General features: G+C 47.1%; 3 protein-coding genes and 1 long non-coding RNA gene across 5 annotated transcripts; 3 read left to right on the top strand and 1 right to left on the bottom strand.

Annotated features, from left to right (window-relative positions):
* Positions 1-5,082: 5,082 nt before the first annotated feature.
* Positions 5,083-22,900, top strand: LOC146019417 (uncharacterized). The gene is made up of 4 exons (XR_014450534.1): positions 5,083-5,171; positions 15,407-15,470; positions 18,799-18,833; positions 22,879-22,900. It is a non-coding gene; the product is annotated as an uncharacterized LOC146019417 (long non-coding RNA).
* Positions 22,901-25,877: 2,977 nt separating this feature from the next.
* Positions 25,878-69,314, top strand: MSLN (mesothelin). Its single transcript, XM_083154964.1, has 28 exons — positions 25,878-26,015; positions 26,415-26,576; positions 32,576-32,772; positions 33,536-33,639; positions 34,990-35,105; positions 37,151-37,312; positions 37,624-37,829; positions 38,054-38,148; positions 41,028-41,152; positions 41,403-41,524; positions 41,829-41,952; positions 43,133-43,345; positions 43,442-43,603; positions 44,927-45,073; positions 47,666-47,715; positions 50,561-50,675; positions 51,883-51,968; positions 54,570-54,696; positions 55,868-56,058; positions 56,922-57,012; positions 58,896-59,007; positions 59,128-59,312; positions 60,813-60,959; positions 61,820-61,953; positions 63,115-63,247; positions 63,330-63,424; positions 64,901-65,114; positions 68,418-69,314. The coding sequence occupies exons 1-25, from the start codon at positions 25,878-25,880 to the stop codon at positions 63,200-63,202; spliced, it is 3,399 nt and encodes a 1,132-aa protein (XP_083011090.1). The 3' UTR covers positions 63,203-63,247; positions 63,330-63,424; positions 64,901-65,114; positions 68,418-69,314.
* Positions 69,315-73,235: 3,921 nt separating this feature from the next.
* On the bottom strand, positions 73,236-95,456 carry RPUSD1 (RNA pseudouridine synthase domain containing 1). 2 transcript variants are annotated; one of them, XM_083152793.1, is made up of 6 exons: positions 95,360-95,456; positions 80,946-81,144; positions 80,522-80,645; positions 78,761-78,863; positions 77,543-77,644; positions 73,236-76,129 (listed from the first exon to the last, which is right to left on the bottom strand). In XM_083152793.1, the coding sequence occupies exons 2-6, from the start codon at positions 81,125-81,127 to the stop codon at positions 75,747-75,749; spliced, it is 894 nt and encodes a 297-aa protein (XP_083008919.1). In that variant the 5' UTR covers positions 81,128-81,144; positions 95,360-95,456; the 3' UTR covers positions 73,236-75,746. The 2 variants fall into 2 exon arrangements, with proteins under 2 accessions (XP_083008919.1, XP_083008918.1); XM_083152792.1 differs by lacking the exon at positions 95,360-95,456 and adding an exon at positions 83,130-83,257.
* Positions 95,457-95,580: 124 nt separating this feature from the next.
* Positions 95,581-143,591, top strand: CHTF18 (chromosome transmission fidelity factor 18). Its single transcript, XM_083152791.1, has 22 exons — positions 95,581-95,763; positions 100,982-101,212; positions 101,978-102,119; positions 104,168-104,363; positions 104,559-104,657; positions 104,994-105,046; positions 109,386-109,533; positions 109,626-109,838; positions 110,683-110,780; positions 112,556-112,679; positions 113,057-113,199; positions 114,801-114,894; positions 116,049-116,147; positions 116,824-116,954; positions 117,150-117,318; positions 117,899-118,123; positions 122,344-122,493; positions 127,833-127,963; positions 134,144-134,288; positions 140,052-140,180; positions 141,351-141,408; positions 143,193-143,591. The coding sequence occupies exons 1-22, from the start codon at positions 95,679-95,681 to the stop codon at positions 143,324-143,326; spliced, it is 2,997 nt and encodes a 998-aa protein (XP_083008917.1). The 5' UTR covers positions 95,581-95,678; the 3' UTR covers positions 143,327-143,591.
* The last annotated feature ends 588 nt before the right edge of the window (positions 143,592-144,179 follow it).

Below are 144,179 nucleotides of genomic sequence, written 5' to 3'. Positions count from 1 at the left end.
AGCATGGGGTCACGACTCCATGTTGCTGACCATCAGGCTGATGACTTTCTAATCTCAGTCAGTGATTCAAGGAGTCTGAAACATCTGTTGAGTTGTCTGTTACTTCAGACTCCTCCCATCACTCTGTGCCTCCACAGTGCTGCCATGTATGTGCTGTGTGCTGACTACACGTGTGGTGTGATGTGATAGGTTATGGTATATTAGACTCCTCCCATCACTCTGTGCCTCCACAATGCCACCATGTATGTGCTGTATGCTGACTACACATGTGATGTGATAGGTTATGGTATATCAGACTCCTCCCATCATTTTGTGCCTCCCCAATGCTGCCATGTATGTGATGTCTGCTGACTACACACGTGATGTGATGACCTTCTGCAGTAACTTGCTGCGCTGGGCTCCTGTAATTATTTTTATTGTTTGTTGGGGTCCCAGAACAAAATAGTTTAAGGACCACTGGTATAAATTAATAAATAAGGGAGCTTTAAAGGAATACTTTGCAATATCCTAATATTGCAAACTCACTGAAACATAGATATTCATTAAGAACTTTGGGAGTTATTACTCCCAGTGGCGTAGCTTGGTTTGTTGGGGTGCCCCCCCTCCCCGCCGGCCTATCGCCGCAGGCTTACCTGTCTGCACGCCCCGGCTCCCCTCCTGGCTTCAATTAATAATTATATGCAGACGGACCACAAGAAAATGGCCGCCCCCATACCGCAGACAGTTTCAGAAAACAGTCTGCTTTGCCATTTTATTGTGGTCCGTCTGCATAGAATTTTTGTGGGAGTGCCGCTGACCATCTCTCTCTCTCTCTCTCTCTCTCTCTCTCTCTCTCTCTCTCTCTCTCTATCTATATATATACATATTGTAATAGAAACAGCATCTCTCCACATGAAAGTAATGATGAGGATCCAGGCCAGGATTTGGAGCAGTAGCAGAAGCCAGGTGTGTAATCAGCAGCACCTGAGATTTCCTGTTATAAGGGTTTCCAGGGCAGAGTGATCTTGCTCTTGATGGTGAATTAGCTGCCCAAGCAATAGGCTGGGGTGTGGGCTATGCGTGTGTGTTATGCCGGAATTACCTGTATGCTACTGTCTGTAACTACACTTGCCTTTGGAATTAATCTGCTATGCTGTGACCTGCGGCTTCAGTATGAAATCCCGACGGTCAAAATCCCGACAGGATCAAAATCCCGAATGGGTCATAATACCGACAAGGACAAAATCATGACAAGGTCAAAATCCCGATATTTAAAATTCCGACAAGGACAAAATCCCGACATTTAAAATCCTGACAAGGTCAAAATACCAACATATAGAATGTACAGGTGAAACAGTCAATATAGTGGTGGGAACCCAATCGAAATCAGATAGACAGTGTCCCAAAGATGGCGTACCATACTCACTGCTCGTGCAGGTGAGGTCCACTCATAAAGGTATCTTTGTGGAGAGGGTCTCTCCTGCAATCCACTCACCAAATGTGAGCATGGATTTACCAGAGAAATAAAAAGGACCGGTCTCAGTAACAAAGATTTAATGTGGTCACAAAACAGATAACAGATAACAATAGCTCCAGAATAAAAACAGCTTGTAAAGCAGCATATAAAAAAAAAAAACTCACTTGGCTTCCGAGGAAGTCAAGTGAGGTTTTTTTTTTTTTTTTTTTTTAGTTTTTTTTATATGCTTCTTTACAAGCTGTTTTTATTCTGGAGCTATTTTTATCTGTTATCTGTTTTGTGACCACATTAAATCTTTGTTACTGAGACCGGTCCTTTTTATTTCTCTGGTAAATCCATGCTCACATTTGGTGAGTTGATTGCAGGAGAGACCCTCTCCACAAAAATACCTTTATGAGTGGACCTCACCTGCACAAGCAGTGAGTATGGAACGCCATCTTTGGGACACTGTCTATCTGATTTCGATTGGGTTCCCACCACTATAAAGAAACCCCTATGTGTTTTAAGCCTCTCACCACCCTAGTGAGTACGGTATGCACATTTGGAGCACTCATCCATTCTATGGTATATATTTGATACCCATCATCACTGGTGTCCCTTTAAAAGAAACCGCTATACACGTTTAGCACATCTTCACACTGTGAGTTTGGTACGAATTTCTGGTTCTGGGATTCATCATTCCCCATGTTTAGACCAGAACTCTATGTGTCACTTATACACTGTTTTTGTTTTGTTTTTTCCATCCTGAGAAACACTTACATCATTGAACACACAAGTCAAGCGCCGTCAATTCCTGTTTTTGGTTTGAGGAGTTGTTACAGTGAGGATTTCCAAGTGGTCCTCCTCGGGGATTGAGGCTGCATGGACTTATAGCGCCTTGGGACTTTTCTGTATTCGTTTTATGAAACAGTCAATATGACTTTGTGTCGACAGGTCGTGAGGTCGCCATGGGTTTTTTCACTGTGTTTTTACCCAAATGTCGACATGGTGGACATGGACACAGTTGGAAGTGAACCGCAGCCCCTCGCATCGCTCGCTTTGCTCGCGATGCATCGGGCACGGTGCCTCGCTGCGCTCGCACACTATTTTATTCTCCAACCACGCCCTAGTGGATGGTAGGGCATGAAATACCGCCTGTCGGCACATGTCGGGTCAAAAAACAGTGAAAAAAACCATGTCGACCATGGTTAGTGGTTGGGTGAAGCCATTTATTGTCAAACAACTGTGTTTACTCTTTTTAAATCATAATGACAACAGAAACTACCAAAATGACCCTGATCAAAAGTTTACATACCCTGGAGACTTTGGCCTGATAACATGCACAAAAGTTGACACAAACCGGTTTGAATGGCTACTAAAGGTAACCATCCTCACCTGTGACCTGTTTGCTTGTAATCAGTGTGTGTGTGTATAAAAGGTCAGTGAGTTTCTGGTCTCCTGAAAGACCCTTGCATCTTTCATCCAGTGCTGCACTGAAGTGCCTGGATTCTGAGTCATGGGGAAAGCAAAATTATTTTCAAAGGATCTGCGGAAAAGGTAATTGAACAGTATAAAACAGGAAAGGGATATAAAAAGATATCCAAGAATTTGAGAATGACAACCAGCAGTGTTCAAACTCTAAATAAGAAGTGGAAAATGAGAGATTCTGTGGAAACCAAATCACGGTCAGGTAGCCCAACAAACATTTCGGCCACAACTGCCAGAAAAATTATTTGGGATGCAAAGAAAATTCCACAAATAACTTCAGCTAAAATACAGGACTCTCTGAAAAAAGGGGTGTGGTTGATAAGGAGGCATTTGAAGAAAAATGGGCAGCATGTAGGGATGCCAATCCCGGGGCTTTTTTTCAATCCCGGGATCCAGGATTGAAAAATGCTCAATCCCGGGATTGGCATCCTTAGTTAGCTGGCGTGTGCCCGATACCCACCCCCACACCGGCCGACCCGCAGATTTACTTACATTGGCAGGCGGGCGGGCGGCCGGGAGTGGAGTGGGTTCTGAGGTGCACGGTGCCGTCGGGCTCGTGCATCTCCTCATCAGCACTGCAGCGTGAGGAAGGCGCAGGTGAAGACGCGGTCGGCCGGCGTCGGTGAAGGAGCGGGCTGGCCGGCGCAGGAGAAGAGGTGGGGGGCGGGAGGCCAGGAGGAGTGACACTGACAGCAGTGTGGTCGGCGTGCGTGGCCTGCGCAGCGTGACCATCACGCTGCGCAGGCTGCACGCAGGGGTCTGGAACAGCCGGGCAGCGTCTGAGCGAGTGCTCAGACGCTGCCCGTTATTAGACTGCGCATGCGCAGTCTAATACCGAAATCCCGGGATTGGATACTCCAATCCCGGGGTTGAAATCCCGGACTTTTTAGGGCCAAATCCCGGGATCCCGCCGATCCCGGGATTGGCCACCCTAGCTGCATGGTCGAGTCGCCAGAAGAAAGCCATTACTACGCAAATGCCACAAAGCATCCCGCTTACAATACTCCAAACAGCACAGAGACAAGTTCTGGAACAAAGTAACTTGGAGTGATGAGACCAAAATTTTACTTTTTGGCCACAACCATAAACGTTACATTTGGAGAGGAGTCAACAAGGCCTATGATGAAAGGTACACCATTCCTACTGTGAAACCCGGAGGTGGATCGCTGATGTTTTGGGTTTGTGTGAGCTACAAAGGTACTGGAAACTTGGTCAAAACTGATTGCAAGATGAATGCAGCATGTTATCAGAACATACCGGAGGAAAAGTTGCACTCATCAGCCCCAAAGCTGCGCATGGGACGTACTTGGATTTTCCAACATGACAATGATCCAAAACACAAAGCCAAGTCGACCTGTCATAGACTACAGCAGAATAAAGTGAAGGTTCTGGAGTGGAAATCTCAGTCTCCTGACCTCAATATCAATGAGCCACTCTGGGGAGATCTCACACGTGCAGTTCATGCAAGAAAGCCCAAACATTCACAGGAACTGGTGTTTTTTTGCCAAGAAGAATGGGCAGCTTTACCATCTGAGAAAATAAAGAGCCTCATCCACAACTACCACAAAAGAATTCAAGCTGTCATTGATGTTAAAGGGGGCAATACATGATATTAAGAACCGGGGTATGTAAACTTTTGATCAGGGTTATTTGGGTAGTTTCTGTTGTCATTATGATTTAAAAAGAGTAAACACAGTTGTGTGACAATAAATGGCTTCACCCAACCACCAACCAGGAGTGAAAGAAAAAGTTTGTGAGTTATCATTCATATTCTGTGACAAATGGCCAAAAAATCCCAAATTCTGCCATCAGGGTATGTAAACTTAGGAGCACAACTGTGTATATATATATATATATATATATATATATATATATATAATCCAATTTGATTTTGTTCAGTTATATCCATCATGCAGTACAGTATGAGCAATATGCAGTGTAATATATGTCACCATGGGCAGTAAGTAACCAGGGGCTGCGTCGTTTCATGTCACTCCTATGTCTCCTGGTACATCAAACCCGTGTCATAACCATAACACACTGATGAGTAAACAGACTGGCCATCCTGGGACCCCGCTATGGGACATTCCAATCTGTGTGTCTCACCTGAGAATAAGAAGGGTAAGGCTCACGCATGAGGTATCACATCACAGGGGTGAGAGCTGGAGGCACACCCTTGTGTACTACCTAAAAACACAACTCCTGCAACATCCATTCTCTGCTCCGGGCTCCTCTCTGCATAGCACTGGTATGTATTGTATATCATTTATAACATAACTGTCGTTGTGGTGTAACTGTACTGCATTGCCATAACAACAACCACATAGAACAATTATTACCTGCATTTAAATCTAAATAGAATAATGTGTAACTTATTTTATTGCCTGCGTAACTCTACAACTGTCAGCTGTACGTCGTTCCAGGGACAGGTTTTTAAACTAGACGATATTTTAAATGATATTGCAGATAACGTCAATTCGTAACAAAAAAATTGTTATGTCGTCCAGTGTGTACAAACTATATCGTTAACGGTGCTCTCTACCACGCGATGTTATATAGGTCATCTGCCGTCTGTAATTGCCTCTCAATTTGTACAATGTAGATGCATATCCTGTGTACGCAATGAATGATATAGTCAGGTAGAAACCCCACAATTTTGAAAAACTGGATGACTCCTGTATAGAATATCGCCTGTGAAATCATTCAGTGTGTGCGCTCTGTATCGTTTGTTTGTGACTCAATGGATATCGTCAGCCGATATTGGTCAAGGTGCATGTCTTCTATTGTGTACCCAGTATAAAATAGGTATCCTGGAAAATGTCCTATTGACGCGGTGCACAGTGCACTGCATATTACCTCTACGTTGAATTTAGAATCTCATTTAATGACTAGTTACCTGGGTTTTGTGGGGGAAAACTTTATTGAAACTGAAGATCTTAACAAGAGGAAAAATATACATTGGAACAATTTACAGTGGATGTATCATAATAGAAGTTTTACTGCACCATAAAGGTTTTATTATTGCGGCAATACTGTTTTATTATACTTGTGTTATTTTGTTTCGGCAAATGTTATGCCTGCGTCTGTCATCTCCAAGTCAGTATTAGCCCCAGACTCTGTATAAGGCATAATGTAGTAATAATACAGGGCAGAGTGTGCTTGATAGGGTTTAATTACTAAGAAGTTCTATTGCAGATGGATGTTGCTATGGGCAACAAATCAGATTATATCTATTATTTTCTAGAAGATGCTAAATAAATAAGAAGTACATTCTGATTGGTTGCCCATAGTTTGTTTGTTGTGTGTTGTCTTTATTATTGCTTTCTTGTATATAACGATGTGCGATCTGCTAATTCTGATACATACAATATCAGTCACTGTAGCACCAAGTGCTGGGGATCCGGATAATATGTCAGATGGTTGACATAGACAAAAGGTCGACACAAGCAAATGGTTGACTTGGCGATGGTTGACATGAAAATATCGGCATGGGTTTTTCACAATTTTCTTTAAAAAAAATTGACTCTTTATCATCCACGTAGACTCCTATTGGGAATGGTAAAGTGGGCCGAGCATAGTGGTATTTGCATGAGGCACCTGGCGCGAATCATGGTGAGCAAAACAATACATGCGAGGGTACAGTGGCAGAGTAGGGGCTGCAACACAGTTTAAAATTCAAATAGGGGAGCCACACCCACTGAAATTCCAAACTGACTCACCGGCAGTGGGTGTGGCTCCCCTATTTGAATTTGGAACTGAGCTGTAGCCCCTCTCCTGGAGCCGCCACGGGTGTCAACCTTTTTCCAGCATTAACCTTGCGCATGTTGTCCATTTGGTGTTTACTTATTGACAGTCAACTTAGACCAGGGGTGTCCAAACTGTTTGCGACGAGGGCCAGATTTGGTGAAGTGTAAATGTGTGGGGGCCGACCATTCAGCCTGACATTCTTTGAATCATTAATCACATCAGAATGGTCCCCCATTCACTCTATGTCCCCCAGCCTGCCCCCATTCACTGTATGTTCCCCAGCCTGCCCCTCCTTCACTGTATGTCCCCCATTCACTGTATGTTCCCCACTCTGCACCCATTCACTCTGCCCCCCCCCCAGCCTGCCCCCTTCTCTTAATGTCCATCAGTGCCTCCATTCATTGTATGTCCCCAAGCCTGACCCTCCTTCACTGTATGACTCCCATTCACTGTATGTCCCCCAGCCTGCCCCTGCTCCCCCTTCTCTGAATGGCCTTCACTGCCTCCATTCACTGTATGTCCCCCAGCCTGACCCTCCTTCACCGTATGTCCCCCACTCTGCCCGCTCCCTTCTCTGTATGTTTCCCAGCCCCTTGTGTGAGCCAGAGAAAGGAGAGGCAAAGCAGGCTCTGCAAACACAGGAGATGCTTGGGCAGGGCCGGTGCTAGGGATATTTGGCGCCCTCCTGCAAACTTTAAATTTGTGCCCCCTCATACTTTACAAAAGGACAGTGCACACCGAAAAAAAGATGTGTAGTCTCACAAGGAAGGGGCATGACCACACAATAGTATTCCCATTCCAAATAACACCAAACAGTAGCCCAATCTTATTCATCTTATACAGCACCAGAGCTGTAAGTAGCTATTTTGGTGCCCTGTTCCAGAAAGGGAATTTGTGACCAACCACCACCACCGAGAAAACAGGGAGAGTGCGCGCCAAAGGCGCGCACAAAAAATGTAGGGGCATAGCTTCACAAAGAAGGGGATGGCCACATAACAGTACGAATAACACCATTATTACATATTATGCCACATGTCATAATGCCCATTGCTCTTCACAGTAGGGCCCCTTACGCAAAATGAACACAGTAGTAGCGCTGCTTATGCATATAATGCCCACAGTATTAGAACCCTTATACATACAGTACATAATGTCCACAGAAGTAGGGCTGCTTACACATAATGCCCCCTATTGGCCACAGTAGTAGCGTTGCTTATACATAATGCCCAATGTATCCCACAGTAGTAGCATTGCTTATACAGATGTAGCCGGCCTTAGTGTTGCTGGTGAATCCCCAGCAGCATGCTGCTGGCGATCCGCCAGCAACACGGCGCTCCATCTGACTGAGACGCGCACTACTGTCCGCCTCCCACTCGAGGGGGCTGGGGGGGACCCGAGGGCACTGCGGGGGGGTGCGGTCGCCCGGTTTAGGCACCGGGCGACCGAGGGCAGCACCGTCGGAAGGGGACCTCGTGCGCGCGCGTCCCCTTCCGGCATACAGGTGGCGCGGGGCAGGGGATGGCGGCTGTCGTCGCCATTGCCATCCCCTGCAAAGATGAATCCCGCTACATCTGTACATGTTGCCCTCATTAGTAGTGCTACAACCACACCAGCTGCCGACAGTAGTAGTGCTGCTTATATGTAATGCCCACACCAATTGCCGACAGTAGTAGTGCTGCTTATATGTAATGCCCACACCAATTGCAGACAGTAGTAGTGCTGCGTAAGACCCACAACAGTTGCTGACAGCAGTAAGGCTGCTTATACCTAACACCCCCACACCAGTTACCAACAGTAGTAGCGCTGCTTATACCTAACACCCACACCAGCTGCCGACAGTAGTAGTGGTAGGATATTGAGCTGCTGCAGAGCCCTGTTGGTAGGGACCGAGGACAGATAAATCAGTTGATGCAATGCACTGTGGATCTGGGAGGGAGCTGATGCTTCCACTTGTCACTGTGTCCTGGAAGGCACCAGGGGTGCCACTGCTGTGATCTCCAGACATGCTGTGCTTGCTGAATATATATATATATAGTGTGTGTGTGTGTGTGGGGGGGGGGGGGGGGGGTCACCAAAATGATATTGCCTCCAGGTGGCTGGAACTAGTTCCCCATATAGAGAATGCCCACCTCCCCTAGTGGCTAATTACCTTCTTCCCGGCACTCAGCAGCACCTCCATCGCCTCTGCATCCAGTCTTGCACCTGCCTCCTCCTCCTGCCTGACCACAGCAGAAATGGCTCACTGTAGTATACTGTGAGTGCTCTGCTCCGCTGCCTGTGCGCCGCGATGAGCCTGCTGCCGGCGCCGATGCCGGTCATATATTTTTACAGGCGCAGGCTGCGTGCAGCACTGTGTCAGGGTAAGTTGTCGGGTGCCGGGCCGGACTCGGGCGCCTCTCAGGCCCTGTGCTTGGGCTCCTGTTGCTGCCCTCCTCCGCTCTGCATGTTACGGGAGCAAGCTTCCCCCAAGTGGGGGACATTCTCTCTGCACATGTTACATCTGCCCCCCTGCAGTGCACATGGTTTTGTCCATCTAAGAAGGAATTTGTCAAAAAGAGTGTACCAGAATATCCCCCATAGTTAGCATGTAACAAGCAATAGTCTGCCCCTACAGAGTGCATTTTAATTAATACACCTCCTCTCTACTCTTAAAAGTTGATACATAGTTTGTAGTAGTATTATTTATTTCTGAAATTAAGTCACTGATTTCTTACTGTTTCTGGAACTAGATCACAGTATTCAATATAATAATAATAATAATAATAATAATAATAATAATAATAATAATAATAGTAATTTGATTTATATATCGCTCTTTCTCCAATAGGACTCAAGGTGCTTAACAGATAGAATGAATGTAATACAGTACAGGAACAATGAAGTACAGAAAAGCTTTTGATAAACTATACTTAAAGGAATTACAGAAATGCTTGAGTAAACAGGAAAGTCTCGAGTCCGTGTTTAAAGGACTCTAGGGGTGACTCAACACAGCTTGCTATGCAGCGGTCGTTCACTGCTTAGCGAATGGCTTAATGCTGCCCAGCCAAAAGCCCGCCCCACCTGCCGCCGAATCCCCTTGGTTCCATGCACCGGGATGTACGCGAACACATCCCCTTGCATGCGGATGAAGGGAGAGGAATCATTTGATGGTCTCTCCACTTCAGAAATAAAAGTCAGTCTGAACTGAAGAAGGGGCGGGCGATGACACCCTGTGATGTCATCCGCCCGCCCCCAGCAGACGTCGGCCCACCCTCACTCCCAGGGGGACACCCAACATTTCATTTGGATGCCCATAGTACGCTGTGTTTTCCCCCTATACGCCCCTGCCTGCCCCCTCCCTCCTCTACCCGTATGAATGCTTTAGCGTCTGTGATAGTCGCCAAAGGCGTTCATACAGCGGCCCTGCACATGTGAATATACGCACATGCGCAGAGAAGCGCAGTTGGATCCCTGGAGTGAATATGCCGGGGATGGATTGATCAGTTGCTAGTGAATCAGGCCCCTAGAGTGGGGGCCTCTCAAACTGTGCGAGGATGTGAGTTCCATATAGTCGGAGCGCATGGCTAAAAGCTCAACCCCCGGATGAATTACGGGGGATCCTAAATACTGCTAATAGTCCTTCATCTACAGATCGTAGTAATCGGGTGGGACAGTATGGGATCAGCAGCTGCTGCAGGTACCTCGGGCCTTGGTCATGTAGGGCTTTGAATCTGAGTAAGTTGATCTTGAAGATAATTCACCATTTTATTGGCAGCCAGTGAAGGGAGTAGAGAATGGGAGTTATGTGGCTAGAACAGGGCTGGTGGGGTAACAGCCTGGCAGCTGTGTTTGTACCAGCTGTAATCGGTGCAGTTCTTTTGCTAGTAGACCAAGGTAGACGGCATGTATGAATACATGAATGACTTTTGGCAGACCTTCAGAGGGGATTACGTGTTTGATTCTGGCTGTTCCTCAGATCAAAGAATGAGGATTTGATTGTGGCTGATATCTGATGTTTAAGTGTCAGGTCACCATCCAGCACCATGCCAAGATTCCACACATGATCAGTGTATTGTAATTCTGTACCCCCAAGTGTCAATCCAGTTGGGTGGCTGTGCTGCCATCTTGTCGTTTGATGTTGAGGTCCTCTCATAAGGACCTCTGTTTTATCAGGATTCAGACTCAGACAACGGGCACTCATCCATTCCTGGAGCTCAGCTAGATAGCCATTTAGGGTTGTAATAAGAGAAGGGGGGGGGGGGGGCATCGGTACTGCACACCCCTGAGTACCCCCACCAAACAGCACTGCACTTAACTAATAAAACTGTAACCTGTTCAGAAACGGTATAGAAGAAGGCTGTATATGAGTCATGTAGAATCTTCATACCTACAGTAATCATAGGAATGCTGCTGATTCTGAATTTTAATTCTGTTCTTGTAACTGTGAGTTGAATTACCGCTGTGGTACTACGAGTCCCAGCATGGGAGCTCTTCGGCTGTAGTGGAACTAAAAATCACACCCTGAGGCTAGAAAGTGGATTGAGTTGCAGGTAGGAAATAACTCTGACCACACAAATCAGTATTGTCGTAAAGGATATAACAAGACAAACAGGCACTTAGGAATGGAAGGTGACAATGTCATGCCTTGATTCTACACAAACATGACACATATCAGAGTATCTCAGAGTGAGACGTATGTTATCTTAGGACAAAGAGAGAGGACATTCTGTGACCGCTCTGGATTTCTAAAGGACCCGAGAATGACGTACACTACTCTGCAGTTGTGTGTTTTAATGGAATGCCGTCAGATCCAGCCAGCGCCGTGTTGGAAAGCAAAGTACATAACAATGGGGGTTATTCTAGTCCATTCTTTCTGACAAAATCCTTCTTAGATGGACAAAACCATGTGCACTGCGGGTGGGGCAGATGTAACTTGTGCAGAGAGAATTAGATTTGGGTGGGGTTTTTCTTCAAAGTGTTATCTATATTGAAGTGTAAAATCATGCAGTCAGTATTTTCCCTGCACAGAAACAAAATAACTCACCCAAATCTAATTCTCTCTGCACATGTTACATCTGCCCCCCTGCAGTGCACATGGTTTTGTCCATCTAAGAAGGATTTTGTCAGAAAGAATGAACTAGAATAAACCCCAATGTCTGTAATCATCAAAAGCACCCTATCCCATAGACAAAGGGGGCTGATACTGAGATGAATGTACCCTGATTGCGGAGCATAGTTTGCATGCTTATGCACTCCGCATACAACCAGAACTGAGCATACGTAAGCAGGGGTGATGCAGTCACATGCCTTTAGCTCGTATCCAGGGGAGGATCCAGGATAAAATGACAGGGGGGGCACCATGATAAAAGAGGGTTTAGGTGGGGGAGCGGCGATGTTAGTGGTGCCAGTGTACATGCTAAGAGAGCGGCAGAGAGAGGGTGGGAATGGGATTAAAAATAGGCCCTGGCATTTAAAGTACGCAGGCCCACCATGGCGACAAAAGTGAAGGATGCAGTTGTGCGCGCTCCGGAAAAGGGGTGTGGCCACTCAACAAGGGGCATGTCCTTGAGTGTAGTGTACAACACTATATACAACTTCTACACATTATGCAACAAAATACTAGACCCCACTATACTTGCCCCTACACATGATGCCAAATGGAATGAGCCAAAATTCACATAATGCCACATGGTTTTTGTCAAAATTCACATAATGCCACACGGATTGAGTCAAAATTCACATAATGCCACACAGATTGATCCAAATTCAAAAAATGCCACACGGATTGAGCCAAAATTCACATAATGCCAAACAGATTAAGCCAAAATTCGCAATACGCTTCATAAACAGGGACATTGTCCATCAAAGGCGCGCATTAAACATTTACGCCATAATGTCCATTACACGTTAAGTTACACGCCATTATGTCAATTATGTATTATGTATGTATTATGCCAAACACCATAATGTCTATTAAAAATTATGCTACATAAGTGCTGCTTATCTACATGCTCATTGCCAAGGGTTCCATGCTCATTGCCAGAGGTTCCATGCTCGTTGCCATGTGGGATTACATGCTCATTGCCAAGGGAGAATACATGCTCGCGGTAAATGGGGGACAGCCGCCATCAGGCAGAAGTGATAGCCACTGATAGTGGCAGAGCCTGGCTGTATTCAGAGCACTGCAGGTCCCGGCGATTTGAAATAATACCCCTTTCACCCCAGAAAATGCATTCCCAGGTTGGCCCCTCCCCCTCTTTAACCAGTTATCTCATTTAACCGGCTATATCTTCGGAACCAACTGACCCATTTACATGAGACAAGTATCATATTGATTTGAGTGGGCTTTGAATGATTTTGGTCCAGTGAAACTGAAACGTTTGGTTCCAGAGTAATCTGCCATCAAAGTACATGAACAGCCATGAAATGACATTTCAAAAATAAAAAAATTGGTTTACATGCCATATCTCTTGAACCGATTGACCGATATGGACCAGCCTGGTATCATATTGAGGGCCCAGCGATTTGGAATTGAATGGGATCAACCCCAAGCTTCTGTGATGCCAGGGAGGGAACTGGCAGCCATCGGAACTATGTGGGGGTCGGATGGGGAAAAAACTTTACAGCTTTGCCAGGCGATATCTTTGGTTCCTGGGGGGCTAGAGACACGAGGCTGGGCTCGTTGGAAAGCCCTGGTCCTCAGCTACAAAATGAAATGACAGGGGGGCACGTGCCCAGGTGCCCCCCCCCTGAATCTGCCACTGCTCGTATCTACATCATAGTTGCCTACTATGCCAGATCGGCTGGGAGACTCACGGAAATTGGGTGATGCTCCCGCCACCCCCAACCCCACTGAGGACCACCCCACAGCTGTCCTTGAAAGTGGGAAATCAAGAGACCAATGAATTGTGCTGAATCGCGTCATCGTAACTCCACCCCCCACTGCTATTCAGTGACGGTAACCTAGGCATATAGAGGCAGATGTATTAAGCCTGGTGATGATGCACCAGCTAATCAGCTGTGTTTAAAATATGACAGTTGGGAGCTGATTGGCTGGTGCATTATCACCTTCCACTTTATCTCTTCACCAAGCTTAATACATCTGCCTCTGAATTCCAGGGTGAGGCTTCAATGACTCAATTTAGAGCCCCACGCTGCCAACTCATGCTGATGCCACACCTCCTATTATACTGGCCTGGCTTCCCCCCTGCCACATGGTACAGCAAGAAAGTCCATAAGCATGATCTACATGTCTACAGAGGGGCAACTGAGCTGTAATGAGGGAGTTCTAATGTACACAATATTCGGTGTGGGCGTACCAGCACAGCAGCAAGATTCATACAATTTTATAAATATGTGTGTTGATATAATGCATTTATTTCCTGACAGGCCCAATATGAGCTAACAGCAAACTATATAGTCTGTATTTGCTATAATAAAGACTAGAGAACCAGAATTAGAGAACCAGAATGTAGTGTCTTTTGGCAACAGAAAAACATCTGGTCAATCGGGCAATATTCCATTCAAATATTTTTGTCAATGTCGTGTTTTTGCATAAAAAAAAAAATACAGAGTAACTTGGCCAGGATACACAATTCTGGAAGGATACACAGGTCAGGACCTTGAGCTTTGACTTGCCCGTTTTGAACAGCGCAGGTAGTTGGGGTTCCCTTCATTGCTTAGATCATGAAGTGACCCACTCATCGTTTAATTTCTAACCTTCTTCACATTGTGTGGAATCTTGCCCCTGATGAAGTCATGCTGACGAAACGCGTTGGGTTTTGATTTCTACTTATGTTGATTGTACGATCATATCAAATGGAATGAAATATGCTATGTTTTATTAGCATGATATATGGGATCTAATCAGTAGCCAAGGCTGCCATCAGAATTTCTGGAGCAGGGCTCCTTCTCGAACCCCTGGCATGCTTGGTGAGACCTCAGGTGTCTGCATCACTGACCATACTACTCTACCTCTACATTACTTCAAGGGAAACGTCAACTTTGTTTATGACAAATTATACTTGACAGATTCCAGTCCTCAGCCCCCTTTATGTCTGGGCCCAGGACTGGAATCGCGGCAGTCCCGTCCCTCTTTCCCACCTTGTCCCCCCTGGTGGTGGCACTGCCAGGCATGATAACTTTATGGCTTTAGAAAGGAGACTCTGTTGCCCTTATTACATGGACTCAATTTTTTATTAAAAAAAAAACAATTCAGGAGAAAATTTAATTTATTGACTCCACACAATGAGCACCACAATTGGTGCAAATATTATAGAAAAAAAACATTTGATTTCTGTTAATTCGGGTACATGAATAATTAGAGAATAAGCTTTGAGAGACACTTTCTTTGCACCAAAAAAAAAAAAATATATATATATATATATATATATATATATATATATATATATATATAATGTGTGTGTTTATGGATTTTGTATGACCTACTAAATTGTATTGTTGCTGCCTTTGCATCTTGTTTGGTTATCTGGCCCATATCAAGCCCAATGCTCTTGAGGCAGTTTTCCATTGTTCATTTTATTGGCGTTTTCTATTTTGGGGAACCTTTTGATGGTGCGCTCCCACGGGAACATACTGGTCACTTCTGCTAAATAGGAATTTGTATTTATTTTTAGCACATTTTTATAATAACCTTTGTCTAATGAGTGGAGGTGTTTATAAACCAAAAAGCAGAAGCACAGCATGTGATCCCATACTCCACAGTCCGTGTATCTCACTCAGTGTTCTGTCCCACAGGCGGCTGATATTGGAATTGGCATGAAGGCTTCTCAGGTACGGACGGCGGTGCTTCTCATCACAGGTACGTCCCGAAGTTCCCGTCAGTCTGTATATTAATATAAATTTTTAAAAAGGTCCTACAAAGGTTCCTCAGCGTCTAACAGAACTAGAAAACAACAACTTAAGGCCCCCATACACTAGTCTGACTTGTCCTAAGGACAAGTCGGACCAGTTTGCCCTTGAGAGCCCCCCAGCATCTCCCTGGGAGGCACGCTTGCGATTTGGCACTTGTGCCATTTTTACATGCAATAAATCATGGGTGTGTTGGTGAAAACAGCCGTGAATTTGTCAATCCGAGGCCATTTCCGACAAAACAGATCTAAGTTTGAGTCTGTTTTTCCGTAATCTGCCAGAAACGGCAGCATTGAATAAGCGGCGGATGCTATTTCTGTGGGCAAAAATAGCGGCTGAGATTGAATACTCCCTAAAAGTTTTGTAAAGAGATGGAGAGTGTGATAGGGAGGGAATTCCAGAGATAAGAAGCACAACAGCCAAAATCTAGGAAGCAGGAATGGGAGGAAGTAACCAGTTGGCAGGAGAGGCGGTGTACATTTGTGGAGCGAAGAGGACAGGTGGGAGTGTAAAGAGAGATAAGATCAGGGGCAAAATGTAAGTGCGTGTAAGGAGCTTAAATTGGATTTAGAATGAGTAAGGAAGCCATTAAAGGGTTTTTAGGGGAGAAGAGGTAGATGAAGTACATCACCTGCTGCTTCTTTTTTTCTGCTGGCCGGGTGGAGGGGGAACGGGAGCTGGGAGCCTGGGTGGTGCTGTGCGCGCATGCGCATTTTGGCCATTTTGGATTTGGGAAAAGTGCTGCGGCCGCTACCCGCGGCCCAGCCAGCCCGGGGGCGAGCGCTGCCGGCCCCTTTTTGATGAGTTTCTGGCCGGCCCACTGGGAAATTGCCCGGTTTCCCGTGGGCCAATCCGCCCCTGGGCTGGGACATCCAAAAAGGGATAGCAGAGAGACAGTTGGAAATGCAAGTGAATAGAGAGGAAGAATGAAGAGAGAAAAAGGAAAAGTCTTAGAACAGATCATAGGGGACACCTACTGTAAGTGGAAGTGGGGGGGGAGGTATCATGAGAGGAAACAGAAAAGGAACGGTCAGAGAGGTAGGAAGAGGGCATTATCATGCACAAAAAAGAGGTGAAGGATTGGCAGAAGGAGAGGGTGGTTCACAGTGTCAAGAGCAGTAGTGAGGGCAAGAAGAATAAGCATGAGGTTGTTTATGGTACCTACAATGGTTGAGGTGCTGTGCAAGATTTTCTTGGCTGTAATTCGGGGGGGGGGGGGGGCGAACATTTCAGCCTGCAGCCTCCAGGGGTGGGAGCTAAAATAAACCAAAACTAATGGGTGCGTCCATGGGGTGTGTGCCCAATGGAAGAGAGGGGGACAATTGAATTGCTCTGGTGGGTGCCCATTACATTTGGGCACCCATGAAACAATTGAATTGACCCCATTGTATTTGACCATAATTAAATACATTGTTGTGATATATACTCTATGGCCATATTTACTAAAGATAGTAGTGGGAATCCACTAAAACAGCCTTTATCAGGGGATATATCTGATATTTGCCCCCTCCCTCCTTCCAGATGCCAGATGGCTGTGCCAATGTAACTTACTGAAGAAACCATTACTTTGGGGGGTATTTCTCTGCCAGAAATAGCGGCACTCGCCTATTCAATGCAGACATTTCCGACAGCGTTGAAGGCTTTCACATTCAGCTCTTTAAAGTTGAATCTGAATTTCCGACAAAAGGCGGCCATTCAAACTCTCGAGAGTCGGAACATTGAATACCGACTGTCCAGTTACAGTCAGAACAGGTCAAAAACGGCCGTGAATACGTCTGAAACGTCCCAACAGTTGGATTCGGGATTGACTACCCCCCTTTATGTACATTGTGCTACAACAACAGCTGGGCGGCCTAAAGCCAAAGTCTCCTTCCCATGCCACAAGCATTAAATCCAGTGGCGTAGCTATAGCACCGCAGCCCCCGCAGTCGCGAGGGGGCGCTGTGCATATGGGGGCGCCGGGGGGGCTGCGGTGCTATAGTAATCACCCCGCCCCCCATCCCCCGCAGGCTTACCTGTCCAGTGTCCGCGTGTCCCGGCTCCCCTCCTGGCTTCAATCAATGCTATGGAGATGGACCACGATAAAATGGCCGCCCCATAAAGCAGACTGTTCTCTGAAACTGTCTGCGGTATGGGGGCAGCCATTTTATCGTGGTCCGTCTGCATAAAATTAATTGAAGCCAGGAGGGGAGCCGGGATGCGCGGCGGACAGGTAAGCCTGCGGCAATGGGGGGAGGGGGCATGGGGGGCACGGGCAGCCGGGGGGGGGGGGGAGAGGGGGGGCTCCCCCCCATTAACGGCGGGGGGGCGCCCCAAACAAAGCTACGCCACTGATTAAATCCTACATGCCAGTGGTATAGCCTTCCTTACATGCACATGGGCAGTATCACTGGTGAGTACCTGAGCGCTCATACACGTGTGTTTAGCAGCATTTGGGGAGCTACATGTGTATTAGCCTGGGGCACCTGGAACCTTTAATCAGGCTCTGGCTCTGCATCAACCTCAGTGCTCTGTGAAACCTTTTCTCATACACTTTGATGGTCTGTGCACACACCTATTCTCTGCAATGGTACCCAATGACTGGAAAGCAAATTCAAAATAAGACAATTGGATTCCTGCATTCTTTCATTGCATTGGGAAGCTCTACCTGTACAATAGGCTGCAATGGTAAATGAGAACACCTGGCCAGAGCACAGAGAATACACCAGGGCCGTGCGACCCATTCTATTGCAGAGAAACGGAGAAAAAACACACTTTATTGTATCAGCGTCTAACATTGGGGGTTATTCAGACCTGATCGCTGCTCTGCTAAATTGCAGAGCTTAACGATCAGGTATAAGCTGCCCTGCCAGAATGAAATACCTGCAAGCCTGCGAATTGTTTAGCTCATCTCGCGAAAATGAGCAGAGTCGGCAATTAGCTGCAACTCCATTTGCAAACCGCTCTCTATCAATTGATTTCTCCACTGCGTGGCGTCACACGCCTCCCCTTAAAATGCCCGGGCATGCCTGCGTTTTCCCTGACACTCCCACAAAGGTGCCGGCTACCACCCCCAAACACCGGTATCCTGTCACTGAACTTGCATACGGCCAGCAGGATTTAATTGCAGGATGGCCTTGCGCATGTGCGCTATGATCTGTACGCATGTATAGACTATGGCAGCCGTGCGATCAGATCTGAATAACCCCCTTTGTTCCAAGCAATGCTACTTCTGTGCTGTGCTGGAGGCTGTGTAATGTACATTAAATAAATTACATTTTTTCATTCACTATTTTCAGGGATCTTCGTGGCCTTGTCATCCGCTGTATACACAGTAAGAACCCACCTGTCGGAACCTAATCCTTGTGCGATGATTTGGAGAATGCTGTAGCCACTCCTGAAAAACTCGCCTCTTTCGGAAAACATGCATTCGTCTCCTTCACATTGTATTTTTAGATATACTTAGGGGAGATGCATCAAAACTTGGACAGAGATAAAGTGGACGGGAAGGAAGTAACAGCCAAACGGCTCCTAGCTGCCATGTTACAGACTGAGGGGGGTTATCCTGGTTCACTTGCAAAGGTAAAATTCCTTCTCAAATGGACAAAACCATGTGCACTGCAGGTGGGGCAGATGTGACTTGTGCAGAGAGAATTAGATTTGGGTGGGGTTTTACTTCAAAGTGACATCTATATTGCAGTGTAAAAATAAAGCAGCCGGTATTTACCCTGCACAGAAACAAAATAACTCACCCACATCTAAGGGGGTTATTCCGGTTGATTCGCAAGGCTGCAAATTTGCAGCCTTGCAAGTCCACCAAACCCCTCCCGGCAAATGAATGCCCAAATGCCCCCCCCCCCTCGCAGTGTGGGTTTGCCCGCACAGGCTGCGAATGGATGTTTAGCATAAACATCCATTCATATGCCTCAGGTACAGCACACATCTTTCGATTGTCGGCGACCATCGAAAGATGTGGAAGGTACACGCATATATAAGTGACTTTTAAGTCACTTACATATGCGTGCACGCTGGCACGGATATGGGCGGGCAGCTGACATCTGGTGCATGCACCCTACATCTGCACATACGCAGAAACGCACCTGCGCATGCGCAGACGCGCACCATCGGTCCACCGTGCAAATGCACAGAGGACCGAATGGACTTGAATAACCCCCTAAATCTCTCTGCACGTTACATCTGCCCCACCTGCAGTGCACATGGTTTCGTCCATTTGAGATGGAATTTGCCTTTGCGAGTGAACTAGAGTAAGGGCCTGAGTTTGAAAAAAAAATGACAGTTGGGGGCTGACTGGCTGGTGTGTTATCACCTTCCACTGTCACTGTGTGTGTGTGTGTGTATAACTTCAGTACATTAGCACTGTGAGATATTTAATATCTGGTGGTGCCTTAAGGCTAGTGTCCCCTAGCCCTTTGTAACATATACTTGGTTTACGTGATGAAGCGCTCTCTCTCTCTCTTCCCCTCTCTTATCCTACTGTATCTTTCTATGACTACCTCTCTTTTCCTGTCTCACCCCCACTCCACCCAAATCCCAAGCCTGCTCCCACTCCCCCCCCCCCCACCCCTCGTCCAGTTTCTTTCTGTTCTCCACACCACACACACATACTTTTTTCGCTCCCCCATTTTTCTCACTACCATCTTATATTTCTCTATTCCTTTTTTCTTTTATGTCTTTTTTTCTATCTCCACATTTCTTTTTTTGATTTTGTCTATTTGAGCGTATTCTCACACATCCCGGCCATGGACTAGTGTGTTTCCAGGGCAGTGCTGAAATAGGCAAACAGCCCATGGTGCGAAGAAGTGGCCCCAACATAGTGGGATGGTTGGGTGGGCTGGGCAAGCTGGCCCAGGGTGGGTTACATGCTGATCTAACATGGTGGGGGCTGCCTATTTTGTCAGTCCCGGCCCCCAGGCCCCACAATTTCTGATGCCTGCCCTGGTTCTCAGATCAATTGGATGCCTTTAAATAAACATAGAGATAAAGGGGGGAACCGCACAGGGTTGCACACACCACTTGTGAGCAGAGTCAAGTGAGACCTTTTCACCTCATTGTGGGGTTCGGCCTGGGTAGCCTGTTACCAACTATATTAATAATTGTGGCCCCAAAATATTGGGAGAGAATTTTTTGGTGTTGGTGGTGCTCCCCTGAGTCCAATTGTAAGTACAAGAGAGGAGAGGGGGAAAGAAGACTCTTTTTGTGGGGCACGCTTAAAATATGTTTGTAGTTTAATAAAACGTAACTTTTATTAGAATTCGTTTAAAAAAGTTTTTTTTTGTGGATGTACACATGAAGACAAAACAACGAAAACCAAAAAAATTGCAGTGAGCTTTGTAAATATACGCTATGCAATGAAAGTATGTCTGTTCTTGAAATAAAAGAACACTTGTGGAGATGTGCCCAGTGAAGCTACAAGCTTTTTTTTAACTAGGGCTCGTCTGAAGCGAGAAGTAGGACTATAAGGGGTAGATTCCCCTATTAGGACTGCTATGTGTGACTCAATGCACTTTGCAGAAATATTCCTTTCTAGGACAGGATATCAATATCCACTGTTCAACACTTTATATATTTTAAACTGTTTTAGCTTAGTTGTGCCGTAAATTGTATCCAATTATGGGGGCAAAGCTTTCATGTGCAGTGAATTGTATCAATAAATTGTATCCAATTCAATATGCAATAAAGCGTGTCTGATTAGATCAACAGAGTTGTGTCAGATTTGTATGAGCAGAATTGCGACAATGGGTTTGTCTCTTGTTTATTAAGAAGGCTTAGCCTGTATGCTGCTTGATGTTTGGTATGTACCCAGACAAGGTTTAGTGATAAATTGTATCAACTTTCACTGTTCAACATGTTGTATTAGATAACTCATTTTACTTAATTGTTTCAGTTACAGGAAAAAAAAACATATTGACACAATTTGTTGCACAGTATATTGGTTACAAATTCATTGATACAATTTGTTGTACATAAATAAGTTTTTTCCTGTAACTGAAACAATTAGTTGCACAATTAGTTGCACATCTAAGTGAAATGAGTTATCAAATACAACATGTTGAACAGTGAAAGTAGATACAATTTATCACTAAACCTTGTCTGGGTGCATACCAAACATCAAGCAGCATACAGGCTAAGCCTTCTTGACGAACAAGAGACAAACCCATTGTCGCAATTCTGCTCATACAAATCTGACACAACTCTGTCGATGTAAGACACAATTTATTGCATATTGAATTGGATACAATTTATTGATACAATTCACTGCACATGAAAGCTTTGCCCCCATAATTGGATACAATTTGGGGCACAACTAAGCTAAAAAAGTTTAAAATATATAAAGTGTTGAACAGTGGATATTGATATCCAGTCCTAGAAAGGAATATTTATGCAAAGTTCATTGAGTCACACATAGCAGTCCTAATAGGGGAATCTACCCCTTATAGTCCTACTTCTCGCTTCAGACGAGCCCTAGTTAAAAAAAAGCTTGTAGCTTCACTAGGCACATCTCCACAAGTGTTCTTTTATTTCAAGAACAGACATACTTAAATTTTTTGTTTTTTGTTGTTTTGTCTTCATGTGCACGTCCACAAAAAAAAAACTTTTTTTAAACGAATTCTAATAAAAGTTAAGTTTTATTAAGCTACAAACATATTTCAAGCGTGCCCCACAAAAAGAGTCTTCTTTCCCCCATAAATATAGAGATTTCAGTATCAAACATACACCGCAATTGCACAGGAGATATGCCAACAATAAAATGGCCATATGCCAACATAATCAGCTGGCACATACTGTACATATTGGCACACCCTATTTATATTTTAGGTAGTTCCTACAAGCACAGACAACTCCCGGCTTACTGTCAAGTGATGAGCCAGCAGGCTAAATAATCACACCATGTTTTTGGTTGCCATTTTCCATCAGCTCGGCAGAGAAAGCAACATGGCAGCTTCCATTAATGTTTAGTAAAATAATCTGTGGTAAATACTCTGCATAGGTCCATATTTTCTGAAAAGCAGAGCCTTATGGTGAATTAACATGCATTTAAGTCTTTTAATATCATAATCCTTTCTAAATGAATGGCTAATGGTGCTCCTCACCTATATGGGGGGTTGCAAATGTTTTACATGTCAATGGCCACAAGATGGCGTCTGGTGGACCAGAGTGTTACTCCATTCAGGCACTGATATTACTGTGATGTTTTTCTGTCATTAATGGCTGGCAACTAGGATAGTTATATTTTCTGTTATTAACCCCTCAGTTTTAGGGTATATCCATAAATATTTTAGGGAATTTTATGTTGCTTAATTTCTCTGTATTGGGCTGCTTAATATAACTAATACCATTTTCTCTATTTATTCATGCAGTGTCCTCCAAGCCCTATAAATGGTAAGTTCCGTGTGTTATTTAATCCCTTGTATCCCAGTTATTATAACAGTTATTATATTATAAAATGTATAATTCTATTATATTTCATAAATGACTGGATATTAATGGGGGTTTCTTTGTTCCACAGAAACATTAGCGTGTGCAAGTGTATCCCCGTAAGTGTCCGGATGTTCCAATTCTCTTACTGCCCGCTGCTTATCTGCAATATCCTGAGCTTCTTAGCCAATCAGAGAATATCCCGAGCTTCTTAGCCAATCAGGAACTATCCTCAGCTTCTTAGCCAATCAGGGAATATCTCCAGCTTCTTAGCCAATCAGATCTTGGGAATATTCACAGCTTGGCTATTGATGGAAAATGTTCCCTCATAAGCCATTATTCTAAGTGATTCGGTCCCTTGCTTGTTCCCAGGGGGACCGATGTTTTGCATTTGCTCATGCAGGAGGACCTATAGCATGTATCTCCTGTAAGTAGGCAGCCATCTTTGGAGGGGCACAGAGCCTCTGTATGCTGACAGAGACTCTGTGTCCTGTGATGCTGCTTTCCCCCTGCCAGCAGCTCCCAGCTCCTGTGTCCTCCGGGCGGAGCAGAGGAGGGAGAAGAGGCAGCCACAGTGGCAAATGCAACATTTTTAGAGTGGGGTTTCTAAATGTAATCCAAAAAAACCCCACTCTACAGTGCATTGGAGTAAGTACGGTTGTCTGGGGGAGTGATAACAACCCTGATATTGGACTTTTTATACACTGGACACTGTAAGGTATATAGTGGTAATATTTAACAGTACTGGTCTATGGTATAGGCTGTTTCAAACATTTAAATAAGATAAGTGGTCAGGAAAAGGTTAAACATATCAGAATAAATACACAATTATTATAGTACCAGTACTGCACTTTCTAAGCTCACAATCTCCCACTTCATGGTAAGGCTCCTGTCTCTTCCTCCTGGCAGCTGCTCTCTGGTCCATTGCGATGTTTGAGGGCTCAGATCCACACATACAGTAAATGTGGTAGAAGCTGGTACACTGGGCATGTGCAGCAGTTCTGTCCCTTACACTGCATGGTGTGGTGGCAGCCCTAATAATCATATTATATACCAGTGCTATTGTTGTCATAATTGAAGGCACTTGCCAAGAGGAGGGGGGTTTCCAGGCAACCAGAACCCCCCCCCCCCCCCCCTGTTTGCCTATTAGCCAGCGGAGCGCTCTCTTTTCTCCTCGGCTCCTTGAGTTTGTGCTCCACCAAAGCCACCCTCCCTACACCCCTGTGTCGACCTTTTGACCATGTTGACCTAATGCATATAGACTTTTATATGTGTCGACCTTCTGCCTGATGGAAGAACAAGGGGGGGGGGAGCTGCCTATGTGGTTCCGGTACTTGTGTAGTTTCACGGCGCCACCGCGCGCACAGTGAAACTTTTAAAGGTACTTGTTTCCTAGCATGGCCACAATCGCGGGCATCGTGTGCCTTAACTTTAAGGCACACGATGCCCGCGATGCCCGCGATTTCCCCATAGGCTTCAATGTTAAAATATTTTAACATTGAAGCCTATGCGCGTCCGACGCGATGCCCCCGATTTCTCCATAGGCTTTCATGTTAAAATATTTTAACATTGAAAATGAGTGCATTTAACATAGGAAATGGGAAATGGCCCAATATGGGCCATTTCTCATTGGGTATGGCCCCGGCATATGTGTGTAAAAAATAATGGCCCCCATTGTGTAATGGCCCCCCATTGTGACCGCCACCCCCACAATTGACGCGAACCCGAAGTGTGGCGAGCGCAGACCCCGCGAGGGGCGGCGGTGCGCGTCCTCCGACCTTTTCATTCCCCTACTATCCACGTCGGCGTGGAGTTGAGAATATATAGTGTGGCGAGCGTAGTGGGGCGTCCCTCGCGGGCTTGACAGGTATCCGCGGGGCTCGCTGCGCTCGCCACGCTTTGGGCTCGGTGGCTCGCTACGCTCGCCACACTATATATTCTCAACTCCACGCCGACGTGGATAGTAGGGGAATGAAAAGGTTGGAGGACGTGCACCGCCGACCCTCGCGGGCTCGCTGCGCTCGCCACGCTTCGGGTTCACGTCAATCGTGGGGGTGGCGGCCACAAAGGGAGGCCATTATTTTTTACACACATGCCCGAAGCGCAGCGAGCGGACGCGGATACCTGTGAAGCCCGCGAGGGGACGCGGATACCTGTGAAGCCTGCAAGGGGACGCGGATACCTGTGAAGGTATCCGCGTCCCCTCGCGGGGCTCGCTGCGATCGCCACCGCTCGGGCTCGGTGGCTCGCTGCGCTCGCCACACTTTATAAAATCAACTTGGACAGTGGGGTATGAAAAGGTTGTAGGACGCGTACCGCCGCCCCTCGCGGGCTCGCTGCGCTAGCCATGCTTCGGGTTGGCGTGGATAGTGGAATTAACAAGGTCGACAGCTGTTACGCCAACTAGTGTCATTGTGAACAGGTTTAATAGTGTACCCCTAGACCCTACTAAATTTAGACGCTTTACCGTCTAAATTTAGATGCCCCCATCTTAGCGGTTTGCAGGGAGTCTGGATTTAGACGTCTAAATCTAGACGTCTAAATTGCCGGGGTGTCCAGTTCAGGGAGTCTGGATTTAGACGCTTTAGCGTCTAAATTGCCGGGTTGTCAGCGGTGCGCAGGAGTCTGGATTTAGACGCTTTAGCGTCTAAATTGCTGGGTTGTCAGCAGTGCGCAGGACTGCCTATTTCACTGTGGAACTACAAGTACCACAGTGACCTGTCAGCGCTGGGTGCACTGCTGCTGCCCAGCGCTATGCTGATAACGTAGCTTACATAAGGAAAGCAGCCACGCGCTGCGCTGAGAACAGCTAGAGCGGCACGCGCACAGTAAACACAGAGTCTGGCAGACTGCCAAGTTTCAAAGTTTCACTGTGCGCGCGGTGGCGCCGTGAAACTACACAAGTACCGTGGTTCCCTTCTATTAAAGATATAATTACATCATGCAGCAGTTCATTTCCCAGGTCTTTGCAGCAGTTGTTACCATCTCAGTGAACTCTGCACCTCTTTTCATCCTTTCCAGTTTATACACCCTGATTGATCCCTGCAGCCCAACATTTCAGCAGTTTGCCTGCTCAAGGGTGAGTATCTCCACACACAGGACAATGGGGGTTATTCTGGTTCACTCGCAAAGGCAAATTCACTCTTTAATGGACAAAACCATATGCACTGCAGGTGGGGCTGATGTAACATGCACAGAGAGAGTTAGATTTGGATGGGGGGTGTACTTCAAACTGATATCTATATTGCAGTGTAAAAATAAAGCAGCCAGTATTTACCCTTCACAGAAACAATAAAACACCCTAATCTAACTCTCTCTGCACATGTTACATCTGCCCCACCTGCAGTGCACATGGTTTTGTCCATCTGAGAATGAATTTGCCTTTGAGAGTGAATCAGAATAACCCCCAAGGATGCTGGTCAGGATGCCCTATGTTACTGCAGCTGACATGTACTGTTCTCTCGGTGTCTTCTCTCAGGCCTCCTTCCTCGCCAGCCTCCCGGATAACCTTCTGGTCACCCTGTCCGCCTGTGACAATCATGGCACCATTCTGCCACCTGACCCCATATACTCAGCCTTGTTTTTCTCCAAGATGGACAACAGCAAAAACAGTGCCATAGTCTCGCAGCTGAATAGCCAGGTCAGTAACATTTCATGTCTGGTTCTTTATATTGGGACGGGAGAGGGGCAGGCAACACCCTCATTGGAAATATAGGGGGTGATTCTTGTTTACTCGCAATATAGTGACTTCGGATGTTTTGGGGACTGTGCATGCGCATGGTCTGTTATACGCCTGTGCAGCACCCCTGTGCGACTGGCATTGGCGACTTGCTTAGTCGCCAAGCAATACGCAAGCATGGGGACAGGGGGGCAGAGGGTGGCTCATAGATAAGTGGGTGGGCCGGCGTCAGGCGCCGCCCCCACTTTGCCCGGACGCATGCAAATAAAAGTCAGGAGACTATCAAATGATTTCTCCTGCGGCGGAGGCATGCGAGGGGGTGTGTTTTCATTCATGTTACGGAGGGGAGCGTTCGGATGGGCGGCGATGTTGGTTGCTCATAGCCAGTGCCAGATTAAGCCTTCGGGGGGCCCGGGGCACTTTAGCCAGGGGGGCCCCCTTGCACTTGTCATTACTGGCTGCAGACTGCATAGGAGAATATTACACTGTCAAAACACAGAGTAAAAGCAGTATGAACGTGGTCAATGGGTAACTGCAGGGGATATATACAGTAGATATAGATATACATACATACATACATATCACATGAAAAGCCTGTGTCCCAGTGCTGCCTCTGATTAAAAACCCTCCCATGACTAGGCTGCTGCTGCTGTTCTCCATGTGCCTGAGAAGCATGTAATGAGCTGCACCAATCAGAGCTCAGCACAAATGTCTCAGCCTCTGCCCTCTGGTGCAAAGTGTCATGGGACTTAGTCAACTCCCAGTAATGCACTGCACACTTGTGCAATCGGTGTGTCCTGGCCCCCGATGCTCAGCACCATTAATCATTGTCACATTGGCAGATAGGTGAAACTGCAGCACTACCTCACTTCCATGCACAAAACCTTTAGCTAAAAAAAAAAATTATATTATAAAATTATAAAATTATAAGGGGGAAATACATGCCAACCACAAGGGGCCCCTAGCTAGAGGGGGGCCCAGGGGCACTGACCCCTTGTGCCCCCATTATAATCCGGCCCTGCTCATAGCAACATCCCATGTGAAATAGAACTCCCATCTTAGCAAATTTACCGCTTAGGGTCTGTGTAGTAGGAGAGAGAAACAAGTGTAACGCGATAAAGTACACGAAAAAACAAAGATAAATAGCAGCGCTTAATTTGGCGTCAGTGGGTCTAATAACCAATTGGACTGATTTTACAAATTAAAAACAATTTATTATACATAGGTGTGACCAGTATTTGAAAAATGTATGCGCATTGAAACTAAAACCGCTTTCACACTGCCTAGACGTTTTAAAAAACGGTATTTTGAAACTGTATTTAAAACGGGTCTGAGCCTTCACATTGCAGTAGATCACCGTTTTAAATACCGTTAAAGTACCATTCACATCAGTCAACCCGTTTAATCCCCTGAACACGTTTCAAGGCAGAATGCAGGGGACAGCCTATCACAGGTCTGTAATCTGTTGTTTTCTGCTAAATACCGTTTCAGAGCCATTATTACTGCATAAAAAACGGCTCTGAGACGTGTAGGACTCTGCTTTTTAAATGTTTTGAAATACCGGTTATCTTTAACCGGTAAATCAACTCTGGTGCTTTCGTACTGCAGCCTTAAACGTTTTGAAATTTGAAAAAAAAAACAGCAAAATACCGTTTAACAAGTGCGGTGTGATAGGGGTATAAATAAATTATTTATAAACATAAGAGTTGTGATTTCTTAGAGAAATGCTAGTGTACTAGATTATAATGAAAACAATATGCATGATTCCTGGTGTGAATAGTGTACTGTCCTTTCCTATTTTGCCCATCAAAATTTTCCAAATAAAGTAAGATGGTTAAAGTAAAGTTAATATTAATAATCTTACTTTATTTGGAAAATTTTGAAGGGCAAAATAGGAACGGACAGTACACTATTCCGCACCAGGAATCATGCATATTGTTTTTATTTTAATCTAGTACACTAGCATTTCTCTAAGAAATCACAACTCTTATGTTTATAAATCATTTTATTTTGTTTCAATGTGCATAAGAAATATAATAATTATTATTATTTGCATGACTCTTATTTGGGTGGTTTTTACTCTTTAGCTGTAGTGCTTATGTGGGTACATGTTTCCTAGCACGGCGCCCCCGATTTTGATCGTAGTACATCTTATACAATCGCATCGCATCGCATGCAATATAGCGGTATGCGATGCGATGCAATTTTCAACTGTACAAGCACCCTGATGGGTGCTTTCAATGTTAAATTCACCCCCATTGGCAACACCACTCCCACTATCAACGCCAACCCGAAGTGTGGCGAGCGCAGTGAGCCCGTGTGGGGCGGCGGTACGCATCCTCTGACCTTTTCATACCCCCACTATCCACGACAGCGTGGAGTTGATTTTAGATAGTGTGGCGAGCGCAGTGAGCCACCGAGCCCGAAGCGTGGCGAGCCCCGCGAGGGGACACGGATTACTTTACATGTATTCCGCGGCCCCTCTGCACACTTCGGGCTCGTATTCCGCGTCCGCTCGCCGCGCTTCAGGCTCGTATTCCGCGTCCGCTTGCCGCGCTTCAGGCTCGTATTCCGCGTCCACTCGCCACGCTTCGGGCTCGGTGGCTCGCTGCGCTCGCCACACTATGTAAAATCAACTCCACGCCGACGTGGATAGTGGGGGTATAAAAAGGTCAGAGGACGCGTACCGCTGCACTCGCCACGCTTCGGGTTGCCGTTGATAGTGGGGGTGGAGTTGACAATGGGCACATTTAACATTGTAAGCACCCTTCAGGGTGCTTGTACAATAAAAAATCACATTGCATCGCATGCCATTTTCTGGCATGCAGTGCTATGCAATATTTCATTGTACAAGCGCTCCTGTTAATTTAACATGAATATCGCATTGCACGCATCGCATACCACTAAGTATGGTATGCGATGGACGCCGTACTAGGAAACAAGTACTCTTTTTTTTTTCACTTTATATTATATCATTTATACCCCTTTCACACAGAAAATGACATTCTGGAGTAAAGCAGTTCCATCCGGATATTAAACTCCAGGTCTCCGACCCTGCAAAAGACCAGGGTCAGAGATCCGGATCGACCCTTTCACACAGGAGAAATAGTGTAAGAGAGCAACTCTTCAGATCTAAATTTTAGACCCGGGGATTTGCTCTCCTGTGTGTAGGGGGATCTGACAGCGGCGTCCAAACAACACAGCCTTTCAAAAGCCAGGTAATTGCCGCAAATAACCGGGTTAATCGTCTGCCGCTGTCTGAATATTATTCCTGTGATAATATAGAGATCTATCTATCCATCTGTCAACTTCTGTGTCCTTTGCATGGTCCTGTGCCCCAAGATAAACCTATGTTGCTGGAAGATTTCATTTTGTATTAAACCGGTAATATAGTATATGACTGCATTGTACTGTAGTATATGGCAGTCACTGACAAGGTCTGTAGTATATGGCGGTCACTGATAAGGTCTGTAGTATATGGCAGTCACTGATAAGGTCTGTAGTGTATGGCGGTCACTGATAAGGTCTGTAGTATATGGCGGTCACTGATAAGGTCTGTAGTGTATGGCTGTCACTGATAAGGTCTGTAGTGTATGGCAGTCACTGATAAGGTCTGTAGTGTATGGCAGTCACTGATAAGGTCTGTAGTGTATGGCGGTCACTGATAAGGTCTGTAGTGTATGGCTGTCACTGATTAGGTCTGTAGTGTATTGCGGTCATTGATACTGTTTGTAGTATATGGCAGTCACTGATAAGGTCTCTAGTGTATGGCGGTCACTGATAAGGTCTGTAGTATATGGCAGTCAGTGATAAGGTCTGTAGTATATGGCAGTCACTGATAAGGTCTGTAGCATATGGCAGTCATTGATAAAGTCTGCAGCATATGGTGGTCACTGATAAAGTTTGTAGCATATGGCGATCATTGATACTGTCTGTAGTGTTAGGCAGTCACTGACAAAGTCTGTAGTATATGGTGGTCATTGATACTGTCTGTAGTGTATGGTGATCAGTGATAAGGTCTGAGGTATATGGCTTTCATTGATGCTGTCTGTAGTATATGGCAGTCATTGGAGGTGTCTGTAAGATACTGTATGGCAGATACAGATACTGATACTGTCTGTAGCATATGGGGGCACTATTGCTTTGTGTAGTATATGGTGGTCATTGATGTTATCTGTAGTATGCAGAGGTCACTGATAAGGTCAGTAGTATATGGGGGATTCCCAGTATTACTCTGACCACTCTGTCCAGAGGGGCTACCCGAAAAATGTGGAATCCAGTAGAATAGGTAAGTATGGATAAGAGATCAAGAATCAATAGACCATAGATAGATGGGAAGATCCAGATTTGGACTGCATTGGACAATGGGGGTGGAGGTAGGAGCAGGACGGCAGTGTCTGTACTATGTTAGTATTACTATTTGTAGTGTTGCATCGAGACAACAGGCTGGGTTAAAGCGTAATGGGTTAAAACGTAACTCTGAGATTATTAACAGTTCATCTTACTCTCTGTGCCTTGACAATCACACAATGGGACTTACAAGGTGTGTTCTGTGTTTCTCAATATTATTCTTCATAAAGGTTTATGACAGCTCCAGGCAAAATCCTACCCTTGTGTATCCAGAAAGCACATGTTTGCCTAAACTTGACTGTGCTATTTAAGACTCCTATGCCTGGGAGTAACCCCCGAGCCTGCAGGGCAAAGAGACAAAGGGATGTTGTTAAACAACACAAGCGCTCTAATCTGATTTCATGTCAGGTACTTACTGCAGTTGTTTGGAGACTCTTGGTATCCGCTGAGCGTTTTATACACAGACCCGCCATCATTATGTGATTCCATTATGCAACGGAACATTAGTAATAATGTATTTTCATTATGAATTAATTCCTATCCACAGGGTCAAAAGGTCGACAGGATCAAAAGGTCAAAATGGGAAAGGATGACAGGGTCAAAATGTTGACATTTATTTATTTATTACCAATTTCTTATACAGCGCACACATATTCCGCAGCGCTTTACAGAGAGAATATTTGAACACTCACATCAGTCCCTGCCCCAGTGGAGCTTACAATCTATATTCCCTACCACATGTACATGCGCACACAGACATTCTAGGGTTAATTTTGTTGGGATCCAATTAACCTACCAATATATTTTTGGATTGTGGGAGGAAACCGGAGTACCCGGGGGAAACCCACGCAAGCAAAAAGGTAGACACATGAAAATGTTGACGTAAGTCTTTCATATTTTTTGGTGTCAATGTTGACATTAAGCATTATGCTTGATGAAGGTATATTCAAAATCATTGCATACAGTAGTTGTAGCATTGTAGTTGCTCTCTCATTGCCAACATACATATTTATATCCATGGGGCAGCACGGATGGTGTAATGGTTAGCATTACTGCCTCACATCGCTGAGGTCATGGGTCCGATTCCCACCATGGCCCTTACTGTGCGGAGTTTGTATATTCTCCCCGTGCTTGCGTGGGTTTCCTCCAGGTACTCCGGTTTCCTCCCACAATCCAAAAATATACTGGTAGGCTAATTGGCTCCCAACAAATTAACCCTAGAGTGTCTGTGTGCGTGTATATGTGGTAGGGAATATAGATTGTAAACTCCACTGGGGCAGGGACTGATGTGAATGTTCAAATATTCTCTGAAAGTGCTGCAGAATATGTATGTGCTATATAAGAAGCTGTTAATAAATAATAATAATATGTATGTTTGTTGTTATCAATAAATTACTTTTTTGCTTTGTGTCCTTATTAAAGTTTAGATTTAATTATTAAATGATATCAGATTATACAAGCTGTCATTAGTCTTTAAGGGGTTTGTTCTTATCTATTGCAATAGTTGTCTTTGGTTCTTGTGTGTGTGACCATCTCTTAAAATCGTTTCATTGGATAAAATAATGGATACAGAGAATTCAGTCTTTTCACGCACAGTGTGTTTTCATTAGTTTGCCAGACTCAGTCCTGAATGGAAGACATTTTTGCTGAGTGGAATCTGGTCCCGCATCACTCAAAACCTGGACAGCTCCACCAACCAATCCCAGTGGATCCCAGCTGCCATTCAGCCATTCATTGCCTATGTTACTCCCGGCATGGTGCAATGTCTGCAGGAGAAGAACGTGACGTGCGCAGTATTCCAGGAATTGTAAGTAGCCTCCTTGCAGGGTCATTTCAAAGCCTTAGGGGCTCATTTATCAAATAATCTTTGATGTATCAATACCGAGTAGCATCGTATCATGCAATCCTGAATGGTAAGATTATGCTCAGAACGCAGTGCCTAAGCCTTTCTGTTTAAAAGGGCCCCTTAATGTGTCAAGAGACACAGTGAAAAAGCTCAGCAGGTGTTTTCAGCCCTTGTGCACCCCGATATTTGTGCTACTGCTGCCTGATGTTACTGAAATTTAATCGGCCAGCAGCAATGTGGGCCCACAACAAGTTTTTAGAAGTTATCATATATGCTGAAAGTCAATTATAAAATTCCTCCATCAACTGCTGCGCCTTACAGGGATTTTGTTTCACCTGCCTCATATTGGAGAAACATGTCCTGTTTCGCTCTCAATGTGTCTTTGGGGCTAATTTAATACCCCCTTCAGAGTTTTTCCGACTCACGCCCAATTTGCAACTCCATGTATATCTGTGCACTTTACATTTGCCCTATTTATCAACAGCCCCCCCCACCCCACACACACTCACTCACTCACACACTCACGCATGCACGCTCCTGATCCCACACCCCTAGTGCAACATGATTTTGCCACAGTGCTATTAGGTGGTCTTAGACCTAGTGTGTATACGAGCACACTGTCCCAACATACCCTGGCTCTCACCACCTGAGACATCCATATTTATTAGCAGCGTTATACTATATTACGCTATATGATGTACATGTAACCTGCTATTATCACTAGGGTGAAGAACCTGGATTTGGCCTTTCCCAAAATGACAAATACGAAGAGGAAAGAGCTGTACGTGGCTCTGAAACGCTCCCTAAACAGTCGCCAGAATGCGTGTGGTAAGTACGAGACATACCAGGACCATGACAGTGTACCCCAATTCTCTCACCATTTGCTGCACTTTACTTACCGTTCTGTATATTATAATGCGGAAGAAAAAAAACCTTCACATATTGCAAAAAAACTCCTTAAAAAAATGAGGGTCGCCTATGCTACTGTACTGTAGGTCATAAATCGCAAGTCCCCTGCATTGGGCAAGACATTCTAGCTTCATAGACCTTGTAAGACGTTACCCGGATGTGTGCAAAGCTGCAAACAAGAATTGGACGTGTTTTGATGGAAATCGTTTGGGCGTGGGAAGGGTTCAGGGGGAATTTGAGGTTTGGCTTATTTGTCTCAAACTGGCCCTTGTACGATACCAGCCAATCAGCTTCCATGTTACAGGCTGTGTTTGAAAAATGTCAGTACTAAGAAGCTGATTGGCTGGTCTACTTTATCTCCATCCTACCCTACTCTTTGGGTGAGATTTAATAAGATGAAAGATTCAGAAAGTCAGAGATTTGGGAAGAAATCTCCAGGTTTTATTTAAAGCGGCAATCATTTACACTGCAAAACCAGTTTGATTTTGCAGTGTAAATGATTGCCGCTTTAAAAAAAAACTGGAGATTTCTTCCCAAATTTCTGAATTTCTGAATCTCTCATCCTATTACATTTCACCCAATATCTCCATTACATTTACCCTAGAACTGACACATTAGAAATAGAGAGAAGGCAACAACAACAGAAAAACTACAGGTAAATACAGATCTATAATAACGTCAGCTGTTCATCTTCCCTGCAGCACAAAGAGTTAATTCATTTGCAGACAGCAGCAACCTTGTTTCAACAAAGTAAAACCTAATGGCTGTCTGCCAAAGCGCGTCATCTGCCTCATATGTATGCAACGAGAGCTCATTGACTGCATATTAAGGATGGTAATCGACCATCGATGATTAGAAATCATCAATGGTTTATGGCCGATGTCAAATAGTTTTGCCATCGATGGGGGATAACCAGATGGTAATCGATGTCGAGCTTAAACAAATAGTTTTGTTTTTGCTTTTCCCCCAAGATGCCGGGATACGGGCATAGCTCCACTCCCGGCACCCGCGGAGCCCCGTCCCCGCATTTTGATTGGCCCACAGATCAGTCAATCAAAAGGAAATGGATGACCATCGATATGTAAAAACATCAATGGTCATCCATTGAATATTTATACACTATCGATGGCCAGTTGCACTTCTGCCATCGATGGCAACCATCGATGGCAAAGGCAACGATGGCCATCCCTACTGCATATAACTGTCCCAGTCCGTATTACTGCATGGATTTTGATGAATTGTACTTTCTGTGTCTGTCGTCCTCTTTAGGTTCCGCGTGTTCCCTGAATGTCAGCAGCAGCAGGTGGATGAAGCAGAACTTGGGGCAATTTTCTGCGTTTGGAGAATACAGCGACTTTGTGGCACTTAATGCAAACTTCAGTGCTGTAAGTAACCTCCCTGTTTAAAAGCGAATTAGAGGTGAAATATTTGAGACTTCAACCCGCACATTCTGCCAGCCAATGGCGCTGATGGTGATGCCATCTTTCTAATACTTAATGCAAACATTTCTATAGGAGACCTCTGCAATTTAAAATACAAATATTTAGCCTAATTCAGGTTTGTTAGAAAAGCAAAAAAAGCACGTGCATGGGCAAAACCATGCTGCACTGCAGGTGGGCAGATGCAACATGTGCAGAGGGAGTTTGATTTGGGTGGGATGTGTTCAAACAGGAATCTAAATTGGAGTGTAAGATAAAACTGTCTAACATCTGTGGGCTACATGCAAAAGCACTAGAAAGAATATACAGACACCTGGGTGTCTGTTTAGAGCGCCTGTATGAGTGGTTGGGCCTGCAGCAATCAAAAACAGGGATTGTCTGTCCCTATAAAACAAAAGAGAAAGTGGGGGGAGATTGCGCAATTGAGGACAGAACAAGGATTTGTAAAAATGTAACAATAACAATTTATTTAAACATTTGATATATTTAAAAAGTGGTGCAATTGCATCAAAGGGTAAAAAATGGAAATAAATGAAGATTGAAAAAAACTGAGTCCAGTATTGGATGTTATCACCTTAATCTCTGGCAAGTGAAGATGGGAGAAGGGGACGGTGGAATTGTCCTCCAGACCCTGGGGCAAGGATTCCTTTGCAGAGTGTCCTCCAAATCTGAACTGTGATGGTATATGTCCTTGATTTGGATTCTCTGTATTGTTGGGCTCCACTTGTGACCATGTGTAGGTACCTTAGATAGGTGGCATTCCTTTAAAATGTTGGTACCACAATGAGATGGTTGGTAGGTAGATGTCCCGGTCTGGTTCTCCACTATTGGATGGAATCTTGTAATGTTCTTTGCCAAGGTGATGTCTGCTTAAGAGCAGCTTTTTCACGGTAGGCTACCTTGAAAAAGCTGCTCTTAAGCAGTGAAACGCGTTGGCACAGGCAACCCAGCCACCCCCCCTCCTCCTTGCTGCTGTTCCAGACATCACCTTGGCAAAGAACATTACAAGATTCCATCCAATAGTGGAGAACCAGACCGGGACATCTACCTACCAACCATCTCATTGTGGTACCAACATTTTGAAGGAATGCCACCTATCTAAGGTACCTACACATGGTCACAAGTGGAGCCCAACAATACAGAGAATCCAAATCAAGGACATATACCATCACAGTTCAGATTTGGAGGACACTCTGCAAAGGAATCCCTGTCCCAGGGTCTGGAGGGCAATTCCACCGTCCCCTTCTCCCATCTTCACTTGCCAGAGATTAAGGTGATAACATCCAATACTGGACTCAGCTTTTTTCAATCTTCATTTATTTCCATTTTTTTCCCCTTGATGCAATTGCACCACTTTTTAAATATATCAAATGTTTAAATAAATTGTTATTGTTACATTTTTACAAATCCTTGTTCTGTCCTCAATTGCGCAATCTCCCCCCACTTTCTCTACATGCAAAAGCAGCCAGTATTTACTCTGCAGAAAAATAATATAAATTTATTTGGTCCCCTCGCATAGCAACAGGGTTTGTTCCAGACACAAAATGACTTGCTTTTTTGCTTTGCTGGACCTGGTCCATTGTCATTTGTAAGCAGTATTATTAGATAAGGGATATAGGAGTCCTATGCCTAGCCACTTTATCCATTAGGTAACCTAGGTGGGAATGCCCCATGGGAATTGAGTGGCTTTGATTATACTATCTTGCTTTTATGTTTTAAATAGGAATTTAATAGAAGGTGGGGAAAGGGGCCAAAACCAGCATGTAGGGCCCCACAGGGTATTAATCCTGCCTTGGTCCTATGTCAGAGATCCTCATGCATGGGAGTACTCCCTCTGGGCAGGAGATGATCTGGAGCAGTTTGCAGCGTTCCTTCCCCTGCTGCCAGAAGTGTGGTACCAACAGCCTACAAAAGCATTATTTACCTGCAATGTGCTCCTGGTAGACTTATATTATGAGTTATTCTTTTTCACTGAATGATGTGTTTTTCAGCTGGACGTGCTGCCCCTCCTCACAGTACAGCAGCTTGCACAACTCAGCCTGGACTTGGATGCCGCCAATAACTCCACCGCCATTAACAGCGTTTTGGGAACGCTACTGAACACCAGTGATCTGTATGACTTTCTGACGTATCTAAGTGCTGATACAATGGCGGTAAGATACATAGCTAAATACAGTAATATATATATATATCATTAAAAACCAAATGGCTTCTATCTATCATTGTATTTACCGGTAATAAATTGTGCTGGCTGGAATCTACTTGGTCACCTCCTCTTCTACACTTTAGAAGGTTTGATTAACCTCCCTCTTTGTGAGTAGAAATGTTGAGCAGAGATGATATCCAATACAGGTTATGGGTTGCTGGACCGGCTCTGATTCATAAGCTACTGTATATAAATGAATAGAGGCCCATGTGTTGGACATCTAACATATGGTTTATCTAAGCTTCTCCTTGCTCACAGAACAACAGCTTTACCATAAGTCCTCAGCTATCCCAGGCTCTCCTGACCCAAACCTTCCAAGCTCTCCAGCACAACTTCAGCTCCTTCAGCAGCTCGGACTGGGCTCAGCTTTTCCAGAATGACTTAAGCTCTATTCTACCAGAGATCACCCCAGCCCAGCTCAGCCTCATACCAAAGAATATCTCCTGCGACTCCTACCAAGCCATGTAAGTATCCTGAGATTACTGTCCGGATTACTGAGTGCTGTCTGACCACAGGTCCATGGTCATCATCCGGCCACATTCTCCTGCAGCCAAGGCTGAGAGGTGAAAGTACATCGCTAGACAAGGATTGGCTGCATTAGGGATTATACATTTTACTTTACATGTCCGTATAAAATCCCGGGAAGGGCGATCGGTAATTATAATGTATGTCTGTTGTTTCCCCCTAGAATCAAAGGTCTGGATTCCAATTTCTCCAACATGGCACCAGCAACCCAGCAAAGTGTTTACCAGTCTTATATCAAACCTTATTTGGCCATGAAAGGTAACATCCACGTAGACTATAGAGAGTTAGACACGTACAGGTGGAAGGTGGGATAGTCACACGTCTGCATTCACGTCAACCTAAGCAAAAGCCAGTTTGATAGAATGGGAAAATTCCTCTCCATACACACCCCATTTTATTTAATCCATGATGACTAGAGACAGGATTATATGCAACATAAAAAGCTTGAAATATGCATGCAAATATGCATGAAAAATACTTAAAATATGCATGAAAAGTGTTAAAATATGCTACATTAAATAATTTAAAAAAAAAGTAATTTTTAACTTATTTCTTTAAAAATCAGCATACAATTAGTTGCAAATAAACCTCAAAAATAGGCCCACAGCATCTGCAGATGTATAGTGCTTTACACAGGATTTTTTTACTTCCTGACTGCTACAGCAGACTGCAGCGTCCAAAGCTCTTCTTGCATCAACTACACGGACCCTCATCTCCAGCGCCGATGGATCAAAAGTCAGCATAGCGTGTGAGGGCGGCGCAGTGGAAGACTTCCTCCCTGCGCCGCATACTCACTATGGCATTTCCTCTGCGGCATTTCCTCCGCGCCGCGGGATGTCACAACCCTTCCGCCCGCCGCCTCTGCTGCAGAAGTCTGCCTCTTGGTGTAAAGTCCAAGACCAGGGGCAGGCAAAGGTTCAGGAGCTTTGTAATGGCATCCGCCCGACTGACTTTTATCAACATGGACTGGCAGCCTAGAGCAGTGTCAGACATAGCGTACATTCAAGGTTCCCCACACTGCGCACATATTGCCACAGCCTGCACACTCTACCACTACCTGGCCAGCAGCAGCAGCAGGGCAAAGCAGTGCTGTGACTCGCGGGTGGGAAGAGGGCGGGGCCTAAAATATGCACCATTATTAGATTTTAGGTAAAATATGCAATGACTAGTGAGAATGGGCAAAATATGCAAATGCATATAATCCTGTCTCTAATGATGACACTACTAGCCCCAACCACTTTATAGCTCCGCTTACATCAGAAAATCTATGCCATAAATGGTATACATATGGATGACCGGCGAAAGGGATGCCAGCGGTCAAAATACCGACACCCTAACTTGTATACTTACCTTCCCACTGCTCCTAACCCTCACTCTCCGCAGCCTAACCCTAACCCTCAGTGCTAGTGTCTACCCCTTATACCTCACCACCTAAACCTAACCCCCCACCCCACAGCCTAACCCTAACTCTCAGTGCTAGTGCCTAAACCTCATATCTCCCCACCTAAACCCCCGCCCCACAGCCTAACCCTAATCCCCAGTGTAAGTGTGTAACCCTCATACCTCGCCACCTAAACCTAACCCCCGCCTCACAGTCTAACCCTAACTCTCAATGCTAGTGCCTAACCCTCATACCTCACCACATACACCTAACCCCAACCCCACAGCCTAACCCTAACCCTCATTGATAGTGCCTAACCTTCATAACCCCCCGCCCACATCCTAACCCTAACCCTCAGTGCTAGTGCCTAACCCTCCTACCTCACCACCTAAACCTAACCCCCCGCCCCCATCCTAACCCTAACTATCAGTGCTAGTGCCTTACCCTCATACCTTGCCAACTAAACCTAACCCCACCCCACAGCCTAACCCTAAGCCTCAGTGCTAGTGCCTAACCCTCATACCTCATCACCTAAACCTAACCCCCGCCCCACAGCCTAACCCTAACCATCAGTGTTAGTGCCTAACCTTTATACCTCACCACCTAAACCTAACCACCCACCCCACACCCTAACCCTCAGTGCTAGTTCCTAACCCTCAAAACTCGCCACCTACACCTAACCCCCACCCCACAGCCTAACCCTAACCCTCAGTGCTAGTGCCTAACCCTCCTACCTCACCACCTAAACCTAACCCCCCGCCCCCATCCTAACCCTAACCATCAGTGTTAGTGCCTAACCCTCCTACCTCACCACCTAAACCTAACCCTCCGCCCCACAGCCTAACCCTAACCATCAGTGTTAGTGCCTAACCTTTATACCTCAGCACCTTAAACCTAACCCCCCACCCCTCAGCCTAATCCTAACCCTCAGTGCTAGTTCCTAACCCTTATACCTCACCTAAACCTAACCCCCGCCCCACATCCTAACCCTAACCATCAGTGTTAGTGCCTAACCTTTATTCCTCACCACCTAAACCTAACGCCCCGCCCCACAGCCTAACCCTAACCTTCAGTGCTAGTGCCTAACCCTTATACCTCATCACCTAAACCTAACCCCTACCCCACAGCCTAACCCTAACCCTCAGTGCTAGTGCCTAACCCTCATAAATCAACACCTAACCCTGCCCCTGGAGCCTAACCCTAACCATCAATGTTAGTGCCTAACCCTCCTACCTCACCACCTAAACCTAACCCCCGCCCCACATCCTAACCCTAACCATCAGTGTTAGTGCCTAACCCTCCTACCTCACCACCTAAACCTAACCCTCCGCCCCACAGCCTAACCCTAACCATCAGTGTTAGTGCCTAACCTTTATACCTCAGCACCTTAAACCTAACCCCCCACCCCTCAGCCTAATCCTAACCCTCAGTGCTAGTTCCTAACCCTTATACCTCACCTAAACCTAACCCCCGCCCCACATCCTAACCCTAACCATCAGTGCTAGTGCCTAACCCTCATACCTCACCACCTAAACCTAACCCCCCACCCCACAGCCTAACCCTAACCCTCAGTGCTAGTGCCTAACCCTTATATCTCATCACCTAAACCTAACCCCCCCCCCACAGAGAGGAGTTTTATGAGAGGGCATAGTATTCACAGCAAAGGGTCTAATAGTGTGTGTGTGTGTGTGTGTGTGTGTGTGTGTGTGTGTGTGTGTGTTACTGTATGTCTACCAAATTGTGTCTTCATTATTAGGCAACACCATTACCTGCTTTAACCAAACCCATGCCAACTCCTCTGCCTGGCTTGTGAACAATATGGCCTCATTCATGACGTACACCAGCGAGGAAGACCTGCCTCTCTTTGCCAGTGACTCCATGGTAAGAGGACCCTGTATTTTAAGGCCGAACCCTCCATTCTCAGTGTCATAACTCTTCATTAAATGTACATATAGATTAAGTGTACCATTTAAGATGGCCATACATCAGAATGACCTGCATACAACCTGATTTGAACCCCCCCCCGTGTTTGCCTATGCCAAGCATGCAGGCCATTTCATCACGTGGGGTGTTGTGCATTCAAGGGAGTAGTATTGTCAGTATTATCAGTCTATAAAAATGTATTTTACAGCTACAAGTATTTGCCAGTGATCCATCAGCTGTTGAGCTTGCCAGCCAGCTTAACTTCACCCATGATACGGCAGTTTATTACACCTCCCTATTGACATCGAGTGGGAACACCAATGTGACCAGGTAATAAATATAGTCTTAATCCGGTAAATAAATACCCGTCGCATATAATTGGTTGCGAATACTAATTTACACACACACACCACACACACCACACACACACACATACACACACACACATGTATATACAGTATATATATAGTATATATATATATATATATATATATATATATATATATATATATATTTGGTAAATACTAGTTTAATTGTTAACCATAAGGTTAGTGTGACTATTACTGAACCGCTTATTCCATTATTTCCATGCCATGTTTTCAAGCCTACCTGGTGTGTTCCTCTGTTACCTCAGTCCCTCTGCTTTAAAGAATTTAAAATCGGGTGACGCATTGACCATGACCCAGAAGATAAACAAGCAGTGTTTTCATGCTCCTTCAGGGCAAGCACCAACAAGCCCCACCCCTGAGGAACTGCAGGTAATGTCCTGATCAATAAACTGTCTGCTAACCGCATTATTAAGGGACCGCTGCAGAGTTGAACCCAAGTTAGTTTTGTGGACAGAACACGTCTGCTTTCCTGCTGCGCATGTGCTGGCTGTTTCAGAGTGTTGCTCTGCTCAGTCGCATCTGCCCTTACAGAGTAATCGGCGGCAATGGGTGGTAATAGCATCCACAGTGCCAACCTACTGTAGGCAAGAGTTTGGCTTTGTGTATATGTGACAAACTCCTGTCTACAGATGGTTCTCTTACAGCAGGTGTAGCTTGGGTTCAAATGTGCACCGACCATAATGATGGCTATGAATCCAAGTGTATGTATCAGGGCTGGAATCATAGGGATGACAGTGTCTACGTAGACAGGCACAATGTCGACATGGAAAAGGATCAACATGTAATAGACCAACATAGACAAAAGGTCGACACACACATGGGAAGGGTTGACATATGAGCAGTTCAACATCTGTTGACATGGACCTCCAACTGCACAGCTCTCGTCTCTCGCCATGTTTCGATCCCAGTTGTAGTCCTTAAAGAATAAGACCAAAGAAAGAAAATAATTGTGAAAAACTCATGTGTTCCTTTTCACTAGTCAACTATTGCTATGTCGACCTTGTTCCCGCCGACCACTCATGATCAAAATATTAAGTGTCAACCTAGTTATCAACGACCTATCATTTGAATACCATTTAAAAAAGGAGTAGTTCCATATGTAACCTTCAGTTTAATAAGGAAATATCTTACACCCCCAAATACGTAAGAACTGAGCAATGCTTGTGACGTGTTAATTTAAACGTTTTCTAACAAGCAGTGGTGGCTCCAGAGGAGGGGCTGCAGTCGAAAATACAAATAGGGGAGGCACAGCAACTGCCATTCCAAACTGACTCCATGGCAGTTGGTGTGGATTCACTACTTGAATTTTGAACTGTGTTGCAGCCCCACCCCTGGATCCGCCACTGCTGACAAGTATCATCCATTCTGCACCACCAGATTTCTCGGGAGGGGGGGGGGGGGGAGTAAAGGAAATTCATGACACCTACGACCCGTCCAAAGCATAAGCTGCAATATATTGTACCTGTGTAACTGCGTGTAGTATTATCCATGGCATTTTCACGTTGTAGCGCAGTTTTACGTCACAAGAATTGTTGTTGTCTGTCCACAGTTGGCGGTTTCACTGGTCAGCAAACTAAGCAACATAACCGCCGACACCATCACTAGCTTGGGCCCATCGGCCATGGGTCTATCCCCATCCCAAATTAACAGTCTCAGCAGCCAAGACTTGGCATCCGCCATCCCCGCACTGAGCAACGTCACCAGCTGGAGTAACGGCCAGGCCAGGGAGATCATGCGCAGACTCTTGCAGGACAGCTACCAGGTGGGACATGTAGGACAATGCATTTCTTAGTGGTTTCTGTTACCGTGACAAAAGGAACTAATTCCCCTCTGTTCTGTACCCTCCCTCCCATGGTAGATTCAGAACCTGGAGAGCCTCGGGAGCTTGGTGAGTGGGCTGCCAACCAAGCGGCTTCTGGAACTGGACCCCAGTCACGTGCTGAACGCAACCAAGAACGTTCAGTTTGCAAACACGCTGTCCAGAGCTCCTCCAGCACTGCAAAATACATTTGTTAAGCAGGTAGGTACCGCACCTTTCAGACTAACATGGGCAGGGTTGGAAGGTTGACAGAAGCATTGGGTCAACAATGGCTAGGTCGACAGACAAACAAAAGATGGACGTGAGTTTTTCTCCTGCATTAGGCTAGTTTAGCATTGGTGAAACCGAGATCACCTCCACCGACCATACGCGCTGCCTCGGTGTCATCATTGACTCCTCCCTCTCTTTCATCCCCCACATAATTGTGCTCTCTCACAGTCTTGCCGCTTTCACCTCCGCAACATCTCGCTCATCAGACCCTTTCTCTCCACTGACTCATTCACTCTCTTGTCATCTCCCGCCTTGACTACTGCAACATCCTTCTCTCTGGGCTACCTCTAACCCGCCTCGCCCCTCTCCAATCCATTCTTAACGCCGCTGCTAGGCTCATCTTCCTCTCCTGCCGCTCTACCTCCGCCTCCCCCCTCTGTCTATCTCTTCAATGGCTCCCCATTCCTTTCCGAGTTCTCTTCAAACTCCTCACCACCACCTACAAGTCTCTCTCCTCCTCCACCGCTCCTTACCTTTCTTCACCGATGTCTATCCACATTCCCTCCCGTCCTCTTCGATCCACCGCCGATCGCCGCCTGACCTTTCACCTAATCACCTCCTCCCACTCCCGTGTCCAAGACTTCTCTCGCGCTGCCCCCCTGCACTGGAACAACCTCCCGCCACCCATCAGGCTTTCTGATTCCCTTACCTCCTTCAAGCGCTCCCTCAAAACCCACTTCTTCCAACTAGCCTATCCCTCCTCCTCCTAACCTCTTTCACTCCTCCTATCCTGCCTACCCTACCCCTCCATCCGTTCCCATCCGTTCCTACTTATCCTATTGTTTTTCATTCGTCCACCCACCTCCTTTTAGTATGTTAACTCTTATGAGTAGGGTCCTCCTGCCTCATGTACTCACCTTACCTCTTTACCTCACCAGTGCTCCTGCCCTGTTCTTCCCTTCCTTTACTACATCTTCAGTCTCCTTGACAATTTCGACACCTACTTCAGAACTGATGCTGATTTTAGTTCTACCAGCTATACCCCTCTTTTTGCTGTATTTTATCAACACACTCTGTAAGTTACCTTGTAATTTGTTTTTTGTTTGCTATGTACGGCGCTGCGGACACTTTGTGGCACCTTTATAAATAAACTAACTACTACTTTATGAAACTATTCATAAAATGTTGCAGAAATGTCAGTGTTTAGAGACTGAATTTAAGAATAAGAACGGCAAAGTATAACAGGACAAGAAGCTCATTCACTTCATACTGTGCAGCCTCTTCACTCCGCCAATGTTCTCTTCCTCTCTCTAGATTGCCGCTGTAGATTCTACTCCATCTAATTTGGTCAAGAACGTTCCGGGTAATCTCGCTAGTTTCATACCCAAACCCTCACTATACTTTAAATCAGAGAAGCCAGTTTTACAGGATGTCAATGGCAAATCATGGAGTGCAGATCAGGTATGATATACAGTATTATTGTTATTGTCTTGATTGTTTAAGTATCAATATTATTATTATTAGTAGTAGTAATAGCATACTTGGTGACATTTAATGTATCCTCTTTCAGCTGCTATTAGGGGGGGCAGGGACAGAACCCAGGGCCGTAACTAGGGGGGGGGGGGGCTGGGGGGTCACGCGCACCGGGCGCTGGAGGTGGGGGGCGCTGTGAGGTCCGGTGACAGGTGTAGACGCTGTAGCGGCATGTTACTTTGACTCCGTCCATCTCCTACTAGCACTGCGGCGGGAAGCGCTGATGACTTCAAAAAGACTTGCCGGACGCTGATTGGCTGAATTCAGCCAATCAGCGTCCGGCAAGTCTTTTTGAAGTCATCAGCGCTTCCCGCCGCAGTGCTAGTAGGAGACGGACGGAGTCAAAGTAACATGCCGCTACAGCGTCTACACCATTCTTGCCTCACATGCTGCGGCTTCAACGGAGGAGAGGAGGCTGAGCTAGGAAGCCCGGAAAACCACACCCAGCTGTCCGCCGCCGCCCCACGTGACCCAGCCCGGACAGCAGCAGCATGGGATGAGGAGGAGAAGGGCAGCAGCCATGGCGGTGAGAGGACTGTGCGGGGAGGGGGGGGTCTCCGGCGCCAGGGACAAGGCGTCATTTGGTCCGGTCCCCCCTGTCAGCTGCTAAGCAGCGGGGAATAAACGCTGTGCGCATGCGCACAGCGTCTATTCCCGCAGCCAGGGGGCTGGGGGCATGGCTAGAGGCTTACAGAGCCTCTGGGTCATGCCCCCATAGCGGCAAAATGGGGGCGTGGCCTCGCGTGTGAGCCGCGATTATAGGCCACGCCCCCAAATTAGGCCACCCCCCGAAAATTTCGGCACGCCTGAGGCGCGCAGCAGCGTCCCGCCTACGAAGCTTCAAAAGTTGGGAGGCATGCTTTCAGAAAGGGGGGGGCACCAAATGACTGCCTTGCCCCGGGCGCCGGAAACCCTAGTTTCGGCCCTGCAGAACCCAACATCATCAATATCTGCTCCCATCGAAAAAAGATATCCTGTGATTCGCAGGTGTTCTTGGAGGGGGTGGGGCATCATTTTAGCCCCTACTCCTTTGCATGCCCCCGAGGGGAAAGGCCCTTCTGGGGAACAGGAGGGGCTCCCGATAGTAGTAGTAGTACTCTGTCCTACTCCTGTCCTCAAGCTGCCCCCTCTCTGCTTGCTGCTCTGTCCTGTTTGCCCCTGTGCTTCCCCAAACCCCCTTCCCAACTCCCTACTGAGTAGAAAATTATTTTAAGACTTGAACCAGGTGCCAGCTTATCTACACTGTCTGAGAAATGCCTTCATTGTGGGGAGGTCACCCAGACCCGCAAAGTGAGTAGTCCAATAGAGAATGGATGTCACGTTTTGCTATCCTCCAGTGGAAAATAGTTTAATGTGTAATGGACTGATTTTTCCCCTGCTCGCAAATCTAAGTCAGTCTGGACTGACCTAGACTTGTGGTGTCCGGTTCCAGGAATGGGGCGAGTAGCTGACGTACTGTGACATCAGCCACCTGCCCCTGGAAGGCAGGTGCCCGGCTGCGTTTGCATCGGGACGCCCAGCGTTTTCCTTGGTGCACCCACCAATTTTCTGGGTCCGCCCAGGAAACACATGCGGATGCCCCCACCGGCCTCCATCCTGCCGCCACGCCGACTATGCAACTTGCTGAAGACACCCGCACAGAAGCCCTGCACATGACCATATGTTATTATGCACATGCGCAGTGCTTTCACATCGGCCCCCATTTCGCATTCACCGGGGACAGAGACAACCAGAATGAGGGCCTCAGTAACATGGCATTTAGCAGCAAAACCAATCAATAAAATGTGTATATTTTTGTATTTTTCTCTATCTTGCAGTGCATGTGATCTGGTTATTAACCCTTTGAGTGCCAACATCTCTGTGAGAGCTGTGCAAAATATCCGCTAATAATGCCAGCGCCATTCACATTTGTTATATAAATTCAAATAAAAAATGTTTTGCAAATGTAAAAAAAGATTATGGGCCGGATTCTCTAAGCTTCAAAAGTGATACAATGGAGAGTGATAAACAGCCAGCCAATCAGATCCTGCCTGACATTTTTCAAACACAGTCTGTGTCATGGAAGGTAGGAGCTGATTGGCTGGCTGTTTAGGAGCAGGTAGGAGCTGATTGGCTGGCTCCATTTTATCACTTTTGAAGCTTAGAGAATCTGGCCCTATGGGTGAAATGTAATAGGATGAGAGAATCAGAAAGTGAGACATTTTGTAAGAAATCTCCAGTTTTATTTAAAGCGGCAATCAGTTACACTGCAAAACCAGTTTGATTTTGCAGTGTAAATGATTGCCACTTTAAAAAAAAACCTGGAGATTTCTTACCAAATCTCTCACTTTCACACCAATTTTGACAAACTCACTTGGCACTGAAAGGGTTAAGTAGAAAATCCTCCTGTGTGATATGAAAACAATAGAATGATGTCAGGTTTAGAGTGCAGTATCCATCAGAAATGTCTCACTGTGTTGCATTCTATCCAATCACTCTGCAATAGTCCCGGAGTCACCGTGTCATATATATCCCTTGCAGGCATCCATGTTTTTTGATGACCTCGTGTCTTCCACAAGTAATTACTCTCAGTAAGTGTATCATGGCTCTTTCTACCGCTATATAAATGCTATATATACAGAATATCATCACAGATGCATACATTGTTATTGGGACATTACCTCTGTTACTATGGGGGATAATTTTATAAAATCAAAACTCCCTTCCCCATTTCCCTTTATGTTTACTTGTATTGTATTAAAAAATATTATATTGTAGATGTTTATTATATTATATATATTATATTTTATACATTGCAATTTTTCTTCTTAATGTTCCAGTACTTCTTAACTTTGTATAATTCGTCAATTGCAAAATAAAAAATATTCAAACACAAAATCAAAACTTGGAGAGAGAGAGAGATAAAGTGGAGAAAGAGAGAGATAAAGGGAGTGGTTTAGTCCCACTTCTATCAGGCCAAATTCAGTCCCCTGGCCATTGGTGGGGGGTCTGTGCATGCGTGAATATGGGCATGTGCACACCCCCTGTGTGAGCAACTTTGGCGAGTTTCACACTCGCTGAGGTGTTTGTTCAGTGAGGGGAGGGAGCAGGGTAGGGGTCGGAGCAGGAGAAGTTGGCGGGCAGGGGCCGGAGCAGAGCAAGCTCTGGAGAAGGGAGCGGGCAGGGGGCTGGAGCAGGAGAAGGAAGAGGGCAGGGCCGGAGCAGAGCAGGGGCCGGAGCAGGAGAAGGGGGGAGCAGGGGCTGGAGCAGGAGATGGGGTCGGAGTAGGGCAGGGGGCTGGAGCAGGAGAAGGGAGCGGGCAGGGCCAGAGCAGAGCAGGGGCCGGAGAAGGGAGCGGGCAGAGGGCTGCAGCAGGAGAAGGGAGCTAGCAGGGGCAGGAACAGGAGAAAGGGTGGGCAGGGCCGGAGCAGAGCAGGGGCTGGAGAAGGAGACGGGCAGGGGCTGGAGCAGGGGAAGGGGTCGGAGTAGGGCAGGGGCCGGAGCAGAGCAGGGGCTGGAGCTGGAGAAGGGGGTGGACAGGGGGCTGGAGCAGAGCAGGGACCGGAGCAGGAGAAGGGGGCGGGCATGGGCCGGAGCAGAGCAGGAGCTGGAGCAGGAGAAGGGGTCGGAGTAGGGCAGGGGCTGGAGCAGAGCAGGGGCTGGAGCAGGGCAGGGGCCGGAGCAGAGCAGGGGCTGGAGCAGGAGAAAGGAGTGGGCAGGGGGCTGGAGCAGAGCAGGGACCGGAGCAGAAGAAGGGGGCGGGCAGGGGCCGGAGCAGAGCAGGGTCCGGAGAAGGGAGTGGGCAGGGGGCTGGATCAGGAGAAGGGGACGGGCAGGGGCCGGAGCAGAAGAAGGGGGCAGGCAGAGGCTGGAGCAGGAGAAGGGAGCGGGCAGGGCCAGAGCAGAGCAGGGGCCAAAGAAGGGAGCGGGCAGGGGCTGGAGTAGGAGAAGGGGGGCGAGCAGAGGCCTGAGCAGGAGAAAGGGCAGGCAGGGGCCGGGGCAGAGAAGGGGCTGGAGCAGGAGAAGGGGGTGGGCAGGGGACTGGAGCAGAGCAGGGGCCGGAGCAGGAGAAGGGGGCGGGCAGGGGCTGGAGCAGGAGAAGGGGTCGGAGTAGGGCAGGGGCTGGAGCAGAGCAGGGACTGGAGCAGGAGAAAGGGGTGGGCATGGGGCTGGAGCAGAGCAGGGGCCAGAGCAGGAGAAGGGGGCGGGCAGGGGCTGGAGCAGAGCAGGAGCTGGAGCAGGAGAAGGGGTCGGAGTAGGGCAGGGGCTGGAGCAGAGCAGGGGCTGGAGCAGGAGAAGGGGTCGGAGTAGGGCAGGGGCTGGACAGAGCAGGGGCTGGAGCAGAAGAAGGGGTCGGAGTAGGGCAGGGGCTGGAGCAGAGCAGGGGCTGGAGCAGGAGAAGGGGTTGGAGTAGGGCAGGGGCCGGAGCAGAGCAGGGGCTGGAGCAGGAGAAGGGAGCGGGCAGGAGGCTGTAGAAGAGGAACGCTCAGAGTTTTATGGGCATCCCCACAGAAGCGCTGGGTGATCCCCTGCAAACGCAGGTGTGTTGATGTCTGCTTGGGGCGGGTGGCTGACCTCACATGACATCAGCCCCTGCCTCGATTTCGGAGGACAGCGTTGAAATGAAAAGTCAGTCCAGGCTGATGTCTTATTACGAAAGGGAGAAAAATCAGTGTAAGCGTCCACATCCACTCGCATGCAAATGCGGGGAATCGCTCGGCAGCGGGGTGGATGTTTGTCGGGGCTGCATTTACCTGTTTACTAGGCAGCGAATATACGCTGCCTAGCTAACAGGCCTGAACCAGGCCCAAAGTACCAGCCAATCAGCTCCTAGCTGCCATGTTACAGGCTGCGTTTGCAAGCTGGTTGGTGCATTATCTCTCTCCACTTCGTGTCTCTCCAGGCTTTGATTACAGATACTAGAATTCCCTTTCTGCATAAGATTGACACATGCATTACATCAACATGGTCCAAAGCTTGACACAAGCAAAAGTACTTGTTCTTACTTACCATTTACGTGGAGACGCAGCGAGGCACAGCGGGACACTTAAATGGTGTCCATGTCAACCTACGTCGACATAGACACACACACTAAAAAAAAAAACGTATTCATGTCCATCTTTTGCTCAGGTCAACCTTTTGCTTGTGTCAACCTAATGTATGTTGACGTTTTTGGGTGTCGACATGTCTGTCCAACAATAGTGGTCGACCTAATGACCTAAATCTTGTTGACCCTAGTTTTATAGTAACATAACTCCCTGGGGATGGAAACCTCTTTGACCCCATGAACAACCCCTTCTTGACCAGCCCGGGGGCCTATCTGCTTTCACTTACAATAAGACTAGATGAAGTGGTGCATGTGACATCACAGATCATTTGCGCTGCGGCGCTGCACATTGGCGGGACAGAAATGACCTGTATGTCTGTGTTGTGTAGGATTTCCTCATCCGTCCTGCAAGGGTTTACCTGCAGCGGTTCCCTTGGTCAGGAGCAGACCAGGATGCTGGCGAAGGCGATGAAGACACAGAATGTGACACTGGGGGAAAGCCAGGTGAGCTGGGGTACATTTATACATTTACAGTACCCAGCTGGGGTACAGGTATACATTTCATTCAATGGAATCATTTGCTAATAGGATTGTACATCCTTATAACATACGTGGCCCTATTCATGTGAATATATATTTTGACTGTAGTGTTGTGGACCCTCAGCAGATACTGGGCGGTATTCTATGAGGCTGATTCGCCAGGTTTTTATGGCGATTTTGTGCTGTAAGGCGAATTTCTGACTAAAACTGTGAATCACCCTATTCAATGACCAGATGGCGAATACATTTCAAGGTTTTTTTCGCCAGGATTCACCGAGTAGCAATCGCTATCTTTTTATGGTGAAGTGGAAGGTGAACTTTTAAAATAAAGTGTTTTGTTTTTTACAATTGGTGTCAAAAAATCTGGAATTTTATTCTGAGGAGGAGCATGCTATTTTTATTCATGTGCTGTAAGCACATGAATATATATTTAATTTAAAAAAATATATATATATATTTTTTTTTTACACAGACCAGCCAGCAGGGGGCCGGGGCCGGAGCCGAGCCGCTCATTAGATATTCATATATTCACTTCACCCGATCATTACATATTCATGATCGGGTGTAGTGAATATACCTGGTCCCCTGCTGGCACCCCCGGGGGGCAGCCTGTGCTGCCTGGCACCCGGGGAGCCCACCTCTCCCCCACAAACGTTCTGGGGCAGGCAGGGAGACTTCCATCTCCCTGCCTGCCACCGACTTCCATCTCCCTGCCTGCGTCCGCCGCAGGAGCTCAAATTCACCGGTCAGGGGCAGCGAGCCCCTGACTCGTTGAATACCGGAGCTGGCGAGGCTCCGGAACGTGGCGAATGTGCAGTGAATCCTAAACAGGATTCGCTGCACGTCGCCGGTATTCACATTGAATACCGCCCACTGTATGTAACCCAGACTGTGCCCTGCTGTTCTTTGGGGGTGATTCAAAATGTGCAGAGGGGATTTGGGGGAGTTATTTTGTTTCTGTGCAGGGTAAATACTGGCTGCTTTATTTTTACACTGCAATATAGATCTCACTTTGAAGTAAAACCCCACCCAAATCTAACTCTCTCTGCACAAGTTACATCTGCCCCACCTGCAGTGACCATGGTTTTGTCCATCTAAGAAGGAATTTGTCAGAAAGAGTGAACTAGAATAAGGCCCATAATGCTGATCATGTGACCATGTCTATCCTCAGCTGACCTGCCTGACCAGGCAAGTGACGAAGGATGGCTATCCTACCGATCTAGACCAGTATCCCAAGGAAGTGTTTCTGTTTCTTAAGTAAGTTCATTTGTTATTTATAGATATACTAGGTGATTCATCGCGCCCTACGGGCGCTCTTCACACCGTCGTAAGGGGCTGCGCCCCCTTAATTTGTGAACGTTTGTATATGAGAAATATGGTTAGAATTGTATGAAAGATGCCCTGTATTGCAACTTAGGTGTCCGCGAATCGCGGGAGGGGGGGTCGCGGAGGGTGCCGCGAATTGCAGGAGGGGGGGTCGCGGGGGTGCCGCGAATTGCAGGAGGGGGGGTTGTGGGGGGGTGGATGCTGCGAATCGCGGGAGGGGAGGGATTGCAGAGAATCGCGGGAGGGGGGGTCGCGGGGTGGGTTGCCGCAAATCGAGGGAGGGGGGGTTACGGGGGCGGGGGTTGCGGCGAATCATGGTAGGGGGGGGTCGCGGGGGATGTGCCATGAATCACGGGAGGGGGGGTCACGGGGTGGGGTGCCGAGAATCGCGGGGGGGTGTGTGTGTGCCGTGAATCGCGGGAGTGGGGGTTGCGGGGGGGTGGGGGGGTGTGACGCGAATCGCCACAAGAAAAAATCAACACAGAAAGGTCAACACATGTAAATGTTGACATAAGTGTGGCACTTCATTGGTGTCCATGTCGACACATGAGAATGAATATGAAAACATTCAAAAAATGAAAAAAAAAACTTCAAAAACTCATGTCAACCTTTTTCATTGTCGACCATAGCCATGTCAGTGTTTTCCATGTGCAATTTAATTCTGGAGCTGCCGCGAATCACGGGGGGTGCCGCGAATTGCGGGAGGGGGGGGGGTCGCGGGGTTGGGTGCCGCGAATTGCGGGAGGTGGGGGGTCACGGGGGGTGCCGCGAATCGCGGTAGGGGGGTTTGCGGGGGGGTGTGACGCGAATCGCCACAAGAAAAACTCAACACAGAAAGGTCAACACATGTAAATGTTGACATAACTGTACTTCATTGGTGTCCATGTTGACACATGACAATGAATATGAAAACATTCAAAAAATGAAATAAATCTTCAAAAACTCATGTCAACCTTTTTCATTGTCGACCATAGCCGTGCCAGTGTTTTGCATGTGCCATTTAATCCTGGGGCTGCCGCGAATTGCGGGAGGGGGGGGTCGGTGCCGCGAATCGCGGGAGGGCGGGGTTCACAGGGGTTCCGGTGGGGGGTTGCCGCGAATTGCGGGAGGTGGGGGGTCACGGGGGTGCCGCGAATCGCGGGAGGGGGGGTTGCGGGGGGTGTGACGCGAATCGCCACAAGAAAAAATCAACACAGAAAGGTCAACACATGTAAATGTTGACATAAGTGTGCCACTTCATTGGTGTCCATGTCGACACATGACAATGAATATGAAAAAATTAAAAAAATTTAAAATAAATCTTCAAAAACTCATGTCACCCTTTTTCATTGTCGACCATAGCCATGTCAGTGTTTTGCATGTGCCATTTAATCCTGGGGCTTCTGCGAATTGCGGGTGGGGGGGTGCCGCGAATCGCGGGGTCGCAGGGGGGGTGCCGCCAATCGTGCAAGGGGGGGTCGCGGGGGGTCCTTTTTGCCGCGAATCGCGGGAGGGAGGTCGCGGGGGGGTGTTTTTTCCGCGAATCGGGGGGGGGGGGGGGGTGGTTTCACGGGGGAGGGTTTGCCGCGATTCCCAGGAGGGGGGGGGGTCGCGGGGTGGTGGTTATGCCGCGAATTGTGGGAGGGGTCGTGGGGGGGTTCTTTTTGCAGCGAATCGCGGGAGGGGGGGTCGCGGGGGTGTTTTTGCTGCGAATCGCGGTAGGGGGGGTCGCGGGGGAGCGGGTATTTTTGCCGCAAATCGCGGGAGGGGGGGGGGTTTGCCGCAAAGGGGGGGCGCTCACCTGGTGGCTGTGGAGTAGCAGTGCTGGGCAACATGGGAAGGCAGTGGGTGTCTGGCACTGTCTGTGGGCTCACTGGGCTGGTTCTCTGTCACATACCTCCCAACATGACCCTCTCCAGGAGGGACACAATGCTCTGTTTCTAGACTTCCCCTTAATGTATGATTGCCATCACCTGTTTTAAACAGGTTAATTTCTCAGAAAGGTGTTCAGCACAGATGAAGGCAATCACACATTAAGAGGAAAGTCCAGGAACAGAGCGTTATAGACACAGACACCCACTTTGAGTGACAGATGTAGCCAAATATATAGGAGATAAAAATATACGTAGAACAATTTGGATTAACAGATTTTATGAAAATGATCATTACATTTCACCTGCTGTTTATAAGGGGAGAACAACGATCATTTCCTAATATTGCAGTAATTCACAGAGGGAAATCAAATTATCCCTGCAGCTGCTTCGGTCTTAAAAAAAGGTACTCGATTGACCAAAAACACATGGGATCGGTGTGTATGCTCTTATGCTCTTGCCGATGCTGGACGCAACTAGCACCAGGTCCGTTGCTAATGAGGTTGCCAGGCACACACATGTGTACCTGGCTTAAGGGGTTGATTAATTGCCGCAATTCCCCTGTAGCCCCTAAATGGGGAAAGTAAGAGGTGGGAGCACTGCATTCTAGGGTAACACCAGTCATGTTGTGGTATGTAGGCCTCTATATGTTTATTGAATGTAGATTGATCTGTCTCTGCAGCGCCTCAACTTATTCAGCTGGCAGCTGTAAGGATTTCTTCACCAATGTCGGCAAGGCAAATGTCAGCATCCTGCCAAAGGGATCCAAGCAGCGGAAGGATTTGCTGGCGCAGTCTCTCTCCTGTATGGTAAGAGCTCCCTGTGGTCACTGTGGAGGCAGATACATGAAAATCATTTTATTCCTCTTTCATTATCAACTGTGTAAATAACATGAAATAACAGTTTACACGGGTAGGAATGCTGCTGCCACAATGTTCCTGTTGATTGGCTGGAAAGTACTGATCGCTGCTATGTCAGAGAGTCAGGGATACTGCTGCTATGTTAGGGAGTCAGGGAGACTGCTGCTATGTCAGGGAGTCAGGGAGATCGCTCCTATGTCAGAGAGTCAGGGATACTGCTGCTATGTCAGGGAGTCAGGGAGATTGCTGCTATGTCAGGGAGTCAGGGATACTGCTACTATGTCAGGGAGACTGCTGCTATGTCAGGGAGTCAGGGATACTGCTGCTATGTCAGGGAGTCAGTGAGATCGCTCCTATGTCAGAGAGTCAGGGATACTGCTGCTATGTCAGGGAGTCAGGGAGATTGCTGCTATGTCAGGGAGTCAGGGATACGGCTGCTATGTCAGGCAGATTGCTGCTATGTCAGGGAGATTGCTGCTATGTCAGGGAGATTGCTGCTATGTCAGTAAGTCAGTGAGATTGCTGCTATGTCAGAGAGTCAGGGAGATTGCTGCTATATCAGGGAGATTGCTGCTATGTCAGAGAGTCAGGGAGATTGCTACTATGTCAGGGAGATTGCTACTATGTCAGGGAGATTGCTGCTATGTCAGGGAGTCAGGGATACTGCTACTATGTCAGGGAGTCAGGGAGATTGCTGCTATGTCAGGGAGTAAGGTAGATTGCTGCTATGTCAGAGAGTCAGGGATACTGCTGCTATGTCAGTCAGTGAGACTGCTGCTATGTCAGGGAGACTGCTGTTATATGAGGGATACTGCTGCTGTATCATGGAGTCAGCGAGACTGCTGCTATGTCAATGAGACTGCTGCTACGTCAGGGAGTTAGGAAGATTGCTGCTATGCCATGGAGACAGGGAGATTGCTGCTATATCAGGGAGTCAGGGAGATTGCTGCTATGTCAGGGAGTCAGGGAGATTGCTGCTATGTCAGGGAGTCAGGTAGATTGCTGCTATGTCAGAGAGTCATTGCTGCTGTGTCAGTGAGAGTTGGCAAGTATGATCTATAAAACCCAGCAATAAACCAGGTGTTTCCATTCACACTGTCCTGTGATATTGGTGTTACAGAATGTTACAGGCTTCTCTCTGACGGATGACAACATCCAGGTGCTCGGACAGCTGGCCTGTGACCTTAACTCCTCCTACATTGAGAACTCCAGCGGTAACCTGATCGCTCAGCTATCGCAGTGTAACTCCTTCTCCGCTGACCAACAAATCTCCATACAAAAGCTTATCAGCTCAGGAACCTCAGTGTTTGGGTAAGTAGTGCCGACCCAAGTCTCAGTCCCACACGTATGCTCCATGTGGAGATACTGCAAATAACACGGACAGTACCTGAATGGCGTATATCATCCAAATGTTTAATGTGATATAAGTGCAATGTACCGGATATAGTGCCTCTGTGTACCTGACACCAAGTACAAATGTGATTGCTCACAACCAGGCCTGTGACACCATGATGGTGCATCTGTGCTCGGTACGCACGTCGGTAGTACATATCTGACCGTGTGTACGCATGGATGGTGGTTGTATGAAGTAACAGTACGTATCATACAGTAACAACCAATGTTCTCTAGAGGTAGAAACATAATTCTCGCAGCGCCAAGATGCCTCCATGGACTTCACAGTCCCAGGTCTTCAGAATGGGGGTGATTCTGATTCCCTGCGAATGGGGTGAATTCGTCCCCGCTCTGATGATTGGGGGACTGCACATGCGCAGGTCCCCATTGCGAACGGCTTTGTTGACTTGAATAGTCACTGAGTCTTTTGCAGGGATCGTGGAAGGCCGAGGGTGGATGCCAAAGGAGTTGGGTGTCCCTATGGGTATACCTGCGGGACAAAGTGTGCTGGGGGCGGACGGCTGACGTTATATGAGGACCATCGGAATGATTTCTCCTGCGGCGGTGGCATGCGACGGGGATGTGACTTCATTACACATCCCCTCCCATCTTGGTAGCGACGAGACTCAGTGGCAGGGGGGGTGGGTATTCTGTGGGGCGGGCTCTCTGGCGATCCGTAAGCTGCGATCTTGGCAGCATACCGAGTCAATCAGAATCAGTCTCCTGCATGGGACGTACAAACTGCACATTTCATATCTAACCTCATATGTGATTATTTAAAGGGCCCCATCTACCTGGACAAAAAGCACACTAAACTCGCTTGGAGGAATAAATGGATTTTTAAACAAGGACACCCTGTTGAATATTTCCAGTGTAAGTGCCGATTGACTGGTAGTAGCTATTGGTTGTGTAATAATGAACGGTACTTGTGTATTTTGGCGGCGCTCGATTTCAGCATCGTACGATGAACGTATCGTATCGCATCGCATGCCATGTACCCGATGGCATGCAACGCGATTTTGACCCCCTATACGATGAAAAATCGTATAAGCACCCTAAAGGGTACTTTTGAGCACCCTAATGGGTGCTTACAATGTTAAATGCACTACCACGCCACCCCCCCACTATAAACGTGAACCCGAAGCGTGGCGAGCGCAGCGAGCCGGCGAGGGGCGGCGGTACGCGTCCTACGATCTTTTCATACCCCCACTATCCACGTCGGCGTGGAGTTGAGAATAGATTAGTGTGGCGAGCGCAGCGAGCCACCGAGCCAGAAGCGTGGCGAGCGGACGCGGATACCTTCACAGGTAAACGCGTCCCTTCGCGGGCTTCACAGGTATCCGCGTCCGCTCGCCACGCTTCTGGCTCGGTGGCTCGCTGCGCTCGCCACACTAATCTATTCTCAACTCCACGCCGACGTGGATAGTGGGGGTATGAAAAGGTCGTAGGACGCGTACCGCCGCCCCTCGCGGGCTCGCTGCGCTCGCCACGCTTCGGGTTCACGTTTATAATGGGGGGGTGGCGTGGGGGTGCATTTAACATTGTAAGCACCCATTAGGGTGCTTAACATTGTATAAGCACCCATTAGGGTGCTTATACAATGTTTAATCGCATCGCATCGTATGGCATTGTATGCCATGTACAATGGCATACAATTTGAAAATTGTATGCCATCGTACACTAACCAACGAAATCGCGTCGCATCGCATACCATCGCATGCGTAATGGTATGCGATGCGATGGGCGCCGCCAAAATACACAAGTACCTAATGAACAGAGCTGGTTACATAAAGTGGGTTCTGTCAGCTAATTTCCAGATGTAAAATGTTTTAAAAAAATGATGTGTGGTCTCCCCTCCTTATCATAACCATCCCCGGGTTCTATGAGCTGGTCCTGGTTGTAAAAATACAGGGGGAAAATTGCATAAGGTCCCCATGTATTTAAGCAAGCAGCACCAGGCTCTTGAACTGGTCCTGGTTCCAAAAATATGGGGGGCAAGGTAGGGTGTAGTGGTCCCTCCATGTTTTTGAAGCTGGCACGGAACTCCACTAGTCAGGGAGATAATACCACAGCTGTGGGGCATGTTTATTCTGGTTCCTGTAGCTGTAGTATTACCCTCCCTCAACTAGTTATCCCTGGCAGGGTTCCTGAGGAAGTGGAGACACCCCTCCAAATAAAGCCACCCCCCCTTTCCTCACACACATACACATACACACACACACACCAGGGCACCTAAGACCAAGGCTGTAGCCCGGGGTCATACCCACCCCTAGGCTGTGAGTGTTGAGTTCATAGCATTTCAGTGTATAAAGAAGAACTAATATTGTGGCTTGTGGAACTACAGGTCCCAGCAAGCCTTTCCCTGAATGTTGGCACTTGGAGAATGACAAGTACTAGCATGTGGGGCATTGAAAGGACCCAACAGAAAACAAATATTACAATAAAGACAGTACACTCACTCACATCGTGAAAGTACAGCTTTATAACACACTGCACTCACACTCACCTACATATAGCCATATACATATACTTACCTATATCCCCTGTAGCAATTCACACCCCCTTCTCCAGTAGAAATCCATAGGTTACTGTATATGTAAAGAAAATGAACACACTCACAGGATCCAGTGTAAATCGGGCCTCTACAGTGCATCCACTTGGTTAAAAAAAAACTGGCAATCATGATCCATGCATGTTATCATTTATTAACTTGATTTTTCCTAGAATTCATGTGCCTGTATGTGTTCACTTGATAGGTCTCCTTTAATTCTTGGATGAAAGACGCTATTCAAAATAATGCTCTGACAAGGGCCCAGTTTGCCGCCATTGTGAAAAAAATGGCCCCCACTAGAGTACGGCGAGACGCAGGTGAGTGAGACACAGGAAGAGGGGAAGTTATGCTACATCTGTATTCCCAGGAAACTCTTTAGTAAATGTACCCCACAGCTTTATACAAGCCTAGGTCTAATGCCATAATTCTTGTTCCAGGTTGTCCCGATGGCATGCAGATCACAAGCAGCAACATTAACAATCCCCTTCTCCCGCTGGCCTACAGCGCTGCGGAACTAGATGCCTGTTTAGATAACCAAACGCTGATTAACTATCTGGAGGTTCTGGGTAATGATCCGTTCACAGATGAGCAGCTGGCTGTCCTGAAGATGAGGCTTGATCGGGTGAGTTCTTACTTCGGGGTATAGTTACTAAGGGAGTTGGGAGTTCTGTTGAAAAATTGATGTTGCCCATAACAACCAATCAGATTCTGTTATCTTCTAGAAGGGCATCTGATTGGTTGCTAGTTCAATAAACCATCAAATGAATGCTCCTACTGCGGAGACATGTGAGGGGATGTGTTTTTGTTACACATCCCCCTCACATGTAAAGAGGGGGAATCGGCGGCATCGGGGAGGCTGGCGCTCGGACGGGTGACGGGCGGTGTCTCTGGTGCTCGAAATCACCCCCAATGTCTCCACTTTACCTCTCTTGAAAGCTTCAGTATAATTTCCCCTCATTCACAATACCAACAATCAAAATACCGACAAGCATTGACAGACATGGGCCCTTATTCTGATCGGTGCGGATATATCCGCGTGCGTTCGGCCCGCGATGTTTTGTGTCTGCGCATGTGCAGAGGCGTCTCTGCGCATGTGCGGGAGGCGGGGCGTACGGCCAAATCCCGCATGATCTGTGAACACTCCGAACAGGGGGTGGAGAGGGGCGTGAGGGGCTATTTGGGCTCATTACCATATGCATACGCCCCGCGTTTCATGGGCGTTCCCATGCAAACGCTGGGCGTACGTATGGTAATGCAGTCGTGACGCACGTGTAGGGGGCGGACATATGACATCGCCGGATGTCAGCTGCCCGCCCAGATCCCTGCTTTTGCACGGAAACATGTCCGTGTGGTCTGAGGTTGCGGGAGCTGGTGGAGCACTCGGTCCTGCATTCGATGGTCTGCGACCATCGAATGATGGGGGAGGTTCCCTTAGATGGAGGAGGCGTATTCCGTGAAAAATACACGTGCGGTCCGTTCGGCCAGCTTCTTACCGCATACGGACGGAGTTGGCGATCCGTATGGAAGGCGGGGTTTCGCACGCACGGTCCTGGCCGCATATTCGGCTCCGGCCGCACCGATTAGAATAAGGGCCATGGTGTCAAAATGGCAACATTCATTATGCCGACATGGTCAAAATGCAGCCATTTAAAATGTCAACATGTCAAAAAGTCAACATGTGTTTTTTTGTGGGGTATCTATGTCAACATAAACACCGCTGCACTCACCATGCTTCGGACACTATTATAATCTAACTCTATGCCCACTTGATTCATGAATAAGAACCAGTCGGTTCAAAGAAAAAATCACAATAAACTTTTTTTGACGGGTTGACATTTTTAATGTCGGCCGTTTTGACCGTGTCGGCAGTTTGACCATGTCAGCCTTTTGAGCATGTTGGCTTAATGAATGTTGGCATTCTGAAAATGTTGGTATTTTGCGTGTCTGCCAATGCTTGTCGGTATTTTGACCATCGGTATTTTAAATGTCGGTAAATTTACGTAATTGACCAGTGGTGCCCTTCGCTTCTACTTGTATTCATTGTTAGCTCTTCATTCAGATTACTGTTCCCAAATAAACACTTTTCACCTGAAATAATGACAGACTGTTTACTGTATTCCAGCTGTACCCCGGCGGTTATCCGGAAACGGTCATTTCCAACCTTGGAGCCATCATGTTTCTGTGTGGACCAGCTGACATCAGCAAGTGGAACATAACTTCCCTGGACACTCTGGGGAGCTTATTTGCTGTGGGACCTACAGATACCCTGGTATGTGAAACACTTAGGCGCTATAACCCTAGCAAGGGCTTTAGCTTTAAGCGGCATTAGTTGGCACAAATATGTCTGCCACCGGACCTAAAATGCAGTAAAGCCGAGTGGGTCTTGGAAAAACCAAAGGCCTGCTTCAGAAGTGGATGGTAACCATACACATGCGCAGGAGCCGACAGTGGTGTGCCTCTGGCACTTGCCTCCTCCACCGCATTATGTACTACCCTGGTATAGGCTGCTTATCTGAGATCAAGGGGTGGAGGAGGTAGTCTGAGACTCGGCGGCAGTGGGAAGTCCCAGAGCGGCACCCCTGTGTCCGCTCCTTTGCACGCCCATGATGGCAACTGCATGCAATAGTGGGGGTAATTCAGACCTGATTACACAACCGCAAATTCGCAGTGAAATCCCACCTTGACGGTTTTCACCCCCAGACGCCTACTTCCTGTCAATCATCTAGCAAATGGTCAGCGATTAAAAATAAAGTAGCAGGACATCAATAATCGACTGCTGTACAAATTCGCTGCCGTGCAATCAGGTCTGAAGAATTACCCCCCATGTTCAGGTGGAGACACTGCCTGAAACCACCGGTGGTGCTGCTGTGAATAGGGGCGCAGAGAACGGGAGTCTCACACTTGGCCATTTCAGCGCAGGCATCTGCACCGGTGGAAAGCTTAAGATAGCATCTGCATATTATCACTGTCGCAAACAAACGCAGAACCGTACACCTAGGAATCAGGCCACAATGTGACAGCCGTGTATCATATCATGTATAGTAAAAGGCTTAGTTGTGTTTGTAGCACCTGGTGCAGCCTTACATTGTCCCTGACTATTTCCCTCTTGTTCTCTCTTACCGCTCTCAGGCACAGATCTATATTGCAAAGTACGTCAATTCGGGTAATACGCTAAACGGTACTGCACTAAACATCATCGGAAGTAGGTACATCTGCCTCCTGAACAGCACTGAGCTCGCTCTCATCACCCCAAGTGCTTTAAGGTCAGTGGATCCTGAAACCAGTCTGGGACTATGGTGGAGGTTCCCATACTCACACATACACTATGCGGCTGATCCTGCTTCTCAGACAGCTGTGCAGCTGATCCTGCTTGTCAGACATGCACCATGCGACTGATCCTGCTTGTCAGACACGCACCATGTGGCTGTGCAGCTGATCCTGCTTGTCAGACACGCACCATGCGGCTGTGCAGCTGATCCTGCTTCCCAGACAAGCACCATGCGACTGATCCTGCTTGTCAGACACGCACCATGCGCTGTGCAGCTGATCCTGCTTCTCAGACAAGCACCATGTGGCTGATCCTGCTTGTTAGACATGCACCATGCGGCTGAGCAGCTGATCCTGCTTCTCAGACAAGCACCATGCGGCTGATCCTGCTTGTCAGACATACACCATGCAGCTGTACTGCTGATCCTGCTTGTCAGACACGCACCATGCAGCTGATCCTGCTTGTCAGACATGCACCATGCGGCTGATCCTGCTTCTCAGGCACGCACCATGTGACTGTGCAGCTGATCCTGCTTGTCAGACATGCACCATGCGGCTGATCCTGCTTGTCAGGCATGCACCATGTGACTGTGCAGCTGATCCTGCTTGTCAGGCATGCACCATGTGACTGCAGCTTATCCTGCTTGTCAGGCATGCACCATGCGGTTGTGCAGCTGAACCTGCTTGTCAGACACGCACCATGTAACTGATCCTGCTTGTTAGACATGCACCATGTGACTGTGCAGGGGAAGTGGCTGGCTTTGGGCAGGGAAGGGGCTGGTTTTGGGCAGAGAATAGGCTGGCTTTGGGTGGGGAAGGAGTTGGCTTTAGGCGGGAAGGGGCTAGTTTTTGGCAGGTAACGGGCTGGCTTTGGGTGGGTAAGGGGCTGGCTTTGGTAGGTCAGGGGCAGGCTTTGTTGATCAGGGCTGGGGGTTTATTTAATTCTGACTTTGCACTTCGTGATTAAATTAAATTCTAGACCAATAGCAAAGCATACACTACCCCAACAATTTCCCCTACACCCCACTATGGGGGTGTAAGGCACAAAGTGCCACTACTTTGGGTGGTAACAGAGTATTAAGAAGAATGTTATTAAATGCTCTGCCTAAATGTCACCAATCATTTTCTCATGTACCCCTCCCCAACGCTCCCTGCAGTGAGGCCAAGGCCCTGGATGTCTCTGCATGTAACCAGATGGTAAAGAATGCCCTGTACATTAAAGCAAACATATCCTTCAGCCAGTGAGGAACCAGACAGCTGTCTATTACAACCTGATAAAGCCGTATCTGGGTGAGTAACGGAACACAATGAGATGTCCCTGGATGACTCATCCCTATCCCAAACTCTTCATTGTCATGGTGTCCATCCACAGGTGGGGCCCCAACCGCGGACCTGATATCCCTGGCTGCCCTGAAACCCAACATGGACATAGGAACATTTGAAAGTTTAAACACCTCCGCGGTGTTGGTGAGTAGGAGGACTACTATATAGATGCATATGGCACCTATATATTTCACACAGACTAACAATACACTATGGGGGGTGATTAAACATGAATTGGACGGGGCCGTCCCTATTCCGATGGTGGGGGGGTCTGCACGTGGGGTTATTTGTTTATGTCAAGACCCCGGGAGCAAACGGCTTTGGCGAGTTTCAAACTCCAGAGAGGGCGGTAAATGCAGGTACTTGCGCTGTGGCAGCCGTTCGACTGGCTGGCGGTGGTTAATGGATCGCTATGAAACACAAATACGCAGCTTAGAGCCAACCAGAAGCAGGTCCCTGTGGCAGCTACTACACTGCTAGTATAGGGCCCGATTCTAAGGGGTACATTTACTTAAGTGAGAGACATTGCCCATAGCAACCAGTCAAATTTTACTTATCATTTATCTAACACCTTCTAATCTAGAGGATAATAGCTATAATTTGATTGGTTGCTATGGGCAACATCTCTCACTGCTAAAAACTGGTAAATGCACCTTTCAGACTGAAGGGGGTATTCAATCTCCCGCCGCTACTCCCGACGGGGGAAATAGCGGCAGGTCTCTATTCATTGCGGTCTTCCCCAACAGCATTGAACAGGGATCTCGGCAGAACAAGCCCTACTTTACAAGCAGTCGGGTAAGTTTTGCCGAGAACGGCCGGGAATTGTCGAGCTCTCGGCCACATCTCCCGGCCATTACCCTTTCCGGCGCTCGGCAGGCGGGACATTGAATGTCGAGCCGGCAGAGAACGGGACCGGTTCACGGCTGTCGGGCTAGCCCGACAGTCGTGACGCCGTATTGAATAACCCCCTTAAAGTGGCTGTATTTGCTGGAAACCTTGGAAGCCGCATTTATTGCCTTAAGCCCCGCACATATCCAGCAGTCAGCAATCAATCAGCAAGTGCATACATACTTGTCTATGCCGGCGGGGCCATGCTGCAGCAGACGCGGGAGGGGCTTGTTAACGATGCGTGGTACATACCCACTTCATTTGCATCCCACTTACGGCTGACGAGGAGTAATTAGACTGCAACAGGGTGTTCTCATGTAGGACGAGGTAACTGCAGGACCAGACATGGCCAAACTATGTCCCTCCAGCTGTTGTGAAACTACAAGTACCATCATGCCACAGTTTTGCTACTAGGGAATGCTAAAACTGTGGCAAGGCATGCTGGGATGTGTAGTATCACAACAGCTGGCATACATAAACCGGGTTCTAGGAATATCATTTGTGCTACGTTTGTGTACTGCATACCAAATATGAGAAATCATATGTCATTATAGAGGTTTTTTGTGGGCCATGTAAAGGCCTGCAGACTGCACCAAGCAATCAGATGTCTGCTTTCATTTTTAAACACCGCATAGAAAACGAGTTAGGATCTGATTGGCCGCCACAGCTGAACCTTTTTATAAAATACCTCTTAAACCTGCATTAACGTGCGTGTCGTCATTTCCTCCCCAGGGCCTCAGTGTCAGCGATGTCAAGGCTCTGCTAGGTAACAACATAGCGGACCTGGTGAGCCAGCAATCTAACCCGGTTGTCAGTGCCTGGATCGCAGCTCAGACACAGTCTTCTCTCGACACGCTCAACTTAGGGCTCCAGGGAGGAATACGGGACTATTCCAACACAACGCTCAGCTCATCCACTGCTACTACCAGCACTACTAAGCCACCCAGTAAGGACAACTGCCCTGTTGTAAAGTCTTTATGGTGCACCAAGATACAATGCACATCGCCAGTAGTTCTCATTAAAGGACTATCATAAAAAAAAAATAAAAAAACTCCTTAGCATATCTCCCAACTGTTCCAACTTCTGTGGGCGGTGCTACTCCCCAGACAGTGACAGGAAGTTGGTAGAAATTTGCCAGATAGTGGGTGTGGTTTGCCAGGAAGTGGTGAGGTTTGCCAGGAAGTGGTTGTGATTGAGAAGATGAGGCAGGGCTTGAGTAGGGATGGTCATCGGGTTGCTTACTATCAATGGTTGCCATTGATGGAAAAACTATGAGTGCCCATCAATGGTCATCACCTATGAAATAGGAGACCACCAATGGTTTAGAATTCATGGGTCCTCAAACTGCGGCCCTCCAGATGTTGTGAAACTACAAATCCCAGCATGCCTTGCCACAGTTTTAACACTCCCTTATAGCAAAACTGTGGCAAGGCATGCTGGGATTTGTAGTTTTACAACATCTGGAGGGCCGCAAGTTGAGGACCCATGGACTAACAGATCATTGATGGTCATGCCTGTTCTTTTAGTGAATGGCTTGCAGGTCAATCATTCTGTGCCATTTATCGAGGGGAACTATAAACCATTGATGATTTTGCCATCAATCATAAACCATCGATGATTGTGAATCATCGATGGTGGATGGCCATCCCTGGGTTTGAGTGTGTAGAGAAGGTGGTGGTGGGGGTGTTGGGAGGTTTTGTAGCAAATTTAAAAATGTATTCAAATTGTGGGATGCATCAGATATTAGTCATTTATTAATACTGTGTGCATGAAGAGAATCCCAAAGCTCACACAGCTCCTGTGATAGGACTTCCTGGTTTAGGTCTTGGAGTCCTAGCTGTCTATGCCTTGAGTGACATGCACGCATCATGGTGTGCTGGTAGGGATCCATTTGGATCCCTCAGAGGACGGGGAGATAGAAGTCCATAGGCTTCTATTGAACAACGCCTTACAAGGTGGTGTTGTGTTCCCTTTTCCAAGCCACAGAAACTATTGCATTCTGGGCTCGGCCCATACGGGAAACGTGGGCAAACCTCAGAAAACAGCATTTTGGGATGTTTGCCGACTTTTTTAAGCTTCATGCATCCCACCCGCAGTGTAGCTGTAGTTAGAAGTTAGAATCTTACATAGACAGCTGGCACGGTCATACTTACTGAAAGTTGCCCTGTTAAGATTTCCCACTGCCTGTACACAGTTGAGGAAAGCAATAATGAGCCCATCCGTTTACAACACCATGCCTTGTAACTCATGGTGTAGTGATGTCACTGGCTCCTAGTGAAGTCATAGGTTCCATTCTCATAAATATTGATTAAGTCCAGCATACAGTTTGGCTGCTGCTAGTGCAAAAATAAATAAGAATTGATTTACCCCTTCTATCTATCCCTTCAGCCATCACTGAGAAGTACTGTAATACCTGAGAAGACCATCCTACTAGTGATTTTGGGGTAACTTTTTGGTGCCAATGGATTTTGCTAGATTGACTCTAATTTTTGAGATCGGATACACAAATGAGAAACAAGACGCAGAGGGAAAATATTCTAGAATGGTTGTGGAGTGAAATACTAGAATATTCACGTCATTCCAAAATGTTCCAGCAGAACCCCAAATGCACGCCTTATGGCTAAGTTTCCTGTTAATCGAGGGTATCCAGTGCCGGATTAAGGTCTGTGGGGGCAATACCGCTACTAGTTCCCACCACCCATGGGGCAGTGCGGATGGTGTAATGGTTAGCATTACAGCCTCACAGCGCTGAGGTCATGGGTTCTATCCCCACCATGGCCCTGTGTGGAGTTTGTATATTCTCCCTGTGCTTGCGTGGGTTTCCTCCGGGTACTCCGGTTTCCTCCCACAATCCAAAAATATACTGGTAGGCTAATTGGCTCCCCACAAATTAACCCTAGAATGTCTGTGTACATGTGGTAGGGGATATAGATTGTAAGCTCCACTGGGGCAGGGACTGATATGAATGTTCGACTATACTCTGTACAGCGCTACGGAATATGTATGCGCTATATAAGAAACTGTTAATAAATAAATCCACCGCAGGGACCCCAACGCTGACTTCCCATTAGCTGCAGGGACTCCGCTGCCTCCTGTCTTTTCTGCACCCTCCTGTAATTCCACAGTGCCCGACCCTGCTGCCTGGCTGCCACCCACTGGTGTGGGAGCCCTTGATGTGTGGGGGCCCCGGGGCTACCGCCCCTGTCGCCCCGTGGGTAATCCACCACTGCCATTATCTCAAAAACTAGATCCAGTTTGAAAAAACGACGGTACTTATTTCCTAGCATGGTGCCAGCGAATTTAATTGCATTGATCGGGACCTAAAAAATCGCGCCAAATCGCATTCAATGCGATCAACGTGATTTTTACATTGGAATCAATGTAAAATGGTCCCTGAGGCCCAATTTTACATTGGGCCCCATTGTAAAACACACCATACACCACAATTTTTATTGCATACCCCCCGTATGGGTGAAATGGCCCCCCATTGTTAACGCCACCCCACTGTTGACGCCAATCCGAAGAGTGGCGAGCGCAGCAGGCCCGCAAGGGGCGGCAGTATGCGTCCTCTGACCTTTTCATACCCCCACTATCCACGTCGGCGTGGAGTTGATTCTTATAAAGTGTGGCGAGCGCAGCGAGACCCTCGAGGGGACGTGCCTTACTTCACAGGTATTACGCGTGCACTCGCCACACTTCGGGCTCGCTGTGCTCGCCACACTATATAAAATCAACTCCACGCCAACGTGGATAGTGGGGGTATGAAAAGGTCGAAGGACGCGTACCGCCGCCCCACGCGCGCTCGCCACACTTCGGGTTGGCGTCAATAGTGGGGTGGCGTTAACAATGGGGGGGCATACAATGACAAATGGGGTCTGGGGGCCATTTAACATTGTACCCTATGTAAAATCTCGTCGGTCGCATCGCATGCCATTATAATGGCATGCAATCAACGCGATTTCACCCTTGCCGGCAATAATGGATTAAGTTACCTTAACTTAAGGTATGCGATTAACCACGGACAGGCGCCGTGCTAGGAAACAAGTACCAAAATGACATTCATTTTTTAATTCAGCGTCCCCAAAAATAACCGAAATGTGTTTAAATATTTTTGGCAACTTGACAATTAAATTTTTGGGGGCTGTGATAAATGTAGGGATAATTTTTCTAGATCCCTATTTTATATAATACCGTATAACAAACTCTAGCACAGTTATCCTTCTAACACATCACCCATGTCTCCCTGCAGGTTCCTCAGCTCCAGCTCTCCCAGAATGCTTTTCTCTCATCATGGCCGTTATTGCTGGAATCCTTCTATCATAGGACCTGGATCAGCGGCAACAGACAGAACAGCACTAAATGCCAAAAAAAGCAGAAAAACATTGGGAACAGGGGAAGTTTTTCCCTATTGTGTATATATACAGTATATGAAGCAATTATATCTAATAAGATGTAGTCATTATTTATAGTTTGATACACACGGAAAATGCATATGTAATAATTTATATATAAATAGGAGGCTAAATAGCGAATATACAAGTTGACCGTGTAAAAGGGGACAGCTAGAGCCCTGCTAAACGGTTAAATGCTGCACACATTACCGCGTTCGGCTTAGTTCTGTTAAACTGGACCTGGATCAAGGCAGGAATAAAGGTGTATTTATTTACTGACCAGAATAACCGTTTGAGTTGGGTGTGAAAATTGCCAAGCCAACCGTTTGAAATAGAAACTCCCATTTTGGTAAATTTCCCCCTAAGACTTCCGATGAGTCACATGATAATACAAGTTGTTGGTGTGTCACAACAGTGCCAGCCTCTGCCCCCTACGCCCGCCCCTCCCATCCTCTCTTACCAGGTTGGCAGCCCAGGCAGTTGGTGGCGGGGCCCCGATGATGAAATAAGACACTTCTTTAATGTATAAATCCATCTTATGGCTAATTATTGGCAGCGGGATACGGCACAGCCAATGATCGTAGCTGATAAGAGGTTGCCCCATTATGCATGCTGGGGGTCTGCCCACAATATGGCTGCAATGGATTCATTTCAGAACAGCTTCTAGTTTATTTTGCAACTACAATATGGCAGGGAATACGTTTATATGTCAAAATATGTTATCACATCATCAATAAAACAAGAATTAAACGATAGCGACCTGGCATTTCAATTTGTAGCACTGATTCACGAGTGATGCGGTTGCGAATCCCCTGCAGCAATTGTAGGTCCACTGGGACTATTTGTCTGTGATTCTAACGCCCCAGCCACCTGGTCGTAAGACCAGTCACATCCACTAACGCTGACCCATGCTAGGTGCAGAGGTTCCTACGTGAAGACTCCATAAGCACAACGCGGAATAAGGGCCTAATTCAGCCAGGAACGCTGCACATGACAGAAAGAGATCGCTACCCATTTGCAGATCCAATAGCAAATTCCAGAGCTTCAAAGAGTAGGGTGTGGGTCATTTGGTCGACCATAAGTTTGTCCACAGTCATTATGTCAACACAACTTGGTCAACATGCTGAAAGGTCGACATAGGTCTAGGTTGACATGGGTCAACATGGACATTGAAACATAGCACCGCGTGCCCGCGCCATGCTTCAGGCACAGTGCCTCGCTGCGCTCGGCACAATATTTTATTCTTCCTCCGCACCCTAGTGGATGGTAGGGCATGAAATACCGCCTGTCTGCACATGATGGCTCAAAAAACAGTGAAAAACCCCATGTTGACCTTTTGACTGTCGACCATGCCCATGTCGGTCTAATGCTTGTGTCGACCCAATGACCTGTCGACTTACACCCATGTCGACCTATACCAATGTCGACCTTTCAGCATGTCGACCTAGTGGTGTCGACCTAATGACCATTTCCCGAAGAGCATTTGCCATCTACGTAATTGTGAGTGGTTCGGAGGTTGCCACTAATCTGGCTGGAAGTGGTCAGCGCTGACGTCAGAGACCCACCCCAAAAACCCCTGGGTACACCTGCATTTTTCAAATGCTTTTTCAAAGGTTTCCACCCCTAAAAGCTGGCTTCCCGTCAAACTGCGACTACCTAGCAAATCGGGAATTTTACCGCTAATTGCAACCACATATACGCAAGCGTTAGATAATAAAATTATGAAGTGCTGAATTAGGCCCCAAACCACAACTTTTGGGGAACTTCCCTTCTGCGAGAACACTCTGCAGCCATACAATTGTTACCTATTCAGCAATTTGCTAAATAACTGCAGGTGTGTCAGCTGTGCAGGTGGGGACGCAGGTGTCAGCTGTGCAGGTGGGGACGCATGTGTGTCAGCTGTGCAGGTGGGAACGCAGGTGTGCCAGCTGTGCAGGTGGGGACGCAGTTGTGTCAGCTGTGCAGGTGGGGACGCAGGTGTGTCAGCTGTGCAGGTGGGGACGCAGGTGTGTCAGCTGTGCAGGTGGGGACGCAGGTGTGTCAGCTGTGCAGGTGTCTCTTCATGAGCTCATACAGCTTTCCTTAGAATCACATCAGATAAAGAAACTGGCTGCTTAGACGTTGCTATCGCTGCTGCTTCACGCTTGCATTAGTGATCCGATCCATGGGGTCGCACAAGCCGGCCGCCACCAGTTCTACCTAAAGGTCAGGCAATATCTCTGTCCCCTGATGGAGATCTTGGCCTCATACCTCCCCTGAAACGGCAGCAACACGCCGCCATTTAGGGAAAAAGAAGCCGTCGCAGCAGAAAAGTACTGGGTGGAAGGTTTCCAGGGCATGTCAATGCAAGTGGCTGTGTTCACAGACGCAGCAGACAATGGTCAGATGGAGAAACTAAACCAGACGAAAGTCAATGTTGCATCGAATATGGATGTTGGCGCCTAATGTTGGGACAGGGCCAGTGTGCTAGAATTAACCCTACACACAGCCTCCGCTGTATGCCTGATATTACATACATCGTCTATTATACATACAGCCATACCCTATGGTGCTTGGAAGGAATATTAAGTGCATTACGGCTCTTTGGATTGGGTGTTGCATAGCCAGTCACAGCGATACAGCTTATTTGCATGCAGACCAAGGGCCTAATTCGGACCTGACCGCACCTCTGTGATTAGAGAGCAGCTGCCCAGTCTGAATGAATGCCTGCAAATGGAAAGTGACTGGATCTGCGATTAGCTGCGAATCTAACCGCACGCCAGCTCCCCACTGAATGATTGTTCCAGTGTGTGCAGTCTGCGCGTAGCCCGGGACGTATTTGGCGGCTGCGTAAGAAACAATTGGATTGGGGCCGGAGCGGACATCCTACACCCTCCCCTCAAACGCCTGAGCACACCCACGTATTCCCTGCCACTCCCAGAAAACAGCCGGTTACCACCCCCCCCCCCCCCCCCAAATGCTGGCTTTCTGTCAATCAACTTGCACACGGCAAGCGATAAAACAATTTGCAGGATTTTATCGCAGAATCTAATCCATCAATAGTCACTTCAGGTCTGAATTAGTCACTAATCCCTGTGTACCTGCAGAACTACAGAAACCAGCATGTATGATTAACTGCGCAACGTCTGTCTCCTGTGGGAGCCTCCTGCTGCGTTCCAATTTTAATTAGAAAGATTTACAGAGCTGCACAAACATGAATTGTATGTAACGAGAAACGCAAATAAAATATCAAACGCATTGCCCTTTTACATTTTGCAAGGTGCCTTTTAGGAAATAAGCCCCTTAGAGGGAGGACAATATGCAATGTTACCCCTGGCTGGTAAGAATCACAAGAGAACCCGCCCAGGATTCGCCAATGTTATCATCGAGTTTTACAAAACAGAAATAAAACAAAGTTGAGGTTCCAATCTTATGACTAGTATTTATTCACATTCCCTGTATTTGGTTGTTTTTACACATTGTACATTTTACAAAACACCCACAACAGACGGCAAATCATATATCCATCTATATTTTTAGTAAAAAACAATAAATATAGCAGCATTCCGTAAAATTAAAATCCATGGCAATTTCTTCTTTTTTTTTTTTTTTAAAATACCCTTAAAAAAAAAAAAAACAGTCATGCATCTAACATAAAAATAAATACTCTTCTTCCGAAAATATACTCATCCAACTGTACAATTCAGTGTAAAGGTAGGAGGGGTGAGATGACTGTGCCACAAACCAATGAAATTGTGAGTTAGCTGCTGGGTGTGTGGGTACACTACAAATACCCAAAGTAGTATGGAGTAGGCAAATGGGGATGTACACCCTGCGCTTTACTAACAATATTCAAATAATATACATACACATTGGTTGAGATAAAAATAGAAGTAACTTTTATTATACCAAGTTTAACAATATAAAAAAGGATCAGTTTAAATGGCAATATATATGTTAAAAATACACTATATAATGCTCAATAAAAATATTGATATTAAAAATAATTCTACTGACTGCTATTACCGGTATACACACACAAAAGGACAGGGGGTCACAGGACAAACATATATAGTCCTGGTGCACTGGCCAGTTGGGTGTAAAATAGTAGTTTTGTTCAAAGTCTTGTATGCTTGTTAGAGCAGTTTGGAGAAAATACCTGTTCCCAGGGTACAAGGGGTCTGCCGGCAGACTTACCCGTCAATGCCGTGTTGCGCAATCGGCATAGGCGGGATCTCCACATGCATCGACTAGTTTCGCCAAACAGGCTTCTTCAGGATCCATCACCATCCTGAAGAAGCCTGTTTGGCGAAACTAGTCGATGCATGTGGAGATCCCGCCTATGCCGATTGCGCAACACGGCATTGACGGGTAAGTCTGCCGGCAGACCCCTTGTACCCTGGGAACAGGTATTTTCTCCAAACTGCTCTAACAAGCATACAAGACTTTGAACAAAACTACTATTTTACACCCAACTGGCCAGTGCACCAGGACTATATATGTTTGTCCTGTGACCCCCTGTCCTTTTGTGTGTGTATACCGGTAATAGCAGTCAGTAGAATTATTTTTAATATCAATATTTTTATTGAGCATTATATAGTGTATTTTTAACATATATATTGCCATTTAAACTGATCCTTTTTTATATTGTTAAACTTGGTATAATAAAAGTTACTTCTATTTTTATCTCAACCAATGTGTATGTATATTATTTGAATATTGTCAGTAAAGCGCAGGGTGTACATCCCCATTTGTGTACAATTCAGTGTGTTCTTTACGTGTTCTTTAGCATTGGTTAACGCAGGGCTGGGCAACACCGGCCCTCCAGATGTTAATGAACTACACATCCCAGGATGCTTTGCATTAGTTTTGCTATGTGGCCTTGCTGAAACTGATGCAAGGCATGCTGGGATGTGTAGTTCATCAACATCTGTTGCCCAGCCCTGGGTTAACGGGACTTATTAAATTAGCACCTTCTAGAAGATAATTGATAGCATCTGATTGGTTAAACGTAGCAACATCCCCTGTGAAATAGAATTCCCATCTTAGTAAATTTCCTGTACAAATTGAATTATTTTTCTAAATATGTTTAGTAAATGTAAGACCGTCCTCATCTGCCTACACCGGCAGTACTGTAACAGGCTGCAGCTTCTTACTAAATACTGAGAAGTCAATGGTCAAATACTGATAAAAGGGTACAAAACAAGAACCCTACAGTCTACATTCGTCTTCCCTGATAATTCGTTGCTATTGTGGGACCGATACAGAGATGCCGATGTTTGCGAAGTTGGCTGATGTTTTTTGCAGCAGTCCAGGCGCCAGAGTCATGCATTCATATAGCCACAATGGTCATGCGACGGGGCCTGTAGTGTGGATAGGACACTCTGGGGCAGATTTATTAAGCTTCTGGAGATAAGGCAAAAGGAGATAAAGCACCATCCAATCAACTCCCAACTGTCATTTTCAAACACAGTTCATTGGCTGGTGCTTTATCTCCTTTTGCCTTATCTCCAGTTTATCTCTTCTCCAAGCTTAATAAATCTGCCCCAGAGCGAGTGACATATAGCGACCGTGTTCCATATACCTGCACATGTTCCATCTACCCCACCTGCAGTGCATGATGGATTTGTCCATTACAAAGAGAATTTGATTTTGCAGATGAACCAGAAGTAGTATTAAAACCAATAACATAGAATGAAAAGAAAACAACAAGTGACACATTATCACAAATATGTAAAACATTTCAGTATTAGTAAACATTATAATACACAGAAGGGGGTAGATTTACTAAAGTGTGAGTTTTTATGAGAGATTTTGCCAATAGAAACCAATCTGATTTGTCTAGCATATTCTAAAGCAGGCATAGCCAAACTATGGCCCCCCCAGCTGTTGTGAAACTACAAGTCCCATCATGCCTTGCCACAGTTTTGCTATTAGGGAATACTAAAACTATTGCAAAGCATGCTGGGATGTGTAGTTTCACAAAAGCTGGGGGGCCACAGTTTGGCCATGCATGTTCTAGAGTATAACAGCTAGAATCGGATTGGTTGCTATGGGAAACATCTGCCGCTTCAGTAAATATACCCCTAATGGCTTGATTTACTAAATCTTCTAAAAAGTTAAAATGAAGGTATTATCCATAACGACCAATCAGATCGCAGCTATCATTTATCTAGTACAGGATACACAGTGATAGCTTAAATCTAATTGCCTGCCACTGGCAACGCCAGTAATACTACCAATACGATGCAGAGGCATATCAAGAGAGGAGGGTGCAGGTGTACAGCTTTCGTTCAAGCGCCCTTGCCAGCTGACTTTGCTTCTCTAGCATCAGTAGACTGGCAGGTGGGTCTCCGGGCAGATGTCTGCATCGCCATTTTCCCAGTGATATTGCAGCACTACAGCCGGCGGCGCTGAGCCTCCTGGAAAGGTAATGCTCAAAGAGAAATAGGTGCAGGGTTTGCTGTGTTGGCCCCTCTGAACTCAGGGGTCCCATTATAATTAAGCCACCATTAAGGCGGATATTTTTTAAACGTTCTAAAGAAGACAAATGGAGAAGTTGGCCCTACCAACCAATCAGATTTAGCCAAACAGAAGCCAGTTGGTTGCTATGGACAATTTCTCTAACTGTCTTCTTTAGAAGGTTTGATACATCAGGGAAATAAAACTGCCTGGACAGGAAACCCACGGAGAAAGACACCAGGCTATAACCACCATCTGGAGGAAGACATCTTTTGGACTAAACCAAGACTCACAATAAAGCAAACAATCCATTGGCTAAGAGCATGTGACATCACCAAGATTGCAGACTGTGATAGGAAGCAGCAAGACTGGGACTCTGTGATAGGCTGCCATCACAAAATGGCTGTCACCATGACATATGGGCCATTGGTGCATTTTAAATTCCACCCATTAGTAGCTGCCCCATTGCAAATCACAGTGGAAATTAGAAGTGCAATTTCCATACTGTTATGTTACCATGGCCTAGGCATAGTAATAAATGCATTAAAATACGCTAGCAGCGCTAGATTGCTGGTGAACCGCCTTGACACAGAAGATACTTTGGAAGCATTGCATTGTGGTCCTAGAGCAGGCTGACCCGAGGGCCACTGTATAACCTATGGCTAAGTTGCTAATGGTTACGTAGGCATTGCTTTGCAACCTACAGCGATTAAAGCTACAGTGAGAACGATCAGGTACAAAGCAGTCTATTCACAAGCCCACTCCGCTAACCACTGCTGACACTCAACTTGTTCCCGCTTAGTTTCGGTCTTCTGTTCCGCTGGACTCGCCACCGTCTGCTTCGTCTCCAGCTCTCTGCTCTCGGATGCCAACACCTTTTTGATAATTTCAGTCATGGCATCACCCAGACAGTGAACGGTATCTGTCGGCAGCCAACCGGGGTCAGTGTCGGGCAGGAAAGGATCTGGCGCGGTGACCTCAATAAGCTCATGGTCGGTGGGGATGCGCAGGTAATAGGCATGAAGCATCATCCTATACGGGTCGGTGTCCTTTTTAAGGCTATAGGTGAAGTCACCGACAATGGAATATTCCAGAGCACTGCAATGGACCCTAAGCTGGTGGGTACGGCCTGAAATTATACAAAATATATGTATTTTAGCATGGATATATACAATGGCAATGCCGCTTGGTACATTAACAAGGAAATATGGAGCGATCAGTATATGTAATGTGATAGAAGCAATGATAAAGAGAGGAAACAGAGCTCCCCACCACCATCGCCGGTCCCCACCACCTCCCCGAACCCCCCCTAAACCTGCCCGTCTCCCGGAGACGGCAGGGTCCCGCTGCCCAGCCGCCGAGAAACTGGGACGCACGTGCTCGTGAGGACTGGCGAGAGCCGGGCACAGAAGAGAGGGGCTCCATCTGTATGTGTTACCCTTTAGGAAATATCTCTTTTGCAAAACAGACTTGATTAGAGTTTTGGCTTTTAGTAAAAGCCGGATAATGGATCCTGGGGGTGCGGATGTGAGAGAGAAGTGAGGGCTCCATCAACGAGGCCCATTTCTGGTCTTTAGGCCTTTGTCCTGAGAGTAGCCGAAATGAGTACCTACCCCTGTAAGAGGCTGAGGTACTTGTTTCCTAGCATGGCGCCCAAGATTTCCATCTTATGGCATATTATGCCATTGCATGCATCGCATGCCATATAGCCGCATACAATGCATGCAATGCGATTTTTAATTGTATAAGCACCCTAATGGGTGCTTACAATGTTAAATGCACCCCTCACTATCAACGCAAACCCGTAGCGTGGCGAGCGCCGGCGGTACGCGTCCTCCGACCTTTTCATACCCCCACTATCCACATCGGCGTGGAGTTGATGTTAGATAGTGTGGCGAGCGCAGCGAGCCTCCGAGCCCGAAGCGCGGCGAGCCCCGTGAGGGGACGCATATTACTTTACATGTATTCCTTGCGGAGCTCGCCGCGCTTCGGGCTCGGTGGCTCGCCACACTATCAACTCCACGCCGACGTGGATAGTGGGGGTATGAAAAGGTCAGAGGAGGCGTACCGCTGCCGGTTGCCACGTTTCGGGTTGGCGTTGATAGTGGGGGGGCATTTAACATTGTAAAGGACCCATCAGGGTGGTTGTACAATAAAAAAAATCGTATACCATCGCATTGTATTCCGTTGTATGGCATACGATGCCATACAATTTTTTATTGTACAACATCGCATCGCATACCATATTTAGTCTTATGGTATACCATGCGATGGGCGCCGTGCTAGGAAACAAGTCCCGAGGCTGATATAAGCTGTGCCAGGGGTTGGCTCATGGTCTCACTACCTGGGGAAACAGGTAGCTGGCCTGTTATGAGTCCCTGTGCTGTACGGTCTGTAATAGTGTGCCATGGCTGGATTGCGGAAATTAATTACACACCAATGAAGAAACATAGTAACGATAAATGATCAGAGATGTTGAGTTAGAAAAAGTTGATTTCAGCAACCGAGTCTCTTAGGTCATAATTCTGTTTCTGCCACCTACCGGTTAAAGGCTGTAGCAGGACTTTGGTGACAGGATCTCCCTTGTATAATCCATGCTGCAGCACGATGAGGTCGGTCTGACATGGCTTTGCATTCTCACACCCTTACAAGAGGGGAATCAGGAGGAACATTTGGTTACGTAAGTATTTTACAATCAGGCCAATGTCCAGCACTGTCCTGGTTTTCCTGACCAGGGAGTCAGTTCATTTGACATATGGAAGTTACATTTCTACTAGAAGTAACAAATGAGAGATGATTAGGGTGATACTGCTGGTAGTATGTTCTATCATGCAGAATGGTAATTACAAATGTGACCAGCCAATCAGCTCCAATATGTAAATGGGCAGTTTGGAGCTGATTGGCTGGTGCATTATCACCTTGCACATAACGTTCTTCATAGGGATAGATAGCACTTCTCCCAGCTTCATACATTTACCCCTCAGTGACAGGCATTAGGTGCTGTGATGCTGCCATGAATCATTACACTGGTTTGTGGACCTCGCGACCTGTAAAAGCACTATTATAACGGAACGCTGTCCGCACAAAGAGACAGCACCGGAAGGCTTCCACAATGTAACAGGAAATCCCAGTAACATCACCACAGGACATCGATAAGGGTTTTCTCCATACCAGGGTCTTTGCTAGGGAAGACACCTAATGAAGCAATTCCATTTAAAGCATCACTAATACCCCAGACCAGGCCACCAACTCAACCAGGGTAATTGTCGTGTTAACCCGGGTTGATCTACGGTCTGAAAGCGCCACAGCCATGTTTCCCGGGTCAAGCAACCCAGCATTTCAACCCAGTGCTTGGAAACAGTGTTACTTCCAAGTGCTGCCTTCTACCCCCGTCCCCCCGACATTGCTCTGCCCCCTCGAACGTCAGCGACCCAGCAATAAGCTTTCAGACTGTTCCTGGGACGGACCCGCATCCCGATTGCGACCCGGCATTTACAGTCTGAAAGGGGTATAATAGATCCAAATGAAACCTGGAGCCTCTAAAAGCCACTAAAGGTCCCTCTTAGTTAACAAATAATATTGAGTTTACATAACTAATAGACATAAAATAAAAAAAACATATATGGCCAAATAAAACTCCTAAACGAAATATAAATATCACATAGTATATGACAAGTGGGACTAGTGGAAGCGGATACCTCATTGTATGCTATGGGTTACAGTGTGCAGATGAGGCCACTACACCTGGTCCAGGACTCACCTTGTGTCCCTTCCACGCACATCATGTGAGTGAGGCCGTCTCGGGTGTCCTTTCCGATGGCCAGTGTGATGGTCATGCAGTTCTCGGTCACTATGCCCCTGACCTGTGAGGGAACAAGTCACAGCGCTGAACGCAATCCTATCCACAGAGGCACATTGTACAGGCAGACAGCACTATACGCTCCCAGAGCGCATCACCGCCAGAATCCGAAGTGCTACGATCCGGGAAAAACTACTAATTGGATAAAACCTGGGAGAATTCTGCCTACGTCAGGAAAGCATCAGTTACAGGAAGCCAACAATTCAGTTTCCTCAGACTAGCAGCACACTGCGGATTGTACAGCTCCATGGCTGCCCACACACTCAGTAACACTTGGGTTTTTGCATAAGTTGAAAGCTCCTTTAAAAACGGCCCTTCTCAAAACATATGCAGCTTTGTACGATAGGAGCCTCAACCAGGACCCTCATATGTATAACACAGTGTAGTGTGTGTGTATAGTAAGTAGGGGGGTGATGGTGCGATCAAGGTCTGTCAGCCAGATGGATTCTGCTGCTTATAAGTAGAGGTATCACTGTGGCTTTAGTATGTACTTACAGAGGACATGTCAGTAGAATAGTAACTACCAGGCCAGAGTGACTGGGTGTCAATCTGGCCTGGTAGTTACTATTCTACTGACATGTCCTCTGTAAGTACATACTAAAGCCACAGTGATACCTCTACTTCTAAGCAGCAGAGGTCCAGATTGACATTTAAGGCTTAGGCTGCCCAGTAGCCCCAGATTGATGCACAGAAGGCCCACACTGCAGACTTACACCCAAGAGGCCTAGACTGACACTCAGGAGACCCTCACTGCAGACTTACACCCAATAGGCCTAGACTGACACCCAGGAGGACCACACTGCAGACTGACACTCAGGAGGCCACGCTGCAGACTGACACCCAGGAGGTCCACACTGCAGACTGACACCCAGGAGGCCACGCTACAGACTGACACCCAAGAGGCCTAGACTGCCACCAAGGAGGCCCAGACTCACTCATGCTCTTAGTGAGTTGTTAGAATGTATTAACAACATGATTATTAATTCAGCCCTACAATGGCTTCCCCCGATGTAACTAATGGGCAGAAGACTGAATAATGAACAAAAGTTGGAAGGAATTATTTTTCTTAAGCGGGTTATAAATTACCACTGTGTGGTGTCTGCATTCACTGTCAGGTCAGACTCGTTCAGAGGTGGGAGCCCACCGCTTTACCGCTCCACTACGTCAACATCGACATTGCATGTGCTTCTGAACCAGGGCCATTGTGTGAGCAAACACAACACTCATTTTATCTATCTATGTATCTATGGTGTTGTACCTGCGCACTGGGTGTTTTTAGCTGCCTGCCACGCTCCCGTTACAGATAAAAACGTATCAGGTTTTAGTGCCGTGCTCTGGCACTGGGATTATCGTCTGTGTAAATGTCTAGCAATATGTTTTGTATATTAGGCCAATCTAGCAGTAATGATGGATAAATACAGGCAGCAAATTACAAGGATTCTTTACAAACGAACTCAACATTACATTACACGCAGGATATTCACAGTGGCAGAGCGCGGCAATAAAGACATTACTGAGGCATGCGGCATCAAATACCACATGCCCCAGTGATGTCACCAGTTCCTAGAGAACTGATAGGCGGTATTATGATATCTAGCTACCCGTATATGAGGTCTGTGGCAAGTAACTGCCAGAAACGACCCACAACAGCTTCATAGTTACCAGTGCCAAGTACACCTTGGTGACCGTACGCTCTTTAAAGCACTTGTACGCCCGTCCTGCTGCTTCCTTGTTGAGGGCGACACAAAGAGCTCCGCTGGTGGAGAAGTCCAGTTGATGGCAGAACCTGCGAGGGGTAAATAGGGCACAGCATAAGTTTCCTGTATGACCCCCGAGCAGGCTGTATCAATGAGACCCTACCTCCAAATCTGCTGCAAATTGCTTCATTAATTGGATTGTTTTATGTCTAATCCCGCAGCGTCTACAGAATAAGCCATCCAATAAATGACCAACCCGCTAATCTCTTGTATGATACGTGCATGCTTATTGTTCTGATCCATCTAGTGTCAGTGCCCCCACGTGACCTGCCGCAGGTATGACAATATACCGGAGGCCTAGCGGCAATCCCGCCATCGCCCTTATACACCTGAATCCGTAGTAAGTGTCCGGATCGGCCAGCTCAGGAAACCGGTTCTTCAGCTGACTCTGTACTGTCAGCTTCTCGTACCACATCTTCGAATCGATACGGATGTCCCAGTGCTTGTTAACCACTATGAAATCTGGGCTCTGATACAGAATAACCAGGTTCTCCATGCTGCCTGGCTCCATTAGGACACAGATACTGGCTGAAACAGAGAAATCGTTTGGACAATAAGAATATCAATATAAAACAGATACAGTGCAACTGTGACGTAAGCACAGTGTAGGCAGACATGGTATGTGCTAGACCAGGGGTGGCCAACAGTCCATCAATAGTCCATGTTTTCCAGGCCACCTGTGGATCTGTAGAATGTGTCGGTTAGGAATGAATGCAGCACAGGTTTGAAAATATTAGTAATGACTGCACCTGTGCATGAGGTGGGTGGCCTGGAAAACATGGACTGTTGGTAGACCCCGAGGACCAGTTTGGCCACCCCTGTGCTAGACCAACATTCTTAAGAACCCACGATTACTACGGACCGCCCAACTTTGTAGCTCCAGGAATGGTGGTACCGGAGCTATTCACTGGTTGCGCCAATCAGATGCCCATTAGCCAAGGCATACAGCATGGTTGCCTACCTGACCCTGTCCTTCAGGGAGAAAATGCTCTGCTCCTGGACTTCCCTGGTAATGTATGATCGCCATCACCTGTCGGGAGCTAGGTAAAGGTGTGTCACCACAAGTGATGGCAATCATACATTACCAAGGAAGTCCAGGAGCAGAGCATTTTCTCCCTGAAGGGACATACAATGCCCATTACACCAGAGAAGTGGTACTGTGAGGTCCCCATACATATAGAGATGTACAATGCCCATTACACCAGAGAAGTGGTACTGTGTGGTCCCCATACATATATAGATGTACAATGCCCATTACACCAGAGAAGTGGTACTGTGCGGTCCCCCATATATATAGATGCACAATGCCCATTACACCAGAGAAGTGGTACTGTGCAGTCCCCATACATATAGAGATGTACAATGCCCATTACACCAGAGAAGTGGTACTGTGCGGTCCCCATACATATAGAGATGTACAATGCCCATTACACCAGAGAAGTGGTACTGTGTGGTCCCCATACATATAGAGATGTACAATGCCCATTACACCAGAGAAGTAGTACTGTGCAGTCCCCATACATATAGAGATGTACAATGCCCATTACACCAGAGAAGTGGTACTGTGTGGTCCCCATACATATAGAGATGTACAATGCCCATTACACCAGAGAAGTGGTACTGTGCGGTCCCCCATATATATCTATATAGATGCACAATGCACATTGCACCAGAGAAGTGGTACTGTGTGGTCCCCATACATATAGATGTACAATGCCCATTACACCAGAGAAGTAGTACTGTGCAGTCCCCATACATATAGAGATGTACAATGCCCATTACACCAGAGAAGTGGTACTGTGTGGTCCCCATACATATAGATGTACAATGCCCATTACACCAGAGAAGTGGTACTGTGCGGTCCCCCATATATATCTATATATATGCACAATGCCCATCACACCAGAGAAGTGGTACTGTGCGGTCCCCCATATATATCTATATATATGCACAATGCCCATCACACCAGAGAAGTGGTACTGTGCGGTCCCCCATATATATCTATATATATGCACAATGCCCATTACACCAGAGAAGTGGTACTGTGTGGTCCCCATACATATAGAGATGTACAATGTCCATCACACCAGAGAAGTGGTACTGTGCAGTTCCCCATATATATCTATATAGATGCACAATGCCCATCACACCAGAGAAGTGGTACTGTGCAGTTCCCCATACATGTATAGATGCACATTGCACCAGAGAAGTGGTACTGTGCAGTTCCCCATGCATGTATAGATGTACAATGCCCATTGCACCAGAGAAGTGGTACTGTGCGGTCCCCATACATGTATACATGCACAATGCCCATTGTACCAGGGAAGTGGTACTGTGCGGTCCCCCATAGCATGCACAGAGAATAATAGCGCTCAGGGAACATGAGACAGGTCAGTAGCAGTGCGCGCGCATTACAGCTTTATACACACACAGGGGACGTCAGTATATACAGTAAGTTACACCGGGCAGACACGGTGAATGTACGTACATACAGACGGAAAAATTATACGTACTGGTGTCCGCAGTCGGTACAGTCTCGTTAGCACCGCCCTCACCAGACTGCAGCAACACCGACCAATCACAGCGCAGCCTACGCGGGGCCGGCCAATCGGAGGATCCCGGGAGATGCCAGGACACAAGATGGCGGCCGCAGCGTCACCAGGAAGGAAAGGGCAGGGAGCTGAAGGGGGAGGAGGGATCATCGGATATGGACTGGAGGAGTTACTATGAACTACGAGGCTGAAGTTGGCTTCTTATTCTTATTCGGCCAGCTTCGTTCTTATTCACTGCTTATTCAAGCTCCCAGCTGGGACAATGTAAAAACCGGACCTGGACTAAACGCCGGACCGGACATCAAAATAAGCAGTCCGGAGCTTGTGGTGTCCGGTCCGGGGGTGTCTTGTCCGGGGAGGTCCCTGTGATAGCTATCATCAGGGACACAGGGAAGGGGAAATTACAGCCTCCCTATGTGGTCAGGACCGTCCGGTTTTTGCTACATGCCCGGACCATACAGGGAGGCTTTATTCTCCAGCTCCTCCTCTACCTGGTGACAGGTGTCACAGGCAGCCCCCCAGACAGGACACCCCCAAGATCGGACGCTACAAGCTCCGGACTGCAGATTTTGATGTCCGGTCCGGGGTCTTGTCCTGGTACGGTTTTTACCCATACCCGCTCCAGCCTCTTATTCAGGACAATCATTTTTACAAGAGTGAGGCTGGTTTCACACGACGGTGAAATCCCGCACGACCAGGGAGGCGTGCCGCACACATTAGTTGTGAATGGACACTATTGTGTCCATTCACACGGGACGGCCACGACCCGGCCGCACGGTTGCAGCCGGATCCCGCCACTGGAAGGGACGGCTGCCGGGCTGTGGCCATCCCTTCCATGATAAACTAGTGTGTGCGGCACGGCTCCCTGGCCGTGCGGGATTTCACCGTCCGGCAGGAGCCGGAGTGTGTGAAACCAGCCTTAATGAGTGTTGGACCACAAATTTGACACAACAAGAAATCAATACAGGGGGTCACGTACATCTGAACCACTTTCCATTTCTTTTGAACAACAAGGATTTGGGTACAAATTGGGCACTAAAGTAGGCATAGGTCCAAGATGTCATTATTTTGAATAAGTAGCTGTGTCATGCCAGGGTTAAACAGCATTGGTCAAACAGTATGACACTTGAAACCCGCACAGGGGGTCACGAAAAGAAATTGCAAGTGGGTCATATGTACGTGACCCCCTTGTGCGGGTTTCAAGTGTCATACTGTTTGACCAACGCTGTTTAACCCTTGCAGGACACCAGCTACTTATTCAAAATGATGGAATCTGGGACCCATGCCCACTTTAGTGCCCTATTTCTGCCCAAATCCTTGTTGGTCAAAATAAATTGCAAGTGGGTGTTATATAAGTGACCCCCCTGGTGTCAAATTTGTGGTCCAACGCTCATTAACCCTTGTAAAAGTGATTGTCCTGAATAAGAAGCTGGAGCTCGAAAAAGCTGGAGCTTGAATAAGAAGTGAATAAGAAGCTGGCCAAATAAGAAGCCAACTTCAGCCCCGTCTCCTTCTTGCCTCACACACACACACACAGCCTCCTCCTCCCAAGTCCCAACACACACCACACCAGTGACCAGACCATTCACCACAACACCTCCTCCCGAGACCCAACACACAGCCTCCTCACAACACACACCAGACCAGACAACACCTCCTCCCGAGTCCCTACACACACAGCCTCCCCCAACACACACACCACACAGCCTCCTCCCAACAAACACCGCACCAGTGACCAGACCATTCACCACAACACCTCCTCCCGAGACGCAACACACAGCCTCCTCACAACACACACCAGACCAGACAACAACACCTCCCGAGTCCCTACACACACACACACCACACCAGTGATCAGACCACAGCACCTCCTCCCGAGACCCAGCACACACACCACACCAGTGACCAGACCACAAATCCTCCTCCCAACACACACACCACAGCGCCTTCTCCCGAGTCCCAACACACAGCTTCCTCCCGAGTCCCAACGGGATGCGGTCATCTATTAGAATGAACTTAGGTCTACAGTCATTAGGTCGACCCCACTAGGTCGACTGGCAGGAAGGTCGACCTGACTTAAGGTCGACATGGGCCAAGGTCGACATGACTTAAGGTCGAATTTGCATAAAGGTCGACATGAGGAAGGTCGACTGGTCATAAGGTCGACATGGGTTTTTCACTGTTTTTTGAGCCGACATGTGCCGACAGGCGGTATTTCATGCCCTACCATCCACTAGGGCGTGGTGGGAGAATAAAATAGTGTGCCGAGCGCAGCGAGGCACCGTGCCCGAAGCATTGCGAGCGAAGCGAGCGATGCGAGGGTCCGATTCTCATTGCCAACTGTGTCCATGTCGACTGTGTCGACATTCGGATAAAAAAACAGTGAAAAACCCATGTCGACCTTATGACCAGTCGACCTTCCTCATGTCGGCCTTTATGCAAATTCGACCTTAAGTCATGTCGACCTTAAGTCAGGTCGACCTTCCTGCCAGTCGACCTAGTGGGGTCGACCTAATGACTGTAGACCTAAATGCAGTCTGACGAATGATCCCATTCCCTAACACACAGTCTCCTCCCAGTCACACAGACACCCAGCACCTGGACCCTCTTCCTCCAAATCACACTCAGCCCCCAGGCCTTCCTCTTCCCAGTCACACTCGGCCCTCGGGCCTCCCTCCTCCCAATCACACTTGGCACACGGGCCTACCTCCTCCCATTCACACCTGGGGCTCCTTCCTCCCATTCACACCCGGCACCCGGGCCTCCAACTGCCTAGTCACTCTCAGCACTTGGGCCTCCCTCCTCCCAGTCACACTTGGCACCTGGGCCTCCCACTGCCCAGTCACACTCAGCACCCAGGTCTCCCTCTTCCCAGTCACACCTGGGCCTCCAGCCCCGTACACACGGGGGAGATATATTGCTAGCAATATATTGCAGAGTAATATATTGCCCAGTGTCTCCTTTTCATCAGCGACCAGAGATGGTCGCTGATGAAAAGGAACCTCTGCCGGTGGTGCCGCAGAGGTAATTAGCTGGTCGCAGGAGCGCACCTGGCGATATATTGCTGGGGCACACTCCCATCACTGGCATAGGGTCAGCCCCTATCACCCCTGTGTGTACACAGCTTTACTTTTCCCAGTCACACTCAGCACCTGGGCCTACCTCTTCCCATTCACACTCGGTCCCTGGGCCTCCCTCTTCCCATTCACAGCCGCATACCTCCCAACATTTAAAAATTAGAAAGAGGGACACATCTGCACGGCGAAAGGGGCGTGGCTTAATCCACCCATGGGCGTGTCTTGTAACACCCACTGGGCGTGTCTTGACACAACCCCTAACCCTGCCTGCCTGTCTCCCTGAAGTGGAGACGGGCAGAGTTCCCGTCCCGTCCGATGGAGTGCCTCTCCGCCAGCGATCACCAGTGGGGACATTTTGGAAACCCCCTGTGCTGAACGAGGGGCGCTCCATCTGTGTGTGTGTGTATATATATATATATATATATATATATATAACATCATACAATTATATAAAAGCTATATATACTACTACATATACTTTACTCTGTGACATAATCAATGCGGCCGGCGAGGGGGTTAAACGGCGGGGATTGTAGAAAACAAGTGATCATCGCTGTTTAACCCCCTCGCCAGCCGCTCCCTGTATTCAACAATCGTGAGCGGTGAGTCTCGCTGTTTCAATGGCCGTATACGCCAATTTCCCCTCGCTCCAAAAAGCGAGGAGGAATTGGCGTATGCAGGGGGGTCAGTTGAATACTGACCCTGAAGATGTGACAGCGAGCAGGCAGGACCCAGGATTTTTAAAAGCCTGGGATTGAACTGGGTTTAAAATCCTGGGTAGTAAATCTGAAAGGGGTATAACGACCACTGCTTAGCGAGCCACCTTAATGCCTATCCCCGCCCAAATCCGTTCTCTAACGCATCCTATCGAATGATTTTTCCTGCCTTTGAAAATAAGTCAGTCTAAACTGACTTTATTTCCTCTGCAGATGGGGGTGGCTGACGTCATGTGACACAATGATTCACAATGTGAAACTGCAATGATGACATAAACAGAATAACTTTTATTTATGTCATACTTGCGTATACTCTCGCATTCTGCGGGAGCCTCCCGTTTCAGTCCCCTTCTACCGGTGCCCCGCAAAGCCCTTTCAATCCCCGGAATATTCCAGCCCCATCCTAAAATCCGGACTGCGCATGCGCGAGTATGGCTGCGATGGGGCGGAGCTTAGCGCGATAATAGGCCAGCCAGGCACCGCGGGACATAGACAGCGTCAGACTGAGCCGCCCAGGCCAGCAGGGTCACCTGACCGCACACCTGAGGTCGTGGCAGCAGCAGTGATGGATCTCTCTCCCCTACAAACACCCCCCCCGCTGCACGCTGGAGGCATCCAGGAGGAGGAGGGAGGGGAGCTAGTGCGGTGAGCTGCTGGAGGGAAGACTGACAGCCGAGTAAGCTGGGAGCTCAGAGGAGATGCAGGGGGAGGAGCAGGAGTGCCCGGGCTGCAGGCTAGTAATTATGGGCCTTATTCTGCTCAGTACGGTGGGACCGTATACGGGCGGATCGGTTTTTTTTTTCATCTGCGCATGCGTAGCTTTCGCAATGCGCAGGTGCGGCGACCTCACACCGCTCACGGACGGGTCTCTCCGTGCGAAAAAACCTGTCCGCAAGAGTACGGTCATTGTGGGCGGCATGGGGGCGTTTTTAGGGGAGCGACCGGAATAATGAGGAAAACTGGGCGTAAACATGGGCGTACACGGGGGTGTGCACCAAAAAATGTACGATGCTACAACCGCTCGATCGACGAACACACCATGCATTTTGGGCCAAAAACAAACGGACATCAAAGATAGCTCCAGACCACCCCTAGAGATACCGCATGAGAGCAGACACCTGGGTCTGCTAATTAATGCTGATTACTACACCTGAATGTAATAAGCAATGCTGCAGCCTATTAAGTGAAAACCATGATTTCACTACCTGCAAGCCACACACAGCCCTCAAACACATTGGAAGCATATCTTTCTACACTTCTCTACATGTAAAGGTTGGTTTAATTTTAGGTAAGATTCATTCTAATACCTGCTTATATATGTCGGGGTAGTTATTTTATAACCAGCTACACCCATTCAGAAAGTGTTTTTGTAAACTTTAAAAAGCAGGACACTCAATTCACAGAAGTCGACATGTGTCAACTTTTTCACTGTAACACCAACATAACTTTATTTAAAAGTAAAACCAATGTGGGGAAACATAGATAGTGATTAAAATGCAACATTAGAACATAATAAATATACATGTAATGTGGGTTAAAATGATGTTTTATTAGGGTGATTATTAAGGTAGACAATTGAGTTAATAGAAAACAATTATTGAATAACAGAATAATTAATTAATTGTCTTAATTATAGTTGAAAGGCAAAATTTTTCAGTGCCATATATGTGAAGGGTATGTCACCGCGCACGGACGTACACTCATTCTCACGATCGGTGACACACGCTGAGTTTTCCATTGAAAAAAGGCGAGACCCGTCCATGCACTGTGGCGTACGCTCAGATATACGGAAGATGTCGGTGTGAAAACGGATGAGACCCGTCCGTATACGGTGGCGTACGCTCTGTTGTATGCTAGTTAACAGTGTCTAAGAGGAGACCCGTCCGTATACGGTGGCGTACGCTCAAGTGTACGCCACTCCCCATTGTCGGTGTTTGTGACCGTCCATATGCAGCTGTTCTGTGTGTGTGTGTGTCATTGTAAGCTGGCTCTGTCCCGTTTTGTGTGTATATGTAGGCTGACACTATACCCTGGGGCTGATCCCTGTATGTGGCTAATAGGTGACCCCAGTGTAGTGGGGTAACTATAGAGAGTGCAGGGTCTAGACTTGATATGGGGCCTTGCAATTTCAGGGATCAGCACATACTTGCCTACTTTTGAAAACTAGTTTCAGAGAGATTATAGCTGGTAGTAGAATTTTGCACAGCGCCCCATTGAGGGGGCGTGTCAAGCTCCACCCTAAAGGGCGTGTCTAGTTCCATATATGGAGAGATTGTGAAAATATATTGTGAACGTGGCACCTAGAAGCCTGGGTGTGTACTGCTACATCTGAGAGGATCTTTTATAATGACTTACATCCAAATGTAGATGAGCCCCAAAGCAGTTAGTAAGAGATACTATACTTGATACAGTGCTGGGAAATGGTGCTGATGATTCAATGTAAATGTATCTGTCTCTCATTCCCTTTTTCCCCCAAAAAATATAACAGTGTAATGTGGGTCGGGTGATATGAGGGAGATTGCTAGACTAATGAGGGAGAGAGGGAGATTGCTGCTATTACAGGGAGTCTCCTGCAGAATGCAGGAGGGGAGGTAACTATAATGTAACAGTGTAATGTGGGCTAGGTGACATGAGGGAGATTGCTAGACTAATGAGGGAGAGAGGGAGATTGCTACTATGTCAGGGAGTCTCCTGCAGAATGCAGGAGGGGAGGTAACTATGGTTTAACAGTGTAATGTGGGCTAGGTGACATGAGGGAGATTGCTAGACTAATGAGGGAGATTGCTGCTATTTCAGGGAGTCTCCTGCAGAATGCAGGAGGGGAGGTAACTATGATGTAACAGTGCAGAGAAAGAAGGCAGAAGCTGGGTAAGAGGGCAGGGGTGCTGCAGGACTTAAAATCTGCTCCATTCAGGCCCCCATTGCCCAGTATTTATCTTGCTAATGTCTGGTCTCTATCAAATAAAATGGCTGAGTTGTTGCTCAGTATGGTTAGTGGAAGCCTTTTAAATTCCTGTTCAGTGTCCATTTTCACTGAAACCTGACAAAATTCAAGCACTCCTGATAATGGGGTTCTGTTACCTGATAGAACCCTGTTTAAAGCTGATAGAACTTCTGCTTCAGGTAAAGCCAGGGGTGGTGGCTTGTGCAAGTATATTCACAACAAGTACTGCTCCAATGCCTCCATTGTGGAAAAGTTTTGCTCACCAGAGGTGGAATTCTTATTAGTGAAATGCCGGCCATTCTACCTGCCGCGGGAATTCACTGCTGTAATTGTTATGGCAGTTTATATTCCGCCTCAAGTTGACACTAAAGTTGCGCTAGAGATTGTGCATAATGCTGTGGCAAAACAACAAACAATCTGCCCTGAAGGTCTGTTTCTTATAGCGGGGGATTTTAACAAAGCTAATCTAAAAAGTGTGCTACCAAAATTTTATAAATCGGTGTTTGTTCCTACTCGTGGGGGAAATATTTTAGACCAACTATATTGTAATGTTAAGGATGTTTTCAAAGTAGTGGTGCGTTCCCATATAGGTCTGTCGGACCATGTTTCCTTATTCTTTGAACCAAAATATAAGACTGTTGCTAATTGTATTTAACCGGTGAGGAAAACGGTCTGTTTTTGGCCAAACGGAGCATTGGAGGAATTACAGGACTGTTTGGACAGTACCGATTGGAATTTGTTTATTCAGGCATCCTCCTCTGATTCTGGGGTGGATGTGGACTCCTTGGCCTCAATTGTCTCGTCTTATATTAATTGGTGTATTGGTAACGTTACTGTGCAGAAGACTTTTATACAGCGTGCCAATGATAAGCCTTGGATTAACGGGGAGGTCAGATCCTTGCTGAGGAGCAGAGATCTGGCTTTTAGGGGTGGGGATGTGGTGGCATATCGGGAAGCTAGAACCCTGTTAGGAAAGGGGATATGCAAGGCTAAAAAAGAATATTCAGAATAAATTGAATGTCAGTTTAACACAGATCATGATTCTAGAAGCATGTAGAGGGGTATTCATAATCTAACCAACTATAAAGAAAGTAGTCCCTTGCCAGAAGGGGCTGAGGCATCTTTGGTGGATGACCTGAGTAAATTCTATGCTAGATTTGATAGGGATAATAGGACTTTAGGTTATAAACTTCCCCCGATAGAAGGTGAACCAATACCTGTTCTCCCTATACATGAGGTCAGGATGGGTTTGTTAGGGATTAATTCTAGTAAAGCAGCCGGACCGGATGGAATCCCGGGAAGGGTCCTGAAAGGCTGTGCTGGCGAATTGGCTATGATCTTTGCATACATCTTTAACTTGTCTCTTAAGACTCGTATTGTCCCAGAAGTGTTTAAAAATACCTTAGTAGTCCCTATTCCTAAGAAAACAAAAATAGAAAGCTTAAATGACTTCCGCCCAATTGCCTTGACCCCCCTAATTATGAAATGCTTCGAGAGGTTAGTGATGTCATACATGAAGAGGTATCTACCTGCTGGTTTTGATAACAATCAATTTGCATATAAACCTAAAAGGTCAACGGAGGATGCACTATTGTCAGTGGTCCATTCCTCTCTATCCCATTTAGACAAACCAAATGGATACGTTAGACTACTCTTTATAGATTACAGTTCTGCGTTTAATACCATTCTTCCTAATATATTGATAAATAAATTACGCAGTTTGGGGTTTTCTGTGACATTATGCAATTGGATCTTAGATTTTCTGATCAATAGACCTCAACAAGTAAAACTTGGTGAACTTGTATCCTCTGTTATCAAGATTAGTACAGGCACGCCACAGGGGTGTGTTTTTAGTCCGATTTTATTCTCTCTTTTTACCTTTGATTGTTATCCGCAGGCGGATACCAACTTAATTATAAAGTTTGCAGACGACACTACGGTAGTAGGACTCATTAGGGATGGGGATGAGAGGGCTTATAGAGAAGAAGTTGATAACATGGTCAAGTGGAGCACTGGAAATAACCTGTTATTAAATTTGTGTAAGACTAAGGAAATTATTATTGACTTCAGGCGAGGTAGGAGGACGGAATTAGAGCCCCTTCAGATTAATAACCTGGTAGTGGAGAGGTTTATGGATTTTTTTTTTAAATTGCGTAATTTTTTATTGTATATAAAATGTACATTAAGCACGAACATACAATTCTAACAGTGATACATTGATGTCTGTTTAGGTCGATGGTAATAAACGTCTCATTTTCCATAAACATTGTTTGCGTATTTCTTGTATAATCAATTCAACAGATTATATGTTTAGACAATACATTGTACGCTTCGTGCTATACATATGAGAACAGGCATTACTTATTTTTCAACTTTATATCTAGATAACTAAACTGCTTTAAGAGCTTTCTATCTCCCTTAAGGAGGAAAGAGAAATAGGGGGGAGAAAAGGTAAAAGAGAAAAAGCAAGGGAAAATCCAAAGTAAATAACGTGTATATGGTAATTGAGCAGCATCGTGGTTAAGAGATGTGCATAATCGAGGGTATATGGGTATGGTGAGTCACCATTTTACTTTATGCATTAATAGCCTTCTTTATCAGTTAATTTAACCAATATTGAGATTGTGTTGAATGTCAATGGCCGTGGCGAATCTAGAGGAGGTCCATCTGCTCCACTTGTTCAGGTATGCGGCGGGCGAGCCTCTGGATCTATAAGTGAATCTCTCGTGCCCAGAAACCTCATTCACCAGGGCTCTCCAATTATAGATATTTGGGTAAGTAACATCAAACCACTTCCTGGCAATAAGGACCTTAGCCAGGGTTGTTAGACAAAGGACATATTTATATATCATGGGCGAGAGGTTCTCTTCAAAGTCAAGGGCAAACATACAGTATTTAGGATCAATGGCCGGGATAGAGGGCTCAGTGATAACTAGAGACAGGATTATATGCATTTGCATATTTGCATATGCATTTGCATATTTTGCCCATTCTCACTGGTTATTGCATATTTTACCTAAAATCTAGTGATGGTGCATATTTTAGGCCCCGCCCCCTTTCCACCCGCGAGTCAAAGCACTGCTTTGCCCTACTGCTGCTGGCCAGGTAGTGGTAGAGTGTGCAGGCCGGGGCAATATGTACGCAGTGTAGGGGACCTTGGATGTACGCTATGTCTGACACTGTTCTAGGCTGCCAATCCATGTTGATAAAAGTCAGTCGGGCAGATGCCATTACGAAGCTCCTGAACCTATGCCTACTCCTGGCCTGGGACTTTACACCAAGAGATAGACTTCTGCAGCAGAGGAGGTGGGCCGAAGGGCTGTGACATCACGCGGAGGAAATGCCATGTCACAGTGAGTATGTGGCACAAGGAGGAAGCCTTCCACTGTGCCGCCCTTACACGCGATGCTGACATTTGATCCATCGGCGCTGGAGATGAGGGTCCAAGTAGTTGATGCAAGAAGAGCTTTGGATGCTGCAGTCTGCTGTAGCAGCCAGGAAGAAAAAAATCCTGTGTACAGCACGAGACATCTGCAGATGCTGTGGGCCTATTTTTGAGGGTTATTTGCAACTAATTGTATGCTGATTTTTAAATAAACAAGTTAAAAATTACTTTTTTTATTATTTAATGTAGCATATTTTAACACTTTTCATGCATATTTTAAGTATTTTTCATGCATATTTGCATGCATATTTCAAGCTTTTTATGTTGCATATAATCCTGTCTCTAGTGATAACTATATCCGCCCAAACCGCTTCCCAGAATGCATGGACCTGTGGGCAAGACCAGAGCATGTGCCAGAAATCGGCAGCGGGTGAGGCACATCTAGGGCACATGTCATCTGATCTAAGCCCTGCTCTAAACATGGACGCGGGGGAGCGGTAGGCTCTATGTAGAACATAAAATGAGATTTGTTGGTATCTCATACACAGGGTAGTATATTTGACAGAGCTGAGGATCTGCAACCATTGTTCTTCTTCTAAGGTCCCTATATTAGGTTCCCACTTAGCTTTCAGGGAATCCAGACTGCCAAAATCTATTTGACCAATAAGGTAGCTGTATATAGTAGACACCTGACCTTTTTTAGTCAAATTGTTAAGAAGGGTTTTAATTGGGGATGTGGAGGTGGGGGAGAGGTTTATGGATTTTAAGTTACTAGGGGTTACTATCTCACATGATTTTTCCTGGTCTGTAAATATTACTATGATGGTCAAGAAAGTTCACCAACGTTTATTTTTTTTGAGAAAGCTCAAAGCAGCTAAATTTTCTCAGGAAAATTTGATTAGGTTTTACAAGGGTGTAATTGAAAGCATCATATCATATTGCATTGTGGTGTGGTTTGGAAATAGCACCAAAAAAGACCTTAAGACAGTGGTTCCCAAACTGTGTGCCGTGGCTCCCTGGGGTGCCTCGGGACACATGCAGGGGTGCCGCGGGTTGGTGGTCCAGGACCAACTCAAATTATTAATGGTTAATTATTTATGAGCAAAACCAGTGCTGGTGGCTGCCAATCATAGAATGTGTACAAACAGAAGCAAATTCTGCCCTTTACCACATAACTGCCGCTAAGAATTGCATATAAACTCAATCTACTTAAATTTTTTGGGACCTAGGGGTGCCGTGAAAAAAATTCTGATTCTCTAGGGTGCCGTGAATTAAAAAAGATTGGGAACCCCTGCCTTAAGAAATTGGATATGGTGATTCGGACTGCAGCGACCATTATTGGCTGTGATCTGACCTCTGTTGAGGAAATCTTTGTTAAAAACTGTCCTCGGAAGAGAGAAAGTATTATGCATGATTGTTACCATCCTTATTATGACATCTTTTCTTTCTTACCATCAAAAAAAAGGCTACGATGTCTTAGGTCTAGAACTACGCGAATGAGAAATAGCTTCTTCCCTATGGCAATTACTGATTTTAACCAAAATTATTAATTGTTCTCTCGTTGTGTCTTTGATGTAATTTTGTTGCTGCTCAGTTTTTTATTGTGTAACAATGACAATAAATGTTATCTTATCTTATCTTCTGGAGCGTGTGTGCACCACATGGGGGGTGCGCAGCCGTCGGGGCAGGGGGGGGGGGGGTAGGTGCAGCCGTCGGGTGGATGAGATAACGGGGGCAGGACACCCAGCGGCAGAGCATTCTCCCCCCCTGCCCCCCCCTCATCCAAACCCAGTGGCAGGACACCCGGCACCAGTACACTCCTCCCCTAGCGGCGGCAGAGCACTCAATGGGGGAAGGGGGGGTGTATGTGTACCCCCACACTCCGGGGAATGTGCACCCCCATGCCCAGCGGCGGCACCCCTCCCCAATACTCAGCGGCGGCAGGATACCCGGCGGCAGAGCACTCAATCCCCCTCCACCCATAACACACCAGGGACATAGATGGGGGGGGGGGGTTTGTAAACGTGGGGTGCCCCAAGTGTAATAAATACACTCCGGGGAATGTGTACCTGATGCCGCCGTGAGGGTAGCTAGCCGCCACCGGGAAGGTATGTACACAGGAATGATACTGTCAGCAGAGCAGGGTAGGCAGTGGCACAGACAGTCAGTGTCAGTGACTGTCTGACAGACAGTCCCGTCAACATCGCGCTCACCCATGTGCAGCAATGCCGACCAATCACAGCGCAGCAAGCCTGGAGCCAGCCAATCCGATGAGCCAGGGAGCTGCCAGGAAGCAAGATGGCCGCCGCAGCGTTACCAGAAAGGAAGGGTGACCAGGGTCAGGTGGTTGGCGGGAATTCCGTACCGGTGTTGTGGGGCTGAGGAAACATGGATGAGTACGACCTGTATGGGATAGAAGATGACTACGAGGCGCAGTTCTCCGACGAGCTGGAGGTGCTGGCCGGGCTGGAAGGTGAGGGAGGCGGCTGTGTGTATAACTTGTGGCAGCGCCACCTCTGCGTTGGTGCACTGCTGGCTGGTAACCTGCATTCACTTGGATTATGCTCTCATATAGCATACTGGCACTCACATACCTCCCAATATGACCCTCTCCAGGCGGGACACAATGCTGCTCTGCTCCTGGACTTCCCTCTCATTGTATGATTGCCATCACCTGTGGTGACACCTTTTTTATTAATTAACCTGTTCAACACAGGGCTGGCAATCATACATTACCAGGGAAGTCCCAGAGCAGAGCATTGTGTCCCTCCTGGAATTGGTCATGTTGGGAGCTATGTACTCCGTATTAGGGATGGGTAATCATTATGTTTCATCGGTAACATCGTATTTTTGGTTCCAATGTTCGATGTTTAACCCTGCAATGTTGAGGATCCAATGTTTCCTCAACATCGCTAGATTTGTCCCCCGATGTTTTTCTCAATTTTCCAATGTTTTTTTCTTTTGCGTGTCACTGTGTGGTGCTGCCACTGCTTTCGACAGCCAGCTCACTCTTTGTTTTATATTCATTAACAACTTAAAATCAGATACAAAACAGTAACACACACCGGGCCAGATGCACTAAGCTTCAAAAGTGATAAAATGGAGAGTGGTAAACCACCAGCCAATCAGCTCCTACCTGACATGTCACAGACTATGTTTAAAAAATGTCAGGTAGGAGCGGATTGGTTGGTGGTTTATCACTCTCCACTTTATCACTTTTGAAGCTAAAGCTGGGTACACATATATACAATTGTCGGGCCGTTCTTCCGTTCTGGGTCGGATGGCCGTTCAATTGTATAGGTGTGTACGCTGTCCCATACGACCTATAAATTACAAAAAACTGTCTTGACCGTCCATACTCGGTCGGTCGACGGTTCTTTGCTGTTCTTTGGTTCCGGGGTCCTGCATCCGAAGAAATCCATGGGGGACCTGTGGAAGGAAATCCTACTCACCCAGGTCCTCTGGCGAACATCCTTCCATCTTCTCCATCTTCTAAAGGCCCATACATACACAAAGATGTGTCAGTAACGACCCATCGTTAACTACCATCTTTCATTTTCACCCTTGAAGTGAAAATGAACGACCTCAGCATTGCAGGTGATCACTGGTGCACGACGGCTGACAAACGACCACAAACGATGCAGGACCTTTTCTATTGAAAAAACAAACAATGTTAACGACCATAGCCAAATTGACCTGCATGCATTGACGATGGCTATGGTCTTTAACGACCCACGGGTACGCGCATCGTTGGTAGTCGTCCGTTGTTCACAGCATAAACAGTAGACGATGTTAAAAGATTCACCTCCTAAACGACCCTGAACGAAGTCGTTCTGGGTTGTTCAGGAGGTGATTTATAATGGGGTCGTTCATCATCATTAAGAAGACATCGTAGTGTCTGTATGGGCCTTTAGTCTCCGCCACCGGTACACGATTGGAATGAAAGGCGCAGAGATGTTTCATCTTCCGCGCCTCTCATCCAAATGATTCTATTGTCCGCCAGGAGACGAGAAAGTCTGCTCCTGATTGACCGCTAGGCGGCCAACAGAATCATTCGGATGAGAGCGTGTACCGGCGGCTGAGACGGCGAAGATGGAGAAGATGTTCGCCAGAGGACCTGGGTGAGTAGGATTTCCTTCCACAGGTCCACCATGGATTTCTTCGGATCCAGGACCCCAGACTCTTCAGCCCTGGAGCCCCGGAACCAAGCCACCGGACCGGACCCAGGGACCTACCGACGGGCTCAAGATAGGTAAGTATCAGTATGTATGGGTTTTGGATGTATTAAAGTTTTATTTTTTCGTGTGTGTCAGTGTGTTTATTTGACTATTTTTTTTCTGTGGAACTACAAGTGCCAGCGGGCCCTTTAATGCCCCACATCCTGAGACTTGTGGTTCTCAAAGTCCCTACATGCGGGGGAGGCTTGCTGGGACTCATAGTTCCACAGTAAAAGACAATAGTTTTCCTTTTTTTTTTTTTTTTTTACACTGAATCAGCCCGGTGTCTACCGCACAGGGCCACCGGGGACAGCACCAGGCTTCAGGTTAGTCCTGTAGGGGGGACCCCTTTATTGGGGGGGGGTCACCACTTCCCCCCCCTGGCCCGGCTGACCAGTCAGAGGGCTGAATGCTTTGGCCGCGGGACCTTATATAATAAGTGTCCCCTGGCTGTGGCATTACCCTGCTGGCTGGTTTGGCCTGGGGCTGGTTCTTAAAATACGAGGGACCCCTAGTCATTTTGTCCCCTGTATTTTGGGAACCACCCCCGGACCTGGGGCTGGTTTTAAAAAATCAGCGAAGCCCTATTTGTCGGGTTTCCTGATTTTTTTTTTTTTTTTTTTTTTTTTTTTTAATACCAGCCCCGGCTCTTCAGCCTGGTGCTGGTTACAGCCGTGGGAGGGGACCCCATGTCGTTTTTTTAATGGGTAAAGGGGTGACTAAAATTACTAACCCAGCCCATTATGATAATTTTGTTCACATATGACGTGTCAATAGCCCAAATCGAGACAGTGTGTACGGTGGTACAATCTTTTTCTTGCGACTGTTTGAATGGGAGTACATAGGACAACGCAAGTAAAATTGTACAGGTGTGTTATGTCATGGTCGGGATGTACTTCCCGACACATGGCATAAATGTACGTCATGACTTGTAACTGTCACCGCGTCTAGAGACGCGGTGACAGAGGGACGATGTCTGCTGTCCCTGACAGCAGACATCTTCCCTCATTGCCCAGGGGGGGCAGCGCTGCCCCCCGCCATGGGCGATCGCTGCGATTGGCTGTTCAAACATGAACAGCCAAAAGCAGCGTTTACTGTGTTATGTGTAAAATTTAGACTCTGCTGCCCCCTAGCGTCCAAAAAAAATAAAAGAAAGTTGAAATAATGATGTAATAATAAAGTTTTGATATGGTCTTTGTTAGTTATTAACTATTTTGAGTGGTATGATTATTTGTCTCACAAGCAGAAAATTTAACATTTTGCAAATTGCAAAATGTTCATTTTTTTTACGACATTTTGGTATTTTTCACAAAAAAAAAAAAAACTGTATCGACCAAAATTTATCCCTAACTTAAAGTACAATGTGTCACGGGAAAACAATCTCAAAATCACTGGGATAAGTAAAAGCAAAAAAAAGTTATCCCCACTTAAGTGATACCTGTCAGATTTGAAAAAAAGGCCTCTGTCAGGAAGGCAAAAACATGCTGCGTCGGTAAGGGGTTAACTGAAGAGGAAGTGATAAAATTAAACGTACTGTATAGTATACTCCTATATTGCAACAAAATAAGACCAGTTTTTCAACGCACAGTATGTTCTATGTTGCATTGTATGTAGTTTTTTTGTTATTTTCTATGTTCAACTTAAGTTATTAGCCTGTTCTTACTGTTATAAATCAAGTTAAAAATGGTACTTCCTCATCTTTGCAGCCACCGCTTACGCTATGCAACTTATGTAGCATACGGTGAGATGTGAGGGTTATTTTCGGGGTCCACGCCACCATCATTACCTTTAGTAATGTTGTAGCGAGCGAAGCAGAGCGAGCCACCGAGCCTGAAGCGTGGTGAGAAATCGTGAGGGGACAATCGCGATTCACGTAGCGGCTAACGTAACTGGTGTAAGCGGTGGCCGCAAAGACGAGGAAGTACCTTAAAAATATTTTTATTTCCCTCAAAACATGAATCATATATCTAACTAGGTGATTCATCGCACCCTACGGGCGCTCTTCACACTGTCGTAAGGGGCTGCGCCCCCTAAATTTGTGAACGTTTGTATATGAGAAATATGGTTAGAATTGTAAGAAGGATGCCCTGTATTGCAACTTGAGTTATAGGTGAAACGTGTTAAATAGAGAGCATATGATTTGGAAGGGGGTGTGTATTGTTTTGTTTAATTAAAAAGCGGTTGTTTAGGTGTGTGTCTGTGTGTGCAATAGTATAGTAGGGTGTTTTTGGGTCAGCGGCTCCCCACTGGCGGAGGTCACGACACAGGAAAACAGGAGGCTGGGTAGTGATAGGGGTGTGGGCAAACGGGGGACCAAAGAGGAGGGTGGGGGACACTGTGCAGCTTCTGTCAGTGGGTGAGGGTCCAGCGTGGCAGTACAGGAGTACAGGACGGTGGCCCTGAGTTAGTGTCTCCTCCTACTGGGTGGGAGTTGGGGTGCATGAGAGCAGTAGGCTGGGCTATGAGGCAAGATAGGGGTATGTGGGCAACACAGCGTCAGCGACTCCCCAGTGGTGGAAGTTACGGTTCAGGAGAGCAGGAAGCTGGGTAGTGATAGGGGTGTGTGGGCATACGGGAAGGGGGGGGGGTCGTCGCGAGATGGGCGCGGTGGGTAGCCGCGAATCGCGGGAGGGGGGGTCGTCGCGAATCGTGGGAGGTCGCGGGGGTGTGCTGCGAATTACGGGAGGGGGGGTCACGGGGTGGGGGGGTGCCGCGAATTGCGGGAGGGGCGCGGTGGGTAGCCGCGAATTGTGGGAGGGGGGCGGGGGTGTTTTGCTGCGAATCGCGGGAGGGTTGCTGGGGGGGGGGGTGCCGCGAATCGCCACAAGAAAAAATAAACACAGAAAGGTCAACACATGTAAATGTTGACATAAGTGTGGCACTAAATTATGTTTTCTAACAAATGTTGAAAAACATCATTCAACTGATGTTTTCTTTCGATGTCCCATCCCTACTCCGTATGTCCTGCAGCTGTTTCCCAGCCACATTGCTGTCCAGAATCAGAATCACCTGCATCAGATTCAGTGCCGCCACATCCTTGGTGGGGAGAGATAATTGGAGAAGTGGCTCATAACAACCTGTTCGCTTCTGTCGTTATTCTAGCACAGTCAGTAAAATGCCAAAAGAATTTCGACGTTTTGAATCATCATCATCTACACATGCTCAAGGATCCATCTACACCAGGCATATCCAAACTATGGCCCTCCAGCTGTTGTGAAACTACAAGTCCCATCATCCCTTGCCACAGTTTTGCTATTAGGGAATGCTAAAACTATGGCAAGGCATGCTGGGATGTGTAGTTTCATAACAGCTGGAGTACCATATTTTGGACATGTCTGATCTACAGTATAAGCCATCGGGCACCCACATGCGTATAATTTCTGTTATAGGACTCCACTTGCCACAGAATTCTCAATGTCTTTGAATGTCTGCATATGTCACATTCATGTCAACTCTCCAATCTCCCACTCCCAGATAATGAGCCTTCTCGCCCAGTGCCAAAAACATCACAGTTTCGCCAGAAACCATCGTTTGACGAGGCGATTACCTCGGCTGACCACTTGACGGCCAGTGAGAACCACAGACTTGGCCAGGAGAGTAATGGCAGCCTTACCGCCGGGAAGTCTAAGAAGCGGGATGCTGCTTCACTGCGCGATGAGGTAGAAGTGGATGAATTCTCCGACAGCTTCTATGATCCTCCTATCAGTAGGTTTCCATTTCTTTCTTTTGTAGGAGTTCCTGTGCTTTTCACGTTTAGGGCAGGTGTTCCATGTCGGGGGCTGGTTCCGACAGGGGAAATAGTGCCTGCAGCCTATTCAATGCTGCCGTTTCCAACCGGATTGAAGGTTGTTTTCGACAAAACAGATCCGACTTGAAGATGGATCTGTTTGTCGGAAACTGTCATGGTTTGTCAAATTCACAGCCATTTTATCGGCAATCCACAGGCATTTATGCCGACACTCGACAGGCAGAACATTGAATTCCACCTGTTGACTCCCTGTCGAGCAGAGCAAACAAGGGTCAGGATTCCGACTGTCGGAACCCAACAGGTGTCATCTTATACCCCTTTCACACTGCACAAATATCCCAGGTGGACCCCGGGTGAAGGTGCGGTGTGAAAGGGATATTTTCAATACCCCAGGTCCAGCAACCCATGGTAAAAGAAGTGTTTTATGCGGGTTGGAGCTGGGTTGCTTAGCAGTCTGAACGACCCGGATCTTGTTCATTGCCATGGAGGAGGCAGCATCGTCAGTGCTGCCTCCTCTCGCACCCCGCTGCCCCTGCCTGGCGTCAGCGACAGGCAATATGCCGGTTGGTGACAGTGCATGCTTTATCGCAAATGCCGGTCTCTCCCAGGCCGGAACTGGGTCCAAATTCCAGGGGGCGACCCGGCATTTGCGATGTGAAGGAGGTAATCGTGGGAACACAATAGAGTTGCTGGGAAATATAAAGTTGTTTTTAATTCTCTAGCTCCAAAGCCCAAGCGCCCCAGGATAGATGCCGTTAAGAAGCTGGACTTCGGTGCAGATGATCTGTCTGTGGACAGCACGGCGCTAAGTGATGACATCACCCCACCGCCCTCCCCAGGTCCCACTCAGAAGAGCAAGGAAAGGTGGGTTTCAGCATAATGGTGCATTACAGGATGGTGGTCTATTTTATATACCGACATATTATGCAGTATGATGTAAAAGGACAAATCTACTGTAGATTCTGGTCACTTTGGAGCTTATTTAGAATTAAGGCCCATACAGACAAGATGATCTTTGACCAATATAGTCTAGTGCTGAGTTAAGTTTCCCAGGTCTGCTCACAGAAAAACACAAGTGAAGTAATTAGCTCCACCTGTGGATCTTTTAAACCGTGAACTGTTGGTAGCTCTGTAGGACTGGAGTTGGCTACCACTGGTCTAGTGTGTATGGGCCTTAAGACAGATTCACTTTACCCAAATATGCAACTTCAAAGTTGGGTGAATTGCCTGCATATATAGTCATGATGCCATGAGCGGTTTGAAGTTGTCTTCTATGTCATGCACATACTATGTTAGAACACCCAAATTCCTTTTGTCCTTTTGTTTTTCTATTGTGAAATTTGCATTTGTAGCTATATTTTCAATAAAAAAAAAACATGGTTTAGAAAGGAAGTTTAAAGGAGCCCATACACGGTCCGGTGTGGACCGGCTCCGTTCTGTTCTATGCGATGCGCGCTCCCGCGCATCACATAGTACGGTACAAAAAGTATGTGCTGCACATACTTTTTGTACTAGGTAAACATCGTATCGGATCGCAGTGCATGCACAATGCAGGCACAAGGGATGTGATCCGATACGATGTGTGCTGTTTAAGCACAGATCGGATCCAATGAATGGACCGTGTATGGGGGGGCTTAATTTATATAGCGCACTTTCTCCAACAGGACACAAGGTGCTTTACAGACAATAGGCCAGATGTATTAAGCTTTAACAAGAGATAAATCCAAGGATAAGGAGAGAGAAACATCCAGCCAATCACCTGCTAACTGCCATGTTACAGGCTGTGTTTGAAAAAAAGTCAGTAAGGAGCTGAATGGCTGGACGTTTATCTCTCCTTATCACCCTTGCATTTATCTCTTGTTAAGGCTTAATACATCTGCCCCATTATAACAATGCACACAATACAGAGGATGTAGTTAGTACAGTAACAGACAAGTCAGAGACAAAAGAAACCCTTGAGCACACAGTAAGCAGAATGCAGGAGTGGTGCAGCATTTTGGATAATAACGTCCATGGGTTGTGTACTCCACCCTAATAAGGTACCAGGTGCGGCAGCCATTTTAGGAGCTTCCCTGGGTGGAATAGATTAACCCTAAAAGTGAGTCAGCCGATTGATAGTGGGCAGTTGGTGATGTCTGTTGATATTGGAGTGTGTTTCCACCGCTCCTCTGACGTGTACCTGTGTCTCTTTGCCGGTCTGCCTCTGAAATTATGCAGACAAGCTTGTAAATGTGAGCGACGCTGGCATTTTTAGTCAATATTGTGCACATGTATCACGGAGATGTCGGCACTCATAAAGGGTTAAAGGTTATCGGTATTCTGTTTGGTGGAAGTTGCTAAAGGCGTATTTTACCTGATTTGGATACGAAATCCCATCAGTCTTGATCCTGGCACTGAGAATGCAGACCGTTCCTTGTTTCCTTCCCCACCCACAGCCTTACCCTTATCGCCGCCACGCCTGCAGCCATAGGGTGGGTACACACATTTACAGGCGCATTGGAATGTCAGATTGAGGATATTGTTGTGTGTATGCCCGATTGTGTTCTCCAACGTGTCAAATGTAATCTCTTCTGATCAATCAGACGATATGTACAATGACATGCTACCAAATGCAGGGTCCAGACGGATCAGCTGGGTACACACCATTCAGAGGTGTACCCGACCGAACCCACTTACTATTACAATTCCGGCCTTAAGATCCTTTTAGCCCTTCAACCTTAATATTTTGAATGCAGATGTTCTCCACAAAGGACGTTTGAACCGTAAACATCACCTCCTTCGTATCATTCCCAATTTACATCCACAAATACCTGTGTGTGTTTAGCACAAGTCTATTCTGTATGAGAAACCGATGTCTCTTGTAAAGTGTCTGTAACTTTCTGCATCCGGTAAACACCAAATTCTCCCGGCAGGAATACCAAGTTTCTCGCCTGCGACGACCTTGAGGTCAGCGACATGGCACCTATACAAGAGACGCCGAATAAGGCAGAGGAGAAGCGCGTGCTGAAACGCCCTCCCATATTAGAGGACTACATCCATGTAACCTCCAGTGACGGCTCTAGAGCCTACATGGCCTTGAAGGAGGACCAGGATGGGACAGGGGTTCAGGTAAGAGACGTGTAGGCTTCTGTTCTCCAATGAGGAATGTCCTTTTTATTTCTCAAATACAACTTGGTTTACAGTAACTGTACAGGAGCGAGTTCTACAGAACGTCACACAATGAAACTGTCGTCATTCAGTTCCTGAATTTTAAAAATACTGCTGAAGGTTTGTAATGTCTGTAAATGTACTATTCTATTGTAGGACCTCTCAAAACAAGGGGGACTGAGCTGGAGAGGTGAGCAGCAGCTTCATCTACTCGGTGTCCCTTTCTCCTACCTGAAGGAGCAGGTAGCAGACGAGGTATGTGTGTGCGCTGGCTATGTAGGCGCGCTACAGAGTCTGTACCGGTAGCTTAGCTCTTATTAGGAGTCTGTCATGGGTTGGGTTATTATGAATGTATTGGGCAGAAGATTCTTTGGCGCGGGGGTTCCTGTGTAGCAGTTGTAGTGAATATAAGCAGATGCAGCACTTCTGATGACCAACTGATGGCAACTGGGTGTGTTGGATTTTTTCATTAGATCTGGTCCCCTCATCCTGCTTTCCCCAAATGATGGTGGGGGTTCAGTTTTAAATCTGAAAATACGTGTACAGTATGTGTGGTTTTACTTTCCCTTTCTTCCCGGACTTGTCTTACAGCGCCGGAGGCAGGTGTTGGAGGAGTCTCAGCGCCTTACAGATATGTTGAACAGGTGAGCGCTACCTGTAGGTAATGGACATAGAGCAGGGGCCGAAATGATGGCAAGAGCAGAATTCTAATTGGTTCTCCTAATGATTTGGGTCAAGAAATAAGATTTCTGTACCCATGCCCCACCAATGTTTATATGAAATTGTTTTTTCATTCTCAGAGAACAGGTTTGGGTACTTATGTATTATCTGGGCTCCCATGTTAAATGCACCCCATTTTTTTTCATACCCCTACTATCCAACTACGCATGGAGTTGATTTTAAGCGTGGCGAGCGGACGCGGTCTCATAAGAAAAACGGGAGCCCAGATATTACATAAGTACCCAGGTTTGTCTCAATTCTTGCATTTCTCTACCAGTTAATGGCCCTCTGGCTGCTGATGAACTACACATCCCAACATGCCTTGCATCAGTTTCAACATAGTCAAATAGCAAAACTAAGGCAAGGCATGCTGGGATGTGTAGTTTATCAACAGCTAGCGGACTGCTTATTGCCCACCCCTGCATCTAAGCTATGAAAGTTTCTCTTTCTTAGGCAACAGAGGACGGTAGGTATAGACTAGAGCAGAGGTTCCCTAAAGGTTTTAAGGATATCATTGGCTCAGTACAGATGGCTAAAGCAAATTGCCTGAGCTACTAATTAAGCCATATGTGGCCAAGCAGGATATGCTTAATTCCTGGACCGTTGGTGTGCCTTTGGGGCCACGTTTGGGACCACTGGACCAGTGATAAATGCAGGACTCACAGTTCCTACAGGAAATCCAGGTGCTCTTCTTTTTGGCTTTGTTGAGTGTCCTGCCTACAAGAGTGGGATATTTATCAGTGCTGCCTGAGCATTCCTTATTAAATGATTAAAGTGCTCTTTTTCTATCATACCGATGGTGGTCACTGGAACAGTGGGTGTGGGTGGATCTTCGGTGACAAGGCACCAAGGAGTCAAGAAATCTTTGTGTTCAGCTCAGGCTCCTCCTCCCAATACCCCGCCCCCAGTTTTTGTTCTTGGTGCCTCCGGGCACGGTCACTAAGGACAGGGCTCTTAAGCCCTGAATTCAAGAATCATCTTTTATTTTTTTGTCCCTATAAGTGAAGCCAGTGGTTATAGCAGATGCTCCCGTGCAGCTGCCTCCCTGGACTGGGGCTGGTGCACTGACCTATACTATACGGCCAGACCACCTCTGCTGCACATCGGAGGACACCGCATTCAGTCCAGGTAAGCTGGACCCCCGAGAATTGCTGTCAGCCGCTGTCCTGTCTGCTGGGGGGACTTTCCGGCGAGAGGGGACGGGGGCAGCGGCGGGGCGGATTATATGCACGGCGGTGTGTCACCAGAGTGGGGGGGGTGCATTCTCCGGTGACCCTGGCAGTGGCACCCTGATCTCGCAGCGCATCAACTAGACCACCAGGGTTTTCAGGGGGCTGAGCGGCCATTGTTCCAGGAGGAGGCAGGATTAATTCCAGCTCCCGCCTTCACCGTGTCCGTAATGGGGCCTTTTTATAGGTCCTTCCGCTCTAAAGGAGACTTTTCTATGTCCCCTCCTCAGTGTCCGGGTGCCATTACTCCTCGCTGCTGGTAGTGAGAAGTGCACCCCAGCCTCCTGCTCTCTGTAACCCCCTCAGTCCAGGACCAGGTTTTCTACGCTGATACTACTTCTTCACTACTTTATTTCTGTATCGCTGTAAAGTTATTTTTACTTTCAGAACAAACTGACCAAGGCCTGGTGCACCGCCTATAACTGTTATCTGTGGGCACTCTGCAGCTGTATATAGCCAGAACTTATTGGACTGTTATGGTGCCCACACACTAGAAAGATCTGCGATCATAAGATGTGCGCATAAATTAGCCTTCAAATCTTTTGTCCGATCTGGACAAAAGATTTCAGGCAAGTGCACATCTTTACCAAAGATTTTTCTTAAGATCCCGTGTGCGTTCCTATGGATCTTTTGTTAAATCTTCTGATCTTTTGTGCAGCACGTAAGATCAGAAGATTTAGCAAAAGATCCACGGGAGCGAGCATCGGACGATTTTCGACCGATTTTTGACCGATTATCAGTAAATATCGGCTGATATATAAAAAATCGGCCAATCGGCCCAAAAATCGTTCTAGTGTGTGGGCACCTTTAGGACAATGGGGCAGATGTATTAAGCCTTAACGAGATAAATCCAAGGGTGATAAGGAGAGATAAACGTCCAGCCAATCATCTTACTGCCATGTTACAGGCTGTGTTTGAAAAATGTGTGTTTGAAAAATGTCAGTAAGAAACTGATTGGCTGGGTGTTTATCTCTCCTTATCACCCTTGCATTTATCTCTTGTTAAGGCTTAATACATCTGCCCCATTATGTCTTCCAAGGAATCCAGGGCTAAACCCTCAGGGCATATGTCCGCTCCTCTGATGTGAGTGTATACTTCCACTAATTGGCGGAAAGCCACTCGCTCGCTCTCTCCACAGTGTACATTCCAGGCATCAAAAACGAACTAGCTAATCGGCTGGTTCCGTTGTCCATTCGAGCCCATTCAGTTTGCTTGGTGGGACCTTCCTGACGGCGGGGAGCCTCGGCGGAGCAGTTGTGTCGTGCTGCCACCTGCTCCTCCATTCACACATTCATTCGGTTTTATAGTTTTGACACTTTCGCTTTGGCAGATTCTGCTTTTGGGCATAATGTCCTTTCTGCAGCTCAGCAGCATTCCCTGCCATGAGCGGAAAGCTTTGAGACGTCCCAGTGTCCACCATTGGTATAGATAGAAAATGGATTTTTGTCTTACCTGCAAAATCCTTTTTTCTGAATCCATGGCGGTCACAGGACGCCCACCCTTACGCACCTGGCTGGTTTTTGAGGGTTGGACACTTTCTGTTTCCCTTTTCTCTTCTCCTTTGTTTACATATGCCATTCTCCCAGAGGTTACCTTGGTACAAACTGTAGGCGGGGTGTGGGGAGGAGGCACCTAGGCTGCACACACAGATTTCTTGACTCCTTGGTGCCTTGTTGCCGACGCTCCACCACACCCCACTGTTCCAGTGACCACCATGAACTCAGAAAAAAAGGATTTTCCAGGTAAGAAAAAAATCCAGTTTTTACCTACTTGATGCTATGGTTGTGTCCGATAACTGTAGCAAGCGGATGAAGCATAGCTCACCATGTGTCCCCTCTTCCACCTGATTTGGGATTGTTGTTCTGTAGTGGTAGCACCAAACTATTCAGTGGTTCCTCTCTCCCAGTACCCTTGGCCTGCAGCTCCTGCTCCCTTCCTCCTCGGTGTGTCCTCAGCAGGGACAGAGTGATTCTCATATACTTTATTGCTGGTCCCAATTGTCTTGCAGATCTAATGCTGTGTACACATGGTACAATTTGATATTCGATTTTGCCTATATAGTCAAAATCAAATCGGGATCGAATGGAGAACGAACCTGTTTTTAACCTTTCCATGCTGATGCGCACTTCCGTACAGCAGACATCGAATCACCAAACAGACAGCGCAGCAATGACTATATAGTACAGATAAATTCCTGCGTTTCGGATTGTGATTCGCACAGGCTTTGCCTGCCTTTTGGATTGTGATTCGCACAGGCTTTGCCTGCCTTTTGGATTGTGATTCGCACAGGCTTTGCCTGCCTTTTGGATTGTGATTCGCACAGGCTATCGCACCGTGTGTGCACAGCATTAACTCTTTCAGTTTCTGTACTTGATCGGTCTCTCCTCCTGCAGCTGTCGGAGTGAGTTTTTTTTTTTTTCCCAGGTCAAAGACTTTCTAACTTTTTCTACATGTTTAAAATGCCGTTATACATGGTCTATGTGGACTTCTTATGCACAGCTGTCAAACTTGAGAATGGGAATAACCTCTGAATTGGCAGAAGCAAATATTGGACCCAGGGTCCCATCCAGACCCATTTATAGGGGTCCGAATTCGGCCCCTTCCCCAATTTTTGTGGTCTGCGCATGCACAAACCTCGAGGAGGGAAGAGGGCGGCAGCAGGGGGGACGCCCTGTGGTTTATGGGCATCGCCATAAAAACAATGGACGTTCCCCTGCACACGCAGTCGTGGTCGATGCCTGCTCAGGGCGGGCAGTTGACATCACATGACCTCAGCGCCCCTCCCCCTTTTTGGCGATCTGCCGGCATAAGTCAGTCTAGTCTGACTTTTATTATTGAACGAAGTGATCATCTAATTATTTTTTTGGTTGTGCAGCACATGTGAGGGATGTTACTGTACACATCTCCTTGAATATCTTTGTGTTAGTTTTATTTCTGTCCAGTCCTGCCTGCCATAGATAGAAACATAACTGGGTTATTTAACTGTATATGGTTGGTAATATTTTGCCTTTTTTTTTTTTTTGCCGCATTTCAGCCAAATGAATGACTTTGCAGAGGCTGAAAATGAGGCTTTGGAGGTTGGCACTATAGAGGAGGAAGATGAGGGAGGCAATACATCACCACACAGTCTGTGGGTTGACCGATACACGCCGAGACATTACACAGACTTGCTCAGCGATGATGTAAGCACTGCCATAAAGTTTTTCCTAAATAAGGGGCTTGTGGTAAAAATGAAAACTTTTTGCGAAATCAATCTTCTCTCTCTCTCTCCCAGTATACTAATCGTTGCCTCCTTAAATGGCTGAAGCTGTGGGACACCGTGGTCTTTGGTAAAGAGAAGGTGGCGAAGAAGCCCAAAGCAAACACCGATCCGCATGCAAATTTCAAATCCCAGAAGGAGCAGCCGGTCAAGTGGAAGACCAAAGCCCAGATCACAGAGGAGATCCTGGAGGCAGAGCTAGATCAGAATAACAGGCCCAAAAACAAGGTGACTGATGCCCAACATCCTGCGCACTGGTGTAAATAATGTGCAGCACACTCAGCAATGTGTTCCCAGCCCAACATCGCCGACGTCAGGACCCGGCATGTGGCAAGTGAAATTGCATGCCATTGCTAAAAATGTCCCCCCTTTGGCCATGCTGCAGGCCCGACTGAGGATGTCGCTAGGGACCCAGGAGCATGCCTATCATGGGTACACACTAGACTGTGAACTCCTAACCAATTTACGTTTGAATTGAACCAAGTTTCCCGATCGTCTGTCCAGTCCGGTCATTGTACTGTGCGCATGAGATTGCCAGTCTCTTGCGGTATAACCTCTGTCCACAGTGGGATTGGCTACTAGTATTTATTTGTTCATTTGTTGGGGGATAGACTAAACTATCGATCTGTGTACTGGGGCTACAGTAAGAAGGGCGATTTAGCACCTTGGTAATATGAACTCCAATGAATATGTATCAAAGCTTGGAAATAAAGTACCAATCAAGCGGCTCCTAAGTATCATTTTTCAAACACCACTTGCAGCATGTTAGTTAAGAGCTGATTGGATGGTATTTTCTCTCTCTCGAAGCTTTGATACATAGGCCCATCTGTCTGGCTGTAAATATTATCCAGTTATAATTCCGTTGTGCAGGCACCTGGAATCCTTGTGTCGAGCAGTATTCTGCAGTGCATGGAACCGCTTTCCTCCTTGTCTTTTTATCCTTTATCCTGGTGTTGGTTTTAGACGACAGGAGCTACGCGTAACATTCAGTATTCATGCCTATACTCGAAGGATTCCACAAAAACAATTCAATGTAAATTTTTAAAAAAAGACGTTATTCTTCATTTCCCAGGTTGCATTGCTCTGCGGTCCTCCTGGTCTAGGGAAAACAACGCTGGCGCACATTATTGCAAAGCATGCTGGGTACAACGTAGTGGAGCTTAATGCCAGGTAAGCACTTGCGGATTATAGACCTGCATGTCCCTCATGGTGTTTGCTTAGCTAAGAATTCTTCTTTCACATCTAGGGCCATATTCTTATTTACTCCTTCTGGCAAATTCCTTCTTGGATGGACAAAACCATGTGCACTGCAGGGGGGCAGATGTAACGTGTAGAGAGAATTAGATTTGGGTGAGTTATTTTATTTCTGTGCAGGGAAAATACTGACTGCCTTTATTCTTACACTGCAATATAGATCTCACACAAGTAACATCTACCCCACCTGCAGTGCACATGGTTTTGTCCTTCTAAGAAGGAATTTGCCAGAAGGAGTGAACCAAAAGGTACTTGTGTATTAGCACGGCGCCCACTACGCAACTATCTTAGAGGGCTATTCTGCGTAGTGAATTCGCATCGCATGGCACGTTTTTGTGGAATGCGATGCGATCTCACTAGTTAATTTATTCACTGCACCCTTACCGTAAATCGCATCACACTCAAAATAGCATGCGATTTTCTGTGTGTTGCGATTTACCACAAAACCCCCCAGTGTATATGTGATGCCACAAAACCCCCCAGTGTATATGTGATGCAATTGTATTTTCCACATCACCCCGAAGCGTGGCGAGCGCGCGCGTTACGCGTCCTCACGACCTTTTCATACCCCCACTATCCACGTCGGCATGGAATTAATTTTATATAGTGTGGCGAGCCACCGAGCCCGGAGTGTGGCCGCGGATTACTTTACATGTATTCCACGGGGGCTCGCCACGCTCCGGGCTCGGCAATATATAAAATCATCTCCACGCCAAAGTGGATAGTGGGGGGTATGAAAAGGTCGAGAGGACTCTTAACGCGTAAGCTCGACACGCTTCGGGGTGACGTGGATAATGGGGGTCTTTTAGGAACAATATACAAGTACCATATTAACTACTGAAATTGCATCGCACGGCACTATAGCGGGACATGCGATGCAATGTGATTTCAGTACGCTAGCGTATGTATGCTAATTGGGCGCCGTACTAATACACAAGTACCAACCAAAATAACCCCCTAGTGATCTGCTACTAATTCTAGCCACAGAATATGGCCCTTATTCTGGTTCACTCGCAAAGGCAAATTCCTTCTCAAACGGACAAAACCATGTGCACTGCAGGTGGGGCAGATGTAACTTGTGCAGAGGGAGTTAGATTTGGGTGGGGTTTTATTTCAAAGCTAGATCTATATTGCAGTGTAAAAATACAGCATTCAGTATTTACCCTGCACAGAAACAAAATAACTCCCCCAAATCTAAATCTCTCTGCACATGTTACATCTGCCCCCCTGCAGTGCACATGGTTTTGTCCATTTGAGAAGGAATTTGCCTTTGCGAGTGAACCAGAATAAGGGCCTATATCCAGCGATTCGGTGTTCTGGCTTATGGGCCCGTTTATCATTCATTGCATTTGCAGTGCGGTCTGGGAGCAATATTAGTCCCCAGATCGTATTGTAGAAAACTATCCCATTGGCTGAATGTAGCATTGCATCCCCCATCAAAACCTATGGGGATGCAACTACCGGTGGGAATGGAGGGAAACAGCCGCATATTGGTTGGTAAATGGGCCCCGTAATGGTCAACCAAATACACCTTTTTATTTTTTTTTAGAGAGTCATTATTGGGCATCTGCATCAATTGTTGCCCCGCACCTGGCTTGTTTTCAGAATAAACTTTCCCATATCCTTATGCACCAGTCCAGTCAGAAGATGACTGGTGTGTAGTAACCAGCTATGTCTCCTTGGCATCACAGTGATGATCGCAGCCCAGAAGTCTTCAAAACGCGCATCGAAGCAGCGACTCAAATGAAATCTGTTCTGGGGCTTGATGAGCGACCCAACTGCCTGATTATTGATGAAATCGATGGCGCACCCACAGTACGTAAGATGCATCGTTTTGCAACCTGTAATCCGCTGTCCAGCTCACTAGGACCTGGGGACATCCTTGAGGTTCTCCAGGGGGATAACACAACAGCAATGTCACATGAGGATGGTATAATCTACAGTGATTACGGTAGAACAATCCTTGTGATTCCTGTATTCATTGTTCTTAGTTGGTCGTAAGCGGGTAAGACCTGAGTCACATGCTTCTATGGCACTGCTATATAAGATCAGTGGATATAGATAAGAGATATAGGAAAGGAGGGAGAGACCGACCAGGGAAACTTGGAAGTACGGGGCGGCCTACCTTAGGAAGGGTGATACTGCCATGTTGGTATTTCAGTTTTACTCATACTACTGTTTATATTCCGTAGGTCTCCATTAACATGCTGCTAAGTTTGATCAACCGTAAAGACGGCAAGGACACAGAGTCCAGTAGCGAGGCGGTGACTTTGAAGAAGAAGAAGAAAGAGGGCGGCTTGATACTAAGGCCCATCATCTGTATATGCAATGACCAGTTAGTAGCCCTGTCTGTACCTCTGGATAGCCATTTGTGCCTCTTCATTAGAAACAATGCGCTCTTAAATAAGTCAGTTGAGAAACTTTTATTTGTGAAAGCAGGAGAAATCATGTTACCGAGGGGGTGGGGGGTGTTTGGGAGGGCGGCATTAAGAGCCTCGCTAAGCAGCGAAGGACGATTGCTTAGCGAGCGTCTCTTGCGTACACCCTATCCAGCACCTTCTCTGGTATTCATGTGCACAAGTGATTACCGTTCTGCTTCTGTTCTGACCCGGTTCTCCTCCCAGTTACATAGTGCTGGACTGCACCTGGCCTCTTGTATCCGCTTGTGCTGTGTAAGTCCGGTTTGTAAGGCGTGGATAGTTTAGTCTTTTTCACCATAACAAACATGACGCCCCCCCAACAGAGATTACAATATACGGTACTTGTTTCCTAGCACGGCCACATATCTTATGGATCATGTACCTTTAGTTAAGGTACACGATCCATACGATGGACCCGATTTCCTTTGAAATCAGGTCCATTTGGCCGGCTAGGACAAAATATCGGGGGCATCGCGTCGGTCGGGACCGTTAACAATGGTCCCGACGCGACCGACGCGATGCCCGCGATTTCCCCATAGGCTTCAATGTTAAAAAATATTTTAACATTGAAATCGTGTCGGGAAAGGTAAAATATCGGGGGCATCGCGTCGGTCGGGACCATTAACATAGGTCCCGACGCGATGCCCCCGATTTTTACATAGGCTTCAATGTTAAAATATTTTTTAACATTGAAATCCTGAAAAAATGTGAAAAATGTGAAATGGGCCAATATGACCCATTTCACATTTTAGCTGTCCCCGTCGTCACCCCGCGATAGACGCCAACCCGAAGCGTGGCGAGCGCAGCGAGCCCACGAGGGGCGGCGGTGCGCGTCCTCCGACCTTTTCATTCCCCTACTATCCACGTCGGCGTGGAGTTGAGAATAGAATAGTGTGGCGAGCGCAGCGAGCCACCGAGCCCGAAGCGTGGCGAGCGCACGCGGATACCTTCACAGTTATACGCGTCCCCTCACGGGCTTCACAGGTGTCCGCGGCGACGCGGACACCTGTGAAGTCCGCGAAGGGACGCGTTTACCTGTGAAGGTATCCGCCTCCCCTCGCGGGGCTCGCTGCGCTCGCCACACTATTCTATTCTCAACTCCACGCCGACGTGGATAGTAGGGGAATGAAAAGGTCGGAGGACGCGCACCGCCGCCCCTCGCGGGCTCGCTGCGCTCGCCACGCTTCGGGTTGGCGTCTATCGTGGGGTGGGGTGTACGCCGTGACATTTGGGGGGGTTGGGAATATTTTACATTGAATCCAATGTAAAATCGGGTCCCAGGGACCCGATTTACATTTAATTAAAAAAAAAAAATCGGGTCCAAAATCGGTCGGTCGCGACGATCGCATCGCATGCGACCAAATCGCATGCGATGCGATCGACCCGATTTTTCCGACACGACCACCCCGATGTAAATCGGTGTGGCCGTGCTAGGAAACAAGTACCCAATATACTATTCCACTATATGTAAAGGATGCCCTGCAGCTGTATCTGACGGACCCCCTCTTCCATGCAGGTATGTTCCGGCTCTCCGCCAGCTGAGACAGCAAGCCTTCATGCTCAACTTCCCACAGACACTACCCTCCAGACTGGTGCAGAGGTTATACGAGGTCAGTGATGCCACGCTCCAGCATTTCACTCAATGGACCAGAAGCACTTTCCTCATTAGCTGCGTGGTGCATTTACAAGCACATGGTCACTGACCCATGCACTGGCTGTTCTAATCAAGTCTGAGTATATGTAAAATACAATACTTATCTTACATGTTCGGTGGTGATGTATTCAGTATGACCGTCTCCGCATACAGATAGTCTAACAATAAAAGCCCTGGCCGGAGTTCTGCGCCCCCCCCCCCCCCCCCCCTGTCTATCCCTTCTAACTCATTAGGTGGACAGCTTGTGCTGCGTGTGTGACATATTGACACAGTCATGTCTGAATAAACTAGAACGGTATCTGGGTTACATAGTACCACAGGGTAGACGCTGGCTAATGAGCCAGACTGACCTTGCATGCTGATCCTGGATGTATTAAGTTATACTACAGCACCTGCCAAGACCTCTCAGCTCTGCGCTTAATTAAGAGAAACCTGTTACGGGGATTTAGCAATGTGCATATTAAACATGCAGCATCGGACAGGAGAATTGCAGAGCCTAGGAAATCCGATTGGCTGGGCATGTCTGTCTGTGGGAGGGACCAGGAGGATATAACTGAACCAGCCAATGAAAAGTGCAGCTATGCTATCAGTCACTATATGCAGAGTATTTGGGCCCATCTAATCTGCCCCTTAAACATTTGTATCAAAGACGAGAGGCCTACTCAAGTGCTAGTTATGTACACAAGCTTTGCAATAAATATCTTTAGTTCCCTTGTACATTGACGCACAGGTAAGATGATGGATATTGATCATAAACCAATAAGTTTGATTCATATATGTATGTGTAATGTCTGCTGTCCGTTTGTGTGTCTCTGAAACACTGCCATCTGTTGGTAGCGAGTAAAACTACATCTTTCTCTCACACATGCACAGAGGCAATCACAAGGTAGCTGAATAGCTTTTAAAGCATTTGCTTTGAGTGGGTTTACTAGTGTTTGTATACTGTGATTAATAAAATGATTGTATACAATGTTAGGAATTTGAACATTTTATGCGGCCAGCTCCGTATTACAGCGGGGGGGTTACATTTGCAAATACGCGGAACTTCGCATTGGGTGGAGGAGTCTTAGTCATACAGTGTGCAAACTATTCTACTCGGCTTTGTTACAGATCGCTCTTAGACAAGGGATGAAATCAGACACGGGAGCATTGATGGCGCTCTGCGAGAAGACGGAGAATGACATAAGGTCCTGCATTAATACGCTGCAGGTATGTACATTGCTGTATGCAGCTACATCATAACACCACAGCTTGGAAGGACTTCATCATTCACTGTGAACGATGAAGTCATGTCGGTGGTACTGTTAATGTTTGGTCATGTTTAATTCCCAACTGAGGTTAAGTGTAATACTCTCTACACTTAACCTCAGTTGGGAATTATACATGACCATACCAAGGGTTGATCAATAGCAGATGGGGGGATATAAAGCCTTTTTTTTTTTTTTCGCCCTCAGTCCTTATTCATTTAAGCTTTGTATTTATTATACTATAATTATTTATTGTATTTACCTGATCCTTTTTATGCAGATTTTTGTTTCTCACATCCACGATCTCCGCTGTACAGTTTATTACACCTCCCCTCAGGTTACAGACTTGACTTGATGTAATATACAGTCAGCATCTATACATAGGAACGCAGCTGGACCTTTGCACTTGGCATAAGACCATCCATAATTAGCACATACCGCTTCAATGTTAAAAAAACCTGGTTTACTTTGTATTCCAAAACACGGATACGTTGTCAAATGCAGTCCGTTTTTGTGAGGTCCACAGCCGCTGGCCAGGAACCTTGTGATGCTTCTGTGTCCAGCCTTCAAAGGGTGCCAAATGTATAGTTTTATGAGGCTTTTTTAAATATTACTTCATGTTGCCCTTTCATATCCAGTTCCTGCATGGGCGAGGGAAGAAGGAGCTGAACATGCGCACAGTCCAGACCATGAAGATCGGGCTGAAGGATCAGAACAAGGGACTGTTTACTGTGTGGCAGGAGATCTTCCAGCTCCCCAAAGTCCAGAGGTAAGGTGGCCTGGGATGGAGCCATGATACCAAGATGCTGAGGGTAACCCGGGGCAACATCCATTCATGAACAGAAAGCTGATTGGTAGCTTGTGAAGGTTACATACTCGTATTATTAGCAGTGGTTCCCTCACCTTTTTCTAAGGTCATTTTCTTGTTAATGATTTTATTTTCTCTTCCTTTTCCTGTCCCCAGAAAGCGCATCGGTCAAGACCTCTCTAGCTCCGACTTCCCGCTCCTTCCAGGAAATGATAGTGACCCTTTCAATGCGTTGGGCAGAATTCCACTAAGTGCTATGGCCCAAAGGTTTCACCACATCTTGCACCTTACCACTGCCACGGGGGAGTATGAGAAGCTAACCATGGTAAGGAGGGGTGCTTTTAACGTGTTCCTGTTCTATCATGGCGGGGTGGAGCCAAGCTGAATTTGGGCCTTTGTCTTTTATACTTCGTCACGCACAGAAGTACATGAAATGCTTGTGCCAGGTGCCTGTCTGCAGTGACACTGTACTCTTTATTTCATTAGTAAATAAGAGGCTAAGGGCCTAATTCAGAGTTTATTGCAAACAGCAAACTTTTTCAAATTTGCAAAACCATGCTGCACTGAAGGCGGGGCAGATGTAACGGGTGCAGAGAGAGTTACATTTGGGTTTGTGTTCAAACTGAAATCTTAAATTGCAGTTTGAAAATAAAGCAGCCAGTATGTACCCTGCACAGAAACAAGATAACACACACACATCTAACTCTCTGCACATGTTACATCAGCCCCACCTGCAGTGCACATGGTTTTGCCCATTTGAGAGAGATTTTTATTTGGATCATCTCTGAGTCAGACCTTAAGTCACGAAGTCTGTGTATTGTGGCCGCCCAATGTGATATTGGACAGCTGTATAACTGTATTCTTACTCTGTGATAGACATGTGTTTTGCATCTCCCTCTCTGCAGGGGTTATATGATAACTTTTTGAACATGAAGGTGAAGGAGTCCAGCTTCGGTCTGGTGTGTTCAGCACTGGACTGGCTGGAGTTCACGGACATCGTTAATACCACTATAATGCACGGGCAGAACTTCCAGCTTATGCGATACCTGCCCTTCCTCCCAGTCGCCTTTCACCTGTTCTTTGCGGCCTCGAACATACCCCGCATTGCCTATCCCAACGCCCACTATGAGGTATGTCCAGGATGATTGTCTTGTAGTTACGTTTTATAAATCTCATCCATCTGAGGAACTGTAATAGTCGTAGATTATAGCACTAAAGTGATTTATTGTAGATGTTTAACCAACACTTGTATAACCCGATTTCTGTGCTCTTGCTTTCATATGGCCCAAATCTCCTGGGCAATGTCTGATAGGGAATTGTGCTATTCCATAAGATGCCATAAAGCACGCATTCTCTCTCATTCATGGATTGCTTGGATAGTTTGCACCGCGATCAGTTACCTGCGACTCCTGAGCAAACACAACTGCTGGGGTCTCCAGCTGTTGCACCAACTCTTTACTGGTGTTCTGTTTGCTTGCGGCAGTAACGTTCCTGGAAGTGTACTGGAATGCTGACAACTTTCCATCTTTGCTGCGTGGGAACTTGCCCTCACATTTTCATTATGGGGTGCAAAGTCTCGGAAAAAGCTTTAAGTGAAGGCAAAAAAAAATCTTTTTATTCCGGTTGTGCCCGGGGTAGGCAACCTGTTGAACTACGCAACCCAGCATGCCCTGTCACATATTTGCTATGAAGACATGCTAAATTTGGCAGGGAATCCCAGGATGTTTAGAGCCACAGGTCCCGTACCTATTTGGTTAGGCGTTTAGTATGAAGAGTATGAACTATGTTGCAGTGTGACTTTGGTTGGGCTCATCCTAGTTTCTGTTGCGGACACCTGTCATTGCTTTAGTAACCTGTAGATGGTGCTAGCAGGTCATAGATTTATGTAGAGCACGGCAGATTGTCCTTCATGCAAAGTGATTCACTAGGGGACCGGAACATGCTCTCTAATGGCACTGTCATTCTTAATCATGTGTTAGGGCTTTTATTGTGGGATAGATGGGAAACTTTTATTGTGGGATAGATGGGAAAGTGATAGAGGTGTGTACTGTACTATGTGTTTGTGTGCAGTATGCAAGTTGAGTGTGTGTGCTGTGCCGTGTAATACAGTGTATGTATGAGTATTATATATATATGTTTGTGTGCCTAATTCAGGTTGGCTCACACAATCTCTCATGGGCAAAACCATGTGCACTGCAGGTGGGGCAGATGTTACATGTGCAGAGAGTTAGATTTGGGCGAGTTATTTTGTTTCTGTGCAGGGAAAATACTGACTGCTTTATTCTTACACTGCAATATAGATCTCACTTTGAAGGGTATCAGGATAGAATGACTCTAGGTCGACAGCCAAAAGGTTGACAGGGTTTAAAGGTCAACAGGCAATAGTTTCGACATGCATTATTTTACTGAATTTTCAGCCGACATGTGCCGACAGGCGGTTTTTCATGCCCTACCATCCACTAGGGCGTGGTGGGAGAATATAATAGTGTGCCGAGCGTAGTGAGGCGCCGAGCTGGAAGCATGGCGAGCGCAGCGGTACACTTAGACAGTGTCTATGTCGACATAGACACCCTTAAAAAAATTCAAACTTATGTCGACCTTTGGACGCTGTCGACCTTGTGACTGTCGACCATTAGTGCTCGACCATACGATTGTAGACCTAGACACTGTAGATGTCTTATACCAAAACTGTTTGAAGTACAAACCCCACTCAAATCTTATGGACCCCATACATCAGCAATCACAATTAATGGATTTCCAGATCCAGGGATTTTTTGGCCAGATAAATGGATTTTACAATCTATCTGACTTTGCCCACACATTACAGATTTGTTTCAGTGATCGCCAGATTTTTCCATCTAAAGATTGCGTCTTCATATCTGGAAATTGCCCAATCGATTGCTGTTCATAATGTAAATAGATGAAGAAGACGAATTGGGAATGCCCACACATATAAAAAAGATCTGCAGATAATACCAGATTATTAAACATGTTTAAAAACCTGATTAAGCAATCGATTGGTGATTTTGATTGGGATTGCCAAAAGGGGGAGCCCACACATCTAAAATTAATTGTGGCAATCATCTCCATATCTGAAAATTGTCACAATTAATTGCTGATGTATGGGGCCCTTAACTCTCTCTGCACAGGTTACATCTTTTGAAAACCAACTGGAATCGCCCCAATGTAGTTTTCCTTCCAGCATCCCAGGAGGGCAGGGTGCTGGAGAAAAATGGGGCACTCTGAATGCGGCGGGGCAGGCGCACCAACGTCACGAATGGGGGTGGGCCTGCCCACCGACGTCAAGAATATAGGCGTATTCGCTCGCCGATGGCACAAATGTGGGCGGGTCCGCCCGGCAACGTCACTTATATGGGCAGGCCTGCCCGGCAACGTCACGTATGTGGGCGGTCGCGCCCACCGAAGTCTCTTGCGGGGCGTGCAGAAGACCGCAGCGAGGACGTACAGGCTAGGTTCTTAAAGCAGGGCGCCGCAAAACGGGCAGGGCGTGTTTTGCCCATTAAAAATCAGGCAGGGCGCAGCGCCCCGCTAAAACAGCCTAGCGTGAACACTACCAATGTGTACGTGTGGCGCGTGTGTGCACAATGTGTATGGTGCGCTATTTGTGTGTGCACGCGCGCACAATGTGTACATACAGTATGTATTGTAAGTATGTGCAATGTGTTTGTCTGCATATTTTTTTTATGTCTTGAATGCGAACCCCTCTCCCTAGTAAATCCTGCATTTGCCCTTTAGAGACACACTTAGGAAGGACTTGCGACTGATGGTGCATAGTAGCAGCTGAACAAGGAGAATTAAGGAGAAATGGGGGTGGGATCCTATGTGAAGGGTTAGCTGTGATGTTGCATGAAGCCTTCTATGGGAGAACAGCTACTGTAGTACCACTCTTGGCCATTGTGTGCAGTGTAGAGCACTACATTCCTCTCTTACTGAAATTGTCACTCTAACTAAAATCATCACCGCAGAGCTCCCTTTTGTCATAGATTAATGTTTCACACACCTAAACCTTCCTAGACAAATATCAATAAAATGGGGAAAATCACATCAAAATCTTTCCAGAATTTCTCAAGGTTAGCCCAAATGAACAGACAAATTCTTTCAGGGACTTTATTTTAGCTACATATACAGGTTGAGTATCCGAATATCCGTTATCCGAATTATTCCGAAAACCATACATTCCAGAAAGTGCAAAAAAAAAATTATTTTGCTAAAAACTAACTGGGGACATTTGTAGCAGCACTGCTGAGGACATGATATGTAACTGGCACTATATATGTGCAAGACAATGATTGCTTGCCATTCAAATTCAATATCTGAGATATACACAAATTTTGTTTCATGTTTTGAAACCTTGTTTTTTGAACAAATAAAATATATTTGTGTGCATTTCATGTGTTTGATGTGTTTATACAGCATAAATGCAAGATACTTTAAAATACATAATTGAAATATTAAAATATTCCGAAATACGGAATAATCCGTTATCCAAAATTCTCCTGGTCCCAAGCATTTTGGATACGGGATACTCAACCTGTATCTCCAACCTTATCTCCATTCATAATCCCTCCCGACCTCTTCGGTCGACCGGCGCTTGTTGTCTCTCCGCCACCCTAATCACTGCTTCCCTTGCTAAAGTTCAGGACTTTGCCCGTGCTGCACCTCTTCAGTGGAACGTTCTCCCTCGCTCCATTAGACTCTCCCCGGCCTTGCAAAGCTTCAAACGGGCACTGAAAACTCACCTATTCATCAAAGCGTACCCTTCCGCTGTATAACATGGTCCTGAGGCTTGTCCTCCGACCCCTTCCACATGCACTGACCGTCTCTGCCTGCCTACATCCTGCCATCAACCCACCTCCCAACTGCATGCACCTCATGTAATCTGTCAGTTGCCCCTTCCTACTAGATTGTAAACTCTTCAGAGCAGGGCCCTCTTCTCTTCACATTTCACTCACAGCTCTACCATACTCAAACACTCAGTGTCCATCTTTGACTACCAGCCCCTAGTAGTATGTATCTAGTCCTCACTACTTACATTTAAGCTGTAATGTGTATTGAACTGTGGCGCTCTTTACCTGTAATCTATTTCTGTTATTTATCTCCCTGTACTGTTCCTTTTGTACAGCGCTGCGAAACACGTGTGGCGCCTTATAAATAAAAGAATAATAATAGAGTAACCTAATCCTACTCACAAGTCATAACAAAGTCCGCTTTCAGTTTATGGTTAAATATAAAAGGGAATATTATTTCTGGAGGGTAGCTTTCTGATGACAAAGTCCACTTTTTATGACTGATGATTGCCGTTACATCCGTTTCTTTCTTCTTTCCGTAGGCCCAGTCCAAACTGAATCAGATGCAGAATACGCTACATACCATGTTATCGGAGATCACTCCTGCCATCCGCACCCGCGTGGGACCCGACTCCTTGGTACTGGATGCTCTGTGTCTCCTGCTTGATGTCATCTCTCCGAAGCTCCGCCCTGTAAGTAGCACTTTGTGTCAGGGCACCTGTCCCCTGTATCTTCCCGGAACAGCCAACCTTTTTGGTCTAAGTAAACCTATTTCCTATCGGGAATGTATGGACTCCAGTAGGAGCTGGTTACTTAGTGTGGACTGTGCTGTACTCCTGGTGGGTAGATGTAAAATGTGGCTTTAGAGATTGGATTTGTGCATTTAAAAGAACCACTCTCAATGTAAAAATCTAGATACTGTGTTTTCTTTTGTTATTACGAGTCTCTGTCGTTGCATACTAGGATATGTAAATGCCACCTATGTATATATGCATGTTTTAAGCGTGCCTTGAACTGTGGTTGCGTGTTCCATTGAACATAAGGGATGCGATCTGCTGCACATATCCTTAGAGAGTGTGTGTGTATATAAATATTAACACATGCACTTGCTTTGTGTAAGATTAGGCAGGATCTGGCCCTCCAGCTCTTGTGGGAACTACAAGTTCCAGCAGACCCAACCCTATAGTGCAGGCATGTCCAAACTATGGCCCTCCAGCTGTTGTGAAACTACAAGCCCCATCAAGCCTTGCCACCGTTATGCTATTGTGGAATGCTTAAACGATGGCAAGGCATGCTGGGATGTGTAGTTTCACAACAGCTGGAGGGCCACAGTTTGGACATGCCTGGTATAGAGGCTAAGTGTCGGCCCCCACATCTAGCTGTAAGTGATGTGCCTGTAAAGCTCTGATTCTGAATACACATTTTATGCTACACAGACCGTTACAAGTCCTGACAGTCTCTCAGCCTGCTACGCTCTCTTGAATCTAGAGATGTCGCACAAGGTCACTGTCTCCCCGCGGGTCTGAGGTTATTTTCTTTATACTCTTTATTTGGACCTGTAAGCCCTAGGCTCATGTCTTTTTAATTCAATTGTAATTGATGTGAACAAAAAGCAATTTAATCTGTGTCTCCGGGTGGGCCAAGGCAATTAGACTGAAATCTCCTTTTTAGGCCCAAAGTCTCATGCCCTTTATACAGTACATGCTGAAGATCAGCAACACTGAGCTTATTTGTGCAGCGTAACTGGGGTTTATTGTCTGCACAGAATGTCTGTAGGAAAATAAACAACATTCCTGGGGGCCACTTACCATGTGATAACCTATTTATAGGGCCACTAAAGGTAAATTGTTCTACGTTGTCCAAATAAGAGCGAATGGTGGTTCTGGAACATAGTCTACGTTTTCTCTCTTATATAAACATTCTGGGAATGACGTCCCTTTTATAGAAATACCTTTATTTACATTGTGTTCCAATGATGTCATGGTTTGCTAAGGGCAGTGACTCTTCACTCCAGTCATCAAGCACCCCCAACAGGGCATGTTTTGGGGGATTTATTTAATGATGTATGTGACTTTTTGCTGGGTCTATAAACAGAAATCCTGAAAACATGACCTGCTGGAGGGTAAATTATAGCTGAAGTTGAGAACTACTGTTCGGGGGAATTGATCTGATGTATTGACATGATTAATTCTATTGGTGCTGATCCCCTATATAGTGTGTGCCGGGGCTGTATAATACTCTGTATATACACCGTAGTACCGGCTGCTGGTCCCCTATACAGCGTGTGCCGGGGCTGTGTAATACTCTGTATATACACCGTAGTACCAGCTGCTGGTCCCCTATGTAGCGTGTGCTGGGGATGTGTAATACTCTGTATATACACCGTATTACTGGCTGCTGGTCCCCTATATAGCGTGTGATACTCTGTATATGCACCGTAGTACCGGCTGCTGGTCCCCTATATAGTGTGTGCCGGGGATGTGTGATACTCTGTATATACAGTGTTGTCCCGGCTGCTGGTCCCCTATATAGCGTGTGCTGGGGCTGTGTAATACTCTGTATATGCACCGTAGTACCGGCTGCTGGTCCCCTATATAGCATGTGCTGGGGACATGTAATACTCTGTATATACACCGTAGTACCGGCTGCTGGTCCCCTATATAGCGTGTGCCGGGGACATGTAATACTCTGTATATGCACCGTAGTACCGGCTGCTGGTCCCCTATATAGCGTGTGCCGGGGATGTGTGATACTCTGTATATGCACCGTAGTACCGGCTGCTGGTCCCCTATATAGCGTGTGCCGGGGATGTGTGATACTCTGTATATGCACCGTAGTACCGGCTGCTGGTCCCCTATATAACGTGTGCCGGGGATGTGTGATACTCTGTATATACACCGTGGTACCTGCTGCTGGTCCCCTATACAGCGTGTGCCGGGGACGTGTAATACTCTGTATATACACCGTAGTACCGGCTGCTGGTCCCCTATATAGCGTGTGCCGGGGATGTGTGATACTCTGTATATGCACCGTAGTACCGGCAGCTGGTCCCCTATATAGCGTGTGCCGGGGATGTGTGATACTCTGTATATACACCGTGGTACCTGCTGCTGGTCCCCTATACAGCGTGTGCCGGGGACGTGTAATACTCTGTATATACACCGTAGTACCGGCTGCTGGTCCCCTATATAGCGTGTGCTGGAGATGTGTGGTACTCTGTATATGCACCGTAGTACCGGCTACTGGTCTCCTATATAGCGTGTGCTGGGGATGTGTTATTCTCAGTATATACACCGTAGTACCGGCTGCTGGTCCCCTATATAGCATGTGTCGGGGATGTGTAATACTCTGTATATACACCATAGTACCGGCTGCTGGTCCCCTATATAGCGTGTGCCGGGGATGTGTGATACTCTGTATATACACCGTGGTACCTGCTGCTGGTCCCCTATACAGCGTGTGCCGGGGACGTGTAATACTCTGTATATACACCGTAGTACCACCGGCTGCTGGTCCCCTATATAGCGTGTGCCGGAGATGTGTGATACTCTGTATATACACCGTAGTACCGGCTGCTGGTCCCCTATATAGCATGTGCCCGGGATGTGTGGTACTCTGTATATGCACCGTAGTACCGGCTACTGGTCTCCTATATAGCGTGTGCTGGGGATGTGTTATTCTCAGTATATACACCGTAGTACCGGCTGCTGGTCCCCTATATAGCATGTGTCGGGGATGTGTAATACTCTGTATATACACCATAGTACCGGCTGCTGGTACCTTATATAGCGTGTGCCGGGGATGTGTAATACAGTACTCTGTATATACACCGTAGTACCGGCTGCTGGTCACCTATATAGCATATGCCTGGGATGTGTGCTACTCTTTATATACACCGGAGTAGCGGCTGCTGGTCCTCTATATAGCGTGTGCCGGGGATGTGTGCTACTCTGTATATACAACGTGGAACCGGCTGCTGGTCCCCTATATAGCGTGTGCCGGGGATGTGTGATACTCTGTATATACACCGTAGTACCGGCTGCTGGTCCCCTATATAGCATGTGCCCGGGATGTGTGGTACTCTGTATATGCACCGTAGTACCGGCTGCTGGTCCCCTATATAGCGTGTGCTGGGGATGTGTTATACTCTGTATATACACCGTGGTACCGGCTGCTGGTCCCCTATATAATATGTGCCGGGGATGTGTGATACCGTAGTACCGGCTGCTGGTCCCCTATATAGCGTGTGCTGGGGATGTGTGGTACTCTGTATATGCACCGTAGTACCGGCTGCTGGTCTCCTATATAGCGTGTGCTGGGGATGTGTTATTCTCAGTATATACACCGTAGTACCGGCTGCTGGTCCCCTATATAGCATGTGTCGGGGTTGTGTAATACTCTGTATATACACCATAGTACCGGCTGCTGGTACCTTTATATAGCGTGTGCCGGGGATGTGTAATACTCTGTATATACACCGTAGTACCGGCTGCTGGTCCCCTATATAGCATATGCCTGGGATGTGTAATACTCTTTATATACACCGGAGTAGCGGCTGCTGGTCCTCTATATAGCGTGTGCCGGGGATGTGGGCTACTCTGTATATACACCGGAGTAGCGGCTCCTGGTCCTCTATATAGCGTGTGCCCGGGATGTGTGGTACTCTGTATATACACCGTAGTACCGGCTGCTGGTCCCCTATATAGCGTGTGCCGGAGATGTGTGATACTCTGTATATACACCGTAGTAGCGGCTGCTGGTCCCCTATATAGCGTGTGCCGGGGATGTGTGCTACTCTGTATATACACCGTAGTAGCGGCTGCTGGTCCCCTATATAGCGTGTGCCGGGGACGTGTGCTACTCTGTAGTACCGGCTGCTGGCCCCCTATATAGCATGTACTATAGACCAGTAGAACACGCAGCAAAGGTGGTGGCTGGCAGTGTGAATGAAGTGTTAATAGATCATAGTAGTAAATGATTAGCAGCAGCTGTGATAGCAGAGGACTGACACATCTAATATGTGCCCTTTACCTGCCTGTGCACATACATTGCCAAGATCAATATGTTTCCTTCAAGAAAAAATGTTACCAGCTCCCCCGTGATCGATGTTTGGAGGCCGTGCCGGTGTCTGCTCGCTTTCCTGGATGAATAATAGATGGGCGATAAGTGTTTGTAAACAGGAAATCTATACCGTCCCCAGCTCTGTGTATAGGCCGGAGATTTGCCCCATCCTGGGGATCTGCAGCCTGATCTCCTCTGGTTTCCTGTGCTATCCTATCTCCTGTACTGTCTCCTGTGCTGCCCTTACCAAGACGCAGCCAGGGAAATGGCCTGTTATAAGAATGGGCCGCGTTTCTAGTGTATTTATGTAATGACCTCTTCTGCACTGACCTGCTGTCCCCAAAACATCACCGTTTGTGTGATAAAATACATTATGGTGTTGCTTTTTTTCTGTGTGTGTGTGCGCGCATGTGATAACAGTGTAGATGTACATGCAGCTGTTTGATAAAAAGCTGCGGGATATTTTTATTTTTCTGTGTAAGCAAAATGAAATGTTGTTGTTTTAGTGCATTTGTGATCCTCCCAGTATTTAGTGTAATTGACAGCATATTAATTACTCCCCTCACGCAGTGCCCAGACCATGTCCTCGCAGCAACGCTCCAGTGTTATCAAACATCTGCAAAGAAACTGAGCTTGCGGAAACTGTCCCGCAACCAATGAGAGAAGCCGTCTCGGCAGTTTGAATTCAGGGTCCAGCTGTTTACAGTGGGAGGGGGCGAGAGCGGTTATTCTGCTGCATATTACTGTAGATAGGGTCCGAACGTTTGTACCCTGTGTGCTGGCTCCTCCCCTCTATGCCGCCTCCAGCAGCCCAGTCTATAGTTTATGCCTGTTCCATTTCAGTGTCTATTTTGTTATTCTTACACCACAGTGAAGCTCTCTGTGAATGTGGCGTCTGTCCATGTTACGGGGCCTGTTTCCTGCACAGGATGTGTGTGTGTGTGTGACTGTCTGGCATCTGTCCCTGCAGGTGAATACACAGCTGTACAGTATGAAAGAGAAGCAGCAGCTGGCAGACCTGATTAACACCATGCTGGCCTACAACCTGACGTATCACCAGGAGCGCACGCTGGACGGGCAGTATATCTACAAGCTGGATCCGTGAGTAGGGCTGTCTGGTCCTATGGGGTTGTCTCCTTCCACTAACGATCAATGTTCTCTGTACTCCTTAATGCAGGCATGTCCAAACTATGGCCCTCCAGCTGGCCCAGCATGCCTTGCCACAGTATTGCCATTAGGGAATGCTAAGACTATGGCAAGGCATGCTGGGATGTGTAGTTTCACAACAGCTGGAGGGCCACAGTTTGTCCATGCCTGCATTAATGTATCTGGTGTGTATGTCCCAGGAGATCTCGGACATGTTCCGAACCAATCTCTGAACAATTTCTTAACTCCTGCGACCATAGATCACTATATGCAAGGCTAGAATAACAATTGGCAGATTGAGCTGCAGCCCCATGCCCTATTTGAGAATAGGCCCACCGGATCCCCTGCATTACAGTCCGTGCATCCACCCGAATGCAATGCTGCCTGCTGTGATTTCCTGTGGAGGCAGTATGTGTCTACTCCGTTACTACAGGAGCACCCCACTTCTGCTCCCTCCACTGCACTGTGTCTGCCTCCACCCGATGCTCTCTTCCTGTGTGCCACCCAGAGAAGTACTGGGCAGGCATTTGTGACCTGCTACCTACCCCAAACCGTCCCCTCCTGTCAATCACTTTGCTAAGGTACTTTTGCGCAAGTGTCGCAGTTGAATTGCATGTGCAATCAATTGATAATCGTTCAGTTGCGTGAGCATTGCCATTGCTTATAAATCAGAACCCTGCCCATAGTGCGGGCGTATATTAGTGTCCTAGTATTAGAGATGGGGTGATATTGAGATGCTGGCGATCAGACCACAATGATGTGTCCAGTGCTAATCCCGCGCTGGCTGCATGTTGTGGTCTCTACAGCTGTGACAGCGGGTATCCTGCAGGAAGTGGAGCACAGATGACATCACAGATGACTTCACAGATGAGTAGTAAAAAGCAGCGAACGCCAAACTATTGCATTTAGTGACAGCTGAAGGGCGTGCATAAATTGGGGTAATCCAATGTATAAGTTGCTTTTATGGTTTTCATTTTTTTTTATTTAATTTTTGTCCTAACATCCCCTTCCCAGCTAAACAAAATAAAATAGGATGTTAATGAATGTTATTTATAATTGTGGAGATGATCGACCACTAGGCGGCGCTGTTTCTATATTGCTGTCCTGGAAAGCAGGCTGCTTATTTGTGTTACGCGAAAAAAATGTGTGGGCCACTTCATAAAGTTGGGGTCCTACTCCACTGTTTCTGGGTCCCCTCACATATTATGCTTTTGAGCAACAGCCCAATCCCCCCCCCCCCCCCCCCTCTTGAAAACGGTCTTCATTGAAAAAAGAGGGAATGAGAGAGAAAGAGAGAGGGTGTCAGATTGAGAAAGAGGGAGGAGCATGAGACAGAGGGGTGAGAGCAGGAGTAATGTCAGAGAGGGAAACTAAGGCAAGAGCGTGTGTCAGGAAGAAAGTGTCAGAAAGAGAGGGGTTAGAGATGGAGAGCGAGAGAGGTTGTGTGGAATAAAGCGAGAGAAACATCACCATGTAAAGGAGGGAGGGGGTGGGGGAGACTATCGGGGCAAGGGAGGAAAAAGGTGGGCAGAAGAGAAAGGGGAAAAAGACTAGGGGTAGAGGTGAAGTGAGGGAAAAAGGGGCAGAGGGTAGAGAGAGGCAGGTGACAGACAGGGAGTGGGGGAGAGCATGGTAGAGAAGTGGGGTAGTGTGATATATAGAGGAAAGATGGGGGGGGGGATAGGGAAGGGGGTGAGATGAAGGTAGGGCGAGAGGAGGTGATGGGGGGTGGAGTGAGAGGGGGTGAGGTGACTGGGTGGGGGAGGGGGGGCACGAGGCAGGTCTCTTCTCACCTGCATCGGCCGGCCCCCTGTTCCCAGCTCTCCTGCTCCATACCATTGGCTGCAGCAGGGTGTATCCCCGAGGACCCACACATTGGCTCTTATTCTGGTTCACTCGCAAAGGCAAATTCCTTCTCAAATGGGCAAAACCATGTGCACTGCAGGTGGGGCAGATGTAACATGTGCAGAGAGAGTTAAATTTGGGTGGGGTTTTACTTCAAAGTGAGATCTATATTGCAGTGTACAAATAAAGCAGTCAGTATTTTCCCTGCATAGAAACAAAATAACTCACCCAAATCTAAATCTCTCTGCACATGTTACATCTGCCCCACCTGCAGTGCACATGGTTTTGTCCAATAGAGAGTTAGTTTGCCTTTGCGGGTGAACCGGAATAACCCCCATTATGTAAAACTGAGGGTCACATACACACTATAGCACGTATTTGCGATCACTGTTTGCAGTACTGACATGGAGACTTCCCGGGTATTGGTGCTGAATAAGCCACAGCAGCATAATAACACTGTGTGTATGTAGAGAATACATTACATATAACGACCTGTAACCAAGGCTTAAGATGAGACTAAATGGCTGTTGATCTTGCGGTGTTCTATAAACCTCTATTAACGCCGGCCTAGGTTATATATTGCGGAAGATAAGATTTCCTTGACCCAGGAGGCACCCGGCTAATGTAAAACCTCTCTAGGGCCAGGGTTACGAAGGGCCAGCTGTTTGCCTGGTAATGTTAAAGTGGCGATATTATGTGCAAATCATGCCCTGTCTCACCTGGGATGGGTTGGTAATTGTGTATTAGTTGGGCGCCCAAATAGCATACGTATGCAGGCGTAGGCTAAGCTACGCTGTCAGCGTAGTCCAAGGCTGCCTAGCGTAGTGACTCCGCGTTAGCCCGGCTCGGTCCCCGCATCCGTGGCTCTGTCCCCGGCCTCCATGCCAAGCCTAGTGAGCGCCTCTCATGCAGCGCCGGTAACCGCCAGATCCCCTGCACTGGCAGACGCCGGCGGAGAGGCGCTCGAGCTGTAAGATGTTCCTGTGTCTCAGTAATTATTAGCACATGCGCCTCATGCATAAAGGGGGTATGCGGGCGCAAGTGCATCCTATGCACAATAAAGGAGGCATTTTCAAACCTCCACTATCCACGGCAGCCCGAAGCGTGGCAGGCTTCCGACCTTTTCATACCCACGTCGGCGTGGAGTTGATTTTAAAAAGTGTGGCGAGCGGACGTGGAACACGTGAAGTAATTTACGTCCCCTCGCGGGACTCGCTGCGCTTTCCACGCTTCGGGCTCGGTAGCTCGCTGCGCTCACCACACATGGGACGCGGATTACTTCACATGTGTTCCACGTCCGCTCACGGCACTTTATAAAATCAACTCCACACCGACGTGGATAGTGGGGGTATGAACAGGCCGGGAGGTCGCGGGGCTTGCTGCAGCTCGCCAAGCTTCTGGCTGGCGTGGATAGTGGGGTGTTTCAGGAACACATTCACACCTGCCATGTCCTACATCTGAGACAGTAGTGACAACATGTGTTCACTTCTGCAGCCATTACACTGTCACTTCCCTGAGTACGCTATGCGGGAACACTACGCTGACTCTGACAGAGAAGCTGGCTACGCGGCCACGGGAACACTAAGCGGATTCTGACATGGAGGGACGTTCGCGGGAACACTACGCTACTTCTGACTGACTACGCTGGCCGCGGGAACACTACGCTACTTCTGACTGACTACGCTGGCAGCGGGAACACTACGCTAACTACACTGGCTCTAACTGACTACGCTGGCCGCGGGAACAGTACACTGATTCTGACAGCGTCACTACGCTAACTGCGTACTGGACACCCAGCTAATACACAAGTATATAAGTATGTATATGTTTTGTATTATTTTAATCCCACCTTCACTTCCCTACATAGCATAATGTGCTTCTTATTAACCCCTACTAATTTTCATTTGTGTGCTGCCCTGGAGTACTCAGCCTGTGTCGGCATGTTGGGGGCCCACACCCATACCCAGTATTAGGGACCCCCAGTGACACAGAGACGCCTTGACGTACAGCCTGGTGGCTTAAGGCCGCCATACACTATGCGAGGGAGGGGGGCGGCAGGGGAAGCCGGAGCAGGGAGCTGTCATGCTCCATCCGGGTAGGGGAGGGGGGGGGGACACGCCGCTAGTAGTGCGGACGCTGCGGGGGACACAGGCGGCAGTGACATAGAGCCGGGCAGGGGGAGCCGGGAGCTGTCAGCACTGAAAAAAAAAAAAGCCCATACAATGAATGGGCAGCCTGTGATTGGCTGAGCGCTCTCTCAGCCTGTCAGCAATTGGCTGAGAGAGCGCTCAGCCAATCACAGGCTGCCCATTCATTGTATGGGCTTTTTTTTTTTTTTTTCAGTACTGACAGCTCCCGGCTCCCCCCGCCCGGCTCTGTTACTGCCGCCTGTGTACCCCGCAGCGTCCGCACTACTAGCGGCGTGCGTCCATCCCCCCAGCCGCCTTGCAGCATCCCCCGCCCGCCACCTCGATGTCCCGGCCCCCCTGCTCGCTCCACATTGCAGCTCCCCGGGAGTTGCAAATGATACATCGCATGCGATGTATCATTTGCAAAACTTGGCACATCAAGTGCCAAATCGTGTGTCCCCCTCCCGGGGAGCTGCAGGGGGAAATCAGGTCCGACTTGTCCTTAGGACAAGTCGGACTAATGTATGGGGGCCTTTAGCCCAGGGCCGGCGCTACCCACTCAGCAGCTCCTGCAAAGCAGGGAGGCGCCATGCTGAAAAGGCGCTGTCTCCCTGCCTGCTCTGCTAAAGCTGCCTCAGCCCTCACTGTCACTGCCACCTGCACGCCTGTCTGACAGCAGGCGGCAGTATGGAGAGGCTGAGCAGCTCCCTGCACCGCGCACACACTGTCCTCCTTATGCTACCTGCCCCCTCTTCCTCACAGACACTTGCGCTGAGGCATGTAGCGCTGTCTGTGAATGCCTGGATGACATGTCGGGGGAAATTTACTAAAGGAAATTTGTAAAAAATAGGTGTACTTGTATCCAGAAATACACTTATTTTTGACATTTACTATCCCGAAAATACAGCAACTCGTATTCGTATTGATAGTACATCAATATGATTATGAATACGAATTGCCGTATACATGTACTGTACATGCACCCGAGATCCTCCATACAGTAGGATCACATGTTGCATACACTCCCACAATCGGGCTGCAGCTTGTTGCAATGGCAATGTGAAAGGGCGCAAAATGTATGGTTTGCAGGAGGGCGCAGGACACCCTAGCACCGGCCCTGCTTTAGCCCTATATCTGCAGATATATGCAACCAAGATCTCTGTATTATCTGATTATTATGTAGATATTTCTCACTCAGTGTGCAATTGGGATACACAATGTTGTTTTCCTAACCAGAATTGCATTCTCATTATGGTGCGTGCGTGTGCGTGCGTGTGCGTGCGTGCGTGTGTGCGTGCGTGTGTGCGTGCGTGTGTGTGTGTGTGTGTGTGTTTTACATTTGCTAACCCTGTGTAATGTGATCACTTGTTCTGATTTGCTGAACCTGAGAACACATACGTTTGTACTGTGTAAGTATGGTGATAACCAAGGGTCTCTGAGATTACATGGAATATTCCTGCCAAAAGAAGAAATGAGTTGGGCGCAGGGAAAGCCTGCAGAATCAGTGAGCATCAGACTATTAGCATCTCTCTTCCGCCCCAGCACAGCCCGGGGAAGCGCAGAGAGCCGTTATCAATCTCCTGCCTGTTACATAATCTCCCAGGGTGATATCTCCTGACGACCAGATTATGGAGCTGCGCTTTCTGTCTCACTTATCAGCTTGTGCTGCGCGGCTCCTGTAATACCCACTTGTGTGAAAGCAGATGGCAGCAGGACTTCACCAAGACAGATACTTTCTTCTTCCCTTTTTAACCGTTGCACTACCCGTCTGCGGCCTCTCGCGTGTTGCTGCAGGTGCTGGCTTTGAGAGAAAGGCGTCCCGGGGCTAGGTGTAAAGTTACTTTACAATGCAGTTGTATCGGGGTGAAGCTAATGAAGGTGTCATACACTCAGTTCTGTCAGTAGTGGTTGTCAATGCCCCTCCCACATGATCTTACCAGTCACATGGATGGGTTTACCCCCACAGTGCAATGACGTACTGCTAGGGTTAGTGGCTTCTGGCAGACGTAACCCAACCAGAGTAATAATAGTCTACGTCCTCACTACTATCCCAACCTGAGCCATGCTGAATCTATCTCTTTACAGCTATATATTTCTAATGCACCCTCCCGCCTACTAGTATGGGGCTCACCTCTCCAGTGTTCTCCTCCTTGTTCTGCAGCAATGTAGAAGACGTCTGCCGGTTCCCAGATCTCCCGGCCCGCAAGCCGCTCACCTACCAGGCCAAGCAACTCATCTCCCGTGAGATAGAGCTGGAGAAGATGAGGAGGTCGGAGGCCTTCCAGCAGGCGAGGAACACGGCAAGGGTAAGGCGGAGGTCCCCTTTGGCGATGCCACTGTATAATTTATATTCTCCTGTCATAGGCACTAACGGGCCGATAATACTTTACCTCTCACCTAGTAGAAAGACCCGGATCTACATGCGTCACGGACTGATGTGGAGTAAGGATTTATATTTGTGTCTGCTGAGTATAGCCGTTGTGTAGGAACGGGGGGGGGGGGGGGGGGGGGAGCAATCAGAAGTATGTGAGGGTTCGGCGGATCTGCAGAATTTAGAACGGGTTTGAACCACAAGCCGCCTTTTCATTTCTAACCAATAAAAGCAATTACATCTCCAATAAGCAAAACCGCTTCATTTTCTGTTACCTGTGGTTGTAAGTGGTCTGGAATAATGGATTTTAAGTGGTCTGGATCCGCTCACAGACAATGTCTAGGTAGACGGTTAAAAGGTAGACATGAGTTTTTCACGGTTTTTTTGGTGTCGATGTCAATACCGGAGCATGTGGATCCCTAATAAGTGTTCATGTGGTATTATTATTATTATTACATTCTATGTATAAGGCGCCACAAGTGGTTGGCCGCGCCGTACAAGGGGCGCACACAGAACAATACAGTGTGCACAGAACTATACAGAACAGATAACGAGCAGCATTTGCAGGACACTACAGCAGAGATGTAGGGAAGCAGAGCAGATGTCTCTGCTCTCCATGCTTGGGGTCAGACACTCGCTGCCATCCGCACCCTTCACCATCCAAGTGGACTCCGATTGGGAACGGTGAAGTATGAAAGTTCCAAAAATCGACCTTGTTGACCTATTGGCTGTCTAGACCTAGTCAGCCATCCGGGTACCGAGGTGTTCTCTCTTCCGCTGGGGAAGAACCAGTTACCTTCAGGTGCTCATAGGGGATACGATTGCTAGGTTGACACCTATGACGTTCAACGTACATTAAGGTCGACCACTAGAGGTCAATAGGTCTTAGGGTCAGCACATAAATCGGTTGACCCGGCTAAGCATTAGGTTGACAATGGTTAGACATGAGTTTTTCACATTTAAATAAATAAATAAATTGGGGGGCAAAACAGGTGTTTTTTTTATACCCTACCATCCACTAGTTTGGGGATTGGGAACCTTCAGCCCTCAGCTGTTGTTGAACTACACATACCAGCATGCCCGGCAACAGTTTTTAGTATGACCATATAGCAAAACTGTAACTGGGCATGCTGGGATGTATAGTTCAACAGCTGGAGGGCCGAAGGTTCCCCATTACTGCACTAGGGCGTGGAGGAAGAATATAATGCTGTGCCAAGCGCAGAGAAGCACCGCAAACCGTGCGAGCGGAGACGGTACACGGATACGATGTCCGTGTTGAACTGTGTCGAAATTTGGGACAAACTATTTTTTTTTTTAAACTCACATGTTTGAGTGTCGACCATCCGTACCTGTCGACCTTAGCAATGTCGACTTAAGCCCTGACTACCTTTCGTGGTCTGCCTTATGTATTCCCACCCTTAGTGGTGGTTCGCACAACTGTAGCATGTACTGGGGGTGGGGGTGTGGGGGGGGGGGGGGACATTTCACATGATGTCAGCAACTTTGAATCTATATATATCCTCATTAGATGAGAGGCGTTGTGTTTGTAATACTGGAGGATTCCAACCTTGGTTACCCTGCAGCAATCATTATCCTTTATGAGCACCCCCGAGCGCGCCGTACAGTCCCGCAGGCCGCAGAGTTTAGTAACACGCCAGCCCCAGGAGAGTTCTCTGTTTGCCTCATCCTCTGGTCTCTGGGATACAGTGTAAACAGGCATTAATAGCTGCTCTCTCCTTAGTGTTCTCTGGATAAAACCTGGAGACGCAGTAGAGGATGATGAAATAGGATGAGTTAAGAGATCTCTTGAAATTGAATCTGTCTTTTTAATACCTTTTTTTATTTTTATTTTTTTATATATATATATATTTCCACTGCGCTTTTCAAGTGATTTAATCCGTGGATTAAATACTAGGGAAACGGCAGGTATTTCATGTGGAATACAAGAGCTCGGTTTAATCCGGTTTCCCAACAAAATATAGATGAATTTGTGTGATCACAATTGCGCAGCCTCGGGTAGCCTGTCTGGGTTGGGATGAAGGTTTCCCTGTGATTCTGATTCGCTGGTGATCTGTTGGTCATGTGACAGAATCAGGCTTCCACACTTTTTTTTTTTCTTATTGTTATTGCCCCTTTGGGCTGTATCCATGCAGTGCGTCTACGGATCTTAGAACCGGCGCAAACAACAGAGACTATGGTCTTAAGCCCAGCTACCCACTGAGGTTACTTGAGCGATACGCAGATATGAAAGGTGCTATGTTTTAGAGGGATTCAGTAGCAGATATTGCAATGAGTGGGGTATACGTTTTATTGCTCCAACAAAAGCTGGTTGGGAGAATTCTCGTAATTATGTCTTCATTTTTCTTATTTGGGGGGGATCTGGTTCCCTAAGCTCCAGGTTCAGCCAACGAAAGGACACTCCTTGCACTCGTGGGCAGAACTAAGAGACAATCATGCACTTGGATCTCAAAAATCCAAAGAGTAAATATAGTATAAATGGCACTATAATGGAAACTACTGAGGAAGAGAGGGATCTAGGTGTCACTATTTCAGGGGACATAAAGGTAGGTAGGCAATGTAACAAAGCAATGAGGAAGGCAAGTCAGATGCTTGGTTGCATAGGGAGAGGTATCAGCAGTAGAAAGAAAGAAGTAATAATGCCACTGTATAGGTCATTGGTACGACCTCACCTAGAGGACTGGGTTCAGTTCTGGAGACCATGGGGGTTATTCTAGTTCACTCTTTCTGACAAAATCCTTCTTAGATGGACAAAACCATGTGCACTGCAGGTGGGGCAGGTGTTACTTGTGCAGAGAGAATTAGATTTGGGTGGGGTTTTACTTCAAAGTGAGATCTATATTGCAGTGTACAAATAAAGCAGCCAGGGTACTGCACAGAAACAAAATAACTCACCCAAATCTAATTCTCTCTGCACATTTTACATCTGCCCCCCTGCAGTGCACATAGTTGTGTCCGTCTAAGAAGGATTTTGTCAGAAAGAGTGAACTAGAATAACCCCCCATATCTCCCGAAGGATATAAATACATTAGAGACTGTACAAAGAAGGGCAACTAAAATGGTGCATGGCTTACATCACAAAACGTACCAGGAAAGACTAAAGATCTTAATATGTATACTTCAGAGCAAAGAAGGGAAAGGGGGGACATGATAGAAACTTTCAAATATATCAAGGGCTTTAACAAGGTACAGGTGGGAGACATTCTTCACAGGGGTGTGGTATATTTCACCGACAATCATTACTCAGATGCCTGAATCCTGACTGCACAGTGGGGGGAGCGCAATGAAGCTCCTTGCGGGCACGGTGCGCTCGCCACCTATTTTATTCTCCCTCTATGGGGGTCGTGGACCCCCACGAGGGAGCAGTCTGGATTCCGACGTCGGAGTAACGACTGTCGGAATCCCGACTGTCGGGGAGCCGTCCGGCACCCCTTCACAGGAAGAGGAGCAACAGAACACGAGGACATGCACTGAAGCTAGAGGGAGGAAGATTCGGGGGAAATTACTTCACAGAAAGAGTAGTGGATAAGTGGAATAGCCTCCCATCAGAGGTGGTAGACGCAAATACAGTAGTACAATTTAAACATGCTTGAGATATTGATATCCTTACAAAAAAAAAATAAGGATCAAATATGGTTTGAGGTATCCTGTTTAAAAAGGGGGCAGACTAGATGGGCCAAGTGGTTCTTATCTGCCGTCATATTCTATGTTTCTACGATGCAGTGCAGCGTGATTTGCTCCATGGACACACCCAATTGCAACTGTTCCGTTATTTAAGGGTTTTTCGGCTTATTACCAAGAATATGCCCGAGGTCAAGATTAGCCCGAGCCAGGAACATACGTTGGGAAGCGTGGACGTGTCATTCAGGAGTCCTTCTGATTAGTGCCATAGCATTACATGCTGCAGCCATTGAAGCTGTTGTGTTGGTCTATGCAATTCTGCTGACAAGACGTCGGGCTGTCAAAGGGCTGCTACAGCAATTTCATGTATTTATTACCAGTAATTTATATAGCGCACATTCTACAGCACTTTACAGAGTTTAGTTGAACACTCACATCAGTCCCTGCCCCAGTGGAGCTTACAATATATGTTCCCTACCACATGCACATACACACACAGACATCCTAGGGTTAATTTTGTTGGAAGCCAATTAGCCTACCAGTATTATTTTGGATTGTGGGAGGAAACCGGAGTACCCGGAGGAAACCCACGCAAGCACGGGGAGAATATACAAACTCCGCACAGTTAGGGCCATGGTGGGAATCTGACCCATGACCTCAGTGCTGTGAGGCAGTAATGCTAACCATTACACCGTCCCTGCTGCCTGTACTATAACATCCAGCACGTGACTGTAATTAGCTGCTTTAGACTCCGCAGGTAGCATATATCCGTAACACACATCACTGATCAGCAGCTTATTCTGTATCATTTGAAGTCGGCTTGTTGGAGCCCAGCAGCGGCTCTATTATTGCAGTACAATTTGTGTAGAATTCGCCCGCCTTGGGAGGATTATCTGTAATGCTGCATGGTGACTATTCATTTACAAGTGGGTCCATCCTGTGATAAGTGACCGCTTATACCAATTCATCATAGATCATTGTTCCCTGTTATTTAAGGAAAGCGGGTTGATGTGTAGCACTGTCAGCCAGCAGTATAATGTATATCACCCAGATTGCAGGGTTCCTATTGGTGCAGATATAGACTAAATATATTAATCATCTTTGAGCGCGAGTTCTAGATGTGCATTTGTGTTATCAGAGATGCCAGTGTCGCATTGTTGCCCTGAGGTTGGGTTACAATAAACACAACCTCATTATGAGATGATTGTGGTTTAGTGAGGAAACTGTGAAATAACAAAAGTTCCGCCAGTGACCACTAGAGGCCACTCACCGGACCAAATTACTCCTTAACAGAAAGTGAAAGCAATTTGAGCAGGGACACTGATCTTTTTCAAACTTGCTGGATATGGAGAGAGGGAGCTGTAATGACAGATTGGCGGTAGGAGCAGATAGGGGGTGGAGAGTTTGTGGGCTAAAAACTGTCACCGCTCAAAGTGAAAGTACATGGCAGAAGCCGTCATTTTGACGGGCTTTTAACTAGTTATTAATAAATACTGTGCAGATCTGTTCTCTCCTAGTGAGGTCTGGCACACAGCTTGGGCGGTGAAACCTGCTGGTACTCCCCATGTCTGCCATGTTCTACTTGGTCTTCCTGGCCAGCTATGGGATATCTGTGTTCTCTACTACAGACAGATTTGTCTGCGGGGGAATACAGAGCACCCCAATCAGGATTGCCTGGGACCGCCATGTCCAGCAGCTCCTTCTCTTGTATTTTACCATTAGCCAGGCATGGCGAGGACCGGAGAGTTAGAAGCGATCCAGTTCCTGGCCTCCTGGATAGTAGAAGACATTATTTGTCCACCTATGGAAATCTCCAGCTTGGAAGCCATACCTCTGGCTCCATCTCTGCATGTTTTTATTTCCCTCCACTCCCCAACCCTCCGCCGCCTTTGTCCCTCACTCACATTGTCGTCAGTATCTAGCGCCATACCGGTTGGTGCTAAACACAGTACGGCAGGTGGTTCTGGAGTTGTGTTGAAGCACACCTAGAAAGAGTCTTTCGGCAGACCAGGGGTCTGATTTAGGGGCCATAACCATCTCCCAATTGTGTCGTTCGCAGGATGCTAATAACAAAATGGAGGACAACACCAAGGAGAAGAGTGCAGCAAAACCCACCTCCAAACCTGGGACGTTAAACCATGAGCAACGCCTAGAGCATATTGTGAAGAAGACGACATTTGAGGAGAAGGTAGGCCTGTTCTTTGTCATACCCTGTGGTGTTACATTTGGTTTCTGAAGGTATAGACTTTGTATTAGGCATCAGAAGAAGCAAAAATGTAAATCCTACAATTAAAATGTCAAGCTCTGGGAGCCATAGGGGGGCGCTGTTACAGAACAGCGTAATGCTGGGTACACACTAGACCAGGGCTGGGCAACACCGGCCCTCCAGATGTTAATGAACTACACATCCCAGGATACTTTGCATTAGTTTTGCTATGTGGCCATGCTGAAACTGATGCAAGGCATGCTGGGATGTGGTGTTCATCAACATCTGGAGGGCCGGTGTTACCCAGCCCTGCACTATACCATGTCCTCCTCCTGGCGGATTGAACTGACATATAGGTCTAGTGTGTACCCACTATGCTGCTGATGGTGTGTAATGTGCCTTCTAAGCTCCTTTTGCAAGGTACCGCACCCTATGAGGCGTGTACCCCCAAGGATCATCAGCGACGTCCTCCTTCCCTACATGCAGTGCTGATGGGGGAGGGGGAGTCGCTTGGCGTATGCTGATGCCGGCTTCCCTGCTTGGTCCTGTCGCTGCCAAATTCGGGCTGGGTGCACATCATCTAGTGCGTTCTCAGCTATAAGGTGAGCTGTACTTCATCCATATCAGAGGCCCAGTTAATAATAAGCACTGGTATGCAGACAAACAGTCCCAGAATAACTCTGTACAGTATGTAACCTGAGCCCCCTGCTCTCCTTATACGGAGGTTGGAGAGAGAGAGCCCTCAGCACTGCAGCTTCCTATGTGAATGAGTAGCAGTCGCACTGATCAGACCTGATTGTGTGGGACCGTTCTAGTCATGTAGAATAGACGCTTTGTGCTGAGGCCATTACCAAACTAGTGGATTATACGAAGTGGGGGCTTGTAGCTGCCCGGCGCTCACTTCTGTCTCCACGCACTGTTGTGTAACTTGCTAACATTTGGTTTTACTGCAAACACTTATTGTGTTATTTAGATTTAGTGGTATTCCCCTCATAGTAGCTATACTCCACTAACTAGAAATAACCCTTCCGTCCACCTCCTGTCCCAACAATGGAAAGCTAGGCATCAAGCAGGCTCACATACGAGACCTCATAGTCTGATTTTAGATAAATATATACATGTAAATGTTCTCTTTCTGTCTCTCCCCTATAGCCTGAAAAGGATTTTTTTGGACGCCAGATAGTCAAGAAAGATGTTTCCACGCTCAAAGGCAAGTTACATGCATGGCGGGTCTGTATATTGTAACTTGATTGGTAAAAATCCCACTGTGCTTGGGGGAAATGTAACGTTGTGGTCACTCTACCCCTCTAGTACACTACACCCCAGTCCAGAGAGACTTCTGTGGCGAGGGAGTTTCTGTATAGGGAGCTCCTTATTCATGTTAGACGTAACAGCTTTGTTGGGCAGTAATGGATGGCGGAGGCCGCTCAGTCATGTAGATGTGTCCATAGTGAGGAGAACCAGCCCTGTCCTGCCAGCTAGGGACACACTGACCAAGAGTATGTACCCTGTAGGGTAGCAGGGAGTTCTTCCTAACCCCACAAATTGTAATTGTAGCCTCAGAATAACGTGGACTGTGACCATCAAGACCAGCGGTTGTTTTTATCAGGTCTTTTTCTCGCAGGCCTAATTCTTCTGTTTGGTGCCTATACCATCATGGACTTTCTTTTAATAAGAAGTCACACCATCCATCCCGCTTCCCTTCTCCAAAAGAGATTTTGTGTAGTTCACACAAATTTCACCTACCCCTATGAATCTGTGATCTCACTGCGCCCGTTGTACAGTAGCTGCCTTAGAAGACTCTGCAAGCATTAAATATGGTGGGAAAAAGTTAAATGAATGTTGCTTTTGCCAGTACTTCATAACATGGAGGGTTTCTAGAAGAAGAGTACAAGGTCAGGAAAAGGAGAGACTGTACATTGACAGCTTAAGAGACAGCGCCACCTGCTGACCCTCCCAGTTTCTCAAGTAATACTTGCTTGGCTGTTGCACTCCATACCACTGCTAAATGAGGCTCTAGATTACGCGGATGATACAGTGTATGCATATTTTATGTCCTGCACATTAAGCTCATCACTGAAAGAGAACTGATGGGCCTATGAAGTGTTCTGTGCACCTGGCGGCTGTCATATGAGGTGGTAGTGAGTGCATTTAATAACATTTCCACAGAATATAGTTTACAGTTCTGTGAATATATGGGGGGAAAAAGCTTCTCGCACGCCTAGACGATGCCGTAGTAGTGTTCTGCATCACCACGGTACAAGCCTTTCCTATTATAGGCTGTCATTTGTTGCTCTGAATAATTGATATCTTCTAGCAGCTTCCGTAACATGGTTCATTATTTCATTCATATACATTCTAACTTGGCACCAGGTTTGCTCTATGCTGTGGTTGGTGATGATATACTTGGTGTTTTTGCGTATCCCTTGTACTTTTGTGTTGGCCATTCTGCGGGCCGTTTCCTGTCTGTATGTGGGGCAGCCTATCAAATCGCTGGCAACCAGTCATATCACAGAAACATCTGAAGTGTTCCCAAAGCTTCTTCATCCAGTGAATTGATGGGCTGTGCTAGCATTGTTATAGTGTCTAAAGCAGGGATGTCCAACCTGCGGCTCTCCAGCTGTTGTGAAACTACACATCCCAGCATGCCTTACCACAGTTTTAGCATTACCTAATAGCAAAACTGTGGCAAGGCATGCTGGGATGTGTAGTTTCACAACAGCTGGAGAGCCGCAGATTGGACATGCCTGGTCTAAAGCGTTGTCAGTTCTTCCTGTCCATTTACTGGATACCTAAAATGGCTGCCCTTTTGTGTATGTTTGGTCAGCCCTTGTGCAGGGGGCTGTCTTTTGGTGCAGTTACCCGTCCTTTAAAACGGTCTTCTATACTATGGCTGTGTTTTTTTGTTTTTCTGGGAATAGCTGGCGGTCCCATAGAATACAGGACTATATGAAGCGATGTTACTGTATTTCTAACCCATTTCTGTCCCAGCAGCAAGCACAAACCAGGAGGTGTCTGCCGAGAAGAAGATTGGGACAGCTGTGGGGAACAGCCACGTCTGGTTTCGCTTTAACGAAGGGGTGTCAAATGCTGTGCGGCGCAATGTCTACATTAAGGACCTGTTATGAGGATTGTTTATATATATATAAAACGGAAAAGTGTAAATTAAGACTGTTACCCGTCTTCGAGAGACCTGATAGAGAGTCACCCAGCTGGAGGGTCTGTTGCGCGCCCCCCCCCCCCCCCCCTTCCTTTACTGTGAAGGAAGATGCGGATGGTCACAGAATGCTGACTTATACGTTTAAGACCAGATGTACGCTCGTTCTCTGTCAGGAACAGACGCTCCCAGGTGGATACATTTTTGTATTGTCAATAATATAATAAATAGAGTTCATAAAACATTGTTATGTTATAAACAGTGAGTGGATCCCTTTGTCCTGTTACATTGAGTCCTTCTCCGAAACAATTTGGGCACAAAGTGTTCACCCCACCGGATATGTCCAATATCAGATGGGATTAAGCCTCTTGCATGGCAGCTGGGCCTCTAGCACTAGATGTCAGTGGTTCCCAACCCTGGTCCTCAAGTACCCCCAACAGTGCACGTTTTCCAGGTCACCCGGCAGGTGCACTCATTATTCAGACACATTTTAAAAGAACCACAGGTGGAGCCAATTATGTTGCCTGTGATTCTGTGTGGAGACCTGGAAAATGTGCACTGTTGGGGGTACTTGAGGACCAGGGTTGGGAACCACTGTTCTAGGTTATGGTGCCCATACACACATACGATGTCCCATTGCATTCGATCGCAACAAGTGTTCAGTTGTTTTTTTTCCCGGCACCTGATGTCGCATGCCACCTTTGATGCCACATCGGGTGGCGGAGTCAGCGACGGGCGGTAGAATTTGAAAAGAAAAACATTTCAGCCAATCAGAGGGCCACCCAATCTTTTGAATTATATATTTTTTCATTCTGCTGAGTGCT

The sequence above is a fragment of the Crinia signifera genome, chromosome 7, assembly GCF_055691185.1.
Source record: "Crinia signifera chromosome 7, ASM5569118v1, whole genome shotgun sequence".
In the NCBI taxonomy this organism is placed as follows: Eukaryota; Metazoa; Chordata; class Amphibia; order Anura; family Myobatrachidae; genus Crinia; species Crinia signifera.
The sequence above is the reverse complement of the archived record's forward strand: the minus strand, read 5'-3'. Positions and strand labels throughout refer to the sequence as shown.

Excerpts from the sequence above, each read along its gene's own strand:
- MSLN (XM_083154964.1), top strand. The coding sequence starts at position 25,878 with ATGCAGCAGTTCATTTCCCAGGTCTTTGCAGCAGTTGTTACCATCTCA. Across the intron at positions 57,013-58,895 it reads CCCTGTTGAATATTTCCAGT|GTCTCCTTTAATTCTTGGAT; the intron begins GTAAGTGCCGAT and ends TTCACTTGATAG. Across the intron at positions 59,008-59,127 it reads TAGAGTACGGCGAGACGCAG|GTTGTCCCGATGGCATGCAG; the intron begins GTGAGTGAGACA and ends TTCTTGTTCCAG.
- RPUSD1 (XM_083152793.1), bottom strand. The coding sequence starts at position 81,127 with ATGGAGCCAGGCAGCATGGAGAACCTGGTTATTCTGTATCAGAGCCCA. Across the intron at positions 78,864-80,521 it reads CCAAGGTGTACTTGGCACTG|GTCAGGGGCATAGTGACCGA; the intron begins GTAACTATGAAG and ends GTTCCCTCACAG. Across the intron at positions 77,645-78,760 it reads GTGCGTGGAAGGGACACAAG|GGTGTGAGAATGCAAAGCCA; the intron begins GTGAGTCCTGGA and ends CCCTCTTGTAAG.
- CHTF18 (XM_083152791.1), top strand. The coding sequence starts at position 95,679 with ATGGATGAGTACGACCTGTATGGGATAGAAGATGACTACGAGGCGCAG. Across the intron at positions 116,955-117,149 it reads CAGCTCCCCAAAGTCCAGAG|AAAGCGCATCGGTCAAGACC; the intron begins GTAAGGTGGCCT and ends TCCTGTCCCCAG. Across the intron at positions 127,964-134,143 it reads TATATCTACAAGCTGGATCC|CAATGTAGAAGACGTCTGCC; the intron begins GTGAGTAGGGCT and ends CTTGTTCTGCAG.